Source organism: Peromyscus eremicus, chromosome 11 (genome assembly GCF_949786415.1).
Source record: "Peromyscus eremicus chromosome 11, PerEre_H2_v1, whole genome shotgun sequence".
In the NCBI taxonomy this organism is placed as follows: Eukaryota; Metazoa; Chordata; class Mammalia; order Rodentia; family Cricetidae; genus Peromyscus; species Peromyscus eremicus.
Window position 1 is genome coordinate 48,363,953 of NC_081427.1, and position 108,384 is coordinate 48,472,336.

Sequence of the window (108,384 nt, forward strand, 5' to 3'; positions counted from 1 at the left end):
CATTTATAAAGAAAACATTAATGAAGCTTAAATCACACATAGAACTCCACACAATAATAGTGGGAGACTTCAACAACCCACTGTCACTAATAGACAGATCATACAGACAGAAACTAAACAGAGAAATACTGGAACTAACAGACATTATGACTCAAATTGGACCTAACAGATATCTACAGAACATTTCATCCAAACACAGAACCATATACCTTCTTTTCAGCACTTCATGAAACCTTCTCCAAAATGGAGCATATACTTGGGCATAAAGTGTGTCTCAATAGATACAAAAAAAATTGAAATAACCCCCTATATCTTGTCATACCACCATAGATTAAAGCTGGATTTCAATAAGAACAGAATCAACAGAAAGCTCTAAAATTATGGAAACTGAACTCTACTGAGTTACCACTGAGTCAAGGAAAAAATAAAGAAAGAAGTTAAAAACTTCCTAGAATTCAATGAAAATGAATGCACAATATACCCAAACTTATGGGACACAAGGAAAGCAGTGCTAAGAGGAAAGTCCATAGCACTAAGTACCTTCATGAAGAATTTGGAAAAATCTCATACTATTGACTTAACAGCACACCTGAAAACTCCAGAACAAAAAGATGCAGACACTCCTAAGAGGAGTATATGGCAGGAAATAATCAAACTGAGGACTGAAATTAATAAAATAGAAACAAAGAGAACAATACAAAGAATCAATGAAACAAGGAGTTGTTTCTTCAAGAAAATCAACAAAATATATAAATCCTTATCCAAACTAACTAAAAGGCATATAGAGAATATCCAAATCAACAAAATCAGAAACAAAAAAGAGAGACATAACAACAGACTCTGAGGAAATCCAGAAAATCATTAGGTCATACTTTAAAAACCTACACTTCACAAAATAGGAAAATCAAAAAGAAATGGACAAATTTCTTTATAGATACCACTTATCAAAGTTAAATCGAGATCAGGTAAGCAATTTAAATAGACCAATAACCCCTAAAGAAATAGAAACAGTCCTTAAAAGTCTCTCAACCAAAAAAAAAAAAACAAAAAACCAGAGTCAGAGTCAGATGGTTCTGACAGAATTCTACCAGACTTTCAAAAAAGAGCTAATATCAATACTCACCAAATTATTCCACAAAATAGAAACAGAAGAAACACTACCAAATCCTTTCTGTGAGGCCACAGTCACTGATAACCAAACCACACAAAGATTCAACAAAAAAAGAGAATTATAGGCCAATTACACTCATGAACATTGATGCAAAAATAATCAATAAAACACTAGCAAACCCATTCCAAAAACACACCAAAAAGATCATCCCCCCATGACCAGGTAGGCTTCATCCCAGAGATGGAGTGATGGTTCAACACAAGAAAATCTGTCAGTGTAATGTACCATGTAAACAAATGGAAAGAAAAAACACATGATCATCTTGTTAAATGCTGAAAAAGCCTTTGACAAAATCCAACATCCCTTCATGATAAGTCTTGTACAGATCAGGGAAACAAGGGACATTCCTAAACATAATAAAGGCAATATACAGCAAGCTGATTATCAACATCAAATTAAATGAAGAAAAACTCAAAGCAATTCCACTAAAATCAGGAACAAGAAAAGTTGTCTACTCTCTCCATACCTATTCAATTATAGTACTTTAAGTTCTAGCTAGAGCAGTAAGACAACTAAAGGAAATCAAGGGGATATAAATTGGAAAAAAAAGTCAAAGAATCATTATTATAGAAGATATGATAGTATACATAAGTGACCCCAAAATCTCTACCAGGGAACTCCTACAGCTGATAAACACCTTTAGTCAAGTAGCTGGATATAAAATTAACTCAAAAAAAAATCAGTAGCCCTCCTATATACTAAAAAAATCAGAGAATCAACACCCTTTACAATAGCCTCACATAATATAAAATACCTTGGTGTAACTCGCACAAAGCAAGTGAAAGACCTGTATGACAAGAACTTCAAGACTCTCAAGAAAGAAATTGAAGAAGGTATGAGAAGATGGAAAGATCTCCCATGCTTATGGATTGGTAGGATTAAAATAGTAAAAATGTCCATCTTCCCAAAAGCAATCTACAAATTCAAATTCAAATGCAATACCCATCAAAATCCCAACAATGCCTTACAGACCTTGAAAGAACAATACTCAACTTTGCATAGGAAAACAGAAAACCCAGGCTAGCCAAAACAACCTTATATAATAAAAGAACTTCCAGAGGTATTACCATCTCTGATTTTGAGCTTTACTACAAAGCTATAGATATAAAAACCAAATGAATGGTATTGGTATAAAAACAGATGGTGGAACAATGGAACTGAATTGAAGACCCCAACATAAATCCACAGACCTATGGACACCTAAGTTTTGACAAAGAAGCCAAAATTATACAATGGAAAAAAATAAAAAGCATCTTCAAAAATGGTGCTGGTCTAACCAGATGTCAGTGTGTAGAAGAATGCAAATAGACCCCTATCTATCACCCTGTACAAAACTCAAGTCCAAGTTGATCAAAGACCTCAATCTGATAGAAGAGAAAGTGGAAAATAACCTCGAACACATTGGCACAGGAGAAAACTTCCTGAACACAACACCAATAGCACAGGCACTAAGATTGACAATCAATAAATGGGACCTCATGAAACTGAAAAGTTTCCGTAAGTCAAAGGACATCGTCAGTAGGAAAAATAGCAGCCTACAGAATGGGAAAAGATCTTCACCAATCCCACATCTGACAGAAGGCTGCTTTCCAATATATATAAAGAGCTCAAGAAACTAGATATCAACAAACCAAATAATCCAATTAAAAAATGGGGTAGAGATCTAAACAGAGAATTCTCAACAGAAGAATCTCAAATGGCCAAGAAACACTTAAAGAGATGTCCAACATCCTTAGCCATAAGGGAAATGCAAATCAAAAATGACTCTGAGATTCCATCTTACACCTGTCAGAATGGCTAAGATCAAAAACATAATCAATTGCTCATGCTCAAGAGGATGTGGACACACTCCTCCATTGATGGGAGCGCAAATTGTACAGCCACTTTGGAAGTCAGTATGGTGGTTTCTCAGAAAACTGGGAATCAACCTACCACAAGACCCATCTATACCACTCTTGGGCATATACCCAAAGGATGTTCAATCATACCACAAGGACACATGCTCAACTATGTTCATAGCAGCTTTATTTGCAATAGTCAGAACCTGGAAATAAGCTAGATGTCCATCAACTGAAGAATGGATAAAGAACTGTGGTACATTTACACAATGGAGTATTATTCAGCTGGTAAAAACAAGGACACCAGGAAATTTGAAGGCAAATTAATGGAACTAGAAGAAAATCATCCTGAGTAAGGAAACCCAGACCAAGAAAGAAAAACATGGTATGTACTCACTCATAAGTGGATATTAGCTGTAAAATAAAGGATTACTATGCTACTACACTCTACAGAGAGGCTAGGTAACAAAGAGAGTTCATAGTGGGATGCCCAGATCTCCCTGGGAAGGGGAAATAGAAGAGATTTCTTGAGTGGACTGAGGGTGTAGAGATAGGAACATGAGTGATCATGTTGGGGGTAGGAGAGTGGAGGGGAAGAATACTAAGAGAGACTATTATGAAGGAGGAGGTCATTTCAGGGTCCTGTAAAACCCTGGTGCAAGGGAATCTCCCAAGAATCTACAAGGATGACTCCAGCTAAGACTTGTAGCAATAGCAGATACATAGCCTGAACTGGCCATCTCCTGTGACCAGAAAATTGGTGCCTAGCCCAATTTTCATCAGAGAAGCTTCATCCAGCAACTGATGGAAATAAATACAGACCCACAGCCAAACATTAGACTGAGTTCAGGGGATCCTGTAGAAGAGGAGGAGAAAGGACACCACAAGAAAACTCACAAATTCAACTAACTTGGGCTCATAGGGACTCACAGAGACTGAAACAACAACCAGGGAGCCTGCATGGGGACATGCACAGTGCATATGTTACAGTTGTATGGCTTGGTCCTCTTGTGGGACTCCTAACAGTGGGAACAGTGGCTGTCTCCAACTCTTTTACAGGCTTTTATGACCCTACTCCTCATACTGGATCACCTTGCTCAGTCTTAATACATGGGGAGGGGCTTAGTCTTACTGCAACTTGATATGCCATGTTTTGTGGATACTCATGGGAGACCTGCCCTTTCCTAAACAGAAACAGAGGAGTGGATTGGGATGATGGGAACAAAGGGGGTTGGGGGTAAGGACTGGGAGGAGAGGAGGGAGGAAAAATTGCAGCCAGGATGTAAAATAAATAAATACAGTTATAAAAAAATAAAATTCATGTGTTAGATTGAACTAATAATTTCACTCTTTATACCTAGTATTTAAACCACAGGTTACTGCAAAAAACAAATCTCTTTCATTGATTATTTCCTTTCTTGGAATATGCTATCAAAAGAAGAAACAAGAACAAAAAGTTGAGAAGAAACAAGTGAGTATAATCTATAGCTTATGAGTATACTACACAAGTGTCATGTAGCATTGAAGAAGAGAAAGTGAAGTCAAAATGTCTTTTTATAGTATAAAGGCTTCCATCTCTGATCTCAGTGGCCACCTAAGTTTCTCCCATACACACTGGTCTTTGGTAGCAGTGGGCTTCCTCCTCCTCTGCCTCTTCTCCCTCCTCCTTCAAATAAGTCAAGTCCTTCTCTTGTAATGTTCTTCCCAAGAATTTTGGCATGTCTGATACTTCGAATCAATTATGCCTTAATTTGGGTGCTAACTCATTCAGAAGCCCTTCAAGAGTATCTGAGACAAAGCAATTTATCCAGTAGTCACTCCTCTTCATTTTGGGAAATAACAGAATCCCCCAATCATGTTTAGAAATTTAGTAAAATACTAACAAAGCATGGATCACTTACCACTTCGAGGCCTGAATCATAACCATGGTAAGTGTGCTTCCTTTGGCAGTAATTGAATTAGAAGTATTTATAGAACCAGGCAATGAGAAGTGAGGGAAACTTCATAAAAGTTCTGGAGGGGGGGGGGGACAACCAGGAAACACTTTGACACAAATCTAAAAAAGATATCTAAGTCTTATTTTCTTTCTTTTTCTTTTTTTTCCGGAGCTGAGGACCGAACCCAGGGCCTTGCGCTTGCTAGGCAAGCGCTCTACCACTGAGCTAAATCCCCAACCCTTAAAAAAGATATCTAAGTCTTATATGGTCTAACATGCTATTAGTTTTCCCATAAGGAGAAGAAAAAATGGACAGAAAAATATTTGCAGAGTTAATGGCCATGAATTTTCAAATAGGAAAAGAATATTAAGTAAATCTAAAAGATGCTATAAATAGTATAGTAAAGGAAAAAGACAAATCACAGCACTGTTGGTTTCTCAAAAACTTAATGAAGCCCTTAAAATGTTAAAAAAAAAAAAAATAGTTATCTGTCCCTTCAAATCCAATCCTCTGCTCTCATCCCCAGCTCTGCAGCAGAACACCTATGGCAGCCTTTCCTACAACCCCTCCACACCTCCACCTCCACTTTCTACCCTTGTTCCCATCTCCTGTGGAGCCCAAAAATCTTCCCCTTCTTACCTCCCTCCACTGACTTGTTACTTTATCCCTGTCCCCAACACCAACAGGCACTCACTTCTAACCCAAGGGCTACTCCTGCCAGAGCAATAAATAGGTTGTCCATAGACCCACACCTGTTCTACCAGATCCAATCTCCCCAGTCTTATCCCCAGCTCTGTAGCAGAAAACCTGCTGTGGTCTCCCTTTCCTCTCTGACCCTATTCCCAAGGGATCACAAAGACCTCCTCCAGCCTTCCTTCCCTCACCTCATCTGTGGTAGTTTGAAAGAAAATGCCCCCCCCCATAGAGAGTGACACTTTTGGCAGATGTGGCTTTGTTGGAGTAGGTATGGTGTTGTTGGAGGAAGTGTGTCACTGTGGGGGTGGGCTTTGAGGTTTCCTATGCTCAAGCTACATTCAGTGATACAGTTCACTTCCTGTTGCCTGTGGATCAAGATTTAGAACTCTCAGCTCCTTCTCTAGCACCATGTCTGCTTGCATGCTGCCATGTCTTGCCACGATGACAATGGAGTAAACATCTGAAACTGTAAGCCACCCCAATTAAATGTTTTCCTGTATAAGAGTTGCCATGGTCATGGTGTCTCTTTACAGCAATAGATACTATAACTGAGACATCATCCCATTACCCCAATCTCTAACACTAGCAGGCAGCATTCACTGGGAACACATCAGTTGAGTACGCGAGGGAAACAAGCCCAGAGAAAATTCCCTACCAGGCAGCACATACACTCTCCTAAAGTCTAGTGAAGAAGCAGAAATGAAGAAAAAAAAACCACTAACCCAACAGAAACAAAGCCAGATATCAACACCCAGAACTATAATCATCCCAAACACAGATGCCTAGATGTCAGCATAAAAACACAATCAATAACAGCCAGCACAACATGTCTCCACTGGAGCCCAACAAACCTACCACAACAGGCCTTGAATGTTCCAACATAGCTGAAACCCCCCAAAAAAAGGACTTTAAAACAGTCTGTATGAAGATAATAGAAGCCCTTAAAGAGGAAATGAATAAACCCCTTATAAAATCTAGGTAAATACAAATAAACAGGGCAAGGAAATGAATAAAACTGTTCAATACCTGAAGATAGAAGTAGAGTCAATAAAGAAAATCCAGAGGGAATTCTGGAAATGAAAAATTTGGGTATTTGAACAGGAACGACAGATGCAAGCTTTACCAACAGAAAATAAGAGATGGAAGAGAGAATTTCAGGCAAAGATTCTCTCAGCCATATCTCTGTCAAAGATATGATAGGAAAAAATGGATACATCAGTTAAAGAAAATGTTAAATCTGAAAAAATGTCCTGACACAAAACATTCAGGAAATCTGGGATACTATAAAAAAGACCAAACCTAAGAATAATAGGAATAGTGGAAAGAAAAGAAACCTAGCTCAAAGGCCCAGGAAACATTTTCAAAAAAAAAATCATAGAAGAAAAAATTCCTAACCTAAAAAAAGAGATGCCTATAAAGGTACAAGAAGCTTACAGAACACCAAATAGATTGGATCAGAAAAGAAAATCCTCTCAGCACATAATCAAAACATTAAACATAAAGAACAAAGAAAGAATATTAAAAGCTATAAGAGAAAGAGATCAAGGAACATATAAAGGCAGACCTATTAGAATTACACCCGACTTCTCAATGGAGACTCTAAAGCCAAAAGGGCTTGGACAGATGTGCTGCAAACTCTAGGAGACCACAGATGCCAGCCCAGACTACTATACCCAGCAAAATTTTCAATCACCATAGATGAAGAAAATAAGATATTCCATGATAAAAATAAATTTAAGCAATAATTATATACAAATCCAGCCTTATAAAGGGTGCTAGAAGGAAACTCCAACCTACATTGGTTAACTATAACTATGAAAACACAGGGAATAAATAATCCGAGACCATGAAAACCAAGGAAAGAAAACACATACACACACACACAATCACCACCACCAACAACAACAACCACAACAAAATAACAAGAATCAACAATCATTGGTCATAGATATCTCTCAACATCAATGGTCTCAATCCCCTAATAAAAAGACACAGACTAACAGAATGGACAGCAAAATAGGACCCTTGCTTCTGCTACATCCAGGAAATACACCTCAACGTCAAAGACAGACATTACCTCAGGATTAAGGACTGGAAAAAGATATTCCAAGCAAATGGACTTAAAAAAACAAGCTGGTGTGCAGAGAGCTGCATGCAACCGCGCCTCCTAGATGGCGCTGGTTTCCGCCTTCCACCCTCCCGATGGTGAGTGCTCACTGAAAAACAACTCTGAAAAACAACTCCTTATTTGGCTAAGGCTGGGATCTGGCTTGCTTCCGAGTACCTGGACCTATCCATGGTACCCACGTGGCAGACTGGGGTAGGCTACCCAGAGGCTATTTAAGTTGTGGGTTGGCTCTCCCCAGGGTCAGAAGATTGTTTCAAGGTACCTGAATAAACTGCTTGGAGAAGAGCCTGGTGTTGCGTCTTCCTTGCTGGTCGAGGTGGATGCGACACTGGTGTAGTCATTTTAATATCTAGAAAAATAGACTTCAAATCACAACTAATCAGAAGAGATGAGGAAGGACACTACATAGTCATCAAAGGGAAAATCCACCAAAAAGACCTCTCAGTTCTTAACCTCTATGCCCCAAACACAAGATCACCCAAGTTTGTAAGAGAAACACTACTACAGCTTAAATCATATAATGACTCTTACACACTGATAATGGAAACTTTAATACCCAACTGTCACCAATAGGCAGGTCATCCAGACAAAAACTAAACAGAGAAATCCTGGAGCTAATACACCTTGTAAACCAAATGGACCTAACAGATATTTACAAAACATTTCACCCAAACACAAAAGAATATATATTCGTCTCTGTACCTCGTGGAACTTTCTCCAAAATTGATCACAGACTCTGTCACAAAGCAACTCTCAAAAGGTACAAGAAAATTAAAATAACTCCCTGCACTCTATCAGACCACAGATTAAAGCTGGATATCAACAACAACAGAAACCACAGAAAGCTTAAAAACGCATGGAAATTAACAACTCTCTACTGAATGACCACTGGATCAAGATAGAAATAAAGAAATAAAAGACTTTCTAGAATTTAATGAAAATGAATGTACAACATACCCAAACCTATGGGACACAATAAAGGCAACTCTAAGAGACAAGTTCATAACACTAAGTGCCTACATTAAAAGAAGAAGAAGGAGAAGGAGGAGGAGGAGGAGGAGGAGGAGGAGGAGGAGGAGGAGGAGGAGAAGAAGAAGAAGAAGAAGAAGAAGAAGAAGAAGAAGAAGAAGAAGAAGAAGAAGAAGAAGGGAATGGAGAGAACTCACACTAGCAATAGCATACCTGAAAGTTCTAGAATGAAAATAGGAGATCACATCCAAAAGGAGTATATGGCAAGAAATCATGAAACTCAGGGAGGAAAGCAATAAAATTGAAACAAAGAGAACAATCCAAAGAATCAATGGAACAGTGTTGGTTCTTTGAGAAAATCAGTAAGACAGACAAATCCTTATCTAAATTAACCAAAAGGTAGAGAAAGAGTATCCAAATTAATAATATCAGAAATAAGAAGGGGGACATAACAACAGACACCAAGGACATCCAGAGAATCATAATGACGTACTTTAAAAACCTGTACTTACCAGGCATGCTGATACACACCTTTAATCCCAGCACTCTGGAGGCAGAGGCAAGTGTATCTCTGTATCTACAAAGAGAGTTTCAGGTCATTCAGGCTGTTACACAAAGAAACCCTGTCTCAAAAAACTAAAAAAGCAAAGCAAAAAAATAAATAAATAAAAAATAACAACAATAAAAAAACAAAAAAACCCTTTACTCCACTAAATTGGAAAATCTAAAAACATGGATAATTTTCTTGATATATACCACTTGTCAAATATAAATCAAGGTTAGATAAGCAATTTAAACATTCCTGAAATGCCTAGTAAAACAGAAGCAGTCATTAAGAGTCCCTCAACCAAAAAAAGCCCAGGGCCAGATGGTCTTAGCATGAAATTCTAAGGACTTTCAAAAAAGAGTTAATGCCAATACTCCACAAATTAGTCCACAAAACAGAAGCAAAAGTAACATTGCCCAATTCATTCTATAGGGCCACAGTTACCCTGATATCCAAAGCACACAAAGACCCAAAAAAGAAGACTTTCTGAACAGAACATCATTAACACAGGCATTAAGATCAACAATTACTAAATAGGACCTCATGAAATTGAAAAACTTCTGCACAGCAAAGGACACCATCATTTAGACAAAGCAGCAGCCTACAGAACGATAAAAGATTTTTACTGGGCTGGAGAGATGGCTCAGAGGTTAAGAGCACTGACTGCTCTTCCAGAGGTCCTGAGTTCAATTCCCAGCAACCGCATGGTGGCTCACAACCATCTGTAATGAGATCTGGCGCCCTCTTCTGACCTGCAGACATACATGCATGCTGTGGGATGGTCTGTATGTCAAATGTGTTGCTGATTGGTCAATAAATAAATCACTGATTGGCCAGTGGCCAGGCAGGAAGTATAGGCGGGACTAACAGAGAGGAGAATTGAGAGAACAGGAACTGGGTGAGGGAGACACTGCCAGGCGCCACCATGACAAGCCGCATGTGAAGATGCCAGTAAGCCACGAGCCATGTAGCAAGGTATAGATTTATGGAAATGGATTAATTTAAGCTGTAAGATTAATTTAAGCTGGCAGGTGAGAGAGATTTGTCCTGACTGTGGGCCAGGCAGGAAAACTCTAGCTACACATGCAGGCAGAACATTGTATACTTAATAAATAAATAAATCTTTTAAAAAAAGATTTTTACTAACTCCACATTCAATAGAGGGCTAATATATACAAACTATATTAAAAAAAACTCAAGAAACTTGATATCAAATAACCCAATTTAAAAATGGGGTACAGACCTAAACAGAGAATTCACATAGAGGAAACTTGGATGGCTGAGAAACACGTAAAGAAATGTTCAATATCCTTAGACATCAGGGAAATGCAAATCAAAACTACTTGGAGATTCCATCTTACACCTGTCAGAATGGCTGAGATCAATAATACAAGGGATAGTTCATGTTGGTCAGGATGTATAGCAAGGGGAACATGTCTCTATTCCTGGTAGGAGTGCAAACTTTTACAGCCACTATGGAAATCAGTATGACAGTTCTTCAGAAAGATGGAAAATGATACCAATCTTGGGCATATACATAAAGAACATTTCATCCTACCACAGTGACCCTTGCTCAACTGGTAAGGTGAGGTTAAGTAGTGGCTATTCCTATTTCCCTGATCTCTAAGGCTTTCATCCCTATATTTGGCTCCTTTTTTTATTTATTTAATAAGATTGCTTAAAATTCAAGTACAATTGGTGGCCATGTGGCAAGAATTCAATAAAAAAAACATTGGTGGCCTTATAGGCCAGGGGTTACAGGCCCCCTGCTTGGCTGGAGCTTACAGGCCCCCCAGCTCAGCTGGAGCCACAAGCAATCTGGCTATATGCAGCTGGAGCTGTTTGTGGCCAGATCTCCAACTCACATGGCCAGAGTCTTTTTGGCTCTCTTTAGCTCCTGGTAAGTGGTGGGCTCTTGCTCTCTCTAGATTTCCATCTTGGACTGCCACCATGATAGGTAGCTGCTTTGAAATTCCCTCAAACTTCTACTGTTCTATGCAGACTTCGTAAGTCAATTAAGATATCTTAAAGAGAGAAACTAGTTAAAAGAGAATTTTTTTCCCACATTAAAAAATGGGAAACATTTAGACAATGGAAGGAATTGGTCTTTGTTTGATAACACATTAGGCAGTCTAAAAATGGAACAATTAAGTGAAAGGATAATTAATGTTGACAGGATGTACATAACATCAATTATGAATATTACTTGTTTAATTATCCTTATTTTAGTGTTAAAAAGGTTGGTCAATTTAAGTGCCAAGATAAAAAGCTTTAGAAAAAACTGTTAAAATGAATAATAGAGAAATTCAGACCCAGACAGAAAAATTCAAAGGTGAAATTAACTCAGGATTGACTTTAGAAAAAACCCGTTAAAATGACTTATAGAGAAATTCAGACCCAGACAGAAGAATTTAAAGTTGAAATTATTTCAGGATTGAATTATACAGTTACAGAGAGACAGCCTGTTTTCATATAACCAAACAATCTATCCAGTAACCTTACAGGAACTACCTGCTCAAGGGTGTATACAAGCTACTGGACTCCAGTGGAAATGTTAGATTTAAGGAGATTTAAGGGAGCTATAGTGTCATATGGCATGCACTCTCCATTTATAAAGCAAATGTTAAACTCGTGGTCAACTTGTAATAGGATTATTCCTCAGGACTCAAAAGAACTGGCAACAGCTGTCCTGGAGTCTGGAGCACAATTACAATGGTCTAAACATGGTCTAAAGAGGAGGCTAAAATGATAGAACACAATGTAGAGCTGGAAGTGTGGAAATTTTCCAAGACCAGCTTCTTGGAGAAGGTGAATATGCTGATATAGAAAGACAATGTTTATATGATAATCAAAACTTAATTCTATGCCACATGGCAGCCATGAATGCATGGGACAGAATTGAGGAAGCAGGAAAAAAAAATTGAATCATTCACAAAAGTTATACAGAGCCCCAAAGAATCCTTCACAGATTTCTTACAAAGACTATCTTCAGCAGTAAATAGAATGATACCAAATTCAGAAGCTAGACAGATAATAATAGAAACTTTGATTTTGAGAACGGGAATGCAGCATGCAAAAGAATAATCAGTCTGTTAAAGGCAAGATCATCACCCTTGGAGGATTGAATCAGAGATACAATTAATATTGAGTCTCATAACCATGATAATATGTGGATAGGAAAGGTTATATCAAATGCTTTGAGAAAAAAAGTCAGATGTTTTGGTTGTGGTAAACAAGGTCATTTGAAAAAGGAATGTAAACAGGGTGTTCCTAGAAAGAATGTTTATTCAAGGAACAATGGCAACAGAATACCTCTCCCTTCTGGATTATGGAGGTGTGGCAAGGGTAAACATTGAACCAACAAATGTAGATCAACAAGGGACAGACAAGGTAATCCTTTTCCTCTACCCTCAGGAAACTTCCAGAGGGGCCTCATGTAGACCCACACAGCAAATTCAGTTCAGACCTTTCCTGCCATCATAGAAGAAACCCCTTCTAAGAGCAATTAAATAACCAAATGCCTATTGGAATAAACCAGGCTGCTCAAGGTGATAGAACAGCTATAGCAGAGAGAACTGGAAATTCAGGAGAAACAATAAAGTGAATTATCTGGCAAACTTCTATTAATGAACAAAGACCAAAATTAAAAATACGAATAAATGACATTTCTTGGAAAGTTTAGTAGACACAGGTGTGGATGTGACAATAATTGCATCAGAATTTTGGCATCCAAATTAACTTCTTCAGGAGCTGTTAGGGATTAGAACATTATCTCAAGTAAAACAGAGTGCAAGATGGCTCAAATGTATAGGACCAGAAGGACAGAGAGGAAAATTAAAGCCATATATGGCTAATATAGCTATGAACTTATGGGGCTGTGATCTATTACAACAATGGAATACCCAGATTAATATTCCCCCAACCTGAGAAACAAATCATAAACTAACACATGTTTTTGGGAGAAGTATCAGAAGGTATTATTATAAAGAGCGTTCACCAGCCATCCAGATTGTACAAGAACAGGGCACAACAACTGCTGATCTTTCAAAGACATCAACAGCTCTTCCTTTAAAATAGTTAACAGACAAGCCTGTATGGGTTCAGCAATGGCTTTTAACAACAGAGAAACTGCAGGCTTTAGAAGAGCTTGTATAAGAACAGTTAAATTCTCAGCATATTGAAGAATCAACCAGCCCTTGGAATTCTCCTGTATTTGTTATTAAAAAGAAATCTGGTAAATGGAGAATGGTAACAGACCTAAAAGCAATTAACAAAGTAATTCAGCCAATGGGCTCTTTACAATCTGGAATTCCTTTGCCTACTCTGTTACCTAAAGGATGGCCTCTAATAGATATCAATTTAAAAGACCTTTTCTTTTCAATACCCTTACAAGAAAAAGACAGAGAAAAATTTGCCTTCACTGTGCCTACTTATAATAATTCTCAGTGGGCTAAGAGATATTAATGGAGAGTTCTCCCACAGGGAATGTTGAATAGCCTAACCCTGTGCCAATATTTTGTACAACAGCCATTGGAAGTGATACATACAAAATTTCCTAAATCTGGGCTGGAGAGATGGCTCAGAGGTTAAGAGCACTGGCTGTTCTTCCAGAGGTCCTGAGTTCAATTCCCAGCAACCACATGGTGGCTCACATCCATCTGTAATGAGATCTGGTGCCCTTTTCTGGCCTGCATGCAGAACACTGTATATGAAATAAATAAATAAATAAATAAATAAATAAATAAATAAATAAATAAATAAATAAATCTTTTTTAAAAAGCTTTCATTTTTTTTAATTTCCTAAATCTATAATTTATCATTACATGGATGATATTTTACTAGCTGATTCAAATGCAGATACTTTAGAATGTTTGAAGAAAAAGAAAAATTTGCCTTGTTGGCTATTACAAATTGCTCCTGAAGAGATACAAAGAGGAGATTCTGTTAATTATTTAGGATATAAAATAGGTCTACAAAAAATTAGACCCTAAAAGTTGCAAATTAGGAGAGATCAATTACAGACTCTTAATGACTTTCAAAGATTATTCAGAAATATTTCCCATCTATAAACTGTTGTTGGGGTAAAAAATGATGAACTGAGTAATTTGTTCAAAACCTTAGACAGTGACAAGAACTTAAATAGTCCAAGAAAATTATCAGCTGAAGCTAAGAGAGAACTGGCCTTGGTGGAAAACAAAGTACAGGAAGAACATGTGGATCATGTGGATCCAAAGCTTGATTGCATTTTGGTTATTTCACCCTCTAAGCATTCTCCTACAGAAATTTTAATGCAGAGGGAAGATATTATATTTGAATATAATATTTTTACCAAATACATAAAGTAAAAAATTAAAAACTTATGTGGAAAAGATCTCTGAATTGACTTTAAAAGGAAAAGTGGGAATTCGTCAATTAGCAGGAATAGACTCAGTAGAAATTGCCATACCTTTAACTAAGGAGGACATTGACAAATTATGGGCAGAAATAACCTTGGCAAAGAGCTTGCAGTAGTTTTTTGGGAGAGATTAACAGCAAATATCCCAGAAGCAATGGAACAGTATTTATAAAGAGAGCTGATTGGATTTTGCCTCATATTGTATGGGAAACACCCATATCTGGAGCTCATACATTCTATACAGATGCAAACAAACAAGAAAAATTAGGTTACAAATCAGAAAATTTAAGTAAAGTGGTTCAAAGTCCTTATAATTTGGTTTAAAAATCGGAATTGTATGCTATTCTGTTGGTATTAATGGATTTTTCTGAACCTCTCAACATAGTTACTGACTCTCAGTATGCTGAAAGAGTGGTGTTACATATTGAGACTGCAGAATTTATCCATTATGAGTCAGAATTAACTTCACTATTTATTCAGTTATGAGATATAATCAGGAATAGGAAGCATCCCTTATATATTACTCACATCCCATCCCATATGGGTCTGCCAGGCTCTCTAGAACAAGGTAATGATGAGATTAATAAATATTTGATGGGAAATGTGCTGGAGGCCTAAGAATTTCATGGAAAACACCATGTCAATAGTAATAGTTTAAAAAAGGATTTTTCTATAACCTGGCAAGAAGCCAAGGAAATTATAAGGAAATGTCCTACTTGTTCTTTTTATAATCAGACTCCACTACCAGCAGAATGTAACCCAAAGGGTACTCAGAAGAATAAAATCTGGCAGATGGCTATGTTTCACTTGGCAGAATTTGGAATATTGAAATATGTATACCACACAAATGATACTTACTCAGGATTTCAATGGGCAATGGCTTCGGGTTCTGAAAAAAGCTGATTCTATAATCACACATTTGCTAGAAGTTATGGCCATCATGGGTATACAAATTAAAACTGACAATGCTCCAGCATATGTCTCTGGTAAAATGAAACTTTTTTTTTTTTGCTTATTACAATATAAAGCATATTACAGGTATATCACATAATCCTACAAGCCAAGCAGTTATAGGAAGATCAAACAGAACTCTAAAGGATATGCTAAATAAACAGAAAGAGGTAACAAAAACCCCCAGAAACAGATTATGTAATGCTCTATTAACTCTGAATTTTATCAATGCTAAAGGGAAAGGAATAACAGCTGCAGAGAGACACTGGATTACAGAAAAAAAACTACAGAATTAAATAAGCCTATATACTTTAAGGATGTGCTGACCTCAGAATGGAAACCAGGATATGTGTTACATTAGGGACAAGGTTTTGCTTTTGTTTCTATAGGAGAAGATAAGCTGTGGATACCATCAAAATTGATAAAGGTTTATTTGAACAAAAGAGACCTCTTACTTAGAAGAGGTGATAGTTCATCAACCAGCATGACCATCCAATTTAAAGTAACTTATACCACTAACAAATGCCTTTCTTTTTTATTTCTTTTTATTTCTTTTGTTTGTTTGTTTGTTTTGTTTTTCGAGACAGGATTTCTCTGCATAGCTTTGTGCCTTTCCTGGAACTCATTCTGTAGCCTAGGCTGGCCTCGAACTCACAGAGATCCACTTGCCTCTGCCTCCCAAGTGCTGGGATTAAAGGTGTGTGCCACCACCACCCAGCCAACAAATGCTTTTCATTTAATCAGATATAACTTGCCAAAAGGGAACCTCCCCAGTTTTAGGCTTCAGGAGGGTTTTTGTTTTTGTCTTTCAGGAGAATGAAGGCTAAAGAATCTGAAGAACACTGGAAAATGAGACATCTGAAGAAAAAGGACAAATCATCTAGAAAAAAATGTCCCAAGCTAAGGAGTAAATTGGCCTATTGATATATCATCTATAAAATTTCATAAGTCTTCCTAAATGTTTGTTTCTGCTCTTCTCTACAGACACTAAACACAAATGGTCTTTTTGTAGTCCCAGTTCAATTAAAAATTAAAGCTTGCTTTGGAGTTGGAGAATGGCTCTCTCCTCTAAACCCAAGCATGTTGTTAAAAGGAAAATGCAAAGTCTCTGTATCATGTCAGAAGAAAAAGCCATCTTCTGATATGGGACAGAAGAAAACGAAAAAAAAATTGAGGGACTATTCTATTGCCACTAATCTCAATTCTTTGGTTCTATTTTGGTTCTAATTCTTTAAACTTTTCTTAAGGTATGAATTTTATATCAAAAGTTATAAGATTAACATATATATTTTAAACTTTTGTTATAGTATTAATGGTCATATAGAGTACTAACTAATTCTAGAAAAAAGGTTTCATTTAGCTGCCTATACATGTTTTTGTGTTGGAGTCTCTATCAGTTTTTTGCAGGGAATCATGACCAGGCCTAACAACGAATTTGAAGTCTCCAGAAAGATGATGGGGCCCCACAACAATGATTCCATGTGGACAATAATAATAATACACTGAGCTGACAAACATCACCCAAAGATCAGCTTTGGACTACAAACTGCTCAGAACAATTTCCTGGCTGTGGCCCTTTCTGGCACCATTGGAAGTATTATCATGTTACTCTTATTAAACATCATATTTTTAGTTTTGTAAAATTCCTACCTTTTGGCTATGACAGTTTCAAACTAAAGTCCTTATGATATAAGGATCCTAACTCCTATTACAAGGGAGCCAAAACCTCCTCTCTTTCACTTACATGCACATACACACACATAATTAAAAAATAAAAATTAAAAAACTTATATTCATCACTAGAAAATAAAATAGTTCATTAAAATCCTAAGTCAGGTGGTAGTAGAGCATGTCTTTAATCCCATCCCTGGGGGGAGGGAGTACGTTCCTTCTTAGGCAGAGTCTACTCCTGCTGTGGGATGTTCTATATGGCAAATGTGTTGCTAATTAGTCAATAAATAAAACACTGATTGGCCATTGGCTAGGCAGGAAGTGTAGGCGGGACAAGGAGGAGAATAAAGCTGGGAAGTGGAAGGCTGAGTCAGAGAGACACTGCCAGCCACCACGATGAGAAACAGCATGTGAAGATGCCGGTAAGCCACAAGCCATGTGGCAAGGTATAGATTTATGGAAATGGATTAATTTAAGCTGTAAGAACAGTTAGCAAGAAGCCTACCACGGCCATACAGTTTGTAACCAATATAAGTCTCTGTGTTTACTTGGTTGGGTCTGAGCAGCTGTGGGACTGGCAGGTGATAGAGATTTGTCCTGACTGTGGGCCAGGCAGGAAAACTCAAGCTACATACTCCCCTCATTACCATAGAATTTACAGAAGACTGATCATCTTTCAGCCCCTTAGAAAAATGTCTGGAGCCACAGTTCTCCCAAAGATTCTGACAGGACACTACAGTACCCTTCCCAGATATTTTACCCACTTCCACAGCTGGGCACATTCTTTCTTAACAAATGATGTCTATTACCATCACTATTGGTAGGTCCCTGTCCTAATTTTTTATTCTGCGATACAAGAACCCAGAAATCTCATTGGGCCCTGTTGGGTTGCCCTATTGGCTATACCCTAGTCTAAGTTGCTACATATAGTTTAAAACAAGTGGCATTTGCCAGGCTGTGTCCTGCCCTGGGAGGCTCCATTTTACTTTGAGACAGGGTCTCACTGTGAACCTCTGACTGACCTTGAACTTCCTATGTAGACCAGGCTGCCCCCAAACTCAGACCTGCTTGTCTCTGGAAACTCGACCCTCCCAACAGTTGCTAACTCCATTTGGGGGAAGATAACTGCAGACTCGGGGTATACCGAGAAGTGTCACCATCTGTCAGGAACCATCTAGTACGGATTGATACGTGACTTATTCCTGAGAACAGACAAGGGAGTCAACCTGTAAGCTTATCGGGATGAATCAAAACTATGGGGGCACATGGGTGTATCAAAACCCTATCAGGAAAACCAGACCCAAGAACTCACCAGACATGCCAGACCAAGGGACGGTCGGCCTCCCTCACCTGGGACCCACTATGAAATGGACACCTAACGCTGCAATGGAAGGCCCTATACCAGTCCATCCCCTAATAACTGTTGCGTGCCTCAAGAACCAACAAGCAGAGGACGCCCTTATTGTGCAGCTTTAGCGGGTTACCTGCCATTACCATTATTTTATACTAGAACTATTGTTGAAAAAGGAAAGCAAATTTGACAGAACCTGTAATCCCCAAACTCGGGAAGCTGAGGTAGCAAAGGCCGGCGTGGGCTATATACAGCGAGGCTGAACTACAAGTGTGGGACCCTGATTGAAAAACGGAAAAAAAATAAAAATGGGGGGGGCGTGGAGGGAAGAAAGTAAGTTGGAAGAAAATGAGAGGGGGAAAAAGAGAAAGAGCTAGGAGATAGGGAAGGGGAGAACGAGGAGGAGAGAGCTGTGACAGGCGTGACTTGGTAGCGCATTAGCCACGTGCCTAAAGCGTGCGGAAGAGCCCCGGCTGCCTCCGGGCCACCGTGCTCTTCCGGTCCCAGCAGCCCTCGCGACGGAAGTCGTCACGGGGCGAGCCCCGGCAGCGTCCGCGGTAACTTGCCATGGCGATGGGCAGCGGCGGTGCAGGCTCCGAGCAGGAGGACGCGGTGCTGTTCCGACGTGGCACCGGCCAGGTGAGGCGGCGGGTGGCGCGGCCCGGCGACGGCACCCACCGAGCTCGGAGCGTTGGCCGAGGCCGAACCGGTGCGCGCTCGGACCCCATGCTGCTCCCCCATCCGCCCGAGTGGCTGGGAGCCGCGCTTTGGTCCTGGGTGACTGTGAGGGATCCACATGCTGCTCCCCCGTCCGCCGGAGTGGCTGGGGGCCGCGCTTTGGTCCTGGGTGACTGAAGGATCCACATGCTGCTCCCCATCCGCCCGAGTGGCTGGGGGCCGCGCTTTGGTCCTGGGTGACTGTGAGGGATCCACATGCTGCCACCCCATCCGCCCGAGTGGCTGGGAGCCGCGCTTTGGTCCTGGGTGACTGTGAGGGATCCACATGCTGCTCCCCATCCGCCCGAGTGGCTGGGAGCCGCGCTTTGGTCCTGGGTGAATGTGAGGGATCCACATGCTGCCACCCCATCCTCCCGAGTGGCTGGGAGCCGCGCTTTGGTCCTGGGTGACTGTGAGGGATCCACATGCTGCTCCCCATCCGCCCGAGTGGCTGGGAGCCGCGCTTTGGTCCTCTGTGACTGTGAGGGATGTGCGGGCACAGGGACAGGCCGGCAGAAGCAATGAAACCAGTTAGGGGGCATTGCAGTGCTCCAAATGTAGGTCAAGACGCAGACGTTAGCAGTGAGACTAAAATACTGCGTTCTAGATAGAGCTTTGTAACTAGAAGGACCAAGTTTCCCAGATAATAGTCGGTAAGCAAATTTGAGAGAGAAGGGTAACTGATAGCTGAAAAGTTGCTACTTACTGCAATGCACTGAGGTGAGGAAGACAAGGAAGACTTGTGGTGTGTCAAGTGTGTACGACGGAAGGTCAGAGCCAGGCTTCATGGTGCTTGCTTACAGTCACAAGCGCTTGGGAGGTGGAGGCAGGAGGCTGAGGAATTCAAGATCGCAGAGTGCACTCGAGGCCTAAACTACAGTGAGACTCCGTAAGAGTAAAGTAAACACTTTTACTTTTATTTTTTTTTTATTATTATTATTTTTTTATTTTTGAAACAGAGTTTTTCTCTGTGAAACAGTCCTGCCTGTCCTGGAACTCACTCTGTAGACCAGGCTGGCCTTGAACTGACTGAGATCGCCTGCCTCCGCCTCCCGAGGGCTGGAATCAAAGGCGTGCGCCACCACCGCCCGGCTAAATAAAGACTTTTAAATATAAAGGAAAATGAGAGCCTGGCTGGTGGACCGTGCCTGTGACAATCCCAGCTACTTGAGAGGCTGAGGCAGGACTGTGAGGTTGAAGCTAACCTGGGAAACAGAACACACTCCATCTACAAAGTTTAAAACATTAGGATGTCCCTCTTAGCATGCTAAGTGTGCTTTCTGCCTGGAGTGTAGGGTGGGAGAAGAGATTCAAGGCAACATTTGGCAATGCTGCTTTCCCATCTTTGGGGACAGCCCAGCCGTTCCTTTGCCTTTTAGCTTCAGCATAGCCCTGTGGTCTGGTTCTCTCCTTAAGCCACACAGTTTCCTGTGCTTATTTGTTATCTGGATATCTTCTTCAAGCCCAGTGTGGTGGTGCATACCTGTACTCCCAGGGGTAATCTTATTTATTAAAGATTCTATTTTGTTGTTGTCTCTGTTTTTAGACACATCGCACTATGTAGCCCTGGCAGGCCTGGAACTCTCCATGTAGACCAGGCTGGCGTCAAAGAGATTGACCTACCTCAGCCAACCATGTGCTGGAGTTAAAGGGGTGTACCACCACATCTGGTTTTAAAATTTGTTTCATTTGTTTTGTTTTGTTTTTGGAATTGGTTGCATTCTGTAGCCACATTGCCCTGGAATTCAATATGTAGACTAGACTGGCCTGGAACTCTTGGTGACCCTATTGTATCTGCCTCCCAAGTGTTGGGATTATAGATTACAGATATGAGCCATTATAATTTGCAGGTCATGGTTTTTGGGAGTTTTGTTGTTGTTGTTGTTGTTGTATTGTTGTTGTTGTTTTTTGAGACAGGGTCTTGTGTTGTAGTCTAGGCTGCCTTGGAATCTACTGTGTAGTCTAGGCTTGTCTTCAGCTTGCCTTGGCAATCCTCCTGCCCGAACCTTTTGAGTGTTCAGATTATCGGCATGTATTACTACAAGTAGTGCTAGGGATTGAACTGGGGGCCGTGAACAAAATCCCCCATCACCCAGTACTTTCTATCATATGTTTTTAATTAAAGCTATCTGCCCATAAACTATTTGTATTCTGTTTTCACTTCAGAGTGATGATTCTGACATTTGGGATGATACGGCATTGATAAAAGCTTATGATAAAGCTGTGGCTTCCTTTAAGGTATGAAATGTTTAACTACTCTTTTCTTTATTTCCTCATTTCATACATTTTTTTGGGGGGGGGGGGAACCCTGAGTAAATTGAGGCTTTCTTAGGTGATGGGACCTTGAGATCGTCTTATAGTGGTAACGGTCATGTTAGGAATGGTGTCTTTTTAACAACGTATTTCTCCACAGCACGTGGCATTTATTTCTGTTACTGTTTTCATAGCATGCTCTGAAGAATGGTGACGTTTGTGACACTTCAGATAAGCCAAAAGGCACAGCCAGAAGAAAACCTGCTAAGAAGAATAAAAACCAAAAGAAGAGTGCCACACCTCCCTTAAAACAGGTTATTTATTTATTAAACAGGGTCTTGCTCAGCCTGAGGGAGAGGGTTGCTGATGCTATTTAGAGTGAATGAGGCTGTAAACTGAGTCAGCAGTGTTGTTTCCTTAAGTTGATAGAGATGGAGAGATGATGTACACACATGCAATCATATATATGGTGGGAGTATAGTTCAGTGGTAGAGTACCTGCCTAGTACACACCCAGCCCTGAGTATCCCAGCATCAAACCCACACTGAACCAGAACAAAGCCCTGTAGATGAGCTAAAATTTTTGTTTGTTTGGTTTGGTTTTTTGGTTTTTTGTTTTTTTTTTAAGTAAATATTTTGATGCCCCATTAGCCAGTTCATTTTTACCCAAAGGGGAAGGGTATTGACGTTTGAGGAGCACTTGCTTTTTTCTGGCCAAGGTTGGATGTGTTTGTTCTTCATGACACATTTAGGCAGTAGAGTACATTACAGCTGTTTATCATTACAGCTGTTCGTCTGTCTGGGAAAAGGAGATGCAGGGCACTAAGAGTAGTGTCGGTAATTAAGTAGATGGGAAGGTTGGAATTGCAGTTGGAGAGCTGGATGATGGTTTGTTCTCTTCCAAAGATGTAACGTGTGCACGTCTGTGTCTTTCATTTCTTTCGTAGTGGAAAGTTGGTGACAAATGTTCTGCCATTTGGTCAGAAGATGGCTGTGTTTACCCAGCTACCGTTACTTCCATTGATTTCAAGAGAGAAACCTGTGTTGTGGTTTATACTGGATATGGAAACAGAGAGGAGCAAAATCTGTCTGACCTCCTTTCCCCAACCTGTGAAGTAGCTAATCATGCAGAACAGAGCACTCAGGGTAAGGTGGTGAATATGTCCATTCCTGAAGGCGGAGACTAAATACGGAAAAAGCATTATAACCAGTTGTCACTTGACCCACTGAGGCATTATATAACATTCTCATTCTCCCTATTCTCTTCTCATTGTCTTTTTGGCAGGGCCATACAAATGCTGGGCAAGTGCTCTGCCTCCTCATAGCAAAAATGTTTGTTTTTCTTTATAAAGAATGAAAGTCAAGCTTCAACAGACGACAGTGAAAACTCCTCCAGATCCCTCGGAAGTAAACCACAGAGCAAGTCCAAAGCTGCTCCATGGAACTCGTTTCTCCCTCCACCACCCCCAATGCCAGGATCAGGACTGGGACCAGGAAAGGTAAGCGTTCTGTTCAGAAAATTAGTTATGAAGGCAGTAATTCCCACTGGGACCCTTGCTCTTCCATTAAGTAATTTATAGCTTTCCTGTGAAACTGCTTTTCCCAGGCCAGAATCCATAAAAAGGAAATGCAAGAGTGAAGTGAAGAGTGGGGGTAAATAGCTCTCCAGATTGCCATGGGGTGGTAGACTAATAACTAGTACACTTTATTTTTAAAAACCTTTTTATCACATTTATGTATGTGTATATGTGTGTGTGTGTGTGTGTGTGTGTGTGTGTATTTGCACACATGCTACTGTGGAAGTCGGAAGTCAACTTGCAGGTATAGGCTCTCATCTTCCGCCATGTTGTTCCTGGGATAGAACTGGGCTGTTTGGATGTCAATTCAGACGCACATATGGATAAATGTAGATGGCATTTAAGTGAGAAAGGAGGGCATTGGGGCTAGTCTGACCAGTAAACAATAAATGTTTGAGGACTTAGTTTTTTCTTAAACTCTAGCACTTTCTATTTAGTGAGTTCTGGAATTTAATGAGTTCTTCAGTTTGTTCCTTTGTTTATGGGGGGCTGGGTTACAGACTGTGGGACCTTGCACCTGGGAGGCGAGTGCTGTCCCCTGAGCTACACCCTCCGCTTTAGTGAGTGAGTGAGTGAGTGAGTGAGTGAGTGAGGTCACGTCATTGGTCAGGATATCACTGACAGTGCAGGGAGGAAAGGTGAACTCCAACTTAGTATTTTACTTGGTGATTGTCACTTTTTGTTTCTGTTGTTTGGGGTTCGTTTGTTTGTTTGTTTGGCAGGGGGTGCAGGGTCCCACTCTGTAGCCCAGGTTTCTCTGAATCACTGTAGCCTAGGCTGCCCTCCAAACTGTAGCAGTTGTCCTGCCTTAGCTTCCCAGTTGCTGGGGTTACAGGTGTGTGCTACCATGCCCAGCTTGGCTCAGTCACCCTTAAAGCATATCGGAATGCTATAAACTACTTTTTAAAAATACACACTTATTTTCTGATGGCATTTTATTAAATAAAATTAGTACGATATCTCTCATGAAACAGACTATTTATTTGGTTGTTCTTGTAGTGCTGGAGAGCAGACCCAGAGCCTTGCACGTTAGGCAAATGCTGCAGCACCCAGCTGTGTTCCCAGTCTCGTGGTTTTTGTGGCAGGGTCTTACTGTGTAGTTTAGCGTCACACTGGCCCAGCTGCCTTGAAGGCAAGATCCTCTTGCCTGTCTCCTGAACACTGGGCTTGTCAGATGTGCATCGCTAAGCTGGGCTCAAGGGCTTTTTGTTTTGTTTTGTTTTTTAAGCAGACCAGATTAGCTTTGAACTCATAGAGATTCCCCTGCCTCTGTCTTCTGAGTGCTGGGATTAAAGGCATGGGTTACCACACCCAGCAGGAGGCAGGGGTTTACTGCAGCCCATGCTGGCTTTAGACTCCTGTGAAACTGGAGACAGCCTTGGACTGCTGATCCTCCTTTCTTGTACCCACCCCCATTCCCCACCCCACCCCATGCTTGCTCTCATGCTTGGTTTGAACTGTTTATTCACATTTATCTAGTGTGTGTCCCATTCTTTTAACTTTTCATTTGCTCTTTACAGGGTTTCAGACAAAATAAAAAAGAAGGAAAGCGCTCAACATACAAATTAAACAGTAAGTCTGTTATTGTAAGAACTAATCTTACCTTTGCATAACTTTCATAGTTTGTGGAAAATGAGTGTTTTGAACATTTAAAAATTGAAATGTCAAAAAGTTTATGTAAAACTAACTATACTGAAGACATTTTTTTATTTCATTTTATTTATGTTTTTGGTTTTTCAAGACAGGGTTTCTCTGTGTAGCTTTTTTTTTTTTTTTTTTTTTTTTGGGTGGGGGGGTGCCTGTCCTGGATCTCACTCTGTAGACCAGGCTGTCCTCGAACCACAGAGATCCACCTGGTTCTGCCTCCTGAGTGCTGGGATTAAAGGCATGTGCCACCACCACCCCACTGACATTTTATTTTTCAAAAGTGTGTGTGTGTGTTTGTGTGTGTGTGTGTTTTATGTGTCTATGTGTAGCCAGAGGAGAGTGTTAGATCCCCTAGAGCTTGAGTTGCATGTAGTTGTCAGCTCCATGACATGGTGCCGGGAACTGACCTCGGGTCATGTAGAAGAATAGCAAGTGCTCTTAACTGCTGAGCTCTTTCCCCAGCCCCACTAAAGACTGCCGAAAATTAGATTAAATATTGAACTATCCCCACTTAATCAAATTTTCATGATGACAAAGTGTCATCTCCCAAATATCTGGTGGTTGGTTTGATTATGTGGGCAAAACATGCTTAATGAGAAAAGATTCTGAGGCTGGCCTTCAACTCCATGTTGTCCTGCCTCGGTCTCAGAGTGTGAGGATTATAGATACGCAGTATCACTCCTGGTTTAGAATCTGGTTTAGGGTGTGAGGATAATTGCAGTGTCATTGGCCACTGGCCAGTCAGGCTTGCTGCTTTTGTGGGGAGTTGGGATTGAATCTAGGGCCTCACACATGTAGGGAGCAAACACTCTGCCACTGAGCCATATCACCAGCCCCACATGCACTTTTTAAATTAAACTTTCGTGTGTCTGGAGGTTTTGCCTACATGTGTGTTTATGTACTGTGTGCATGCCTGATGCCCTCAAGGCTAGAAGAGGGCATTGGATCCCATGAAACTGGAGTTACATATAGGCGGTTATAAGTTGCCTGGGTCTTCTAACAAGAGCAGTAAGTACTAGTAATCACTAAACCGTCTCTCCAGGACACCCCTCTCCCACTTTGATAAATGATGCAGTGTGCAATACACTGCATTATCTATTGTCTTAGTCACTGTTCTGTTGCTGTGAAGAGACACCATGACCAAGGCAACTCTTATAAAGAAAGTATTTAATTGGGGGCTTGCTCACTGTTTTAGAGGATTAGTCTGTGATCATCGTGGCAGGAAGCAGACAGGCATGGCTCTGGGATGGTGGCTGTTTATATAGAGTTCTTATTGTAACTTTCTAGAGGCCTTCATATTTTTAGTTCATTTTTTAACTCGAGACACTTAAAATTGTAATTCTGAGTGACTAATTTTTAGTTTTACTATATTGAAAAAATGTTAATTAGACTGTAGCAGTCACTACTTTTTAATGAAAAGTTTTAACACGATTTGATAATTTGTAGTATGTTTTAAATTCTAGTAGAACAGATCAATACTAGTATTCCTTAGTTTTTAAAGTTACTATTATGTTTATATTAGCATATTTTTATTCTTTGCATTCAGTATAAAAATAAGATTTAGGAGTTGACAAGATGCTTCAGAGGGCAAAGGCCTGATGACCTGAGTTCAGTCCCCAGGGTGGAAGGAGAGAGCCGACTCCTACTAGTTGTCTCTGACCTCCACACACACGAAATTTCTTCTTTTTTTAATATTGTGTGACTGCCTAGACTTTCTTCTTTCAAATTCAGGTTCAGCTCTCTGCCAAGGAGGTGGTATGTTGGTGTCCCTGGTCGATATGAACAGACGTCTCGTCATCATCTTGGGGACTCTTGGCTGAGTGGTGTCATCACCAGTGTTTTCCCGTTCTGGGTCCGGGCCTAACTCACCAGTGGGGTGTGTTTAGAGCACGATCACTTTGAGGAACAGAATGGTGGAACTGTGAGCACGTGGAAGTCAGTCTACCAAAGCTGTGACTGAGCACACCTGTACAATTGTAACTTCCTTAGTGTGTCAAGATTTTTATTCATGCTTTTACAAACAAATAAAGTCCTTTTTTGAAATATTTTCCTTTGGAATATATACAGTGAAGTTGAGTCTGTTTAAAGATACAGGAAGAAAACTACTCAGACTTATTACCTGGGTAAAGGGTAATTTCTGAAGGTGGGACAAATTGATAATTTAGGGTTGGGAAACAAAAGCTAGTTCGTGTCACAGGGTCTACACTGGCTAGCCAGGAACCAAGGTGTGTTCTGGGTTGTATGTGTGTGTTTCCCATGGCTCAAATCTGGAGGTCGGAGAACGGCTTGTGTGTGTGTATGTGTGTGTGTGTGTGTGTGTGTGTGTGTGTGTGTGTGTGTGTGTGTATTTCCCATGGCTCAAATCTGAAGGTCAGAGAACTCCTTGTGAAGTCTTGGCTCTTCCTGCTGTGTAGGTTCCAGGGATTGAATCCAGGTTGTTGGTTGGCAGGTGCCTTTACCTGCTGAGCCGTCTCACCAGCCCTGTTCTTCACTTTTTTGAAAGAGCTTTGCAGCCTGGGTTTCCTGCAATTTACAGTCCTCTTGACTCCGCCTCCCAAATGCTGACATCACAGGTAGGTACCACCACACCCTTACTGTGTTGTCTTTTAAAAGCTGTATTGTTCTCTTTGCACCCTCCCTTGTCTGTCTTTCTAGTCTCCCTCTCTCCTCCAATGTCCCTTACCTCCTCATGTATACTGCCTGACCCAATTGCCCCTTGTTGCTCAAATCCTAAAAGGTCTTATAATATAAAACCCGGAGCCAGATTGGGGTAAATGCTGAAAGATCAGAGAGATAGAGGAACAAGCCACTGCCTAATCTTACCTTTAGGCTCTTCATCCTGAAAAACCTCTAGTTCCTGTCTCCTCATGCCTTATTATACCTTTCTCTGCCCTGCCATTACTTCCTTCTTAGTGCCAGGATTAAAGATGTGTGACTCCCAAGTATTGGAATTAAAGGTGTGTGCCACCACTGCCTGGCTTTGTTTCTCTCCTAGACTGAGTCAATCCCATGTAGCCCATTGTGGCTTTGAACTCACAGAGATCCAGATGGATCTCTGTCTCCCAAGTGCTAAGATTAAAGGTGTGTGCCACCACTGCCTGTCCTCTCTGTTTAATCTAGTGGCTTGTTCTGTTCTCTGATTTTCAGACAAATCTTATTAGGGTACACAATATATCACCACAGCCCCTGCTGTTCTCTCCCCATCATGGCCTTGCAGTTCCGTGTGTACCTTCATTAGAGTCTTGTGGTGAGGGTTGGTGTCAAGCACTCAGGCTTCTCCCTGGTTCATTCACCTCTGGAGGAAAAGGTTAAGAGATCAGCTCTGTTGAGCTGGAGATGGAGCCCATGGTAGAGCTTGCCTTACATGTACAAGGCCCTGGGTTTCATCTCCACTACCATAAAAACAATATGGTAAATGCTATTCCTTTCCTAAGTTTTGACTAGGTAGACTAAATTAACTAAGCTCCCTATGTGCCTAGCATATTAGTCGTCAATTAAGTATTATTAAATTAATAAATAGTCAATACCTAGTAAGTAGCTTTGCAAAATATGACTTGAGCTTTTAGAGGGAATATTACCTTTCATGACTGTTGGCTATTATAGATTTGGCATAGCTTAATTGGTTAATTTGCAAGTTAAATTTAATTACTAATATATCCAGTTAACTTCCAACCAGATATTAGACATTGACATTAATTTTAATTCCCTTTAGTACCCAATACATTTACTTGGACTGAGGTTATTCATTCTGGCAAATACTCAACTTTTTTAAAGTTCTGGGAATTGCTCTTGGTGAAACTAGGATGCCTTGTATGTTGGCATATGATACAGCACCAGTTACTTGAAAAGCTGAGGTGGTAGGATTCATCATTTAAGACCAACCTGGCCAACGTGAGACCATATCTGATACAATAACAACAAAGGGAAGGCTGAACTAAAGACAGTAGGCAGTGGAGATGGCTCAGTGGGAGAAGGGCAGCGCAGAGGGACAGCAAGAGCATCACTGGTTTGTCGGCCATCAGCCTAGCCTCAAAGCCCCAAGTTCCAGGTTCTCAAGGGAATAGTGCAGGCGGTGACAAAGACACCCGTGGTGACCTTTGGCACGTAGACATGGGCATATGCATACCCACGCATACACATGCACTCTATCATCTCAGACACAAAATGGAAAATCGCCTACAGGGGGTGGTTAGAAAGCTTATATTGGCTCACAGTTCTGGAGGTTCAGGGCTGATGATTTTGTCTAGTGTGCTGAGCTTGAATCAGGCATAATATTGCAAGAGGCAATGAGCATGATTTGTGTGCTTTGTGTATGCGCATGTGTGTTTTGTGTATGTATTCATACTTGGCCTCTCAGGAAGCCACTAGGATTCAGTGGGAGCTTCATCTTGATGACCTTATTCTAAATACCTTCCAAAGGCCCCAGCTGTAAGCACAGTAGATTGAGTTCCCATTCCTAGTAGCTCACAGTAGGGATTGCATTTCCAAACCATGGCATGAGAGAACATCCTAGGAGAAGCAACAGCAAATGCCTTAGTATAAGAATGTGTGTGGAATAGTCAAGGACAAGCAAGGAGGCCAGTGGCCAGAGTGAGAGGAAGCATAAGAAGATGGGGATGAGCAGGAGCCAAGGGTCAGGCTGTACATAGGCCACTGTGAAGTTGAGAGCATTTCCCTTTAGCTGCAAGGTGGAGCATGACCTGACCTCCAGGAGGAGCCTCTGACCACTCAGCTGGATGAGGTGTTCCAGGAAGTGCACTCACACATAGTCAAGAGAACTCAGATGCCCCCCAGTGGTTAGAAGAGAAACAGCAGAGGACTGAGCTGGAGCTGTCTGAGGAGGAAACCAGGAGTGAGGTTGACCCTAAGGTCAGATGAAGCAGGTGTTTCCTAGAGACCAGTGATGAGCCCATCAGTATCTCAGATGCTGGAAACAGGACAAGTAAGATGAAGGCCGCAACACAGTCATTGAACGTACCAACATGGAGGTCACTGGTGATGCTAAAACAGCTGTTTGGGTGAGATGGAAGAGATAAAAGCTTGGGGAGAGGATGTAAGCATGAAAGAACACTTACCCGTGCTTGTAAAGAACTCTTCCAATGAAAGTTGTTTTCTAGCTTAGTAAAATCATATTTCATATCTATTTTTATGAGTTTACAGTTATTGTTACTTATTTCAGTTGTGCTCTATGTGTACTATTCTTTGATATAAAATTGACTTCCTGGTTTTGTTTTGCTTTTTTTTTTTTTTAAACTTAAAAATGAAGCAGATGTTCAGAAAACCAGCCCATTTGAAGGAGTCAGAGTTGGGATATGGAGTATGTGACCAGAAATAGACACTTCAGTAGTTTTGTTTTTCCTTTTTAAGTGCTGAGGAATAAATCAGAACCATTGAACTCTTATTAGAAATGTTTCTTTAAAAAAAAAAAGACTTATTTTTTGTTTTATGGGTATGGGTGTTATGTCTGCATATATAAGTGTGTACCATGTGTTAGACTGGTATCCAGAGAGGCCAGAAAAGGATGTTGGATTTCCTGAAATTGGAGTTACAGATGACTGTAAACTGCCATGGGATTGATGGGAATTGAACCTGGGTCCTCTGCAAGAATCATGACTGCTTTTAACCACTGAGCCAGGTCTTCTAGAAGAGCAACCAGTGCTCTTAACTGCTGAGCCCTCTCTTCAGGCCTTACTTAATTTTATACTTATTTTCTTATGTATTTTCAGTAGTGCTGGAGATTGTGCTTAGGATCTCAGGAACACTATGTAGGCACACACTTTTGAACTACACCTCAAGCTTGAATTTTTATATTAAATATTAAAATAACAGGCAATTTATAAGACAAAATAGGACAAAAGGGAGGAAATAATTAAGACCATCTACCTCAGTACTCAGAGATAACCAATGCTAATTATTTTCTATTTTTAACTTTAGGAATCTTTTTCCAAGATTTATTGTAGGATAACTGAAAAATAAAAGGCATATATATTTAAAGTACATAGGTGTTTCTTATATACATTATGTGTCGGGACATAGTCCAAGAATAGAGTCGTGTGAGGAGAATTCTGAGTGCTTGTGATTTCTTCAAAACACGGAATTGTTCTTGGAATGTGTCTTTGTGCTCCTCCTAGGTATAGCAGATAGGACTGAGTTTACTTCAGATTACTCATTATTGCTTACTGTTGTTATTCAATTAAATGCTTAAATTATCCTTTATTTGCCTCTTTAGAGTGGTTCTCAGCCTTCCTAATGTTTCAGTCCTTTAATACGGCTCCTCATGTTGTGACCCCCCAATCATAAAATTATTTTTGTTGCTACTTCATAACTGTAGTTTTGCTACTGTTACGAATCGTAATGTAAATATCTGTGTTTTCCGATGGTCCTAGGTGACCCCTGTGAAGGGGTCATTTGACCAAATGGTCTCGAAGGACAAGTTGAGAAATGCTGTTCTGTAGAAAAACATGTTTTTGCCACATGCGACTTGTTTTTGGGATTGTCTACAGCTTGAACACAAGAGAACTTTACTTAGGTGACCTCCCTTAACCCCCAGAGTATAAATTGTCTGATGCTCTGAATAAAGCTGGCTATTGCATGAGATTGTAGTCCGCTTCATTTATTGACTCCATTCTCCCAGGTCCCACCACCTCTAGAGCAATGACAAGTACGAAATGACAATTATCACAATCAAGTTAATATACCCAGGAATCCTTACAAGATCAAATCACATAAAATGGACTGGATTCCCAACAAAATGATTAAAGCTGACATATGTAACTCTCAAAAGCCTCTGGAACAAAAGCAGTTTTCTCTAAGCCCTCTTTCTTCCTCACATCGGCAATGGATGGGAGATGGTGTGAGCAAGCATGGCCACACCAAGGCTGGTGACTATACAGAAGCCCTGCAAAGACTAAAGAGCATCTCTGCAAAGAGTCATCTGCATCCTGTGCTAAAGTCAACTCGTGCTTCATCATGAGTGGGACGGACTCATCCTTAAACTGGCCATTTCTTACCTCCATCAAATGCTCCTTCCATGTTGTGACTTTTACACAGATCAATGTTCCTTTCCCCGCCCCTTCCTGTTGACCTTGGCAATGGAGGATTCTCGGTATGAACTTGAGTGAGGCTCTAGTCTTTAGATAGGAGGACCATATGAGGATTGCCAAGGACTGCTTGTCATAGCTCTCTGTGGGCGTGCAGGCTTTCAAACAGTTACCAGCCTGACAGGTTAAGAATATTCTTGTGTATGTAATAGTAAAGGATTTGGTTCATCAGCAGGTCTTGTTATGTAACCCAGCTGGATTCAACCTCTTGACCCTCCTGTCTCAGTCTCCTAAGTACTGGGGACACCATGCTTGTCTAGAGTGAAATGTATTCGAAAATTGGGTTTTGAGACCTCCAGTAATCTTCAGCTGCATCCTTCACTTCTGAATGACAGGAGAGAAGGGCACTACCCACCTCCAGTGAACAATCAAGCATTTGGACTGAGGGTGTCTCTCCTTCACAGCATTAATCACTTTCATGTCCTCTTCATCCAGGAGCCAACTGAGCATATGAAGCCTGATGAGGCTGGGCAGTCGGGACACACACTGACTCAGAGCCTTGACAGTGGTGGCCTGAACTTGGATGGATTCTGGGAGATGCCTGGAAATGTTGAGCACTTGCAAGTTTGGCAGGTTGTCCAGGGCTTGAAAGAAATGTCTGTACCCTTCCTCCGTAATCTTGTGATTCATTGAAAGATCTAAGGTCTCAAGTTTCTGGAAACCCCCGCTGGTTGCTCCCTTGGCTGGAAAGAGAACAACCAAAATATTTATGAAGACAAAATGCCAAGGACTTGAGTAAAGCTTACAAGGTTATCGTAACTAACCTCATACCCACCAATGAAGGCAGAGATTGCTCAGCATTTTTCCCCTAAGACCAGGTCCTACTTACATAGCCCTAGCTGGCCTGGAACTTACTTATGTAGATAAGGCTGGCCTAGAACTCACATATAGATGAGGCTAGCCTAGAATTCCCTTCTGTAGATGAGACTGGCCTAGAACTCACTTATGTGGATGAGGCTGGCCTAGAACTCACTTATGTAGATGAGGCTGGCCTAGAACTCACATGTAGATGAGGCTGGCCTAGAATTCACTTATGTAGATGAGGCTGGCCTAGGACTCACATCTTCCTACCTCTGCCTTCTGACATTTGGGTTAAAGGCATGCACTACAACGCTTGGCTTTAAACATTTTTTTAGAGATCACTCTTTGAAAACCTTCAAGAGCTGCTTGGTTGGTAGGGAAGCACCTGGCCAAACTGCAAGCAGTTTGGAGGAAGCAGAAGCCAGGAAGTCCAGCATAGAATGTTGGCTCTCTGGGCAATGTGGACTTCTCTTCTGGTCTCACAGGAGGACATGCCAAGGCAGGGCAGAGCTGTGGAACAGGTCACATTGTAGGGGACTGAGAAATGGTGGCCACAGCGTCCCCCTTTTCGCAGAGAACGGAAGGTGGCAGTCCTAAAGCATGTCCTCTCACTGTGGCTGCTCTCCAGTTTGCCCAGATGACTTCCTGGTTACTTAGAGCTCTGGAGGAAATGCAGGCTAGGGTAAGGTCTCAACCGGAGTCCATGACTGGAAGTGGGCACCTAGCACTGGTTTGGCTTCGGTGTGGATTCTCAGAGCTGGTCCCTATTCTGTTCTGTTCATTCACTTTTTTAAGACAGACTCTTACTGTGTAGCTCTGGCTGGCATGGAACTCACTGTGCAGACCAGGCTGGCCTTGCACTTACACAGAGAAGATCTGCCTGCCTCTGCCTCCTGAGGGCTGAGATTACAGGTATGTGCCACCACACCTGGAATTAGCACTTTAAATAGCATCATAAAGTAACAGTGCTGAGCAGTCACAAGATGAAATCCAACGTCTCTCACACACCCATGAAGCCCACCCCAGCAGGACCTTCCCTTTCCTCTCCTGTCCCTTTAGAACTCCTGCCTCTCACTCCAGACTCTGATTTTTAAAAGTTCTTCAAATGGACCTGGTTCTAGGACACAGGTGGTTTTACTATTCAGAATGTCAATGCCTCCTCTCCCTGCTCGGCTCCACCATCGTATAGAAGGTCTTAGTGGTAACCTCACCTCCACAGCCCTTCCCTGGCCCCAAATCAGGTTGAGTTCTGCTGCATGCGGAAGGAAACGGCGAGGGGGAATTTGGCAGAATGCATTGCCTAAGAATGCCCCAAAGCTGGGGAAAAGCTGTCAAGCCTCAGATCCCATCAGTCCTCCAGACCCCAGGTAGAATAGTTACCCAGTCATGCTGAACTCAGCTGCGGTTTTAGTTGGCTTGGTGGCCATAACTAGTCCCCTATTTCCTAATGCAGTCACTTTGGGGTTAGGACTTAAACATACGGACTTTGGGAAGACAAAATGAAGTGTATGTCCACTGCCACAAAGCAAAGCTTCTAGCTCCAGCTGCTCCAGATGCCAAAGCAGGAGGATTAGGAGTTCTAGGCCAGCCTGGGCTATATAGTGAGACTCTGTTAGAAAAAAAAAAAAGAAAGAAAGTAAATCTTAAAAGCTACTGAGTTGGGGAAAAAGACACCTCACCTTTAAGGACATCATATCATGAAAACACTGAGAACGGACACTAAACAAAAGAAATGATACAGGCCAGAAACCTAAGTAAAGTAACTCTAAAAAGAATGCACTAGGAAAGTATTTCAAAGATGAAGGCAAAAGCCATTTTCATATCATTAAAATAGGAGAGAAGTCATGACTAGCTGACCCAGAGTAGAAGAAATGCTAACAGAGCCCTTCAGCAGAAGGAAAAGGACCCTGCTGAATGGAAACATGGGAGGCTCAGGAGCAACAGCCAGCAGCTGGGAATCAATACAGCAGGCACAGAGACAGGAACACCAGCACTCGGGACACAGAGGTGGAAGGTTACTGCAAGTTTGTTACCAGTCTGGGCAACATAGGAGACCCTGTGTCAAAAACACCAACATTAAAAAATAAAATAAGCAAATCTAGTTTGCGAATACTAAGCCCAGAACTGTTTAAAATACTAATTGAAGAGTTAAAATGCATTAGAATCCAAAATCAATGACATGCAAGAGGTAGGAGGTGAATGTAGGGTGTAATTTAAGTATTTTTCTGTGTGTGTGTGTGTGTGTGTGTGTGTGTGTGTGTGTGCTCACAGGCACAGCATGGATATGAAGGAAAGAGACAGTCAATTCTTCTTTCATGTTGTGGGATCAAACTTCAGTCTTCAGGCTTGGCAGTAAGCCCTTTACCTGCTAAGCCGCGTTGACAACCCAGATAAATAGAACTTAAATATTCCAGGAACACCTACATGACTCATAAAGTGGTAAAAGTGTGCATTCATATATTAATTTATATTATCCAAATTCCAAATTTTATTATCCAAGATAACACTGAAAGAGGAAAAATGTAGAGCTGCAGCTATGCATGACCACAATAAGCCTTGAAATCCGAAATAGGAGGATGGCCGTGGATCCAAAGCCAACTTGAATTACATCGTGAGTTTGAAACCAGCCTAGGCTATAGAGTAGACTCTACCTAACCACCCCCTGAAGAAAAAGAGAATGTGTGATTAAGAAGCTAATAAATGTAGGACACAAAAAAGAAGAGAGAAAAAAACCACATATCCTATAGAAGAAATAAAGAAACCAATACCAAATAACAATACACAGAGGGCTCACACACCCCTGTCATCTCCGCTCTGGGGAGGCTGATGCAAGAGTTCAGGGCCATTGAGGGCCACATAGCAAGGTAAAGTCCAGGCTGAACTATTAATCAACAGTCACTGTCTCCAAAAACAAGTAAAAATTCAACTGTAGTTACAAATATGTTCAATGTAAATAAAAGATGAATGGATTGGCTGGGCGGTGGTGGCGCATGCCTTTAATCCCAGCACTCAGGAGGCAGAGCCAGGCGGATCTCTGTGAGTTCGAGGCCAGCCTGGGCTACAGAGTAAGTTCCAGGACAGGCGCAAAGCTACACAGAGAAACACTGTCTCGAAAAAAAAAAAAAAAAAAGATGAATGGATTGTATTTTTGTTTTAAAATTTCTGTATGTGTGTGGAGCCCAGAAGTGAGTGATGGATGTCCTCTCAGTTGCACCTTACTTTTTAAGACCAGTCTTACACTGAACCTGGAGCTCAAGGATTCCAGTGGATTGCCTGGCTACTAAGTGCTATGGATTCTCCTGGCCTCAGCTCCTTAGCGCCCCCTCCTGGGAGCTTGCTGCATCTCACACTAAGCACTTCCCACATGAACTGGAGATACTTTACAGACTTAGCCCTCTCTGCAACCTCAGATTTGTACCATTTATTATTTGGGCGATAGTGGGGTTTTTGATTGTTTTGAGGCAGGATCTCCTGTAGTACATTCTGGCCCCTGGCTCACTATGTGGGCAGGGAGTGTGACCTGGATGATGATGGTCCTCTTGCCTCTGTGTCTTGAGTGTTGGCATTACAGATGTGTACCATTATAACTGCTATGCCTGTTTGTGTGCTGTGCTAGGGATCAAGCCTAAGGCTTCATGCACGCTAGGCAAGTGCTTCACCAACAGAACTCCTTCCTAGATTCAACTATGTAACTGTAGAAGAGACTCACATTAAAATTAGGGACATAGATTTAAAAGCAGGAAAAAGACATGGAAAGAATGCTGGATGCCTATATTATTAATATACAAGCAGCGAGAGTAAGGCAGGAAGTGGCGTCACAGGTGAGGAACCCTGGTCGACCACAAAGATCTCACAGCTCCGCATGTGCTGTGTACCTAGCTTCAAGATATAAAGGCAAACTAGAGCCATAAGGAAGGTAGACAAGGGGCAGAGATCAATTAATTCATTATTTACTTAGGGATGGGACCTAGACTTCTGGCATTGGAGATGGTCTGTGTTCTAACCCAGGTTTAAATGTACTCAGATAACAAAATTCCCAAGACCATGAACTAGAGAATCTTGTTCGGCTTTATCTGCAGACTTCTACACCTTCCTATACATATTGTAAACACTTAAAGAACAAAAAGAGTATCCTGCCAGGCTGGTGAAACACCAAGTGTCCTACAGACCTTCCTGGGCTACAGTGAAGTGTAGAACACTGGCCTAGCATACATGAGTGAAGCCCAGCAAAGATGGCTTCTATAGCTCCCAAAGAGGCAATTGGCCTGCCCAGTCTGACCAGGATGAACCGAAATCTGCAGAAGGGCATGAGAGGAAGCAGCAGGAGTGTGGAAATGAGGAGGTAGGTTGAACAGTCTGTAGGTCAGATGTTTGTACAGACATTCACAGCATACAGCTCCAATGATGCCACTGCTTCCACACAAGGGGGAACACTTTCCCTGAGGGAAACTCACCGATTTCCATCACACTGTCATCATCCAAAGTCTCCTTAAAGGCAAGAACTCGGAGACACCGAAGCTGCAGACACTGCCGGACAATCAGTTTGGCCACTTGGTGAATCCCGTCCCCACTGGGAAGGAGCAGTTCCTCCAGGTTCCTGAGGGAACCCAGAGCCTGTGCTGTGGGAGACACCACAAAGCCATCCTCAGTAGCAGTCCCATCATGAGCGAGCAGCTGATGACCTAGACCTTCTGCAGTCTAGGAGGCCCCACCTAGCAGGGCCCTCCTTGTCACTGTGCTCTCCAAGGAAAGAAGGGGTCAGCACACAGCTGCTTCCTGCTGCTGTCTGCAGCTGGTTCCTCCATCCTCCCCAACCTGACTCTTCACACAGGTCCAGGCTGCCTTTCCATTTCCACTTCCGTTCCCACAGCCAGGCCTCCTCTGGCCGCAGGTCACTCTACTGATCCACAAAGCCCTCACCCCACACCCTTCTTTACCATCCCACCTCCTGCCATCACCCCAGTGACTCCATGCTGAGGAGACCCACACTGAGCACTAAAGCATGGTTCACCACTAGGGCAGCCTTCCTCCCCAAGTTCACTTATGCTTAGAGGACACTGTACAACACGTGATCACTAAGTCTACTTCTGAGGCCCCACAGAAACTATTTTGAAAACTTTCTGGCATGGACCAATGTTCCAGATTTATCTTCGGCTTCCCTGTGTCAGTCCTCAAATGAACCATGTCTCCCGCAGACTGATTCTTTTGGGAAAGGGTATTTAGAAATCAAGTCCTGGGATTTGGGCAGTTGACACAGTGACACAGCACTTGCTTAGTGTGGTTGAGACCCTGGGTTCCATCTCCATGCCCCTGACATGCACATATGCACACAGTCACAAACATACTCAATAACTGGCCTTGGTTTTGCTCCATTGTTTCTATAAACATAAAGCAAGAATAGTAGCCAGCAGCTCTACCGAGCCACCTGTGGAAACACCTATGAAGACCCGTCCTTGTCACATCTGCTTACACCAGCAAAGATGGGTATAGAATTTCAGTTTCAATGTGTACTGACACTAGTTATATTAGTGTGCATAGAACAGAAGTTTCATTTAGTTGGGTTAAATAATTCATTTTGGCTTTTAAAAGACAGTCTCACTCTATAGATTAGGCTAGCCTGGAACTCATAATGCCCTTGCCTCACCCTCCCAGGACTGGAATCATGGGCATGTACCACCACTGTCAGGTTCTAAGTGATCTTTTTCAAATGGCGTATTTAAGATGTCTACCCACTGAAAGAAATTATCCCAGCTCTGGGTACAGAAAACGAACTTTAAAATAGAAAAGAAATGAGCAGCTGAACACTGGTATCTATTACTAGTAAAGTATATTCTGGTCTCATGTGACTGTCCCAAGAGATTCCTGTGTATAGAAACCTAGATTTCTATATATGGACATAGATTTATGTATGTTTATGGCTAACAAACCCAGTCTGCACCAATATTTCCAATTCGTGGTTCTTTCTTTCTTCCAGACATTTAAAAACAACTAAAATTACATCTGTATGTATTTATTGTGTGTGTGTTGACATGTGTGTGTCCTGGTGTGGGTTTAGAGGTTTAGAGTCAGAGGACAGCTTGCACAAGGAGGCTCTCTCGTTCCATCATATGGGTCCCAGGGGTCGAACTCAGGTTGTCAACCTTGGCGCCTGGCTTCTTACTTGCTGAGCTACCTCCCAAGCCTTTTTCCTGAAAAGTCTGTCATTTCGGCAGACCTCGGTGAGGAAAATCCTCAAATTCACAGTGACAGTCTATACGCACTCATTTTTAAAAAGGAGAAACAATTCACTCCATTAAGGCTTCATTCCAAGCTGGGCACAGGAATCCAAATACTTGCTTCCTTATGTCTGCCCAGCCTCCCGTTTTAATATCTGTAAGTTTCTTCTCCAGCAGTGGGGAAACTTGACTGTCATTCTAGTCAGTGTGCATTTTACACAGTTAACCTGTGACGTGTGACAGTGACCTGATGCTGTCTCTGCTGCTTCACCAAAGCGGCTTCACCACACCTGACTGCCAGCACCTCCAGGACCAAAGCTGCTTCACTACACCTGACTACCACCACCTCCAGAATCAAAGCTGCTTCACCACACCTGACTACCACCACCTCCAGGACCAAAGCTGCTTTACCACACCTGACTACCAGCACCTCTAGGACCAAAGCTGCTTCACCACACCTGACTACCACCACCTCCAGGACCAAAGCTGCTTCACCACACCTGACTACCAGCACCTCCAGAATCAAAGCTGCTTCACCACACCTGACTACCAGCACCTCCAGGACCAAAGCTGCTTCACCACACCTGACTACCAGCACCTCCAGAATCAAAGCTGCTTCACCACACCTGACTACCAGCACCTCCAGGACCAAAGCTGCTTCACCACACCTGACTACCACCACCTCCAGGACCAAAGCTGCTTCACCACACCTGACTCACCACCTCCAGGACCAAAGCTGCTTCACCACACCTGACTACCAGCACCTCCAGGACCAAAGCTGCTTCACCACACCTGACTACCACCACCTCCAGGACCAAAGCTGCTTCACCACACCTGACTACCAGCACCTCCAGAATCAAAGCTGCTTCACCACACCTGACTACCAGCACCTCCAGGACCAAAGCTGCTTCGCCACACCTGACTACCAGCACCTCCAGAATCAAAGCTGCTTCACCACACCTGACTACCAGCACCTCCAGGACCAAAGCTGCTTCACCACACCTGACTACCACCACCTCCAGAATCAAAGCTGCTTCACCACACCTGACTACCACCACCTCCAGGACCAAAGCTGCTTTACCACACCTGACTACCAGCACCTCCAGAATCAAAGCTGCTTCACCACACCTGACTACCACCACCTCCAGGACCAAAGCTGCTTTACCACACCTGACTGCCGCCACCTCCAGGACCAAAGCTGCTTCACCACACCTGACTACCAGCACCTCCAGGACCAAAGCTGCTTCACCACACCTGACTACCAGCACCTCTAGGACCAAAGCTGCTTCACCACACCTGACTACCAGCACCTCCAGGACCAAAGCTGCTTCACCTCACCTGACTACCAGCACCTCCAGAATCAAAGCAAGCACACAGCAGCTGCCTCCACACAAGGGAAGAGGGGGAGGGAACGGGCGTATGCAGGCTCTCCTTATGCACACTAAAGTCTGGGAAGTAGTGTGAAGACAGAGCTCTGTACCCCATATCACCATTGTCTCCCCACTTTTTTTTTAACCTGCTAGTGTTTCCCATGGAAGCACATTACTTTTCTAAACATTTCATAACTCAAAAAAGCATATAAACTCTCTACACTTATTGTTTTGTTCAATTTGATTTATCACGGATTAGGTTTCTTAAACTAAATAGAAGTTTTAGTATGTATTCTGAAACCTTTGAAACAAAAAAGACATTGCATATTTAGAGTGTGTGCCAGACTATCAAGTTACACAGTGCTATCAGGACCAAATTCTCTCCTAAGAAGTCAGTGAGTCTGAGAACATTGCATTTAATGACATCAAGTGTGAGGATGTGTGTGACCAACAGTGATGGCATCTGAGGGTGATACTGAGCATCACTATGGTGTCCTCCTAAGGACCAGCATAGGTGGTACAGCTGACCCTCTGTATCAGCACATTCCACCAACCACAGGTTCAATCTTTAAAAATCATGCCTGTGCCAAACACATATAGACATTTCCCCCTCACCATTATTTCCAGAACAACACAGTGTAACACTTGTTTATATAGCATTTACATTATATTAGCATTATAAGTAATTGAGAGATGGTTTAAAGTATATGGAGGATGTGTAGGGTCATGGGCAAACACTGCACCATTTTATATCATGGAGTGGAGGATCCTCTAGTGTTTACATCAGCAGAGGTCCTGGACCCAGCTGCCATGATGTCAAGGGACAACTGTGCACAGCTTGCTTTGTTGTAGGTTCATTGAAGAGGATCAGGAGGAGGATAAAGAATACATTAAGAAACTCTGTTTATAAACTCACCAAACTTTTCTGATGTTTCCTTATCTGGAAACTGTTGGTCTTTAAGATTCAGTATCTTCAAAGCCACAAAATTTGGCAAAATGATGACTAGAAAAGGGAAAATGAAATATAGTTAGTTCAGATACATTTCCTGTGGCACAGAGGAATACCACTGAAGTAAGAGTGTTTCAAAAGTGATGAAAGGTGATATAATAATCAAATTGAATTACTATGACTAAGTAGAGGAAACAATTCTGAAAATGAAAAGGTTACATGGTAGACACAGATGAACTTCATTGTTGTGAAAGACTCACTGAAGTCAGGTGCTGTCACAGTTTCTGTGACATCAACAGACTTTTAATTCTAGAGTACTTAGTGACTTTTTGCACAGGAGCATCTGAAGTCACAGTTGTAAGCTTATAGTTCTTACCAAATGGCATGGCTTCAAAGCATTGTCCAGAAAACTCAATCTCTCTGAGTTTCTTGCAGGAAGCAAGCACAGTCATGAGAGACTCACAGTTCGAAAAGAAATCACATTCCAGGTGGAAAACATGAAGATTTGGAGAGTTCTGGATCAATTTAACTGGAAAAGATGAAGGATATTCAGAAATTAGAGAAGGCTACAAATTCCTATCCAGACTGGCCTCTCAGTCCATAATCTCCAGCCACACCATTAAACAGGCAGTGACGCACTGATCTAGTGCTCAGGCCATGTTGGGCGTGTGCTCAGTTTCTGCCACTGACTGGTGAGCAGAAGACCTGGGGCAGGTTCCTGACCCTCTCTGGATCAGTTTTCTCTTTTCCATATTTCACTTTCGGCATCAGCACCCTGATATCTCTGTGTTTGCACACTGCCCTGATGCAGCAGGAATTCTTAGAGTCATATAAAAGAGGGGACAACTCTGAAGCACAACTTAAATATATTTTTAGTTAAATAATTTGCTATGTGTATGTGGTGTGGGGGGGTGCAAAAGGACAACTTTGGGGGAAATCTGTTCTATCCTTTTGCCATGGGATCCCACAGACCCAACCTGTTATTGGACTTGGCAGCAAGCACCCACTGACCCATCTCATTGGACAGAATTTTTCTGTTGTTTGGTTGGGTTTTTTTCCTGTGGGTAGTGTGTTGGCCTGGAAATCACCACATAGGTAGGCTGGCTTTGAAGTTATGATAGTCCTGCAGCAGCCTCCCAAGTGCTGTGATTAGAGGCATGAGCCACCATGCCCAGCCTGAGTGACTTTTTGACCTGCATGTCAGTCCCAAGTTTATATTTCTTTTGTCCTCAGTGTTCAGGGTTTAACAAATTAAGGATCTGATGGTGCCTGAGTCATTTTGCTAAATGACTAGAAAGATGTCTGCACAGCTGTCCATCAACAGGAGGCTGGGATGGAGAGAAGTGGAGGAAAGGTCCAGGTTGCCCCCAGTCAGATTTCCTCCCTCAGCAGGCAGATCTGCATAGTGCCACTAAAACAACAGCAAAAGAGAAGAATTCCACACACTGCCTTGGAGAGGAAGTGTGCTGGGAGTTTAAAGCTCAGGCCCTGGAGTCACACCTTCTCTTTTCTTAGCTGGATAAACCTGAGCAATCGCTGACCTCAGTTTCCCCAGCTGAGAATCAGCAATAATCATTGTGTCTTCTCTCACACAGTGGTCTGAAGAGTGAGTTAGTATTTGTGCAGAGCTCGGAATGGTTCCAGTCATGTTAGAGACTCTGGGTTACAAATGAATGTCTGCCCTCTTAATGAGGAAGAATTTTTTTTTTCCAAATTATACTGGGCTTAAATACCTTGTGAATAAACTGCCTGTTATTAGACTCCCCAAAGTCTGATCCAAGTTGATGGAGTTTTCATTCTTATCTCTTCTGGTGGTTTGCTCCCCTGTATGGAACCTGCAGGGATTCCCTCAATCCCACACCTTCCCATGGACACGGTTCATGCTGTCAGGCTCACAGAAGTTTTAACTAATGATGATTTCATGATTCTAACAACTATTAACCAAGTAGTTTTCCAGATGACACATGACCTGGGACATCCAAGCACCATTCTTACCCAGTTTGGAGAGGTCAGACTCTGTGGAAGTTTGGATGGATAACTTCTCCATGTGGTGGAGGTTTGAGAAATCTCCCGGGATGACCAAGAGCACATCTGGAATGCCATTTAGACTTATAGACAGTTCTTTCAGGCTCAGGAACTTGTCCAAGTTAGCAAAGAGTTGATCTGGAAAGGAGCACATAGTTTCCATCACTCAAGAGTCCTGAGTGGGTGTTCTCAAGTGTGCTGTGATGTTTTCATAACAAAACTTCTCAGAGATCTTAACATGTTCTTATGAAGCACATCCATGAAGAACCTGTCATCTGCAGCATCTGCTGCTCATAGAGCAGAGGGGAAGCCCTGTGCTGCTCTCTAGACTCACAAAATAAATAAGACATCTTGTTGGTAGCATAGTACAAAATTCCTGGAGCCCACAGGTCTCCAGAGAAACAAGGAATGTTAAGCATGCAGGATTGTCTTACCAATGGGAAAGATGAAAAACCTGTTCTACCACTCAGAAAGCTGAGAATTGGAAGTGATTAACAGCCTGGGTGATCTGCCTCATCTGGTGGGCCAGGCCATATGAAGCTCCTACAACCAAGACTGGAGGTGGCTAGTAATCTAAATGACCCAATAGCCAGAGGCTCCCCCAACCTCCCACAACCAGGACAGAGGTCACTAATATCCCAAATGACCTCTATACTATCTGTATGATCAAGATCAGGCCAGACCCTCAGTCACTTAAGCTAGTACAGGTAGCCTATCTCCAGAACCCATCTTCTTGGAGGAAATGACACCAAGTTGAGTTTCAATGTAATTATGCTTCCTTGTGCAATGGGGATTGTATTGCACCAGGAAACATTTTTTTTTTCAAATTATACTGGGCTTAAATACCTTGTGAATAAACTGCCTGTTATTAGACTCCCCAAAGTCTGATCCAAGTTGATGGAGTTTTCATATCTCTTCTGGTGGTTTGTTCCCCTGCATGGAACCTGCAGGGATTCCCTCAACATCTCTCCAAACAACAGTGTGGGAACAAATAGTTTTGCACAAGCAAAAGGACCCAATTGGACTCCTGCTTCCAACTCATAAAAGGCAGCTCAAAGTGAATTAATGACAAATATAAGAACTAAAACCAACACCCGGGGCAGGTGGGAGAGCTGGCCCTGTGGTCATAAAAGCAGGAGAACCAACCCTATTAGCGCAGGTGTAGGTGAGCCAGCCCCCAAATTATAAACATGGGAGAGCTGTCCCCATTTCTCATCTGGCAGACCAACCCTTAGCTACCCAAGCCCAGACCCAGGGTTATAACTTGGGCCGCCCAACATCCATCCCATCTATGACCTGCCGGAGCATGTGAAGGAACCTGACTTGCAGACCCAAAGTTTCAAGATCTCCACAACACAGGGCAACAACAGGATACTCAGGAAGAGTCCTAGTGAGGACCCAGCATCGATAGTATAGTAGAAACCAGAGGCCTCAAACCAGATACTATAGAACAATCTTTGTACACTGTAAATATGTATTGCTCTAATTGCTAATAGAAAGCTGATTGGCTGATAACTAGGCAGGATTATTGGGGCAGAGAGAATGCTGGGAAGAAGAAGGGCAGAGTCAGAGGAGTCTCCAGCCAGACACAGAGGGAGCAGGACATGTACAAAATGAGGTAATAAGCAATAATCCACATAGTCTCACGTAATTGATTGAAATAGATTAATTTAAGATGTAAGAGTTGGCTGGAGACAAGTCTAAGCTATCAGCTGAGCATTTATAGTTAATAATAAGTCTCTGTGTGGTTATTTGGGAGCAACTGTCAAGACACAGAGAAACTCTGCCAATGTATGGCACTCAATGTGGGAACACATATATCCACATAAAACCTGAGAAAGCTTAAGAAAAGGTTCAGGGTGGCACACACCTTTAATCCCAGCACTCAGAGAGGCAGAGGCAGGTGGATCTTTGTGAGTTCAAGGCCAGCCTGATCTGCAGAATGAGTTCCAGAACAGCCAGAGCTACATAAAGAAAAACTCTGTTTCAAAAAACAAAAAGAAACAAACAAACAAAAACAAACTCACAAAAGGTTCTAAACACACACAAACAGAGTCAAATGCAACTTCCTGATACAACCTTCTTTTGGGTAAACTCAATGCTAACAACAAACAGAGGCATGGCTCTTTTGGGAGGCCCTGCTGCCAAGCACTTGTGTGGGATTTATGAGAAGCAGGCAGCACATTGCTACATGGTGTAGGACTGGGTGGAGACACCTACAGCAACATAGAACCAAAACCTTCCCAGAGCTGTCAGTAAACATGGTTCCCACTGGTCCTTCCGCCATGAGTCTGGGCTGTAGCTGTGAGTTTTCTCTCTGGATCTTGCCAAGCCCTGGCAATCCCTTAGCCCACTTATAAAATAAACATACAGACGCTTATATTATTTAAACTGCTTGGCCATTAGCTCAGGCCTACCATTGTCTAGCTCTTACTCTTATATTCAGCCCATTTCTATTAATCTATACTTTGCCACGTGGCTTACCGGTACCTTACATCTTCCTTGTCCTGGCACTGGCTGCAGTCTCTCTGCCTCAGCCTTCCACTTCTCAGAATTCTCTTCTCTACTTGTACCGCCTATACTTCCTGCCTGGCTACTGGCCAATCAGTGTTTTATTTATTAACCAATCAGAGCAACACACTTGTAATACAGAACATCCCATAGCACTGGGCTCTGGGGGAATGAAGGGGGAAGGAGTCAGCTGCCAGCAAGCCATGATCTAAGCTGCACAGTGGTCTCAGTTTTGCTCATGCAGACAGAAAAGATTACAGACACACAGTAAAGACAGATCCATCCAGATGAAAGAAATCTCTAAACCGATTGCAGTGTTTTTAAAAATGTACATAGACTTGGGAGAGAAAAGAGAAATGGTATATAGACAGTCACAGAAAAAAATAGTTTAAAAATAATAAAATAAAGTCTTTAAAGAAAGAATAAAGTAATATAAACAAAAAAGTCATGCAAAGATGGAAAATACATGGGGCGTCAGTTCTGTTTGTTATTGTGTTGTCTTTGAATTTTCTGATTGCTGATGAAGGAATGACAGCTGCTAAGATACATTGGATTATGAATACTGCTGGATTAAACCAACATATATATTTAAAAAAATGTCTTGACTTCAAAATGGAAGTCAAAGGATATGTTACTTTGAGGGAGAGGTTATGTTTTTATTTCCACAGGAAAGGAGAGGCTGTGGATTCATTCCTCGTTGATATGAATCAGGTTTGATTGGGGAAGACCCCCTGAAAAATCTTGACTATAGACATAAAGAAATAAACCTAGAAAGACTACCAAACACATAATGTATATTTTACCTGCTCAAACATAAAACAAAAAAAAAATTATCTTTGGCTAACTTGTGCACAACACATAGCCTGTACTTGCATTAATACAGATACATATGTTACCTTTAAAAGTTTATGTATTTTCAGAACAAGCTGACCAGACACCAATGAAAACAAATGGCCCAGGTAATCCAGCATCAAAATGCCTCTGTTATAGTCTCCTCAGAGTTCTGCATCCAAAACAGCTTCAAGGATGCTGGCTGAGCTGGTCCAGCCTTACAAACTATTCCAGCCAAGACTTAACAATTATCCTGATTTTCTCAAGGTTCCCCCAAAGATGCCAGTGCTCCCAGACAGCAAGAAGCCATCTAGAGAAAACAATGCCCACAAGATTGGTTATGGATATTTGTCATCATTTAAAGAGTGTTGGTTATAAGTTATTATTCGTCATAGTTTTTTTTTTTTTTAAAAAAGGAGGCTAGACAAAGGAGTTAAATTCAAAGACTTCTTTCTAAAGGAAAAGAGGGGAATATGATATAGAAATGATGAGATAAAAGGGTAGATTATTGAGTGTACTTTAATCCAAAAATAACCATTAATCTCAAAATATTTTACATTGGTATGGATTTTGGTATATTGATAGAATTTAAAGTTAATTTTGTTATACTGTATGCATGTTTCTACTCTTGTTTGGGGTATTATGCTTATACAGCTCATTTAAAAATGTAATGTATAATTAAGAAATACAGGTTAGTAGTTAGTTACCTATAAAAATCAAACTTGTAATCATATTAGGTCTGTTTTCAAGGTTAAATAGATATATTTAGATAGATGGCCTTCAAATACTTCAAAGATATGCAGAATATGGCATTTAATATGTTTAATAACCCAAGGCTTTTTATGACAGTGAGGCATGTCTGCTCCTGACAGCACCAATTTGCTTCAAAAGAGGATGATGGACATCAAAGAAACTCCATAGGGAGTTTGTTTTCTTTACGGAAAATGTTAGACATTTGGGGGAAAAAAACTGCCCTTGCCTCAATTGCTGACAGTGTATTGTCCAAACTGGACCAGCAGGACACACACACACACACACACACACACACACACACACACACAGACTGCCAAACTTTGCAAAGACAACATAGGACAGTCCTTCAAAATTCTCTGCTTCTCAGAAAAGTCTGTCAGACATACTAGGCCTGTAGGCCAAAGGTGAATGCCCCAATATTACAGAAGAACTGTGGGTGGCTGTCCAGGCAGCCAGATGTCTCTGTTGTTAGGTAACATTTCACCCTTCTGGGGTCTTTGATGGAGTTCAAGACTAGATAGTCATAGTTAAAGTTTTCCTTAGTTATGATAAAAGGTAAATTAGGTATAAAACTTTAGACTCACAAAGATAAGTTAGATAATAGAGTATTATCTCTAATATTGCTAAATGGACTGGACATTGTAACTATAATTCTTGATAACTATTTTTTGTTGTATATCGTTTTACTACATTAGACTTAGAACCTTTCCTTTTTAAGTTGACAAAAAGAGGGAAATGCTGTGAAACAATCTTTGTACACTGTAAATATTTATTGCTCTCATTGTTAATAAAAAGCTGATTGGCTGATAGCTAGGCAGAATTATTGGGGTAGAGAGAATGCTGAGAAGAAGGACAGAGTCAGAGGAGTTGACAGCCAGACACAGAGGGAGCAGGACATGAACAAAATGAGGTAATAAGCAATAAGCCATGTGGCAGCACATAATTGATTAAAATGGGTTAATTTAAGTTGTAAAAGCTAGTTAGTAACAAGCCTGAGGTATTGGCCAAGCTTTCATAACTAATATTAAGCCTCTGAGTGGTTATTTGGGAGAAAATCCACCTATATCAGAACAATGAATGACTCCTTGCAATGAACACGTGCAAGTAAAGATATATGGACAAAGGGATCTAGAACATGACTTACTCTGTCACACTGCAGCTTCCATGATGATATTTTTAATTTTTTCCCTTTTTAATTTTTCCCTTTTTATTTTTTCCTTTTTTCTCTTAAATGTTTTATTGGGGGGGAGTGCAGGGGAGGTGGGTGAATATGAAAGGACAGGGAAATGAATGGGATCAAGATACATGATGTAAAAGACACATAGAATAATAATAATAATAATAATAATAATAATAATAATAATAATAATAGAATTCTTAGAAGGAAACAGGCAATCTTCATGACTTTGGATCCTTAAATGTGCTATAAAAACAGTATCAAGAAAAAAAGATAAATTAAACCTTATCAAAATTAACAATTGTTTATGCATCAGAGGACATTAAAGAGGTAAAAAGAAAATCTACAGAATGGGAGAAAAAGGTTTTCAAACCATGTGTCTGATAAGGGTTTTGATAGATTTACTTTTGTCATTCTAGGGATAGAATCCAGGGCCTTGCACCTGGTAGGCAAGTGCTCTCCAGTGAGATTCTTCCCTTGTAACATAAGAGTTTAATATTCACAATACACAAAGAACTCCTACAGCAGATGATTTTGTTTTGTTTGAGAAAGGGTCTCGCTCTATTGCCCAGGTTGGTCAAGAACTCACTAGGTAGAGCCGGCCTCAGACCCCTGGCACTCCTCCTATCTCAGCCTTGGAGTGTCAAGATCAAAAGAACAACCCAAATATTTTTAGGCAAATCTTTTAAATTACAATGAATTTGAATAGACATCTCTCAAAACAAAAATAAAAAGCCACTATGAGCAGTTGAGAATATGCTCAATCTCATTCTGCCATAGGAGAATGCTGACTTACTAGAATGTGTTCATGATACAGCAAAGCAGAGTTAAAATGAGGCTAAGGAAGATGTGGAGAAAGTTGAGACTTGCACATGGCAGGTGGGAGGGTAAATGGGGTAGCCTTCATGGAACACAGTTGGCAAGTTCCTCAAAAGGTTAAACACAAAGAAGATGTGGTGGCTCACAGAGGTAACACCAGTGGCTGAGAGGCTGAGGGAGGAGGATCAGCATGAGTTCAAAGCCAGCCTGTGTTACATAGTGAGTTCCAAGGATAGCCTGGGCTATAGAGTGAGAGACCCTGTCTCAAAACATTAGAATCGTCATATGAACAGGCAATTCTATTCCTAGATATACCCAAGACAACTGACAGCAGGGATCAAACAGATACTTTTAACACAAACGATCATGACAAACTTTCTCATAATGCCCAGAAAATGGAAACAACCAGTGTTCATCAATGGATGTAAGGAGAAGCAAAATGGAATACATAACACACACACACACACTGAAATATTATTGACTACAGAGGTCCTGACCCTCTTAGCCTCCTAAGTGCTCAGAATGCACACTTGCATTATCACGCTCACTCATGCAGTGCTGGGGATTGAACCAGAGCCCTGTGTATAGAGGGAAGCGCTCTACTGACCAAGTAACATGCCGGCCCTTCTTTGTTTCTATTTCACATGAGACAAGTGACATTTTTTTTTTTGAATCTGTGGGATGATATTTATGATCAAAGTAGAAAATATTTTTATTTTCTGAGGGACTAGATATTGGAGCATGCCTGTAGTCTGACACTCAGGACATGGCAGCAAGAGGCTCAGGCAGTTCAAGGTCATAGTCAAAGACACAATGAATTCAAAGCCAGCCAAGGCTATATGAGACCCTCTCCTACACAAGAGGGGTGTATGGCACAGGGATGTGGTTCCATGAAAAAAGCACTTGTCCCAAGCCTGCCAACCTAATTTCAATCCCTAAGATCTGCATGGTGGAGAGGAAGAACGTCATTCCTGAGATTGTCCCTTCACCTCCATATACATGCTGTGGCATGGTCATGTGCCCATGCACACATTTGCAAACACACACACACACACACACACACACACACACACACACACACACAACTTGCACAACTAAAAAAATGTAAAGAACACAGATATAGACAAGCAAAGCATTCCTAAGAATGTAACAAATAGCTAAAGACAAAGGCTTAGACTAGTTATGATTATGAAAAATTTAAAAACCAGGCATTACAGGGCTATCAAAACTCTTAAGCACCTATCAACAAATTTAATGAAAGTCAGGTAAAGTCTGGACTGAAAACTATCAAATATTATTTAAAGGAAGACATTACTTAGAAGAGATACTTTATTTTTGCCTGGTTGGTTTCTGTCAATTTGAAAGAGTTAAGTGGGAAGAGGAGCCTCAGTTTAGAAAACACCACCATCAGGTTGTCCGTAGGCAGTCTGTAAGGTTCTTCCTTTCTTTCTTTCTTTCTTTCTTTCTTTCTTTCTTTCTTTCTTTCTTTCTTCCTTTCGTATTTTTATTTATTTATTTATTTATTTATTTATTTATTTATTTATTTATTTATTTATTTATTATGTATATACTATTCTGTCTGCAGGTATGCCTGCAAGCCAGAAGAGGGCACCAGATCTCATTACAGATGGCTGTGAGCCACCATGTGGTTGCTGGGAATTGAACTCAGGACCTCTGGAAGAATAGCCAGTGCTCTTAACCTCTGAGCCATCTCTCCAGCCTAAGGTATTTTCTTGAATAATTATTGTTGACGGAGGGCCAGCCTCAGTGGGGACAGTACCCCTGCACAGGTGGTTCAGAGCTGAATAAGAAGTCAGCTGTATAAGCAGCCACAGGAAGGAAGCCAGTAAGCAACATGCCTCCCTGGTCTCTTCTCCAGTTCCTGCCTCCAGGTTCCTGCCTGAGTTCCTGCCATGATATCCGTCAGTGAAGGACTATGTGACCTGGGAGTTGTAAGGTGAGAAAAGCCCTTTCATCCCCAAGTTGCTTCTGGTCAGAGTGTTTTATATCACAGCAACAGAAACCTAAGTAAGACTTCACTGTTCCTACTTTTGAATTCCTTTTCTGGAGAAGCTAAACCCGCTCCTTCTTCAGACAGTCAGGGTGCAGATGATTCTCCAGAATTGTCTCACACACAGTCCACCATTTACTAATAACAAGCCATTCAAATACCCTTAGATTTCCCTCAAGCAATGACATACTGATGTTAGTGTTAAGTTAATTTTGTTTTAATTATGTGAAATCCATTAATGATTCAGGGCCTGTCACTAAATTATATACTGTCCCAAACAGTGAAAGTACTTAGATCTCTTCTGTCAAGGCACATTTATGACTTTGTGCCTGAGAAGTTTCATTCATCTAAAACTAGGAATAAGAAAACACGGTGTCAATCAGAACGGTTATGTAACACCCGGGGATACCTGGTAACTGGTTTGTCCCTGAGACCTCAAGAGACTGCAGGGCAGGCAGGCCGAGAAGCAGCTCCTGTTCTGCTGCGCTGAGCTCCAGTCTGCGCATGGAGCACTTGGTGACAGAGGTCTTATTCAGCTCTAGAGCTGGGTGGATGCTTTCAAGAAAGCCACTGCTGTGGTTCAAATGGAGCTCGATACTCTGTGATGCGGAGAAGACTTCCATTAGGACCCGGAGCAGTGCTGGGTCTGCTGGACCCATGTGGGCCACTCTGACTTCCAGCCTAGGGATCTTGTACGGCTTAGGGGACAGTTTCCAGTAGCCAGAACTGATATTTGGTGGGGCTTGGTATTGGATATCTGAATAGTTTTTCATTATCTCTTCTTTTTCAGATAAATTTTTCTCACATTCATTCATAGGTTGAAAGGCAGATGCATAGTCTTCATCTATACTTGGTGGCTGTACTTTTGCAAAACATTTTTCCATGAGTGAAAAATCTATTCTCCTTATCCTGTTATTTCCACTTATGGAGACCCCAATACTCTTCAATAATAGCAGATTTTCTGGGTAGTCCCCAAAGTACTGTAAATTCAGTACTTTCAAAGCCAGTGTTCTCCCTTGAAGGAATTGCAAAATAAATGGAGAACAGGCAGCCACCGTGTTGCTTTCATAAGCAAAGTTTAGAGCAATGCTCAATAGATGTTCTGAAACGAATGAAGAGAAAGCTTCAGGAGATACCTGCCACAACCCCCTAACAAACTCTATCCTCTCGGAAGTTTCTGGATGGAGTTTGCCATAATCTTCATTTTCGGACATGTTCTCCAGCGACTCTTTATCATGCACCAACTGAAGCAAATGAGATACAATTTTTGGCCCTGCCTTTGATGAAGGGTGGCTACAGACATATTTCAAAAAATTGCTGTAGACACTCACAGCCTTCAAGGGTGAGTTAATTTTTCTCAAATAGCCAAGTCCCAAATCTTGGTCTTCATGCCTTTCTGAACCCAGGAGCTCAGTCAGCCTCATGGCAGCAAGAAATTCTTGGAACAAAGGACTTAAGAACCGATAGACAGGTCTCAGTCTCTGGGCAGAAAATTTGCTTATCAAGCAGGTGGTAAGATCTTCATCTTCATCAACACCTGCTTCTGTGAGATCATCACTACTGAACTCAAAACAAGATGAAAAAAGGCCTCTCAAGGCCAGCTGGCCACATGAGGACACAGTGGCCTTGAGAGGCTCAGGTGTAGCCTTGTGATTTAAGGAAAGGTATTTCATATAGGACTTGAAAGCTGCCACGTCATGAAAGGCCTGGTTAGAAGGATTTTGAAACCAGTCAGTACAGACTGCTGCCATAAAGAGAGGAGTTTTGTGAATTCCCTGTAAATCTACATTCTTTCCAAAGTAATTAATAAACCTTCGAACACGGGTTAGATCATGTGAGAATAACTTCCGCAATACAGAGATAGTGTTATAGAAGGGAAACTCTTTGATCTCTAGAATTGTATCTAGATATGGGCGGATATCCCTGGCTCTGTTTGTATGGACAGTGATCAATAAGCAGGTTTGGGTCAAGTAGTTTCTTGTAATCAGGGTTTCTATGGCTTGGGGCAGTGAGTCCATCCCATGGTAGTCATCCAACAGGAACAGCACCTGGTGTTTTAACTGCTGGATGATGCTGCTCAGGCCCACTTCACTGATGCATCCTCCTGCCTCTAGGAGTTGGGCACAGATGATGTCAGCCAGCCCCTGGTCTGGTCTGGTGGAACCAAGGGAGATATAGAAGACCAGCTGGAACCTGTTCAGCAGGGGACAGCATCCTGATGCCCAGAGAAAAGCTGTTTTCTTCAGGAAGGTTGTCTTCCCACTGCCAGTTTCCCCCTCCACACACATGACGGAGTTGAGATTGCTGAGGACCTCAGGAAGCATCAAGGCCTCTTGCACCGGCCTGCTGATGTGCTTTGAAACCATGGACAGGTCACAACCAAGCAAGTGGTCAGTGCCGAGGCCGGAACACACCTCTGGCAGATTCAGGTGGCGGAAAGTGGCCTTGGTGTAGGCTCCTCTCAGCTGCTCACTCAGACTCTTTGCCTCTTGAAACCACTGGGCTGCACTCTGAGCCAGGTCTGCAGAGAGGAGTGGAGATAGTGGGAAGCACTTTAAAGTCTAGCAATGTTTTGTTTTGTTTGTTTTTTAAGACATGTTTTCCGCCGGGCGGTGGTGGCGCACGCCTTTAATCCCAGCACTCAGGAGGCTGAGCCAGGCGGATCTCTGTGAGTTCGAGGCCAGCCTGGGCTACCAAGTGAGTTCCAGGAAAGGCGCAAAGCTACACAGAGAAACCCTGTCTCGAAAAAACAAAAAACAAAAAACAAAAAAAAAAAAAAGACATGTTTTCCCTGTGTAGCTATGGCTGTACTGGAACTCGCTCTGTGGACCAGGCTGGCCTCAAACTCAGAGATCTGCTTGCCTCTACCTCCCAAGTACTGGGATTGATGAATATGTCCATCAAAGTCTGGCCATCCTAATGCTATGATATTGTGTCTGGTCTTTGATTCTGCCTGTCTGCTATGGATGGACTATCTATGAGCTGCCCTTTGGGATCCTATCAGACTATTCACAGCATCAGAATGTGGAATCATGTGTCCAAGGCCCTATTTGACATGGAGACTTAGACATAATGTGTGCTTTTAAGAATACTCTGGCATCCTAATCTCCCATTTAAGACCGCAGGAATCCGGCTTGCTGCACGAAGCCTTTAAGACTAGCTGGTTTGGATCTCACACAAGGACCTCTGTCAGTAGTTCTGCATTCTCTCTCAAGATGTCACAGGAATGCTGACACTCTCTCACCCACAGTTCCCTCCATGTCAGTGCCCTCCTCTCTAGGAGCTCCTTGGACAATTATAAATACACTTTCCTTTCAAATCTCTACATACAAATACACACAATCCCATGTTGCTTTCAAGTTCTTACCGGCCACCGTAGAGTGAATGGCCACTGGATCCTCATGATTGCTTTCACCTGTGGTGCTCTTTGAACGAGAAATTCTTTATTAAATCAAAACTTCTCCTAAATCAAGATTGGGTACGTTATTATCATTGACAATATAATCAATATTATCAATCAAATTGATAATACAATCCATCAAAACCCAACATCTTCTAAACACAGCCTACACTCAGTGCTGATTGAAGGAAGGAGTGCTCTAGATAGGAAAGAATAAATCTCACACATCTGTAAGAGTGTGTTCCTAGACAGTACATGCATGGGATATACATCCTCTCTATGGGGGAGTGCTGTGTGGGTGATCACAATTGTAGAGTCTAGAACAAGAATGGTCCTGCAAAGAGCATTAAGTAAGTATTGCCTTCATCCTTGGTCATTAGTAAGTATGTGTTTCATATCATCATATCATCATATCACCAAGATGGAGAATGGTGATTACTCACACACCTTTGTGAGGTTTTGTTTTTGTTTTAGAGACTTCCTTGTAGTGTGTAGGCTGGTCTGAAATTCCCTATGTAGCCAAGGATAACATTGAACTCCTCATCCTCCTTCCTCAATTTCCAAATCTGGTTTTATAGGCATGTGCCCCCCTACACACTCCAGGCTTCATTGTCTTTTTTCTTTTCTGGGACTCCAAACATGCCTCGTCACACCCAGTTTTATTCAGTGTTGAAGGATTGTGTGTGTGTGTGTGTGTCTATTATGGGAACATCTAGCAACTGAGCTACATCCCTTGCTCCTGTAATATCATTGTTAAATTTCCAAATATGTCATGCGGTGGTGGCCTGCCTTTAATCCCAGCGCTCAGGAGGCAGAGCCAGGCAGATCTCTGTGAGTTCCAGGGTGAGAACCAGGACAGGGACCAAAACTACACAGAGAAACCTTATCTCGAAAAAAAAAAATCCAAATAAAAGAGTTTTATCAAGTGAACCCAAAATCGCTCTGTTGTTTTGTTTTCCTTTACTTTTCTTCCATTATTTTGTTGGTGTTTGTTTTGTTTTTGTGTCTCTTTTACGAGGTGGTATCTTAAACTATTGTCCAGGCTGATGTTGACTGCTGATAATTCTCCTGCCTCAGCTTCCAGAGTGCTGTTGTCCTGACACGAGCCACCATGCCCAGCTTTGTTCTCTGTTCTGTGGCATGAGAAGCAGCATGTCCATCACTACAGTGTGAGGTGGTTTGTGTCAGCAATGAACTGATGGTTAGACTGTGTCAGAGAAACACGTAGGGGTCAGAGCATCATCTGACTTCATGATTTTGCTGGGCACTTGCTTTGTCAGAGAAACATGCCTGTAGGCCAGGGGTACAGCTCAGTCATAGATTCCTTGCCTAGCTTGCACAAGACCTTGAGTTTGATCTCCTGAATTGTAGTAAAGAACAAAAAGTCAAATAGGAATGGTGGCACACACTTGTAATTCCAGCATTTGGAAGGTTGAGGCAGGAGGATCACAAATTCCCAGCCAGTCTGGGACTTGAACATAGCAAGTTCAAAGTCAGCCTAAGCTACACAATGAGAACTTGTCCCAAACAAATTAAAACTTGCCTTGCACATCCCAAAAGAAATAAGAAGACAAGCCTACTACCCTCCAGAGGTCACAGATGGGGTCCAGTTAGTCTGAACGTTTAATAAATCTAAAAGAATTTCAACAACAGACTTCTTATAGGAGAAGGAGTTGATGTGCATTTCATGAAGATAGCTAGTGTGTCTCCCTTGTCCACTGTAAAGTTCCTGACTATACTTCTCACTTGATATTGCTTATTGGATAACTGTAGAATTGATTTAATTATGATACATTTACAATTGGCAATTGCTGTTCAAAACAGTGTTCAACCACAGGACCATGTGCTGCCGAGTCGGAGAAGGGGCGGTGTCCATTAATTACCATGGCTTCCGGAAATGGGCAATGGTTCTGAAAGGCAGGAATCTCTTCTGCAGAGGACTTCAGGTTTTGAAGAAATACACAGCTAAACAGAGGAGATAAAAGTCACAAAATAGTTGCATGCAGTTAAGTGCTTGTGTTGGGTTTTTAAAAAACATGAAGATTTGGGGCCAAGAATGAAATGGAAAGCTGACAGTTCCAGTGATTCTGTCGTGTTGTGTCGTATATGATACTCAGACTGTGGCTTTCAATAACACCATGAAAGTGGGTTGTAAAGTGATGGTAAGGACATCCGGGGAATGTGTTGGGATGAGCACATAGTGTCTGTCCATGAAACAGTTACAAGGAGCTTAAAGGATAAAACACAGTTTCCCAGCACTGTGGGAGTGGAGGCGAGAGGATCACTGGGGCTTGCTGGATGCTAGCTCAGCTCAGGTTCAGTGAGAGACCCTGTCTCCTGGTAACAAGATAGGGACTTAAAGAAGAGGATGCTCCCAAGTGGTGGTACACACCTCTAATCCCAGGACTTTGGAGGAAGAGACAAATAGATCTCTGAGTTCAAGGCCAACCTGGTTGTGTTCCAGGACAGCCAGGGCTACACAGAGAATACTGTCTTCGGAAAAAAAAAAAAAAAAAAGGGGGCTGGGGTGTTCCATGTCTCCCTTTGGCCTGTATATAGTACACACAATGTATATACACGAATATACTCATAAACACACATTTACAGAATAAACAAAGTAAAAATAAATAAAAAATTTTAAAGAGTAAATAATGAGAAAACTCTAGATTCATAAAAAGGACAACAAAGGACAAAACCCGTATCAGATAGCTCACAACCTCCTGTAACTCTAGTTCTAGGGGATCCAATGCCCTTTTCTGAGCTCTTTGGGCACCAGGCATGCATGTAATGCACAGAGATAAATGCAGGCAAAACACCCATGCACATAAAATAAAATATTTAAAAAAATAAGTAAAGGGAAAAAAAAGTGGCCATTGCGGCCGAGTATCTTTAAACTTTTAAATTAGATGGAAATACTCCATTTATTTCTTTATTTCAGTTGAGGATAGGTCTTGCTACATAGCCCTGGGCTGGTCCCAAACATGTGATTTTAGAAGGAAGAGAACTAAGGGGGAGGTAGAGGGAGATAAGAGAGGGCGATGAGGAGGGATCGTGATCATGATTGGAATACACTGTCTCTCTATATATGTAAAGGTCATAATGTAGATATATGAAAGTGTCATTATTACACATAATTAATGAATGTTAATAAAACATTTAAAAATATTATTAAGGACTTGGGATACTATTACTATTCTATGTCAAGAGCAAATAATTATTTAAAACTTCATAATTAAGGTGGGTGGGTACTGGCACATGTATTCAATCCCAGCACTTGGGAGGCAGAGACAGGTGGATCTCTGTGAGTTCAAGGCCAGCCTCGTATACAGAGTGAGTTCTAGGACAGCCAGGGTTGCTAGACAGAGAAACCCTGTGTCAAAAACAAAACAAAACAAACAAAAAAAACCCACACATAAAAAAACAAAACAAATAGAAAAAAGCAAAAGAAACCTGTTATATTTAAAAGTTAAATAATTAAACTTAAATTTTTCTAAGGCCACAACAATTTAGTGCAATTTTAGGCATGCATTGCGTGCACACAGGACACAACTGTGGAACTGAACAAAGACCACAGAGACACCAACACAGTTGCAGATTTTTATGCCTTCAAAGGGATACCATAGCAAAAGACATTTATTTCTCAATTACAAGTGCTGGATTTTTAAAATAGAGTAGATTTTAGATAATTCATAGTAAAGCCTTTAGTATAAAACAAAGCTATGCTTTTCTTCCTCTAGCTTTCCAAGAGCTAGGATTCCATGTGTTCAACATTATGCCCAGAAGTACTCACTTTTCAATCTGTATATATTATTCTCTGAAAATTTTAATTTCTAAGTGAAAATAACAAATTTCATTTTACAATTGAACTTTTATACAATTTTTTATGTGTAGAGAAGAAATAAAAATTAACTTGAAGATTGACTGAAATGGGGTCAGAGCAGCTCAACAGTAAAGGTCTTGCCTCGCGTGTCCAACTCACTGGTTCCATCCCCAGCACTGGAAAAAGAAAACCACTGGGAACATCTTAGACAATAACAATAGAAAACCCTAAATTCTAGAATGAGGAGGACAGGAAAACTAGCTTGAAATCAAAAGAATCAGAAAGGCCAGCCTGGGCTACCAAGTGAGTTCCAGGAAAGGCGCAAAGCTACACAGAGAAACCCTGTCTCGGGGAAAAAAAAAAAAAAAAAACCAGAAAGGCAGCAATTGGGAGACTGAGGCAGGAGGGAAGATCAGGGGTTCAAGTCCTACTGTGCTAGATAGCATTTCTAAGATAGTCTGGGCTCATAGAGAGACCCTGTCTTTAAAAGTGTGTATATGCACACAACCAGAACCAAGATCTAACTGATGAGAAAAAAGCTAGACAGGGAGTGTCATGGGAGGAAAGAGATGAAGCTATAAGGATGCATCCTTCACAACAGGAACCAGAGGAGAGGGCAGATCCTATCCACAGGGAAAACATGGACAGAGAGGGATAACCATTGAAGTACATTCCAAGTCAAGAGAATTCACCATGCTCACTTGGGGAAAAACTTGGTGTGATCTTCTAATGGGTCGTCACCTTCCTCCCATTTTGACATGCATCCTCCACAGGAAAAACACCGGACAGTGTCATTTTTGCCTAGAATAAGGGAATATGGTCAGTTCAACAGCACATACACCTGTCAACTCACAAGCAGATAATAACTCCAGATTTCACTACTGAAATCCTATTTGCATCTCCAATTGGATTGTGTGGCAAAGTCATGCATGGGTCACTAGGGGGCACTAGTTCACACAGGACTCTTGGTCTTTCAATGGGGTGTTCAGTAATAGCCACTGAATGTTCCTGTGCACCGTGTGCTCTGATGAACACCCTCTCGCAAACTCATCCTGGAAGATTTGCCATTAGAATCTGGAACAGAAGATCAGTGAGAGAAGAGATTTTTGTCTGATTTGGACACCAGTGACTTTTACAGACACAGGCATTCAATCAGCATTTGCTTAATGAATAAATCAGAAAGAATATACTTGTTGGGGGGTGAGAAGAAGAACAAATTTAGGCATCTCTATGCTAGCTAGATTATGAAGAATTCCTTGTCTCTTCTCACATTATTGCCAGCTGTGTTTCATTAGAAATGGGACATGTCATCTGTGAGACTTGAGGAAGGCAGCCAGGAGGACACAAAGGGTCCAGACCGTGTGGTGAGATCATTTGTTCCAGTGGAAGATGTCTGTTGATGGAGTGACTGCAGAATCCACACGTTCAGAGGCTGAGCTATGGAATTTGAAGGTCTTGGGGGCCCCCAAGGAGATCTATGACACCTTGTGGAGTGTGAAGAGAAAGGCAGGAGCAGGATTAGAGTGTGTGCTGGACACAAGATACTGACGAGGTACCAGAGAGAGGCTCAGCCGTAAGGTCACTTGTGGATCTGCAAAGGAGTCGAGTTTGGTTCCAGCAGCCACATGATGGCTCACAGCCATTTATAACCCCAGTTCCAGAGGATCCAACACCCTGTCTGGCCTCTGAGGGCACCACACAGGCTTGTGGCAGGAACACATGCAGGCAAACACTCACACACATAAACATAAAATAAAGAAAGTACAAAGCTGACTCACCTGTGTAGAAAAGGCCTGCTCTCACCAGAGCTTCAACAGCCCCAGGGGATTCATGGGGCCAGTCCTTAAAGGTGTCCAGCCTTAGTTCTTCATTAGCAAAGACGCTGTCATTGCAGTAAGCTTGAAAAACAGATGTAGGTGAGAGCACCAGGCTTTGATTGCAAAGTTCAAGTAACTGTGTGTGCAGGTGGAATGATCTGGGGTACTGTGCTTGCGTCAAAATAATTGAGGGTGGTTAGAAAAGCATGAAGTCACCTCACTGCAGTGTGAATATTTCTTTGTTTCTTCACAGTGCACTGTGCCAATTTCGAACACTTTGGGGGACGGGGGATATAGCTCAATTTGCAGAGTGCTCTCTTGGCATTCAGGAAGTCCTAGGTTGGTTCCATCCCCAGCACCTGAGAAGCTCTGTCTCAGCATTCAGCAAGAGGGCCAAAAGTTCAAGGTTCATTTGAGTTTGAGGCCAGCCTGGGATAGGAAGGACCCTGAAAGTGCTTCCAAAACAGTTTATCCAAGATTTTAGTTGTTTTAAGGGAAACATCAGCTATGGCTCCGCCTGTACTGTAGTTTAGCTATGCTCACCTACACTCAAAACTAAGCCACTTCTGTGACTCTGTGGTATAGATGTTTGCCGCTAAACTTAACAAGCTTTTAACTAATTCCTGGAGTCCTCATGGTAGAAGGCGAGAACCAATTCCTGTAAGTTGTCCTCTGACTTTTGCACCTTCACACATGGGACCCATGCATACCCACATACAATACAGGTAAGTCACTTATGAATGTAATTTTTAAAGCAAGTTGATGAGGGCTGGAGAGATGGCTCGGTGGTTAAGAGCACTTACTGCTCTTCCAGAGGACCCAAGTTCAGTTCCCAGCAATCACATCAGGCTTTCACAGATGCCTGCTACTCCAGCTCCAAGGGATCTGGTACCCCTGTCTGACTTCCAAAAGCACCTGCACACATGTGGCACCACACAGACATGGGGGTGTGGGGGAACACAGGAAAGGAAAGAAAGAAGCAAAGTGTTTGGAATGTGCCTGAGGTTTTACCTGACACCATAGGTAATTCTCTTCTGACCCAGGAATTCACAAAATGTTCTCCCTGAGGGAAAGAAATTCAGGTTACTGACTGATTTATAAAATATACATCTATCTGTGAGCTGCAAGTGAAGGACTTCCCCCACTAAAGCCAAGTTTCCTTAGAGCAGCAGAATTGTTCACAAAGCAGTCCTTTAGTTTTGGCTTGATTCCTATTGATGTTGGAAATGGGAACTTTCTCAGGGTCACTCTTAGGGGACACGCAGCTCAGCAACAGAACTGCAGTCAAACACACACTCATGAGGAACTGAGCCATGGGAAGGCAGTTTGTGAAGGACTAGATTTAACTTTACAGACTCTATCCTAGGGAAAGGTCACCTTCTCAGACCACATGCTGTACTCAGTTCCTGCTGAAGGACCTCAGGAATGTGCCATGACAACTCGAAAGGATTCAGATACTCCTGCAGACATCCTGCCTGTGGTTTATGGCCCTTGACGATATCTAGATAATGCTGCTGAATAGTCCAGATGATCCTGTTCAGCGGGTTGTGGTTCCCAGCCAAAAGTCTAACCCAATGGTTTCAAAATGTGGGTTTGCGCCCAAAGTCTGGACCAATGGTTTCAAAAAAAATCACCTAACCCCATACCCCTTCTAACCAATCCCGAATTGCCATTTCCCAGCTTGAGATTTTTCCCTATAAAAACCCCCTACTCGTGGACCGGTGGCTGCCGAATCTTCCTTCGGAGTTTAGGTTGGCCGCCCAGGTTCAAATCTGGCAATAAAAAGATCCTCGTGTGTTTGCATCGGAAACTGGCTCCTTGGTGGTCTCTGGGGGTTCCGCGACATGGGCACAACAAGCTCACCTCAGAAGAACCTTTCTGATTGAGCAACTCTCCCTCCGAGAAAACTGCACCCAGACTTTCAGTCTGTGCTCTCTGCAGACGCTGCCTCTGAGTCAGTCAACCATGACATCCTCCCTTGGCTTCTGTTTGGGCTAAGTTTCCCACCTCTTGCCACTAGGAAGTCCCTACTACTTTAGAGCCTAGACAGCCAGGGGCAGAAGCCAGCTCTGAGGTCCCTGCTGTCACCAGGAACTAGGACAGAAGACTGAGTCAGGCATCCAGAGGGAGGCAGCAGGAAGCCAGGGCAGTGGCCTCAGTCAGAGGGAAGATGAGGAGGCAGCAGAAGCTACCCAAAGCCAGCCTGCAAAACCACCTCACACGGGTCCAGCTGAGCAAGACCACAAGATTGTGTCTCTACTCTGAGGATTCAGATATTAGTAGTGTGTGATGAAGACATACTATTGTCAAACAGAGTTTGCTGTTGTGAATTACCGTTACATGGACAAATCCCTCGTAGCTTTTAATATACTGGGCAATTTCTTCTGAGGATTTCTTACTTTGAAGGAATTCACACCTATAATGAAAAATATAATTAAAATTTACCCCAATACTGTGACAAAGATTATTTATATCACAATAAATATTTGGTAAATACCCATCAAATTGTTGAATATGATAAAACAGTCAAAAATTTCCTGAAACCTTACTCATGAGGATTAACATCATGCTGTTAGAAAAATTTAAATTATATCAATGATAAAATATATCATTATTTAAAATCAAATCTTGTGCTGGTTAGTTATTTTGTCAACTTGACACAAGCTAGAGTCATCTGGGAAGAGGGAGCCACAGTTGAGAAAATGCCTCCACCAGATCAGCCTATAGGCAAGTCTGCGGGAATTTTCTTGATTAACGATTGATGTGAGAGGGTCCAGTCCACTGTGGGCAGTGCCACCCCTGGGCAGGCGGTCCTGAGAGGCATAAGAAAGGTAGCTGGGCATGAGCCTGGGAACAAGGCAGCAAGCAACGTTCTTTCATGGTGTCTGTCTGCTCCTGCTCATGTTCCTGCCCCGATGTCCCTCAGTGGTGGACTGTCATCTGGACATGCAAACCCTCTCCTTCTCTGGTTGCTTTTGGTCATGTGGCAACAGAAAGCAACAGCAACAGAAAGCAGACTATGACAACCCTTCACATCATTTTAATTTTGATTTCAAGACAGCCTCTTCCTGTGTTGTGGTGGTGATGTCATACTCTTGACGTCAACCAGTTCCCCCAAGAGAAGCCTGGACTACAGGCTTACACTACTGTTCTTACCTTGAAACACATATGCAATAGAATCAAAGATAGTGATTCACAGTAAGCAGAGTGTGCAACACACACACATACACACACACAATCAATGTAAAAAAAATCCCAAGAGATGGAGGGAGAAGGGCCTTGAATACTGTCAATGATATTTAATGGTATTAGGTGTTAATGCTCATCTTTTTAGGAAACATGATGATACCATGATTCCTTTTTCTTTTTTATCATTATTTAAAGTTATACACTAAAAGAATAACAAATAGAACCATGTGTTAGCTGGAATTTGCTTTGACATAACCTGATCCTTGGTATTCCGTTCAGATGATGGGAAAGAGATGGACAGGTGCTCACTATACTTTCTGTACTTTGAGAGATTTCCATAATAAAAGTTTGGAAACCAGTTAAAGGAATGAAATTGTATGTGGCAGAAACAAAACAATAGGTACACAAAACCACCACTAAACACATTATTAAAAATGATTAAAATATGATTTCTTTCCTAAGCAGGGTGAAAGACCACCACAATAACAAAAACTCTGATTCTCTGAAGTAAAATCCACTTGTTCTCCCTCCTATGGTCCTGGTGACCCAGGCATCTGGTCTCCTTGCAATTTTTTTTTTAAATCAGAAGATGGCCTTGAACTCCTGATTCTACTGCCTCCTCCCTCCTAGCACTGGGATTACAGATGTGTGCCATCGCATCCAGTAACCATCTTCATTTTGTGCAGGTTCTATAGGGTGTGAAACCAGCTGTTATATTTTGTTGTTGTTTTTTGTTTTTAGAAACAGGGCTTTTCTGTGTAGCTTTGATGCCTGTCCTGGAACTCACTCTGTAGACCAGGCTGGCCTCAAACTCACAGAGATCTGCCTGCCTCTGCCTCCCGAGTGCTGGGATTAAAGGCGTGTACTACCACTGCCTGGCCCACCTGTAATATTATAAACAGTCATCTTCTTTTACTTATACACCATTTCCATCCCTTTTCAGATGAACTCATTTGTTAGTTATGGTAAATCATGAAACTGCTACTTGACAAGACATTTTGTAATACTAGGGATAACAAAACAACATTTAGCGGGGCAGTGTTGGCATACACCTTTAATCCTAGCATTTGGTAGGCAGGGGCAGGTAGATCTCTGTGAGTTCAAGGCTAGCCTGGGCTACAGAGTGAGTTCCAGGACAGTGAGGACTACACAGAGAAACCCTGTCTCAGGGGAAAAAAAATCATTTAATAACAGTGAGATGGGCATGGAGAGTGGGCACTTAATGTATTTGCAGAAGACGTGAATTCAGTGCCCAGCACTCACTTTAGACAGCCAGCTGTAACTGCAGCTCTAAGAAAATCTAACATGTCTGGCCGCCATGGGCACCTGCACTGACTTACACCTACCCCATCTCCTCCAACCAACAATTAAAAATAAAAATGAAAAGTTGGACCTGGGGAGATGCCTCAATAGGTAAAGTACCTCAGCATGACCATGACGGCCTGAATTTGAATCTGTGCTGTCCATGTAAAAGCAAGACCCAGTCCACCATGTCTCTAACCCTATTCCTGGAGGAATGGGGACAGGTGAACCCCAGAGGGCCTATCTCAAAAATATGAGGTGGAGAATGATGAGTGGATGGATACCTATATCAACTTGTGACCTCCACAGGTATGCACAAGTACACATACATACACTACATACCAACACACCACACACATAAACACACTCTACATGCATCAACACACTATACAGAAAATATAAAAATGAAAAATAATAGAGCAAAAATTACATAAAATAGAAAAAGCCATTTAAGTTCATGTGATTCAAAGTTTTCACTATGTAACCACATCTTCCTTGCTTGAAAATTTCTGGAATGATCCCATAGTTTATCAATAAGAGAAATGTCAGAACTCAGGTGATACTCCAACAATGTTGGTCTTTGGTCTCCAGTTTCATCCTGCTAAACAAACAAACAAAACCAAAACTGAAAATAAGAATAAAGGGTTTGCCTGCTTACTTGGGGAACCACTTGGCATGCTCCTTCCAAGGATCATCTCCTTCTTCCCAGTTTCCCAAGCATCCACCGCAGGAGAAACACTGCACGGTGTCCCTTTTACCTACAGATGCAGTAACATGTTTTGACTGGTCAGCAATGGCACCAGGTGAGACCTTGGAGCTGATCATCTTGTTCCAGAACAAGACAGACTCCAGCATGCCTGTTCTTCCATGACCTCTCTGGCTGAATCCCTGTCCACAGTCCCACTGCCCCAAATGACTCCCTTCTGAGCTCTGGACCTCCATCCCCCAGACATCCCTTCCTCCATATACATAGTCCTCAAGTCCTCACACACTGGCTTCTCAGAGATAGAGGTTGCTCTTTAGTTTTCAGGACCAAAGTGATAGAGAAATGGGCAAATACTAGGGCTCACTGGAATGATGCTGATATAAGGCCTAAGAGTTAGCTTTGCCATGCTTTTCTATGGAAATGGAGGCACATTTCTCTAATTCTTTGAAACTCAGTTAACTATGAAATGCGGGGGAAGGACAAACTGGCTGAATTAGAATTAGTGTTCAATCCATGTACAGCTTAAGTGGGTACTCAGCACACTGAAGACGCTGCTATAATTATCATTCACATCTGTCCTAACACCTGTGTGTGGCTAAGGCATTTCAAAGTGCAGTGTGCTCAAAGGCTGTTTGCCTTGTAGATGGGGGTTAAAAAAGTAAAAGAATCCTTCCAAAACTATAGAAATAAAACAAATCAAGAATATATATGAGTAGTGATGTTCATAAAACTAGAGGAAAGTGGGATGGAGCTATCTCATGATCCATCTATCTCATGATCCATTTTCATGACCTTATGAACTGAACTAGTGTTTTCCAGAGTCATTCTATTTTTGTTTTCCAGTGCTGGAACTAAGGCAATGGCCAAGTTAACCCTCTAGTAATGAGCTACATGCTCAACCTTCAATTAATAGCTCCTAAGGTCCACATTTACAGAAAAGAACCTTTCATTTTACACATACTTGGCAAGCTAATAATCATTAAAAGTAAATTAAAGTGGAAATAAAGTTATTAAAGTTGACGGTCAATGAACTAGATCTCCTCTAACACGTTTAACAAATAAGGAATGATTAACCAGAGGTAGTAGGAGAAGAAGAGGAAGACGAAGAAGAAGAAGAAAGAGGAGGAGGAGGAGGAGGAGGAGGAGGAAGGGGAGGGGGAGAGGGAGAAGGAGAAGGGGAAAAGGAAGAGGAAAAAGGAGAAGGAGGAGGAGGAAGAGGAGGAGGAGGAGAAGAAGAGGAAGAAGAAGAGGAAGAGGAAGAGGAGGAAGAGGGAGGAGGAGGAGGAGGAGGAGGAGGAGGAGGAGGAGGAGGAGGAGGAGGAGGAGGAACAGAGAGTGGGAGAGATGGCTCAGTGACTAAGAGGGCTCTTGCAGGGACTGGAGTTTGGTTCCCAGCACCCACTCTAGACAGCTCACAACCACGTGAAACCACTGCTCCAGAGGCTATAGTGTTCTTTTCTGGACTCTCTGGACACCTGCACTCACAAGTGCAACCCGCCCCCACACAGACACACACACACATTTTTAAAAAATGGAAACTAAACTTTATGTTTAACAGAAACACCTGATAAGATAGAATCCAGTTACCTGTAAAGACAAAGCCAGCTGCTGAGAGCACACGGGGCGATGTCCCATGGGCATAAAACGGCCAGTTCTCAAAGGACTCCAGTCTGGCCTCCTCCTCTTGGTACCTTGCTTTGCCACCTCTCAGCTTCTCGGGACTCTTCACCCTTATGTCGTACTTGCCAATGTTACCGACGTCTTTGCCCAAAAGGAACTCGCATCCTGGACGGAATTTCTTGTGACTTTCTATGGGAAGATTCCTGAGTCTGTTGCAAAAGAGGATTAAGCTACAGCAGAAGCACTGAACCCCAAGTTTCACCCCAGTGTGGTAAAACCCAGCAGCTGCCATGTCCTGTGGCGTCCATGATCTGAAAGTATTATACGTCACGAAAGTCTTTAATCGCTTGGCTTCACTGCGCATGTGCAAGTTAAAACCTTTCTTCATTTTCATTCGTTCCTGATGGTCTTCTTCGTCTAGTCTCTTTATGACCTGAAACGCATCTACACCGAGAAGAGCAGAGAGCTCAGAGGCCAACTCATCATCATATTCGGAAATCCTCTCCTCAAAGGCTTCTCCCTCAGCTGCCATTTTCTAGTAGAGACAGGGAAGCAGATGATTATAAAGAGTTGTGTCTCAGGACCAGAGAAACAAGTCGGTGGGTAAAGGGACTTGCTACAATCTCGATGACTTCAGTTTGCACGCCAGGACCCACATGGTAGGTAGGAGACAAGCAACTCTTGTAAGTTGACCTTTGACTGCAACTTGTGAAAGAAAGAAGTTGCTTGAGAAACTATGAAACATCAATATTCATCCCCTTAATCGACAATATTTGCTAAGCACCTACCTGAGTGCCAAGCAATGGGCCAGGCCTTGAGCACTGACAACGAACCAGAGAGGGACCTGACTCCATTCATGAAGACTTGCAAATGTCCTGTAGCTGGATTGCTTGCTTGCTTCTCTGAGATAGAACCTTGCATGTAGCCCATTCTAGCCTAGAGCTTAAGGTTGAAACAGACAACCGCAGTAGAGAACTTAGTCTGGACCCTATTTGGTTTTGTAATAATGTCCTTGGTATCCTAAGTCCTTCACCTGTGTAGACCCTTCACACACACCTCCTTCACAACCCAGCCTGCACTGGGCTACATGTAGCCTCATCTCTGAACAATCCCACAGGTTTCTCTGCTCCTAGCCACAGTCAAATTTAGATCATCCTGTCTCATCAAATATTCCCAATGTATTGGGATAGGATGATTGGAAAGGCTGGTGTGTGGTGATATATTGTGTCCCCCAACATATTGGGCATCCTAATAAACTTAACTGGGGTCAGAGGACAGAACAGCCACTAGATAGACATACAGGCCAGAAAATGGTGGCACATATGCCTTTAATCCTATCACTTGGGAGGCAGAAATCCATCCAGATCTCTGTGAGTTCAAAGCCACACTGGAAACAGCCAGGAATGGTGACTCATGCCTTTAATCCTAGGAAGTGATGGCAGAAAGCAGAAAGGTATATAAGGCATGAAAACCAGGAACTAGAGCTGGTTAAGCTTTTGGGCTTTTGAGCAGCAGTTCGGCTGAGATCCATTTGGATGAGGACTCAGAGGCTTCCAGTCTGAGGAAACAGGATCAGCTGAGGAACCCGCAAAGTGAGGTGGCTGTGGCTTGTTCTGCTCCTCTGATCTTCCAGTGTTGACCCCAGTACCTGGCTCTAGGTTTGTTTTTATTAATAAGACCTTTTAAGATTTGTGCTACAGCTGATGTGGCCTGAACTGGTTTCAGATGCATATGCAGGAAAGCAAAACTGTGTCTTTAAATAAATGTTTAAGGAGATTTCCCTATTTCCCATTTGGGGCATGTATATGATGAAAATCACAGGCATTGTGGGAAGTGACAGGCACGGTGACCAAGGACTTGCATAACTCAAGCCTGTCTGTCCAAACAGTGCCCTTGCCTGGTAATCAACCTTTCTTTTCCTGAGCCCCATAAAAGACATCTCCAAATAATAATTAGGCCCCTTGAATATTCTTGCTCATGTGGTCCACTGTCAGTCTTGAAGGTAAGTCTGTGCCATTGTTTGGTTCCAGATAAGGTCATCTTGTTCTTGTGCAAATCCATGTGAGCCTTTATTTCCAATTCTTTGTAGAGGAGGCCAAGAACTTGGAACAATCCAACCCAGGACCTCAGCCTCTAGCATGCTAGGATGTTTACAGGTAGGTAGGTGTCAGCATGCCCAACTCCAAGTGTAAATTATGTAGAATATGGGCATATGTTTACCATGTACATAAAAGAAAAATATATACAAAATTATATAGCTTGATGATGACAATTGGATAAAATCATTCAGTTAAATATTTATCCTTAAAGATTTTATTTTTATGTATGTGTATGGGTGTGTATGTTCCAGAAAAGGTGTCAGATCCCCAGGAGCTTCAGTTACATGTTGTAAGTGGCCTGGCCATGATACAAAATTGGTTCCTTTGTGAGGGCAGCTCCCATTCAACTGCTAAGCCCTCTCTCCAACCCCTTGAAACCATTATTTTTATTGTGCTCACTTTCCAGGGGTTGTACTCTACATGTGAACTCCAGCTGTCCCCATTACAAGCACGGATTGGAATCTGGAGGGCAGCCACTAGGGTTCATAGGTTCTTGTACCTCTTTACAAGGGGTCATCTAGAGCTCATGGGGAATTATAGGGTGGAGCTATCCTATAAAGGAGAGACACTGATGAGCTCAAAAACGTGTCAGACCTGGACTATGATCTGGCTCCAAGAGAGGGGAAAGGGCTCTGCTTGACATTTCATATGATATTTGCACAGTACCTGCCGCCCACGATGTTCTTACAATGCTAGCTCTCTTGAGCCTGCTCCCTTGGTTCAGTGAAGCCCAGGGTTGGGGAGGGCTTCCAGTCTTGCACCTTTCATGTTAATCTCTGGAACCTCGGTCTTCACCCAATTCCCCGGTCTCCCAACCCAGGAACATAATTATTATAATGGCTGCTATAGAAATATATGAAGTACCTTTCTCTTGGTCACAAGTTACACCGCAAAATTGACAAATTGTGGTTGTAGGAACAAGCCCAAGGTCTTCTGTATGCTAAGCAAGTACCCACCACTGGGCAGTAGTCCCAGCCCACAGTGTAGGGCTGGTCTTGGTTTTGTTTCCATTTTTGGAGACAGGATCACTGTGTGTTCCAGGCTAACCTGGAATACAATATACAGGTCACATTAGCATCAAATGTGTGACTGACTACCTTCCCCTTTCTCAATGCTGTGCTGGGCTAACAGGCTTGCATCACTACTGCAGTCCCAGAGACCAGTTCTCAAGGCTGCAACCAGGGTTGCATAAAAGAATGCCTTCAGAGCAACAGGGCTTTAAGAACCTTTTTTGTCTGAGGGTCATTAGGAATAAGTTTCTATCTATCTGAGGGGAAAAGACTCACATACACGATCTGAGGGTCATACTCTTTTTATTTCCATCCCTCATTCTCCAGTTCTCAGTCTCTAGTTCTAAATCTCTAGTTCCAATTCTCTCTATCTTCTTTGTTCACATAGCTTATATACACATTCAACAACAAATATTTTCAATAAAAGAAAGGTTACAAAGGCTACATCTGAGGGGAGTGAGTAACCATGGCAATACTCAGCCTCAAGTTTCCTGGTTTACAGGCTGTGACCTGAGGCTGAGGGCACAGTGCCCTGGGAGACAAGCTGCTAAGAGATTTGCACAGGGAGTAGGTCTTTATCAGCCAGACTTGGCAAAAGAGGCTGGCCTAGTAGTTTAAGTTGCTTGGTGTTAATAACCTTGGTTAGACATAAACAACTCTGAGCTTGTGCATATCTGTAAAGTTTTTAATTTATGATCTGTTTACAGAAACATTCAGTCTAATTTGAAATTGCTCTGAGGTTTCATCTGTGAAGTGTGAATGCATATGTGTGTGTGGGATAACAAAACAATATTTAGCCGGGCAGTGTGGACAGGTGCACACATGCCACACAGCTCATGGGGAGGTCAGAGCACTTTTCTAGGTTGCTTCTCTTCCTTCCAGCATCCCTCCAGGGTGGGATATGAGGATCAAGTCAAGTCGTCAGGCTCAGAAGACATGCACTTTTACCCCGAGTCACCTTGCTCCCTACCTCCTCCATTTTGAAAGTTTGGTAATGCTCAATGGCTTAATTACTGCCCTAATGTAGAACATTTAAGCCATTCCCATTATTTTCTTCATAAATAAAGATGAGTCCAATGTTCTATATTCTTAAAATAAATTCTTATTGCCTTTGCCCTTGTTTCCTCCCAGAACCTGAAGGTGAGAACCTCCTGCTCTGGACATCACACACTTTGTATGTAGCCCTCAGAGGGATCAAGCTTAAACAGGTCTGGAAGCCTTCTCCCTGAGGATTAGCTCTCATGGTACCTGAAGGTCTGTGCAAGCTACGGAGGGAGAAAAGCAATCAGTACCCCTGCCCAACAGGAAAGCCTATGACCCTCTCCAAAGACTGACTCAGTAAGATATATTTACTTACAGGACAGGGAAGCCACACCCATGAAAATTCAACAATATGGTCGCCCAAACAAGCCCTGCAGAATGACACCAGTTTGACATGCCAATGTGGATGGGGGAAATGTCACAAGGCCTCAGATCTATAAGAAGAAGCAGAGGTGATGAATAGCTGCTGAGAGAGGGGGCATTGCTCTTCATCAGGGACAAGGCCCCAATAGGTTGTCCAATCCCAAGGGGTCAGCCCTAAACACATACACATGCGATCAACACTAAATGGACTCAGTAAGGTGCATGCGTGTGTGCATGTGTGTGTGTGTGTGTGCGTGTGCGTGCGCGTGCGCGTGCGCGTGCGCGTGCGTGTGCGTGTGTGTGTGTGTGTGTGTGTGTGTGTGTGTGTGTGTAATAATTAAGGAAGAGATCATGAATTTGAGAGGGAGTTTGGTAAGAAGTGAGAGGGAAGGATGGAAATGATGTAAATACAGTCCTCAGATATGAAGTTATCAAAAAGTTTTAAATAAGACAAAACTAGGATCCCCTTTGTATAAGCATATGACTAATCCACACATTGCAGTACTCTCAAGAGAATATCAAAACCACCTTTGGGTAGAGTTAGACTTGACCCCTTCAAAGATGCTTTATCTACGCCATTCAGTTTGGAATTTGCCTACCTCCCTACATTTAGCAAAAACTGCAGCAAACTGGAAGTTTTCATTTGTTTTTGTTTTATTAGGGGATAGAGTTTTGCTCTAAAGTCCATATTAGCTTCAAAGTAGACATCATCCTGCCTCAGCCTATTGAGTGGTTGGATTATAAGCATGTGCCACCATACCTGGCCAAGTTAAATCTTTTAAAACCAGACACACTCGCTCATCAGACAATATCTAGAAGGAGTACCCTAGTGTAGTGATACCACATTTGACTATTCTTAATAAGATGAAAAGAAATCCATGTCACTGGCATATGAAAGGACCTGCAATGGTCTCTCTGGAGATCTGTCAATCCTCAGGCTACTCTACTCTGTGACTAGTTATTTTTACAGTTGTCTCTGGATAGTCCCCCCCCCCACTACAGTCTCTTAGCAATTATGAGACAAAGGTCGTGTTCTTATCTATAGACACAATTGCCCCACTCTAGCATCCTGCTCCCTCCCTGTACAGAAGGAACTGGCCATGACTTGGCAGCCTAAGGCTTTGCTTAGCTGCTTTCATTTTCGCTAGAACAACCTGTAGTTACTTTTCCTGGTGCTGGGATAAAATACTCTGACAAAAGCAGATCACAGAAAACAAGGTTTATTCTGACTTACAGTTTGAAGATATATTTCTACCGGGGCACAGGAGACTTGGTGTCTGGAGCAGGAAGTCAGTGGTCACAGTGCATCAGCAGCAAGGACGCAGAGAAAATGAACAGGAAGTGGCACTAGGCTATAAAGTCTCAGGCCTGTCCCCAGTGATCCACTTCCTCCATCAGGCTCCACCTCTTAAAGGTTCCAACATCTTACCAAATGGCACCCCAGCTGGAAACCAAATGCTCAGACACATGAGCTGCTTGTAGGAGACTTTTCACATTCAGAGCACAGCATAAGCCAGGATACAGTGTCCTCTATTAACATCTGCACGTGAGCATCTCCCTCTCACACTCTCCTCCACTAACATCTGTACGTAAATACCTCCTCCCACACTCTCCTCCACTAACATCTGTATGTGAATACCTCCCTCCCACACTTTCCTCCTTGTCTTCTCCTTTCTTTTTAATTTTCTAAAATGATTTTACTTATCATGTGTCTGTGCACATGGACCATTTTTGATCTATCCTAAAAAGACACCAGGATCCAATGGGATCTTCACCTTAGTGATTTTATTCTAATCACCTTACATAGATCCCACCTCAAAACACAACAAAGTTCTCACTCCTTTTACTCTTGTTTTTGATTTTTTCCCCCTTCTGCTAGCCCAGAGAGGCAGAGAAAGCACCCAGCTGATCTTCCACAGATGAGAGCTTTCTCCTGTGCTGTCTCAAACAAAACTCCTCACACTGAATGTCCCTCCCTTCTACTTCCTGTGTGTCTCTCTATCCATCCTCCTGACTCCCTCTTACTAGCTATCATTTTTCCTATGTTCACCTCCTGTCAACTGGTTACTTGCTCCACTTCTTGACCTATGGTTGACTTTATTTAATTTTATTTACAATATTCAAGCAGAAAACTCTTGGATTAAAGGTATGAGCTAGGGATAAACCACACCACACCTAGAAACAGGTTTTTCAAGTAAATAATGCAATCTCAGGGTTCACAGTGTGACCAAATGTCCTGCAACAATATGCAAATTTGAAGTATACCAGGCAGGTACATAGTGACTTTTAAATATATATTGTGGTATGCTAAATCATTATCAAGTTAATTCATTGTCTTAGTCAATACTCTTTTGCTGTGAAGAGATACCATGATCATGGCAAATCTTATAAAGGAAAACATTTAATTGGAGCTGGCTTACAGTATTAGAGATTTAGTCCATTTTCATAACGGCAGGAAAAATCGTGCATGCAGGCAGGTGTGGTTCTGGAGAAGTAGCTAAGAGCTCTACAGCCAGATCAGCAGGCAGCAGGAAGAGAGAGAGAGACTAGGCCTGGCTTGAACATTTGAAACCCCCAAACCCACCCCCTAATGACACATTTCCTCCAACAGGGCCACACATCCTAATAGTGTCACTCTCTGATGACCAAGCATTCAAATATATGAGCCTATGGGGACCATTCCTATTCAATCTACCACATGAATATATCTAGAAGTGCTTACTAGATAGAATCATATATACCAAACACCATGGATTCCTAAGAAAATCGTGAGACCATTACATCACATGCAAAGATCTCAAAAGCCTCTGGAACAATAGCAGTTTTCTCTAAGCCCACTTTCTTCCTCACATTGGCAATGGATGGGAGATGGTGTGAGCAAGCATGGCCACACCAAAGCTGGTGACTATACAGAAGCCCTGCAAAGACTAAAGAGCATCTCTCAAAAGAGTCGTCTGCATCCTGTGCTAAAGTCGACTCGTGCTTCATCATGGGTGGGACTGACTCATCCTTAAACTGGCCATTTCTTACCTTCATCAAATACTCCTTCATATTGTGGCTTCTACATAGATCAATGCTCCCTTCCCTGCCTGTTCCTGTTGACCTTGACAATGGAGGGTTCTAGGTATGAACCTGAGTGAAGCTCTAGTCTTTACACAGAAGGACCATACAAGGACAGCTCATCATAGCTCCTAAGTTCAGTGATGGTCTACTTTAATAAATCGTCGGACTTGAGCTGGAGAGGTGATTCAGGGATTAGGAGCACTTGTTGCTTTTATAAGACAAAGGTACCGTTCCCAGCACCCAAATGGAGACACTCAACTATCTATAACTCCAGACCCTGGGGAATTCAATACACTTTTTGGTCCTCTGCAGACACCAGACACCCATGTGATGCACAGACATAAATGCAGGCAAAAACACCCATCCATATAAAATAAAAATAATGGAAAAATTATCAGTCTTCCATAGTTAATAAGCAGTCTTATATATGCAATCACTAGCAAAATGGTTTGGTATTGGTTTTGGTTTGGAGGCATGGTCTTACTATATAACCCAAGCTGGTATCTCCTGGCTCAGTGTCCTAAATTCTGGCATTATCCCACCCTCAGCTAGAGTGAGATGCATTGGAAAATTGGGTTTCTAGAATCACTGGTAGCCTTGGCTGCATCCTTTACTTCTGAATGACAGGAGAGAAGGGCACTATCCATTTCCATAAGACAGTCAAGCGTTCGGACTGAGGGTGTCTCTCCTTCACAGCATTAATCACTTTCATGTCCTCTTCATCCAGGAGCCAACTGAGCATCTCAAGCCTGGTGAGGCTGGGCAGTCGGGACACACACTGACTCAGAGCCTTGACAGTGGTGGCCTGAACTTGGATGGAATCTGGGATTCGCCTGCAGATGTTGAGCACTTGTAAGTTTGGCAGGTTATCCAGGGCTTGAAAGAAATGTCTGTACCCTTCCTCTGTAATCTTGTGGTTCATTGAAAGATCTAAGGTCTCAAGTTTCTGGAAACCTCCACTGGTTGCTCCCTTGGCTGGAAAACAAAACATTTATGAAAAGAAAATCCTGAGGACTTCAGTAACGGTGACAAGTTAATGGTACCACTCCCACACCCACCATGATGAAAGTGGGAAATGCTCAACATGACAGTTTAGAGACCATTCTTTGAAAGCACTAAATGGCTGCTTGGTTGATAGGGAACCACCTTGTCCAAAGCGCAAGCAGTTTGGAGGAAGCAGAGGTCAGGAAGTTGAGTTCACACAGCTTTGTCTGTCACGGCAATGTGGACTTCTCTTCTGGTCTCACAGAAGGACATACATCAAGGAAAGTTACAGTAGAAGATACTGAGAAATTGTGGCAGCAGCGTCTCCCTTTTTGCAGAGTACAGAAGGTGGCAGTCCTAACAGCGTGTCCTCTCACTGGCTACTACAGTGTCTTTCACCTGTAGCCCAGAAGGGACTCCCTGGTTACTGAGAGCAGGGGCTCTGAAGGAAATGGAGCCAAAACATGGTGAGTTCTCAATGGCCATGGACCCATGACTTTGGAAGTGAAGATCTAATCCAGCTTCAGGTTTGGGTTTTTCTACCCACGAGAATCATCAGAGTGCCTAACTGTAAGAGATTGACAAAACCTCCCAGAGCCAGAACATGAAGCAAACTCTGGTGAGGGTGAAAATGGGTAAACACCATGGAGAGGTTTGATCGTTTGTTCTTTAATTGTTTGTGCTCAAAGTCTCAGGTAACCCAGCCTAGCCTTGAACTAGGAAATTATCTAACTCTTGAACCTCCCAAGTGTTGAAATACAGGCATGTGACACATCTAACCCAAAACACACTTTTAATCAATCTATGTAGGGTAACTCAGAAATTTCACCCTAGACATTATTAAACATGGATACTGTGTGAGAAAGTTCTTAGAAGCACTTCATAGATACCAACTACTAGAAACAACTCAAGTGCCCACTGAATGGACACACAGAGTGCAGATCGGTCAAATAATGGAATGACACACAGCAGTGAAATCAATCACTCTGGTCACATGTGTTACTAGGAATATGAAGCGCACACACATTTCAGACAAAACAGTGTCTATTGCAAGGACCCCATTCCATGAGGAGTCTGTGGCAAATGACTCTAAGGTAAAGAAAGCAGTGCAGTGGTCATCTGTGGAGGAAGAGGAGGGCACAGTTGCAGAATGCACACAGGTCTGCGTCCTCATCTGGTTGACTCTACACTTACAATGTGAACAGGAACATTGATCCAGTTCTACGTTTCAGCTTGTTGCACATTTGTTTACATACTGTCAATATTTAATTGACTAACAGAGGATCTGCCAGGTGTATGGAACACTAACTGTCAGACACAGATTTAGTGGTCCATGGTGCAGGGGTAGAGCACTGATCTAGTGTGTGTCGGGGGCACTGATTTCAATTTCCAGTACTGGGGAAACAAACCACAGGTGGATGGCTTCTATAACCCCACTTAAAAAAAAGGAGGCTGTTGACCTTCCCAGTCAGACCAGGATGAACCTATCTGCAGAACGACACGAGATGAAACAGTGTGGTGGTGGAAATGAGGAACAGTTTGGAAGACTTTCCCATTCTAGACATTTGCAGCAGACAGCTCCAATGATGCCACTGCTTCCACACAAGGGGAAACCCTTCCCTGAGGGAAACTCACCGATTTCCATCACACTGTCGTCATCCAAGGTCTGATGAAAGGCAAGAACTCGGAGACACCGAAGCTGCAGACACTGCCGGACAATCAGTTTGGCCACTTGGTGAATCCCGTCCCCACTGGGAAGGAGCAGTTCCTCCAGGTTCCTGAGAGAACCCAGAGCCTGTGCTGTGGGAGACACCACAAAGCCATCCTCAGTAGTAGTCCCCTCATGAGCGAGCAGCTGATGACCTAGACCTTCTGCAGTCTAGGAGGCCCCACCTAGCAGGGGCCCTCCTTGTCACTGTGCTCTCCAAGGAAAGGAGAAGGGGTCAGCACACAGCTGCTTCCTGCTGCTCTCTGCAGCTGGGATCCTCCATCCTCCCCAACCTGACTCTTCACACAGGTCCAGGCTGCCTTTCCATTTCTGCTCTCTCTTCTAAAGCAGGGCTTCCACTGCAGGTCACTGCCCTAACTGCAGAGAGACTTTGGCCCCCTACCTTGCCATCCCACCTCCTCTAATCCCTCTGAGGAATCCATCTGGCTGTCCCATTCTGCCCTTCAAATGCATGTAAATTCTTTGTTCCACAGTGCAGAGACTTAGCACTCATTATACTCCATGTCTTTTTGGCACAATTAACATGTGATACATGCTAGTCATCATCTGGGTGCCTGATTCTGTCCCTGATATTTTAACACACTGAATTACCCATCTAATCTCCCCACAAACAAAACCCACATGCGTGCGTCCACACACACCCTGTTCTGTCTCTATATGAAGAGAAGAGAAAGCAAGGGTAAACTCAGGCTCTCTTTATGCATGGTAAGTTTGAGAAACATTGTGAAGATACAGCTCTGTACCCCATATCTGCATTCTCTTTCTTCCCTTTATTTAACTTGTTAGAGTGTTTCCCATGAAAGCCCATTATTTTCACAATCAGTTCTTAGGTCAAAGTACCTAAACTCTTCTTATATTTATCATTTTGTTGATTTTGTGTCGTATTTTCTTAACCTTAAATAGAAGTTTTAGTATGGATTCCTGAAACCATTGAAACAAAAAGGACATTGCATATTTGGAGTGGATGCCAGACAATGACATTACACAGTGCTATCATGACCAAATTCTCTCCTAAGAGGTCAGTGAGTCTGAGAACTTTGCATTTAATGAGATCAAGTGTCAGGATGTGTGTGACCAACAATGATGGCACGTGGGGGTGATACTGAGCATCACTATGGTGTCCTCCTAAGGTCCAGCATAGCTGGTCTAGCTGACCCTCTGTATCAGCACATTCTACCCACCAAAGGTTCAATTTTTATTACATTTAATTAATTGTGTGTATGTGTGTGTGTGTGTGTGTGTGTGTGTGTGTGTGTGTGATAGAGTGTGTGTGGAGGTCAGAAGACAAGATGCCTAAGTTAGTTCTCTCCTTCTACTATGCGTGTCCTGGGGAGAAAGTGGCTTCAAGCTTGGCAGCAAGCTCTTGTAATGCTCTGAGCCATTTTGCCAGACCTGAAATAATTTTAAAATTATGTCCATGCTGAACATACACAGGCATTTCCCCCTTGTCATATTCCGTGAACAACACAATACTGTTTATGTAGCACATTTTGTATTAGGCATTGCAAGCAATCCAGAGATGGTTTGACGTACATGGACGATAGGGTCCCATGCAAACACTACACCTTTTATATCACAGACTGGAGCATCTTCTAAATGTTGGCATCAGCAGCAGTCCCAGAACCAATCACCATGGATGCTGTTCCTGGCCGTTTTATGTCAAATTGACACAAGCCAGAGTCATTTTGGAAGAGGGATGCTCAACTGAGAAAATGCCTCCACCAAATTGTCTTGTGGGCCTGTCTGAAGTACATTTTCTAGATTGATGACTGACGTGGGAGGGCCCAGCTTACTGTGGGTGGTTCCACCCCTGGACAGGTGACCACGGGTGCTATAAGAAAGCAGGTTGAGCCAGCCAAGAGGAAAAAGCCAGTAAGCAGCAGACCTCTGCTTCAGTTCCTGCCTTCAGGTTTCTGCCCTGATTTCCCTCAGTGATGGAGTGGGACCTGAGAGTTGAAAACTGAAATAAACTCTGTGCTCCCCAAGCTGCTTTTGGTCATGGTGTTTTATCACAGCAACAGAAAACCTAACCAATAATCAAGAGAGAACCATTCACAGCTTGCTCTGTTCTGGGTTCACTGGAGAAGGTGGAGTGGGGGAGGGGGCAGGGGAGATAAAGAATAAAGAAACACTGTTTTATAAACTTACCAAACTTTTCTGATGTTTCCTTATCTGGAAATTGTTGGCGTTTAAGATTTAGTATCTTCAGAGAAACAAAATTTGGCAAAATAGTGACTAGGAAAAGGAAAATAAAATTTAGGTAGTTCAGATACATTTCCTGTGACACAGAGGAATACCACTGAAGTAAGATGAAAGGTGATATAATATTCAGATTGAATTACTATGACTAAGCAGAGGAAACAATTCTGAAAATGAAATGGTTACATTGTAGACACAGATGCACTTCATCGTTGTGAAAGACACACTGAAGTCAGGTGCTGTCACAGTTTCTGTGACACCAGCAGCCTTTTAATTCTAGAGTATTTAATGACTTGGTGCACAGGAGCATCTAAAATCAATGTTATATAGTTCTTACCAAATGGCATGGCTTCAAAGCATTGTCCAGAAAGCTCAATCTCTCTGAGTTTCTTGCAGGAAGCAAGCACAGTCATGAGAGACTCACAGTTCGAAAAGAAATCACATTCCAGGTGGAAAACATGAAGATTTGGAGAGTTCTGGATCAATTTAACTGGAAAAGATGAAGGATATTCAGAAATTAGAGAAGACTACAAATTCCCATCAGAATTGGCCTCTCAATCCACCAGCTCAGCCACAGCAATTTAACAGGCAGTGACGCACTGAGCTAGTGCTCAAGCCACACTGGGTTCTGCAATGGACTAATGAGCAGATAACCTGGGAGAAGCTCCCGATGCTCTCTGGATCAGTTTTCACCTCTCAAAGTTCAAATAGGGGCTCACCATAGACTAACAATAACCTCAGTACCAGACATAGTAAATTTCCCTTCAAGTTTTTGGTCAGAGGTTCTAAGAGAGTCCCCAAATAACACAGACTTCACTGTCATTCACACACACACACACACACACACACACACACACACACACACACACATCATGAATCTGAGACCAAATGCATAAAAGCCACCTTTATCTTTGAACCCTAATGTCTCTGTATTTGTATATTGCATTTATGTAATGAAAATTCTATACAAAGTAACATAAAAGGAAGGATAATTCTGAAGCATAAATTGTTGAAGTTTATTTTTTTATTTAAAAATACCTTATTATATGTATCTATTTGTATTTGTGCTTGCTCATGCACCCTCAAACTATTTTGTTTGTTTGTTTTTGTTTTGTTTTGTTTTTCCTGTGGGAGATACTTTATAATCAAGTCATCACAATAGATGGTGGTTTGGAGCTTTTAAAAAGTTAGATCGCTGAGAGTCAAGAGGCAGTGGCATTTGCCCTCATGTACGGAATACCTGGTTTTTGAAGATTAATCAGTGAGGATACACATGTTTTCCTTTTGATTAGAAACAGAGTCTTAATTGAGACCAGTTGGAACAGGGATCTATCACAGTGTTTTAAGAGTGCAAGGCATGCCATGTATTACAAGAGTGAGATTTTTTTTTTCTCTTTTTGAGTCAGAGTCTTACAGTGTAGCTCTGACTGACCTCAAATTCAATGATTTTGAACTTGGGGTAGCCTTCCCCCTTAGCTTCTCACATGCTAGGGTTACAGGTGTGCAGCACCATGCCCCACCGTGATGATCTTTTGCATGTCAGCTCCAGATTGACATTTTTCTTAGGCTTCAGTGTTCAGTGTGCACCAAATCAAGCGGCCTATCATATTTTAAAGCATTTTGCTAAATGATGCATTTCAGAAACATGGCTGCATAGCTGTCCATCAAGCACAAGGCTAGGCTAGGGAGAAAGTGGGGAAAGGGTTCAGATTGCTACTTATAAGATTTCCTTCTGCCTCAGCAGGCAGATGTGTAAGTACAAACAGCTTAAAACCAAAACCAAAGGACACTACAAATAATTTTGAAGAGGAAGATAAGGAAAACAAGGTGTTTGAGTTAAGGTGTCATGTTCAGCAATGGAGTTCGCGAATCCAGTGCAGTACCAGGTAGAAGGCAGGGCTTCAGAGGAAGAGAAAGAAAGCCTAAACATCAGGGCAACATCAGAACAGGATGCCCTGTAATTTGCTTAGTAAAGATGTAGGAAGAAGAGAAGGAAAGATTAGGTTTCCCTGAGTGAGGACACAGAACAGCATCGGGCTTAACACAGCTGCATGGCTGTGCCTACAACAGCAACGGCCTGAAGATACACTAGCTGAGCTGAATAAACCTGAGCCAGTCACTTAATGTCTTTCTTTGTGCCTTCATTTCCCCAGATGCACAGTGTCAACGGTCACAGTGCCTTCCCTCACACAGTGAGTGTGAGGAGTGTGTTAGAATTTATGAAGCGCTCAGAACAGTTCTTAGCATATAGTAAAGACTCAAGAGTTACAAATCAATCTCCGAGGAAGGGTGCCATTCCTACACCTTCCCATGGACACAGTTTATGCTCTCAGGCCCACAGAAGTTTTAACTAATGATGATTTCATGATTCTAACAATTATTAGCCAAGTAGCTTTTCCAGCTGAAATATGACCTGGGAGGTCCAAGCGCCATTCTTACCCAGTTTGGAGAGGTCAGACTCTGTGGAAGTTTGGATGGATAACTTCTCCATGTGGTGGAGGTTTGGGAAATCTCCAGGGATGACTGAAAGCACATTTGGTATGACATCTAGTCCCACAGACAGTTCTTTCAGGCTCAGAAACTTGTCTAGGTTAGCGAAGAGTTGATCTGGGAAGCAGCACATAGTTTCCATCACTCAAGAGTCCCGAGTGGGTGTTCTTAAGTGTGCTGTGATTTTTAGATATTTTCATAACAAAACATCTCAGAGATCCTAACATCTGTTTAGGAAGCACATCCATGAAGCACCTACTGTCTGCAGTATCTGCTGGTCATTGAGCATAGGGGAAGCTCCATGGTGCTCTCCAGACTCACAAAATTAATAAGACAGCCTCCCCAACCAACAACAGCATGGGAACAACTGGTTTTGTACATGTAAAAGAACACAGTTAGACTCTTACTCTAACTCATAAAAAAGTAACAAATTGGATCAATGACACACTTAAGAGCTAAAACTATAGAACTCTTAGAAGAAAACAGATAGTCCTCACAACCTTGGATTTCATGATGGATCCTTAGATATGCTATAAAAAGCAGTAGCAAAAAAAAAAAATTGGACCTAGGATGGCTATTCTTGGTTGTTAACTTGACTGCATTTAAAATTAACTAAAACCTAAATGGACTGGGCACACCTGAGGGATATTTTTTTTCCAAATTAGATCATTTGAAGTGGGGAGATCAACTTCTAATCTGGATTTTGGAGTGGGAAGATCCATCATTAATCCGGGCCTCTCCTGATAGTCTGTGTAAGGACATGGAAGAAGGAAGCTCTCTCTTTGCCTGCTTGCTCTCACTCTCCCTAGAAAAGACATTCATTCACTGGTATTACAATCTACTTCTTTAGGATTCTGGCATATTGATGACCAGCTGAGACATCTAGCCTCATAGACTCAACAACTACTAGATTCTTGGACCTTCTATGGGTAGACAGCCATTGTTGGACTAGCTGGACCACAGCCTGTAAGCCATTTTAATAAATCCCCTTTCTGTTTATATCTAGACTCATTCCATAAGTTCTGTTCCTCTAGACTAATACAGACCCTGACTAATATAGACCTTATCAAATTGACAATTGTTCATGTGTCAGATGACATTACAATGACAATCTACAGAATAGGAGAAAATGTTTTTCAAAAAAACATGTGTGATAAAGAGTTTTGATAGGTTTAGGTTAAAATCCACAAGACAAAGAAGAACTCCTGCAACAGAAAAAAATGATGATTCTGTTTGTTTTGTTTTGTTTGACAAAATTTTACTCTGTAGCATTGGCTGGTCCAGACTCATTCATTATATAGCCCAGGCTAGTCTCAAAGTCAGGAGAGCCCTCTTCACTCACCCTCTGGATTCCTACAAGTGCGGGTATGAACCTCAATGCCTTGACAAAATGTTTGTTTTATTTTATTTTGGTGTTTTGTTGTTGTTGTTGTTGTTGTTGTTGTTGTTGTTGTTGTTTTGGTTGTGGTTTTTGGAGACAAAGTGCTATGGCTCAAAGCCAGCTATTTGTGCTAGGCAAGAAATCAACCAACGGAGCTTTATCTCCAGCCAGTTTACTTAAAAGTCAATCAGTGCTTTCAGAATCAGTGAGTTGGTATTTATCATTAAATTTAGATGCCTTTTCAGGGACAGGATGCCCTGTAATTTTCTGGGGAGATGGAGAGAGATGGAGCAAGTACATAATGAAGTTAAGACCAATCTGGGCTACAGAAGACATCATCTCAAAAAAAAAATTTCTTTTTAACATACATAAAATCAAAGCATGTCCAATCATTTAACAGGCCAATGAGAAAAAAAGCTTTACTATGAATGATCATAAAATTAAAAAGTTAAATATTTACAGTGATATCAAAACCTAGAAACAGACTTAATGAAATGTAGGTGGAGCTCACACTGAAAACTATCAAATATAATTGAGACTTCAAGACAGAAATAAATGGAGATTATTTCCCACTTTTATACTGATATTATGGAGAAGCTAACCCCCACCTCCTCTTTCAGGCAGTGAGGGGGCAGATGATTCTCTATCATTTATCAGCAACAAACAATTCAAACTCCCTTATTAATGACCTTGAGAGATGAAATACTGATAGTAATGCTTTCCTAGTTTTGTCTGAGGTACTTCAAACCCATTCTATGATTCAGGGACTGTCACTGAATCATACACTGTCCCAAACAGTGAAAGTACTTAGATCTCTCCTGTCAAGGCACATTTATGACCTTGTGCCTGAGAATTTTCATTCATATAAAACTAAGAACAAGAAAACACATTGTCAATCAGAATGGTTAAGTGACAATCGGGAATACCTGGTAACTGGTTTGTCCCTGAGACCTCAAGCGACTGCAGGACAGGCAGGCTGAGAAGCAGCTCCTGTTCTGCTGCACTGAGCTCCAGTCTGTGCATGGAGCACTTGGTGACAGAGGTCTTATTCAGCTCCAGAGCTGGGCGGATGCTTTCAAGAAAGCCACTGCTGTGCTTCAAATGGAGTTCAATATTCTGTGATGCTGAGAAGACTTCCATTAGGACCCGGAGCAGTGCTGAGTCTGTTGGACCCATGTTGTCCACTCCGACTTCCAGCCTAGGGATCTTGTACGGCTTGGGGGACAGTTTCCAGTACCCTTCACAGATGTCTGGTAGGGCCCTGGGTCGGATATTTATATGGTTCTTTATGGCCTCGTCATATGCAATAGAAGTTTTCTTCCATTCATTTATATGCTCAAAGGCAGATGTGTAGTCTTGATCAATAGTTGGTGGCTGCATTTTTTCAAAATATGTCTTGAATGCATAATCTACACGAGATGTTGTTTTATTTCCATTTATGGAAAATTTTATACCCCTCAAGAGTAACAGGCTTTCTGGGTGGTCCCCAAAGTACTGATAATTCAGTACTTTCAAAGCCAGTGTTCTCCCTCGAAGGAATTGCAAAATAAATGGAGAACAGGCAGCCACCGTGTTGCTTTCATAAGCAAAGTTTAGAGCAATGCTCAGTAGATGTTCTGAAACGAATGAAGAGAAAGCTTCAGGAGATACCTGCCACAACCCCCGAACAAACTGCATCCACAGGGAAGTTTCTGGATGCAGCTTCATGTAATCCTCATTTTCAGACATGTTCTCCAGCGACTCTTTATCATGCACCAACTGAAGCAAATGAGATACAATTTTTGGCCCTGCCGTTGATGAAGGGTGGCTACAGACATACTTCAAAAATATGTTATAGGAGTTTATAGCCTTCATGGGTGAATTAATTTTTCTCAAATAATCAAGTCCCAGATCTTGGTCTTCCTGCCTCTCTGAAGCCAGGAGTTCAGATAGCCTCATGGCAGCCAGAAATTCTTGGAACAAAGGACTTAAGAACCGATAAACTGGTCTCAGTCTCTGGGCAGAGAATTTGCTTATCAAGCAGGTGGTCAGATCTTCATCTTCATCAACACCTGCTTCTGAGAGGTCATCACTACTGAACTCAAAGCAAGACGAAAAAAGGCCTCTCAAGGCCAGCTGGCCACATGAGGATACAGTGGCCTTGAGAGGCTCAGGTGTAGCCTTGTGTTTTAAGGAAAGGTATTTCATATAGGACTTGAAAGCTGCCACATCATGAAAGGACTGGTCAGAAGGATTTTGAAACCAGTCAGTACAGACTGCTGCCATAAAGAGAGGAGTTTTGTGAATTCCCTGTAAATCTTCATTATTTACAAAGTAAACTATAAACTCTTCCACACGGGTTAGATCATGTGAGAATAACTTCCGTAATACAGAGATAGTGTTATAGAAGGGAAACTCTTTGATCTCTAGAATTGTATCTAGGTATGGGCGGATGTTCCTGGCCCTGTTTGTATGGACAGTGATCAATAAGCAGGTTCGGGTCAAGTAGTTTCTTGTAATCAGGGTTTCTATGGCTTGGGGCAGTGAGTCCATCCCATGGTAGTCATCCAACAGGAACAGCACCTGGTGTTTTAACTGCTGGATGATGCTGCTCAGGCCCACTTCACTAATGCATCCTCCTGCCTCTAGGAGTTGGGCACAGATGATGTCAGCCAGCCCCTGGTCTGGTCTGGTGGAACCCAGGGAGATGTAGAAGACCAGCTGGAACCTGTTCAGCAGGGGACAGCATCCTGATGCCCAGAGAAAAGCTGTTTTCTTCAGGAAGGTTGTCTTCCCACTGCCAGTTTCCCCCTCCACACACATGACGGAGTTGAGATTGCTGAGGACCTCAGGAAGCATCAAGGCCTCTTGCACCGGCCTGCTGATGTGCTTTGAAACCATGGACAGGTCACAACCAAGCAAGTGGTCAGTGCCGAGGCCGGAACACACCTCTGGCAGATTCAGGTGGCGGAAAGTGGCCTTGGTGTAGGCTCCTCTCAGCTGCTCACTCAGACTCTTAGCCTCTTGAATCCACTGGGCTGCACTCTGAGCCAGGTCTGTGGAGAGGAGGGGGGAGAGGGAGGTGCACCTTCACATTTCTCAATCCTAATGTGATTACTTTGCTTGTCTGCTAAGGGTGGATCAGGAGTCTCCACTTCCCAGACATCCATCCCCCTCCTCATGATCCTCTCAGATCCATCCATAGCATCAGAATGTGTCGGGGAAAAGTCTAAGGTTCCTCATTTGACAGGGATTTAGACATCGTGGCATCCTAACTTGCCATTTAAGATCTCAGGAATCCCGCTTGCTGCAGGATGCCTTTAAGACTGGCTGGTTTGGATCTCACACAAGGACCGCTGTCACTAGTCCTGCATTCACTCTCAAGATGTCACAGGAATGCTGACACTCTCTCACCCACAGTTCCCTCCATGTCAGTGCTCTCCTCTCCAGGAGCTCCTTGGACAATTATAAATATACTTTCCTTTTAAATCCTAACATACAAATACACACAATCCCATGTTGCTTTCAATTTCTTACCGGCCACCGTAGAGTGAATGGCCACTGGATCCTCGTGATTGCTTTCACCCATGGTGCTCTTTGAAAGAGAAATTCTTTATTAAATCAAAGTTTGCATAATACTGGGGTGTTACATTATCATTGAGGGCCTAATGCCTTATAAACATCGCAAGCATTCCACCAACTGAGTGACATCTCCAGCTCTTGCAATGTCATGTTTAAGTTCACAAATACCATGCACATACCATGTAAACCCAAAGTTGCTTATCTTTTTGGTTTTCACTGCCTTTTGCTTCTTTTTTCCTGTTTGTTGTTGGTTTGTTTTTGTCTTTTGAGATGCAGCTTTATACTATCATCCAGGCTGATCCTGAACTCACAGCAATCTTCTTGCCTCAACTGAGAGTGTTAGCTTCCAGACATGAAGCACGATGCCCAGCTTTGGTTTTGCTTTGCGAGATGACAGCCATAGCCCACCTACCATATAACCTCAGTGTGAAGCAGTTTGTATAGCTATGGAATGGACACTCAGCTTCCACACCAGAAAAATAGGTTTTCTGATTTTACGATTTTGCATTTGCTTTTGTTCACAAAGCACATCCATGGCCCAGGGATGTATCTCGCTCCTAGAGTGCTTTACCATGCACAAGGCCTTGGATTTGCTACAAGAATCAACATCAAAAACCAAATCAGCTGGACACAGTTGCACACATTTGTATCCTAGCATTTTAAACCTGAGGCAGAAGATCACAAATCTGTCTGAAGCAAAACTCCAACCAAGGAAATTGACACATGCTGTTACAGTTCAAGTAGGAAGTCAAACCCACTGCCTCCCAAAGAAGATGACAGATGGGATCCGTTTAGTCTGCACGGTCGTCAGGTCTAAGTCTAGAAGAATCTGATGGTAGTTGCTTAGTAAAAACTTGTAGAATTTATTTAATTAATATTTACAAACGGCAATTGCTGTTCAAAACCTTGTTCAACCACAGGATCATGCACTTCGAGGCAGAGAAGGGTCAGTGTCCATTACCATGGCTTCTGGAAGTGCACAGTGGCTCTGAAGGGCTGGAATCACTTCTGCAGAGGACTTCAGGTTTTGGAGAAAGACACAGCTAAGCAGAAAAGATAAAAATCATAAAATAGTTCCATGCAAGTAAGCATTTGTTTCAGGTTTTTAATACACACATGTACAGAGAGAGAGAGAGAGAGAGAGAGAGAGAGAGGAGAGAGAGAGAGAGAGAGAGAGAGAGAGAGAGAGAGAGAGAGAGCTAAGAATTAAGTACAGAGCTATGATTTTCAGTGATTCTGTCAGTGTTTTATCATATGAGACACTCAGACTGTGGCTTTCAACAATTTGGCACATATGGTTCATAAAGTAATGGTAAGAACTGAGAATGTGGTAGGATGAATGCATAGTTAATGCCAGTTCATGCAAACAGCTAAAATGAACTTAAAGACTCAAAAATAATAACCCATCCTGTGTAGGGCAGAGAGTAGGGTCTTAGGGATCTGTTGGCTGCTTGCCTAGTTACAGTTTCAGTGAGAGACCGTATCTCAAGGGAACACGGTACAGAGTAACAAAAGAGAATGTCTGATGTCCTTTTCTGGCTTTGTAAAATACACAAGATGACATCTGCACACACACACACACACACACACACACACACACACACATCACATCACATCACATCACGTTACAGAGTAAAAAAAAATTTAAAAGAGTAAAATACAGATTCCTGGAACAACAACAATAACAAAAAGACAGTAGAAAAACAAAAAAGAACAGCAAGGAACCTGCTGCTTTGGAAAATATTTGCATAACAGCGTAACACTGAAGATGTGTGAAGTCTGCAACAGGAATTCCACATTGTCTTTCCTATCATAGAGATACACGTATGACCGCTGGGAAATGTGTACAAGAATACTCCTCTTTTTAATCAACTGTATCCAATTAGTGTTGTCCATATATGCACAGGCTTAGAGGCATCTACTGGAGCTTGGACAGCTTACCAGGGGCCACCTCCCTAAAGAAAACTGATTCTCCTTCCCTCGTCAGGCAGACATTGACTGCCACTAGCTCCTCAGCTAAGGATGGGGTTTTGAATAGACTGATCTTGTGTAGGGTCTTGTGTATGCAACTACAGCCATTATGAATTCATGGCTACAAGGGCCCTGTCATATCCAAAAGACACTGTTTCCTAACAATTCTTCTCAATCTCTGGTTCTTACAGTCTCTCTAATCCCTCTTCCTTGATGTTTTTTCAGTTTTGGTGGGAGGGGTATGATGTACATGTCCACTTTAGGGATGAGCTCTCCCTAATCACTAATCTTCTTCACTTTGATCAGTTGTGAGTTTCTGCGATTCCTCTCTCTTTAGTGTCTGAACTGAAGTGCTTCCAGCCCCCCATCAGCAGTGGAAAGCACAGAGGTATCCTATAAGTTATTTTTAAGGTGTTATGCGATACCTGGCTGATAAAATATTGATATTGCCTGTCATCATTTTGCATCTTGCTATGGCCTAAATAACTTATAGGACACTTTAAAAAACAAGACAACAAAAAACAAACAAACGCCGCAAAACTGAACCTGCTGGAGCATGCCTGTGACCCAGGTCTTGGGAGGTAGAGGCAGGAGGATCATGAATGTCAGGCAATCCTCCCTGTACACTGAGTTTGAGGTCAGCAGGGATGAGCAAGACACCTGTCTCAAACATCCACTGCTGTGGATATTGCTATGTATGCTGTGAATGTGTTGCTCTGATTTGGTTGATAAATTAAAATGCTGATTGGCCAGTAGCCAGGCAGGAAGTATAGTATAGGCAGGACAAGCAGAGAGGAGAATTCTGAGAACAGGAAGGCTGAGTGAAGAGATGCTGCCAGCCATTGCCATGAGAAGCAAGATGTAAAGATACTGGTAAGCCACGAGCCAAGTGGCAAGGTATACATTTATGGAAATGGGTAAATTTAAGATGTAAGTTCTAGCTAGCAAGAAGCCTGAGCTATTAGGCCATACAGTTTTAATTAATATGAGCCTCTGTGTGTTTACTTGGGTCCAAGCAGCTGCAGGACTGGTGGGTTAAAGAGATTTGTCCTGACCACGGGCCAGGTGGGACACAGGAAAACTTCAGCTACAATCCACTCCCTACTGCTGCCCATGAAAAGGAAAGAGAAAAAAAAGAAGGGGTAAGCCATACATGCCTGTGATCTTGGCACCCTGAGGGCAGAAGGGTCATGAGTTCATAGGGAGAGCCTGTCTCAAAACTTCAGGGTTGAAGATGTAGCTCAGTGGCAGAAGTAATTCCCTTCCATGGGGGTTCTATCCCAAGCACTTCAAGGGGAAAAATGGCAAACATAGGTTTTATAGTATAATAGCTCAGTACTTAAGTAGGTACTTAGTGTGCATGACATCCTTGATTCATCACACACATACACACACACACAAAATGAGAGAGAGAGAGAGAGAGAGAGAGAGAGAGAGAGAGAGAGAGAGAGAGAGAGAGAGAAACAACAACCAAAGAGTAGACAGAGCTAAATATGTTCATGGATAAGATATTCACAGTTGGTAAAAATCAACCTGAGAAGCAAAAGAGCAATGAACTGAGAATCAATGTCCTAGTCTGCTTTCCTGTGGCTGTGGTAAAAACCAAAAGCAACCTGAGGAGGAAAGAGGGAAACCAGGGCAGGAGCTCAGGCAGCTGCCTGGATTACCTGGAGACAAGAACTGATGAAGAGACCATGGAGCAGTGCTGCTTACTGGCTTGCTCCCCATGGCTAGCTCAGCTAAGTCTCTTATGCAGCCCAGACCCACCTACCTGGGTGTGGGACCACCCACAGTGGGCTGGATCTAACAACCCTCCCACACCAATTTGCAATTTAGGAAATGCCCCACAGACCTGGCCACAGGCCAATCTGATCTGGGCAATTTTTCAGTTAAGGGTCCTTCTTCCCAGATAACTCTAGGTTTGTGCCAAGGTGACAAATGAAGCTGGCTATGACAATCAAGACGATGTTTACCTCTGGCTGGGAAGGGCAAGGGTCAGCTCAGACTTAGGAGTGACATTGGGGCCTTTCTGAGGCATTGGGAGGGTTTGATTTCTTGGCTTTAGTATTCAGTCCATAGGTCTTTATTATCACTATTGCCCTAAATGTATGCCCGTCTATAATTAAAAACAACAATTACAACAACCAAGAGGTAGAAGACTAGCAAGCCACATAAATAGGAGTTGACAGATTCTAGGACAAGGTTTAAATAAAAATATCTCAGCCTAATTTGTCATCCTAAGAATTAAAAAGCCTCTGTGTTACTCCCTACTACAACCAAATTACAAGAAAAAAATAGATAAAACTGACTGCTGCTGCCAAGTATTGTCTAACCTCAAAATTAGATGCAAATGTTCTTTTTTGAGGGGGGTAGGGGTCAAGACAGGGTTTCTCTGTGTAGTCCTGATTGTCCTGGCACTTGCTCTATTGACCAGGCTGGCCTCAAACTCACAGAGATCTGCCTGCTTTTGCCTCCCAAGTGCTGGGATTAAAGGCCTGTGTCAGTGCAAATATTCTTATATGTCTAAGCTTATAGCCCTGGCTTCTTTCAGATACAAGACTCTAAGAAGAAGGGAGTAAGATTGGCATGAGAAGCTAGGGGAATGGTGGTGGTGGTGGAGTTCATTGAACTACGCTGTGTATATACAAAAAGATGTCATAATGAAACCTGTCAGTACAAATGATTCATATCTGCTATAAAAACATTTTTAAAAGAATATTTGGGGGCTTGCAAAATGGCTCAGTGGGTGAGATCCCAGCTGCCAAGTGTCTGGGATCCGCAATGTGAAGGAGTGAACACACTCTGACAGCATGTGCTCTACTACAGCATGTCCCTCTCTACACATGTAATAAAATGTAATAGATACATGTAATAAAAAGTGTAAAGAACATTTTTAAAGATTCACAATTTTGTCATCATTCTGTCTCAAGATCAGAAAATAAGTAGACTAATTTGGCTTAAACTCTTCTAAAGCCAAAATTATTTAGTATAATTTTAGGTATACATTGGATGCACCCAGGATACAGCTGTGCAACCAAACAAGATTTCAATACAGAGGCAGCTTCTAAAGCTTTCAAAAGACTGTTACACCAAAATACATCTACAATTGTGCTTTGCTTTCTTACTTATAACTGCTGTATTTTAAAATATATTTATTTAAAACTCAATCTTATTAAATACATATATCACATACACATGGTCAAAACACTATCCATATAAATACAAAATCTAAAAAATTTTTAAAAAATTATATTTAAAAAAACCAAAATAGCCGGGCGGTGGTGGCGCACGCCTTTAATCCCAGCACTCGGGAGGCAGAGCCAGGCGGATCTCTGTGAGTTCGAGGCCAGCCTGGGCTACCAAGTGAGTCCCAGGAAAGGCGCAAAGCTACACAGAGAAACCCTGTCTCGAAAAACCAAAAAAAAAAAAAACCAAAATAATATTGCCTCAGCCTCCCAAGAGTTGGGATTATAGGTGTGCACCACTGTGCCCAGCCAAAAATATTCACTGTTCATTCTACGTATGTTGATATTAATTTCTGAAATTTATTACTAATTACTTAATGAAAAAAATATTTTTCTTGCAATTGAACATTTCTAGAGATTTTACTGGGTAGAAAATTAATTAAGATGTGTTGGAGAACTCACAGAAAAGAGGATGAGGGGAAAGGGCTAGCTTACCATGCCCAGTCCGTGGGAGCAATCATCAAAACTGGAAAAAGGAAACCACGGAAAAGAAATGATTCTCTTATTAAATTTTAAACAGCAGAAACAAAACACTGAAAGATTCTAGAAAAGGAGGAGGAAGAAGAACAGGAAGAGGAAGATGAGGAAGAGGAAAAGGAGGAAGAGGAAGAAGAGGAAGAGTAGCTTGCAACTAAAGGAATCAGAAAGGCTTGAAATGGTTGGCATAATTGTGCTAGGGCAGGAAGTCATGAATTCAAGCTATTTAGCTACATGGAGAGTCTGGGCTACATAGAGAGATCCTGTCTTTAAAAGTGTGTATATTGACCCAGCCAAAACCAAGATCTAATCATGATTTAAGGAATGCTGCACAGGGAATGTCTTGGGAGGAAAGAGATGAAGCTATACGGATGTATCCTTCACAACAGGAACCAGAGGAGAGGGCAGATTCTATCCACAGGGAAAACATGGACAGAGAGGGATAACCATTGAAGTACATTCCAAGTCAAGAGAATTCACCATGCTCACTTGGGAAAAAACTTGGTGTGCTCTTCTAATGGGTCGTCACCTTCCTCCCATTTCCACATACATCCTCCACAGGAAAAACACCGGACAATGTCGTTTTTGCCTAGAATAAGGGAATATGGTCAGTTCAACAGCACATACACCTGTCAACTCACAAGCAGATAATAACTCCAGATCTCTTAGTGAAATCCTATTTGCATCTCCAATTGGATTGTGTGGCAAAGTCATGCATGGGTCACTAGGGGGCACTAGTTCACACAGGACTCTTGGTCTTTCAATGGGGTGTTCAGCAATAGTCACTGAATGTTCCTGTGCACCGTGTGTTCTGATGAACACCCTCTCCCAACCCATCATCCTGAAAGTTCTGCTGTCAGAATCTAGAACAGAAGATCTGTAAGAGCAGAGATTTTTGTCTGATTTGGACACTAATGACATACTGGACATTCACAGATATAGGCAACCAATAAGCATTTGCTTAATGAATAAATCAGAAAGAAAATATTTGAAGATCATGCGGGAAACACAGGAGCAAATACAGGAGTCTTTAAGCAAGTGAGATCGTGAAAAGTTACACGTCTCTTCTCTTACTATTGCCGGGTATGCTCCACTGGAAATAGAAGCACATTGCTCGTAAGACTGTGGAAAGGATTCTAATTTGCCTGAGCCAAGGGATCAAACCGGAAATGAAAGATCCAACATCTTCCACTCTTGGACCATGAAGGCGCTGTGCAATTCAAACAGAGAAGAGCCTCCCTGTCTGTTTGGCCAAAGCTATTAGGGCCTGGAGTTTGCAGGTTGTCTAAAATGGGGAGCTGAAAAGGAAGAGGGTGAACACAAAGGAGAAGGGGCCTAGAGGGAGCCATCCCCCAGCCTCTGGAACTCCAACTCTTTAACTGGGCATACTGCTTCCTGAGGGAAATAATTCAGATTCCTCAGCAATTCTTAAAGGTAGGTATGGCCATGTAAGTTCTGGTTAAAGAAACATTAGGGAGCTGGGGAGATGGCTCACTGGGTAAGAGAGGATTGACGACTGTGCTCACTGTCAGCCCAGACCTCAGGTTCAAGTTTGGAGGCTGAGCACCAAGGGAATTGTGGGAAACTGAAGGTCTTATGAGGCAGCAAAGGGATCTATGCGGAATGATGGAGAGTGGAGATTGCTGAGTGGAGACAAATGCAAGACCTGGACAAGCACATCTGGTGGACACAAAGTACTGACTCACCTGTGTAGAAAAGGCCTGCTCTCACCAGAGCTTCAACAGCCACAGGGGATTCGTGGGGCCAGTCCTTAAAGGTGTCCAGCCTTAGTTCTTCATTAGCGAAGACGCTGTCATTGCAGTAAGCTAGAAAAACAGATGTAGGTGAGAGCAGCAGGCTTTGATTGCAAAGTTCAAGTTAGCTGTGTGTGCAGGCGGAATGATCTGGGGTACTGAGCTTGCGTCAAAATAATTGAGGGTGGTTAGAAAAGCATGAAGGGGTAAAAGATACAAGAGTGACTGTTAGAAGTGCTGGAGCAGAGTGGCAAAGGCTGGGGTTTTCCATTCATTCTATTCATGTGAGCAATGTGTTAAAATGTAACTGAAGACTGTCTCTTGATTGTCAAGCATCAGGACACAACAAAATCGAGAGGAGATTCCTGTTTCCAGGGTCAGTGTCAAGATTTGAGAAAGGCAGCCGGGCGGCGGCGGCGGCGGCGGCGGCGCACGCCTGTAATCCCAGCACTCGGGAGGCAGAGCCAGGAGGATCTCTGTGAGTTCGAGGCCAGCCTGGGCTACCAAGTGAGTTCCAGGAGAGGCGCAAAGCTACACAGAGAAACCTTGTCTCGAAAAACCAAAAAAAAAAAAAAAAAAAAAGATTTGAGAAAGGCAACGTTCCCCTGTGGCTCCCATAAAAACAGTCATTTTTTTTTTTTTTTTAAAGATTTACTTATTTATTGTATATACAGTGTTCTGCCTGCATTTATATTTGCAGGCCAGAAGAGGGCACCAGATCTCATTACAGATGGTTGTGAGCCACCATATGGTTGCTGGGAATTGAACTCAGGACCTCTGGAAGAACAGCTAGTGCTCTTAACCGCTGAGTCATCTCTTCAGCCCTATTGTGCTGTAAGTCTGTATTTAAGACCTCCTCCCTCCTTCAACAAACGGCATTCAGCATTAAAAAACAAAAAACAAAAAAAACAAAACAAACAAACAAAAAAAAAAAAAAACCAGTCATTTTGATGGCTTACTCTTTGAGATGACCATGCTGTGGGTCTCCATTAGCCTTTCTGCCTCATCCTGGCCTCTGGACATGTCTTCTCCATGCTGTGAGAACTTGAAAATTAAATGCCCTTACCTTGGTTCTCACAAGTTTCTCAAGATGAAAGCTTGCCTGTGTTCACACTTAATCCTAGGATTAGAATTTTGTTGTTGTTTTTGCTGATTTACATATTTTGGGGGGGCGGAGTGGATGACACTCAATATGAACATTAATTCTCTTGGCAAGAATCTTGCCCTTAACTTGCTTATTTATAGCATTGCCAAGAGCATGCTGGGTAACACTGTACACTCCCATGGTAACACTCATGGCTGTGCCTGTCATATTGATAAACTCTACAGATTCCTTTTTTGTAGATTCTCATCTATGTGGCCAAAAAACATTCACTGATAGGCCTGGAGAACAAACACTAGACATTTCTTTGTCTCTTTTCTGTCTGCTGTTTTTAGAAAATTATTGGAAGATAAAAATTCCTGTTCAAGCCAACAGGAAATTTTGGTTTGATTTATTTTTTGAGACAGGTTTTTTGTTTGTTTGTTTGTTTTTTTTTTTTTGCTATGCACCCCAGGTTGGCCTTGAACTTGCAATCTTTCTGCCTCAAACTTCTGAGTGATGGGACTGTAGCCATGGGCCACCACACCGGGCACTAAATTGAGGGTGCATGTTACATTTGCATTTGTTTTGTTTTTGAGACAGAATCTCATGTAGTTCAGGGTGGCCTCTAACTGAGTGTCATATTCCTGGCTGCCCTGAACTCCTGTCTCTATCTCTCAAGCACTGGGATTGTAGGTATGGGCTGCCACCCTCAGCTGACATTGGAATTCTTGCTATTGGCACCACCTTGTCCAGTGTTCTCTATGCTCCATGTCCCACCCAGATGGCTGGACTCAGGGCTCAGCATGCCTGTAGACAGATATCCTACCACTGAGCTAAATTTTAACTCCAGCTCTTCTGTCTTGAGGTGCTGGGAAGAGAACTCAAGACCCTTGCCCATGTTGGGTAAGTGTTCCCCCAGTGAGTAATATCCCAGACCTGTCACTTCATTTTATTGTGAGTATCCTTGCTTTCTTAACAGCATACTGAGCCATTTAAGAAGGCTTTCCAGGATTTAGAATGTAGCTCAGTTCACAGAGCATTCGCCTGGCATGCACCAAGTCCTGGGTGCTGTCTTGAGCACCTCCTAAGCTGAGTGTGGTAGTGAACATGTGGAGTCCTAGTACTTAAGAAGTGGAAGCAGAAATATCAGAAGTTCAAGGTCATTTCTAAGTTTGAGGCCAGTGTGGGAAACATGAGTTCCTGAAAAATGCCGTCAAAACATTTTATCCAGAAATTATAGTTGTTTTACATTAAGTGTCAGTTAAGGAAATGACTGACACTTCCTGTCATATTTATCTAGGTTCATAGTGTGAATGAAAAGAAGCTGTGTCTAGCTATGAACAAAAGAACAAGACACCTCCTGGAAGGAGTTTCAGGCCCACAGAGCCTGGTGGACCTATTGGAATAATTTCAGTACTGTGGAAAGATTGGAATTTTGTTGGTTCAGAGGCTAATTACTTATCTTAGGCTATTTTTAGCCTTCTGAAAGAGCCATGTCTTGCCCTACTCTGGATCTGAACTAACAACTCATGATAATAAATAAAAACCTCGGCCGGGCGGTGGTGGCGCACGCCTTTAATCCCAGCACTCGGGAGGCAGAGCCAGGCGGATCTCTGTGAGTTCGAGGCCAGCCTGGGCTACCAAGTGAGTTCCAGGAAAGGCGCAAAGCTACACAGAGAAACCCTGTCTCGAAAAAAACCAAAAAAAAAAAATAAATAAATAAATAAATAAATAAATAAAAAATAAAATAAAATAAATAAAATAAAAACCTCTTAGAATATGCCAGTACCAAGCTGTTTTCATTAAAAAAAACAAAAACAAAAACAAAAACACCTTTTAGAAGCTACTAAATTATCAGAACACTAGTTTCCACCAACCCAAGAGCTAAGAATGTCATCAGATAGAATCTTGGACCCACAAAATAGCTCCCCCCACCCATCTCATTATACCCACTGTAAAACAGGGGGAGGCGGTCTTGGCCAGTTGGAGCCAAGGGGCCCTAGAAAGTCATGGCCATGAAAGAATTCATGTGGAAGATTTACTTGGGGAGGGGAGGGAATAAACACAGAATGGGAGGAAGAGAGAGGAAGAAAAGACAGGACAAGAAGGAGAAGGGGTGCAAACATAGCCTCATGGTGGAGGAGAGAGAGAGAAAGAGAGAGAGAGAGAGAGAGAGAGAGAGAGAGAGAGAGAGAGAAAGAAAGGAATGAATTTGAAGAAAGGAAGGATAGAAGGAAGGAAGAAAGGAAGGAAGAAAATCAAAACTAATATCTCTATAACTTTTTAGATTTATAATTCAACTTTATAAGTGAAAAAGAATGATGAACCAGACTGCCTCCATCTTAGGCTTAAAAGCCATCTTTTTTTTTTTTGGTTTTTCGAGACAGGGTTTCTCTGTGTAGCTTTGTGCCTTTCCTGGAACTCACTTGGTAGCCCAGGCTGGCCTCGAACTCACAGAGATCCTCCTGGCTCTGCCTCCCGAGTGCTGGGATTAAAGGTGTGCGCCACCACCGCCCGGCTAAAAGCCATCTTATAGTAAAGACAAACTATGTTTATTCCTGTTTATGATTAAACCTCCATTTCTCAAGGATTGGGCTATGCCCTGTAACCTTAACTACAAATGGTTCTGTACTGTCTATTCCAGGAAATAGCAAAACATGTCTTTGTTTCAAAAGGTTATGACCACCTGTTGTTATGACTACCAAATGACCACCTTACAATCATGTCTGTTTCAGGTGGTCATTATGACTAACTTGTTATGCTTATGTTCTGCTCCTGTAACACCCTGCCCCCATTTTGCCCACCAAATCCCCATTTGGAAAGCCCCTACCCCTGAGCTATAAAAGCCTTGTCTTCCTCCCAGCCAGTGCTGACCTCCCAAACCCCGCCTTAGGGGGAGGCAGTTTGTATACATGAATAAAAAAAGCTTGCTTTAATTCATTTCTTCCTTTAATCTGACCATAATGATTTATGTCCATGGTCTTTCTCCTCTCATCTTTGGGATTAACAAGAAAAGTGTGATGTGATACTTTATAGTCCTGTCTTTTATTTTAAAATGCTCCTTTAAATGAAAAAGTGTTTCTATACATATTTAAATTTATATGGAACATTTTGTAAAAAAGTAAATATTCATTAAGACTTATAAATTAACGTGTTACTTTTGAAAACTTTGTAAAGTTTCAAGTCTAGTAGTTCTTATGAATCTGCAAAGATCTTAAAAGAATAAAAGTGACCCAAAACCTGGAGAAGTGGTCGTGGGGGTTGCGTTTAACAAAGAAAGAAAGAAGCAAAGCCTTTGGAATGTGCCTGAGGTTTTACCTGATGCCATAGGTAATTCTCTTCTGACCCAGCAATTCACAAAATGTTCTCCCTGAGAAACAGAAATTCAGGTTACTGATTCATTTATAAAATACACATCTGTGTGTGAGCAGCAACTGAAGATGACATTCTATTAGACATTCTATTAGAGTTGTTGGTGAGACCGGTCTTTAATTATGGCTAGGTTATTATGGACTTTTTTTTTATTCAGTGCAAAACAACAGTAAGTGTTTACCTGTAGCCAAGTGGAAACTGCAGGGTCTTACACAGCACCCAGCTCAAAACAGAACTAGGTTACACAGCACAGATACATTGTAATTAGTGTGGAGTGAAGACTCGGAGGAACCTTTCCAATTGAACAATATACTGTCTAGGGAAACTGTACCAGTTTTTTTTCTGAAGGAAGCCCCTTTTCCCCTGATTTTCAGTCTAAGTTCATGGCAGGAGTCAGAGCCAGTCAAAAGACAGCCGTGGAAAAACAAATTTTTCCCACCTTTGTAAGACAATGTGCTCCTCACCTCCATACATGCCACATGAGTGAGATACAGAGGGATAGAAGGAGGAAAAAAGAAAGACACAGAAGCCATGAAAATAAACAAAAACACCTCACCCTTGTGATTTAGATATTATGTAACAAAAAGATTTGGCAAAAAGTTGGTTGTTGTGAATTACCATTACATGGACAAATCCCTCGTAGCTTTGAATATACTGGGCAATTTCCTTTGAGGATTTCTTACTTTGAAGAAATTCACATCTATAATGAAAAATATAATTGAACACTTCCCCAATACTATGATAAACATGTCCCATATCATGAATATGCATATTCATTTTTTTAATGTGTTGATGATTTTTGAGCATTTTATTTTTTAAAAAATTATTTCATTTTGTGGTAGTTTGAATGTAATTGGCCCCCATAAGCTCATAAGTACTGGCACTATTAGGAGGTGTGACCTTGTTGAAGTAGATATGGCCTTGTTAGAGGAAGTGTGTCACTGTGGGAGTGGGCATTGAAGTCTCCTATGTTCAAGCTATGCCCAGTTCAGACTACTTCCTGTTGTCTGTGGGTCAAGATGTAAGGACTGCAGCTCCTCTCCAGCATCATGTCTGCTTACACACCACCATGTCACACCATGATGATAATGGACTAAACCTCTGAAAGTGTAAGCCACCCTATTAAATATTTTCCTTTATAAGAGTTGCTGTGGTTGTAAGGATTTGGTCCTTAATTACGTCATCAGCCTTCGACGGTGTCCCAGCCTAAAAAAGCGGGTGGGCCCTATGTGTGTCTCTCTCCTTTCTGCTCCTTCCTCCCATTGGCCCCTTCTCTCCCTCTCCCCCTCCCTCTCCCCCTCCCTCTTTCTCTCTCTCTTCCCCCCTCCCCTCTCTCTCTCCCCTCTCCCTCTCCCCCCCCTCCCAATAAAGCTCTAAAAAGGTAACCATGGCTGTGATTCTTCCAATCAGCACTCTCCTCTGCCGGCGTGGCTGCTGCAGGTAGCGACCAGCCACGAGGAGCAGCACCAGAGCGTAACCAACATTGGCGCTGTTCAGACTCGGATATACCACCGAGCACCAAGGACCTGCTGTGACCGCTGCTGCCTCTTCTCCCATCCAGTGAGACTGCAAGACCACGAGCACGCGTGTCCCTCGCTGCCTCCACTGGACCCCCACACCACTACCGCCATGATTCTTCACCACAGTAAGTCCGCTGTTCTTGTGGCTGTAGTCTGAGCTATATTCTTTTCGACAGACACCCCGGGGGTTGTCCTTGGGCTGTACTGGCAACAGCAGGCACATTTTCGCTCCTGACGAGGAGGTCAATGCTGTCTCGGGTCTACATTGGACCAACTGCAGTGCAGCCACAGCCCTCACCTTCCCTTGATGAAGAGGATGGCAAACTTGAGCTGATTCATGGATCTCTCTCCACTCTCGGGGACACCCAAGATTGCAGTCTGATCCCGGTTTGTTATTTCAATTTTTTATTTTTCTCTCGGTTACAGCCATGAGACAAAGGGGCAGATACATTGGAGGATAGGGGTGGGCACCGGTAAAACTGGGCACATAACAGAGTTGCGGAACTGCCAGCGAACGGGCAAATAAGAGTTACTTTATCTCCAAGCTTTCCGCTAAAGTTCTAAACCCTTCTCCTTCCCCGCTTCTGGGTCTGCTACATGCAACCTTTTCTGTCTGACTTCTGCCGGCAGTGGGCGGGCTCAAATGGGCGGGCTTGGGCGGCTTCTATGGAACCTTAACTCCACCCACTCATTCTCAAACTGCCTTGAGAAGCACAGATGGGTCTGGAAAGCGGCTAAGATCCATACAAATAAGTTTACAGTAGTCAGGATGGCTCTTAAGCCAAAAATCAACTTATAGCCTCAGACAAGTCTTCCAAAGGGATCGGTTTATAGTATGCCTAAGGCAGATCTTCCAAAAGCTGTCCTTAAGCCATCAGTCATCAGGGAAAAAAAAAAAAATTCAGGACATGGAGTAAAATCTTGTTCCCCAGACCTCCCTGACTAAAACTTAAACATCTGGAAAGCAAGGCTCCTGACCCCACAGGCAAAAGAGTAATCTGTGGCATTTAAGGTGTGCCAGGGAAGAGATAAAAGCCCGAAAACAAAATTGCCAAGTGTGGGCACTCACTGACTCCCAAAAGCTGTTGGGTCCCTGTTTTTTTGTGTTTTTTTTCTGTGTTTTTTTTTTTTTTTTTGGTTTTTCGAGACAGGGTTTCTCTGTGTAGCTTTGCGCCTTTCCTGGGACTCGCTTTGGAGACCAGGCTGAGCCTCAAACTCACAGAGATCCGCCTGCCTCTGCCTCCCAAGTGCTGGGATTAAAGGCGTGCGTCGCCGCCGCCGCCGCCGCCGCCGCCGCCGCCGCCGCCGCCACCACCACCACCACCACCCGGCTGGGTCCCTTTTTTAAGTGAGGAAAAAGGCCACGGGCTAGCAAATGCCCTGCCAAGCCATCTACAGCCTTGTTAAAAGTGCCGCCTAGAAAGATAACCAGTCAGCTGACTGCCCCTAGGCACCAAGACGCATGGGTGCATCAAGCTAAGACCTCCAGCAGATCTAGGCTTGGCTACAGACATGGCAGGGAACCCAGAACACAGCAGGAAAGCGATCCGTTTCTTTCCTTCTGGACACCAAAACCACTGACTCAGTCCTGGGAGTTTTTGGATGTCACCTCTCCTTTCTCTATCATCGGGTACAGAGGACAGCCTTACCCACCTCACCAGATTTAATTGCGCTTTCAGAGTTACTTAATGGGAAAAGATTTCCACCTAAAATAAGAGCTCATTGCTTCAATCCAGATCCACTGCCTGTGTTTCTCACGTGCACACAGACAGGGCCCTGATCTCTGCCTTGCCCCTAATTCCAAAAAAATAAATTCTCATGCACCACAAGCTTTTCTCTTCCCAGTTCCCTGTTCTAACTCACTGTTCAGCTAATGGTACAAGACCACCACAGAACCAGAGTCCAGAGATCATCAAGTAAGAAATTGTAACAGCTAAAAGCATCTTGTCAAACAAAAAGTTCCCAGCCACAGCCAAGAGGGATACATGTCTCCAGAGCAAATGGATGACAGACAGCATCCCACAACGCCTGTCTACCTCGGAAGGCTCCCCTTCCCCATTCCCCCAAGAGCCAACCGACGTCCAACAGTCAGCTGGAAGCAGTTTTTGAAAGGAATGACGCCCCTAGTCCCATCTACCTGCTTTTTTTTATAATAAGGGAAAGTCTGGGATGTAAAGATTCGGTCCTTAATTATGTCATCAGCCTTTCAACGACGTCCCAGCCTAAAAAAGCGGGTGGGCCCTCTGTGTGCCCCTCTCCTTTCTGCTCCTTCCTCCCGTCGGCCCCCCTCTCTCCCTCCCTTTCTCTCTCTCTCTCTCTCTCTCTCTCTCTCTCTCTCTCTCTCTCTCTCTCCCTCTCCCAATAAAGCTCTAAAAAGCTAACTATGGCCCGTGACTCTCCTCCAGCACTCTCCTCGGCCAGCATGGCTGCCAGCGTAACCAACAGTGGTCATGGTGTCTCTTCACTGTAAAAGAAAACCCTAACTAAGACATATATGATGTATTTTAATCATATTTCCCCCTCCCCTCACAATTTCAGGCCCCAGGTTCTCTTTCCTAGTGTCAAAAGCAGAGAAGAAGAATAGCAAATTCAAGGCCTTTGATTTGTGGGGATTTTGATCTTGGGGACCAGATACCTCTGACTGGCCAAACATAGTACTGCCTGCCTCCCCAGAGAGGTTCCAGCAATTCCAGCTCTGCAGGGTCTAGGGGTAGGGATGGACTGTAAAAGCGGTCTGCCCAAACATCTTTTCTAGACCAGTGGTTTTAGAAATCCAAAGGTACCCAAGTCCAGCTCCAGCAGGGTTCAGGTCCCAAAGAGGAGGTGTGGAGTCAGTGAGGGGAGGAGACTGACACAATCTGAGGGTGAATTGGGATGGCTGCCCACGTACTGAAAATAGGTTACACCTTATATACAGAACAATTGCGTCATAGTTTAACCACAAGCAATACTGAAAGCAAACTGAATGATTCCAAGATGAAAGTGGCCATCAATGTCATTATAGTGTTTTTCTTGAAGCCAGACTCTAAATGCCCATTGTTCTCCAGGGTTCAGTAACCCTGCTAGGTGCTCTCTTACGATTCCTCCTGCACTGTCTCAGCCCTTGTGGTCAGGAGGTGTCAGACATTGAGACCCAAAAGAGCGATTTTCACTCTTCAAGGGGCATGACATAGTGTTTGTACCATGAGCACGAGCGTCGAACTGTTTCCTAACTGCATCTCTTTGTACTTTAGTCTTATAACATGGGCCTGTTCCCCTCCTATATTCCCAAAAGGCAAGGTCCTGATATCTTATTATTTTTCCATTATACCATACCATTCTGATTCCTTCAATGTATGTTCCTCCATATAGCAAAGGGGGAGCAAGCCAGTCTAACTTCTTAACAGAATCTTCTCTCTGTAGGGCAGACCAGATCTTGCCATTCATCCAGTAAGCAACCAATCCGGGGCACTATACCATACTATATCATTAACTGATTTCTTGTCCTAAGTGGCCTCAGGCTCTGGATCTGGGCCCACTGTTTCTCTTGATTGTGTTTTTCATCTCTGGGACCCAGTTAGCAAATCTTGACCTTTTCTATTATTGGTGTAATGGGGAGGCGAGGAAGAGGCATAAGGGAACTCCCATGACACATAGGGAGAACCATTAAAATGAAGATAAAAAGTTGCTGGGGAATTGTGGTCCCCAAAACTGAACTGCTGGAACTTTGTCAAGCAGCAGTGGTCGCCATACAGTACGGGCCCACATACCCACAATGGGGTCAAATAACACTTTCACAGGGGTTGCCTAAGCACACTGTAAAACACAGAAATTTACACCATAATTCAAAACAGTGGCAAAATTACAGTTATGAAGTAGCAACTAAATAATTTTATGGTTGGAGGTCACTACAACTTGAGGAACTATATTAAAGGGTCACAGCATTAGGAAGGCTGAGAACCACTGTTCTAAAGTTGAAAAAAGAGAAGTCTGAAGTTGTGTGTGTGTGTGTGTGTGTGTGTGTGTGTGTGTGTGTATGTGTGCGCGCGTAGTGAGGGTCATATAGAAAAGAGTATTGTGTTACTGTGTCAACAAAATGAAATGATAAAAGCTGAAAAAAAAAAAGGTAAAGCGGAGAGTGATAGGGGAAAATACCCTAGGTCAACCTATGGCTTCCTAAGCCACAGCATGTACACACACATATACTATACATATAACCACATAGTACATGCATCACAAACACAAAATCTGTATAAGATGTTAACTGAAGTGTGAGAGGCTGTTTAGGTTCAAGTGATTCAAACTTTTCACAATACGATGAAGTCCTTTTTGTTTGAAAAATTCTAGAGTTATCGTAATTTGGATTCGGGAAAGATATAAATAAAACTCAAAGGGAAGATCCAATAATGTGGCTCCTTTGTCTCTAGCTTTATTTTGCTTTTAAAAACCTGAAACTGGAGACTGAAGAGATGGCTCAGTGGTTAAGAACACTGGCTGCTCTTCCAGAGGTCCTGAGTTCAATTCCTAGCAACCACATGGCTCACACCTGTCTGAAACTCCAGGTCCGGGGCTTCTGAAACCCTCACACAGACATACATGCAGGCAAAACACCAATGAACATAAAATAAAATTTAAAAAAACAAACAAAAACCTGAAACCGGCTAAAGCCAGTCTGGAGAGATGATGACTCAGTGGTGAAGAACACTTGCTGCTCTTCCAGGTGACCTGACTTGGGTTCCCAGAACCCCCAGGACAGCTCACAACTATCTCCAAGTCCAATTCCAGGACCTCTGATGCCCTCTTCTGGCCTCTGTGGGCACAGGCACACCACGGTATACACACAGAGACAAATAGACATGTATATGCATATATGTACAAATATATATGTGTACACACACAGATATATATTTATATGGGGGTGTATACATAAAATAAAAAGGGAATGAATCATTTAAAACATTTATTAAAACTGAAAAGTTTAAGAATAAAGGGTTTGTCTGCTTACTTGGGGAACCACTTGGCATGCTCCTTCCAAGGATCATCTCCTTCTTCCCAGTTTCCCAAGCATCCACCACAGGAGAAACACTGCACAGTGTCCCTTTTACCTACAGATGCAGAAAAACATTTTGACTGGCCAGCAATGGCACAAGGTGAGACCTTGGAGCTGATCATCTTGTACCAGAACAAGACAGACTCCAACATGCCTGTTCTTCCATGATGTCTCTGGCTGAATCCCTGTCCACAGTCCCACTGCCCTAAATGGCTCCCTTCCGAGCTCTGGACCTCCATCGCCTAGCCATGGCCTTCCTCATATACACAGACCAGGGCATTGTATGTGCTAGGTAAGCTCTTTAGCACTAAGTTCTACCCTCAGCCCACTGCTGGTACTCTTAAGGTCTATATTAAAAGAAAAGCAACATTATATATATACATATATATATGTGTGTGTGTGTGTGTGTGTGTGCTTGTGTATATGCATATACGTATAATATAGAATAGACTAATAATGCTGCACTAAATGTATATTAAAGCAGAAGCAAACTTGTTAAAGTTGAAAGTTAATGAAATACATGTTATGTCTAATGTAACACAGTCCACCACTGAGGACTGATTAACAAAATATTGCACACAATGGAACCTAAATTTTAAACTCCAAAGAAACACCTCAGAAGATAGAATCCAGTTACCTGTAAAGACAAAGCCAGCTGCTGAGAGCACACGGGGCGATGTCCCATGGGCATAAAACGGCCAGTTCTCAAAGGACTCCAGTCTGGCCTCCTCCTCTTGGTACCTTGCTTTGCCACCTCTCAGCTTCTCGGGACTCTTCACCCTTATGTCGTACTTGCCAATGTTACCGACATCTTTGCCCAAAAGGAACTCGCATTCTGGACGGAATTTCTTGTGACTTTCTATTGGAGTTTTCCTTAGGCTGGTACCAAACAGGATTAAGCTACAGCAGAAGCACTGAACCCCAAGTTTCACCCTGGTAAAGTAAAACCCAGCAGCTGCCATGTCCTGTGGCGTCCATGATCTGAAATTGTCATAGGTCGTGAAAGTCTTTAATCGCTTGGCCTCACTGCGCATGTGCGAGTTAAAACCTTTCTTCATTTTCATTCGTTCCTGATGCTCCTCTTCTTCTTGACTCTTTGCGAGCTGGACTGCATCCACACCGAGAAGAGCAGAGAGCTCAGGGAGAAACTCATAATCAATCTCGGAAATCCGCTCCTCGGAGGCCTCCCCGTGAGTGGCCATTTTCTGAGAGGAAAAGGAAAGCAGATGATTGGTCTTCTAGTTAGTTTTATTTTGTTGTGATGAGCACCTTGACCAAAAGCAACATAGGAGGAAAGGGTTTATTTCTGCTTACAGTGGTGGTTCTGTAGTTGAACGTGCTTGTCGGACCGCCAGCTCCCCAATAATGACACAGAGACTTATTATAAATTATGAAAGCTTGGCCTTTAGCTTAGGCTTGTCCCCAACTAGCTCTTAGGACTTAAATTATCCTCTATCTGTTAATCTACATTCTGCCATGAGGCTATTTACCTCTCTTCCATTCTGTATGTCCCACTCTCTTGATGTTATTTCTAGAGTGCCTAGATTCATCCCAAGTTCCTCTTTCCCCAGGAGACCCACCTATTCTCTCCTGCCTAGCTATTGGACATTGAGCTCTTTATTAAACCAATCACATTGACACATCTTCATTCTGGGTAAACAACTATCCCACAACATGGTTCACCATCAAGGGAAATCAGGGCAGGAACTAAAGGCAGGAAACTGGAGGTAAAAACTGAAGCAGAGACTGTGGAAGAATGTTGCTTACTGACTTAACTTCCCATAGTTTCACTAGCTTAATTTCTTTTCTTTTCCCTTTTTTTATTATTATATTTGTTTGTTTATTTATTTACTAGTTCATTTTTCAAGACAGGGTTTCTCTGTGTAGCCCTGGATGCCCTGAAACTTGCATTTTAGACCAGGCCAGGCTGGCCTTGGATCAGAGATCTGCCTGCCTCTGGGGGACTGGTTTATTTTCTTATACAACACAGGACCACATGCCCTGAGGGCACCACTGCCCACAGTGGGCTGGACCCTCCCACATTGATTAACACCAAGAAAATACCCCACAGACTGCCCACAGCCCAATTCTGATGGCAGCAATTCCTGTTTCAGCCTTTGAAGTTCTGGTTAGCAGGCATGTGCTTTCCTAACTAAAATGGGTCTTTCAATGAAGCATGCTCTTTCATCTGACAACTAGCAGAGGTTTCCCTTGGAGCAATTACACATTTAACAACACCTAATGCACCCATAAAGAGTTCTTCTCACTACTGTGTAAAATCCACCCCAGCAACGGTCCTTCTGGAGTTCTCTCAATCTTCGGGATACTCAACTTTTATTCTTTAGTTATTTTTTCTTATTTTTTTCTGGGTATTTTTACAGTTGTCTCTGTATACCCTCCCCTTACAGTCTCCTTAGTGTTCATGAGACAAAGGTCATGTTCTTATCTGTAGACACAATTACCCAACACTAGCATCCTGCTCTTTCACTTTACAGAAGGAACTGGCCATGATTGGCAGCCTAAGGCTTTGCTTAGTTGCTTTCATTTTCACTAGAACAACCTGTAGTTACTTTTCCTGGTGCTGGGATAAAATACTCTGATAAAAGCAGATCACAGAAAACAAGGTTTATTCTGACCTACTGTTTGAAGATATATTTCCACCGGGGCACAGGAGACTTGGTGTCAGGAGCAGGAAGTCAGTGGTCACAGTGCATCAGCAGCAAGGACACAGAGAAAATGAAGAGGAAGT

The 108,384-nt window shown here is 42.5% G+C and overlaps 3 protein-coding genes and 2 long non-coding RNA genes across 5 annotated transcripts; 3 read left to right on the top strand and 2 right to left on the bottom strand.

Moving 5' to 3' along the window:
- Nucleotides 1-12,563: 12,563 nt before the first annotated feature.
- LOC131921957 (uncharacterized) lies at nt 12,564-16,591 on the top strand. The gene is made up of 2 exons (XR_009382159.1): nt 12,564-12,676; nt 16,445-16,591. It is a non-coding gene; the product is annotated as an uncharacterized LOC131921957 (long non-coding RNA).
- A 2,595-nt stretch (nt 16,592-19,186) lies between these two features.
- On the top strand, nt 19,187-22,810 carry LOC131921548 (survival motor neuron protein-like). Its single transcript, XM_059276291.1, has 4 exons — nt 19,187-19,293; nt 21,538-21,609; nt 21,819-21,938; nt 22,571-22,810. Exons 1-4 carry the CDS (start codon nt 19,222-19,224, stop codon nt 22,808-22,810), a joined length of 504 nt encoding a protein of 167 aa, XP_059132274.1. The 5' UTR covers nt 19,187-19,221.
- A 102-nt stretch (nt 22,811-22,912) lies between these two features.
- Nucleotides 22,913-26,894, top strand: LOC131921635 (uncharacterized). Its single transcript, XR_009382043.1, has 3 exons — nt 22,913-23,122; nt 24,721-24,772; nt 26,579-26,894. It is a non-coding gene; the product is annotated as an uncharacterized LOC131921635 (long non-coding RNA).
- A 5,142-nt stretch (nt 26,895-32,036) lies between these two features.
- On the bottom strand, nt 32,037-67,795 carry LOC131921514 (baculoviral IAP repeat-containing protein 1b-like). Its single transcript, XM_059276253.1, has 14 exons — nt 67,231-67,795; nt 65,596-65,695; nt 62,781-62,862; nt 61,458-61,509; nt 60,408-60,527; nt 59,331-59,430; nt 56,693-56,774; nt 54,777-54,834; nt 51,819-53,930; nt 43,278-43,445; nt 41,659-41,811; nt 41,250-41,336; nt 37,203-37,367; nt 32,037-32,630 (listed from the first exon to the last, which is right to left on the bottom strand). Exons 1-14 carry the CDS (start codon nt 67,793-67,795, stop codon nt 32,266-32,268), a joined length of 4,209 nt encoding a protein of 1,402 aa, XP_059132236.1. The 3' UTR covers nt 32,037-32,265.
- Nucleotides 67,796-74,909: 7,114 nt separating this feature from the next.
- LOC131921489 (baculoviral IAP repeat-containing protein 1e-like) lies at nt 74,910-106,837 on the bottom strand. Its single transcript, XM_059276224.1, has 14 exons — nt 106,273-106,837; nt 105,591-105,690; nt 99,705-99,786; nt 99,033-99,084; nt 94,583-94,702; nt 93,366-93,465; nt 88,145-88,226; nt 87,139-87,196; nt 84,549-86,657; nt 82,191-82,358; nt 80,089-80,241; nt 79,701-79,787; nt 77,459-77,623; nt 74,910-75,814 (listed from the first exon to the last, which is right to left on the bottom strand). The coding sequence occupies exons 1-14, from the start codon at nt 106,835-106,837 to the stop codon at nt 75,450-75,452; spliced, it is 4,206 nt and encodes a 1,401-aa protein (XP_059132207.1). The 3' UTR covers nt 74,910-75,449.
- Between the last annotated feature and the right edge of the window lie 1,547 nt (nt 106,838-108,384).

What these genes read in the sequence shown, in the direction of transcription:
- LOC131921514 (XM_059276253.1), bottom strand. Translation starts at nt 67,795, where the DNA reads ATGGCAGCTGAGGGAGAAGCCTTTGAGGAGAGGATTTCCGAATATGAT. An exon ending in AGGGATTTGTCCATGTAACG is followed by an intron (nt 61,510 to 62,780) that starts GTAATTCACAAC and finishes TCTTTCCCTCAG; the next exon opens with GGAGAACATTTTGTGAATTC. An exon ending in GTCTGACCTCTCCAAACTGG is followed by an intron (nt 41,812 to 43,277) that starts GTAAGAATGGTG and finishes CATCTTTTCCAG; the next exon opens with TTAAATTGATCCAGAACTCT.
- LOC131921548 (XM_059276291.1), top strand. Translation starts at nt 19,222, where the DNA reads ATGGCGATGGGCAGCGGCGGTGCAGGCTCCGAGCAGGAGGACGCGGTG. An exon ending in AAGCTGTGGCTTCCTTTAAG is followed by an intron (nt 21,610 to 21,818) that starts GTATGAAATGTT and finishes CTGTTTTCATAG; the next exon opens with CATGCTCTGAAGAATGGTGA. An exon ending in CCACACCTCCCTTAAAACAG is followed by an intron (nt 21,939 to 22,570) that starts GTTATTTATTTA and finishes TTTCTTTCGTAG; the next exon opens with TGGAAAGTTGGTGACAAATG.
- LOC131921489 (XM_059276224.1), bottom strand. Translation starts at nt 106,837, where the DNA reads ATGGCCACTCACGGGGAGGCCTCCGAGGAGCGGATTTCCGAGATTGAT. An exon ending in AGGGACAAACCAGTTACCAG is followed by an intron (nt 82,359 to 84,548) that starts GTATTCCCGATT and finishes GCTGCTTCCCAG; the next exon opens with ATCAACTCTTCGCTAACCTA. An exon ending in CTTTGAAGCCATGCCATTTG is followed by an intron (nt 79,788 to 80,088) that starts GTAAGAACTATA and finishes TCCTTTTCCTAG; the next exon opens with TCACTATTTTGCCAAATTTT.